The 144,179-nt window shown below is 41.2% G+C and overlaps 3 protein-coding genes and 1 pseudogene across 9 annotated transcripts; 2 read left to right on the top strand and 2 right to left on the bottom strand.

Moving 5' to 3' along the window:
• Positions 1 to 21,180: 21,180 nt before the first annotated feature.
• LOC113989084 (rho-related GTP-binding protein RhoB) lies at positions 21,181 to 23,528 on the bottom strand. The gene has a single exon (XM_027723325.2). It carries the CDS (start codon positions 23,247 to 23,249, stop codon positions 22,659 to 22,661), a length of 591 nt encoding a protein of 196 aa, XP_027579126.1. The 5' UTR covers positions 23,250 to 23,528; the 3' UTR covers positions 21,181 to 22,658.
• A 5,920-nt stretch (positions 23,529 to 29,448) lies between these two features.
• Positions 29,449 to 31,126, top strand: LOC113989090 (annotated as a pseudogene).
• A 12,838-nt stretch (positions 31,127 to 43,964) lies between these two features.
• Positions 43,965 to 57,061, bottom strand: LOC113989098 (b(0,+)-type amino acid transporter 1-like). The gene is made up of 6 exons (XM_027723363.2): positions 56,318 to 57,061; positions 54,587 to 54,720; positions 51,136 to 51,265; positions 48,833 to 48,957; positions 48,312 to 48,399; positions 43,965 to 47,089 (listed from the first exon to the last, which is right to left on the bottom strand). The coding sequence occupies exons 1-6, from the start codon at positions 57,059 to 57,061 to the stop codon at positions 46,856 to 46,858; spliced, it is 1,455 nt and encodes a 484-aa protein (XP_027579164.1). The 3' UTR covers positions 43,965 to 46,855.
• A 14,804-nt stretch (positions 57,062 to 71,865) lies between these two features.
• PUM2 (pumilio RNA binding family member 2) lies at positions 71,866 to 143,321 on the top strand. 7 transcript variants are annotated; one of them, XM_027723283.2, is made up of 21 exons: positions 71,866 to 71,932; positions 94,618 to 94,686; positions 100,926 to 101,031; positions 101,323 to 101,510; positions 102,146 to 102,318; positions 105,314 to 105,584; positions 105,886 to 105,979; positions 107,831 to 107,956; positions 109,122 to 109,261; positions 110,885 to 111,023; positions 119,102 to 119,245; positions 120,257 to 120,538; positions 125,318 to 125,554; positions 131,980 to 132,247; positions 132,811 to 132,940; positions 134,923 to 135,057; positions 135,338 to 135,475; positions 137,126 to 137,251; positions 138,083 to 138,204; positions 139,474 to 139,666; positions 140,392 to 143,321. In XM_027723283.2, the coding sequence occupies exons 2-21, from the start codon at positions 94,636 to 94,638 to the stop codon at positions 140,521 to 140,523; spliced, it is 3,195 nt and encodes a 1,064-aa protein (XP_027579084.1). In that variant the 5' UTR covers positions 71,866 to 71,932; positions 94,618 to 94,635; the 3' UTR covers positions 140,524 to 143,321. The 7 variants fall into 7 exon arrangements, with proteins under 7 accessions (XP_027579084.1, XP_039234649.1, XP_039234645.1 ...); XM_039378715.1 differs by having other exon boundaries at positions 71,867 to 71,932; positions 134,923 to 135,051; XM_039378711.1 differs by having other exon boundaries at positions 71,873 to 71,932; positions 107,834 to 107,956.
• Positions 143,322 to 144,179: the final 858 nt, after the last annotated feature.

Here is a 144,179-nt window from a genome sequence, read left to right as displayed (position 1 = left end):
TCATCTGTTTCCCTGGTCCTTCCATGCACCTGCTAAATTTTGGCATTTGACAATTGGCTTTGGCTGAGGACAAAAAATGCCAGCCAGGCTTGTCTAGAGGGTGCCACAGACACTGCGAGAGGTATCTTAAACTCTCAGGAAGAAACCTCTACATGACAAATTCTGTTCCATCAGCCAGTGCTATAATTTCTGTCAGTGCCACTAATGCTGACAGCTGAACAGAAAAACCTGGAAGCCCTCATCTGTACCACAGTCAAAGAATACTTCTACAAAAATGCTTGGGTTTCATTTATTGAACAGGGCATGTCATGTAACTGTCCTCAAAATCTTTTATGATCACCTGCTGTACCAAACTGAGAAGACATTTGAAATGTGTACTGTGGCATTCTACTTTAGATACAGTATTACTCCAGTGTTACTGTTAATTTCTATGAACAGTTTGGACAATGAACTACATGTGATACTTCAAAAATTTGCTGGCAACAAGAATATCCCAGCAGATAAACTCAGAGGTTAAAAAGCTTGAAAGAAATTCATAAATGAATCAAACTCTGCATGATTTAATTCATTACATGCACATGCAAAATATTAAACTTGAGAACCATAGGCACAGACACAAATGAGGAACATGCAGGTTGGCAGCAGTGCAGCAAAAAAGGGCCTGGAGTTATAATGGATCAAAAAATAAGGATGTGCCAACAATATGAGGCTCTCTGTGAGACAGGAGATAATTACTCTGTTCTGGCCCACTCTGGAAAAGCTTCAACTAGACCACTGTGGCTCAATTAGAATGAACAGAGACAAACTGGGGAGATAAAAGCACAGCAGCCAGAATGATGAAAGGACTCAAAACTGTGACCTACAGGCAAAAGCTGAAGAACAGGGGCTTATTTTCTCTAATAAAGAGGAAGCCTAAGGGGTTAAAACTTGCAGCTTTCTGCTATGTAAAAAGGTCAAAACTGAGTTATTTCCCAGTAAAGTGGGAGGAAGATAAAAATCATCTTTGCAACAAGAGAAATGCAGGTAGTTTATTGCATACCTGTACAAGCACAGATCCCCCGATATAAATGGAAGATTTCAGACAGACTAGATATTCTTAATCCCATGTCACTATTAATTATGCTTAATGCCATTCCCAGGGAGTTGCCCTGCTGGGGCTATACCTGTCTAGACCCATATCTGAACCCACACTGAGCACAGTATCCTGAGCAGATGGAGTTAGTGCCGGACAGTTGATAGGGGCCCAGAGTGAAAAGCTGCCACGACCTGCACTGGGTGAGAGTGTGATCCTCTGCTCTGCTGAAAGTAAAGCTCATGTGTGGCCTTACCTAAATCCTGTATCTGACAGCATGGGAAAGGGAGCACTGCCATGTGGGAGCTGTCTTGGTGACTCACAGGAAGGTTTCTTGCCTGTGCTTCCAGGGAGGGAGAGTATTTTGTTGTGGTATAGGTGAGTTAAAAAAAAGAAGGGGAAGTTCTTTAAACCAAGGAGATTGCTGCACCGTGTAGGCAAATCTTGGTTTTATAACACAACTATCTGAAACAAGGTCACGACTGTTTTTAGCAACACTGGTATTTTTCTGCAGCAAAAAGCTACTTCCAAGAGTATCCTTCTGTCCAGTCATCGGCAAAGCATGACACAGAGCACTATTCAGTGAATTTCTTTCCTCGTAACCCCCCCAAGAGCTTGAAATCTGCCAGGGTAAGGGCTTACTACACTCCTACTCTTGCTGAAGGAAGTTAAAAGGCTCGCCTCAAATCCATCCTAAAAGGCAGCAGATATAACTTCTATCTCCTTGCTGGAGGTGCATCCAGCTGTGCTGCTCCTTTGTGTGCAGGCTGTCTTTGTCCTGCATGGCCCGGATGCAACAGCAAAAGACTCAGACCAAAATCTTTCAACCAAGTCAGTGATCAGCTTCTGCAGAGCAGCTGTTTCTGGTGGAGTAGCCTTGATCTCCATGAGCTGCTGGAATAAGAGAAGTTTGACTGTGTGAAAAGGGATAAAGAAGCAAGTCCTTAAACACTGAGTCTGAAACAACCTGGGAATGTTCCACCACGCTGTGAGCAACCCAGCACTCAGTCAACTGAAGTAGCTGCTCTGACAGGATTTAAGTCCCCATAATTAGGTCTTTCACATAAAAAAATCCAAGGCACAGCCTTTCAGTTTTAAATAGACCTTGCCTGTGTTCACCCTGCTGCCTGGGTTCTGTGCAGCTCTGCCTCGTGTGTGTGGAGGCTGTGTCATTATCCACCCGCAGCAGCAGCAGGAAATTTTCCTGGGCCCGAACCTAAGTTTTGTTTTAGTTCACTTTCTGACACCTCATTCCCACTCCTGTCCTCAGGATCAACTCCCAGAGTGGGTGAGTCACTTCACAGCATTGGGGAGATGGAAATGAGGAGCTTGTTCTGGCTCCAGTACCTTCCTAAAACAGTTTGTGCAGTCTTGGGGCATGTGTTGGTGCAGCCCTTGAAGCACTGCAGCCAACACAGAGACCTTTCCCTGCCACTGACTGGGGATCTCAAAGGAAGCAGGCTTTATAGAAGGTCTTGAGAATTTTCCCCCATTCCCCCAGCACACAGACATAAAACACAGGCCACATTCACTCTTCCCAGCTGAGGTGTGACTGCAAACCAGGAGGCGTGAGCCTGCGGGGATGGGCAGCAGGCAAAGTGGCAGCTGATGGCTGTGGGAGCTGCTGGTGCCTTCTGCTGTACCTTTCACAGATCTCCTTCTTTCTCTCTTCCCTGAGCTTGCTCAGGTGATTTCATCCTCTGTCTCTGTCCTGGAACTCTCCTCACTACCATGCTCCGCATTGCTTTCCTGGCAGCACCTCAGTCACAGAGAAGCTCCAAGACACAAGTACCTGGGAAGGTGGCAATGGTGCTGTTGATCACCTTTAAGCCCCTGACAAGGTGAGAGAATAGCAAGAAGGTCTCTGGGTGGCAACTGCCAGCTGGGAAAGTGCTCTGGACAGAGAAGGCAGAGAACTGGCAGCTGATAGATAGCTCCACAAGCAGAAGTAAGTTGATATTAGAGACTTAGAGATTGGAAAGAGTTAGTGATAAGGCCTAAACACAATCTGTCATCAAAGGAGAGCTCATGTTCAAAGCAGGAAACTTTTGGACAACTTCATGGCAGATAATCATGATACTCATCCTTGTCACAAAAGTTGTTGATGTGTCTGTATGAGCTTCAGGGTGCTTCAAAGAGAGGTGAGAACTTAGATGTCCTAAACACACATGAAATTGAGGATTAGTCACATAAGAAAAGCAACATAAAGCTCACTTTATTGCCTTACTGTGTCTATAAGGGTATTTGTCTAGTCACAAATAATTGTCAGAATATTTAGATCTGAATCAGACATCCATCTGAACCCTCCGAACCCTCTCTTTGCAAATGTAGGCTGTGATCCTCACACAACTGGGCTTTCCTGTTGAGTCCCCTGGCACTGCTGTGTGTGTTCATGGCTAGACACACCACAAGTGAAACCTCTCCTGTGTGTAAAGGGTGGCTGTGCCTGCAGTCTTAGCCAGGAAAGCAAACAAAACTGAAATGTAAATGTTAACTGACCACTTCTAAACTTCAAACGCATTTAAGGTCAAGCTGTGATGTTGGTATATAGATATATATTAAAAAATAGCAGCAGTTGGAAGGGCAGAGCAAAGAAGCTTCCTGTGTTGTTTTTTTTTTCTTTTCCCAGACTGGATTTCCCGTCCAAGTACACCCCGAGTCAGGAGAAAGGCACAATTCTGTGGATCAGGAGGAAGAAAGTAAAAGGTGATCCCTGATGAAGACTGAACAGGTAGGAGTTGTGGGTGCAACTGAACTCCAGGGCTCCTTTCACAATCTCAGCCTGGCACCGAACATGCTCAAGGCAGTCCATGGTACATATGATGCCCATCATATAGCCCTCTGACACACAGCATTTCCTCATAGGCACTTTCCCAACATCTCCTGTGTAACATGGACCTGCCCATGACTTAATGTTATACGTAACTGAGCAGGAGAGACTGAAAAAAGTACAGTGCAATTAGGCACATGTGTTCAAATTGCCATGTCAAACTATAACTTGACATAGATATTGAAGTTAATTATAGAAGTTCCATTTTTTTAACCCACCTACTTGCTTTTTTTCCCTCTGCAAACTCACAACTTAGATATTCTTTGCCAAATGAAGCACTATGCAACTTGTTAATTAAGGCAGCTACAGACTTTGCAATCCTAAATTCTGCCTGAGAGGCTGTCCTATGGCACAGGGTTCCCCTGGGCTTCTAAGGGCAAGCAGCTGGTTTTGGCCATATCAGGAGCAAACATTCCCATCTTCCATGGCAAAGCTCTTTTACAGCATTCCCATGGCAACAGGGGGACTAATCTAATAAACACACAGCCATCTGACCCACAGAAGCACGTAAATCAATTTTGTTTGAACTCAAACTTTTCTGTGTGAGTGCGAAGTCACTAAGGGGTGTGTTTTGCCAATGTTTGAGACTGGTCATTTCCATTTGCAGAAAGATTGTGCAGTTTTCTGAGCCTGCACAGTGAAAGGCAACTGATGTCAGGCATGAGAACACGTGTGACTCAATCGTAGAATCATGGAATCATAGAATTATAGAATTATAGAATGCTTTGGGTTGGAAGGAACCTTAAAGATCATCTCATTCCAACCCCTCCACCCACTAGATCAGGTTGCCCAGGGCTTCATCCAACCTGGCCTTGAACACTTCCAGGGATGAAACATTCACAACCTCTCTGGGCAACCTGTTCCTTTAGACTGGTCCTTCCTTGTCACATCCACTCAGAGTCTCTGAGAGCTCAGCCGGTTTATTGTTGGCACTAATTCAGTGGCTACAGCCCAATCTCCAGGCAGCACACAGTGACCTGCAGGTGGCTGTAGCCTGCGTTGGGAAGGCAGGTGTCCTCCTTCATCACTGCACCAAGCAGTCTCTCTTCTCAGGACAAGCTCTTGGCAAATCCCTCCTCTATAAGCCCTGTGCTTATAGACAGGGCTCACATAAGCACAAATAACAGCACAAACTGAGTAGCTCACAGGGCTGTGTGAGGTGTCTGCTGGTCTGCTCGAGTGGCACATTGGCTGCACATGACAGCAGAGCAGTGCTCTGGCTGGGAGGAGGCTGCTTCAGCACATCCAGAGAGCAGTTCTCTGGCTGGGAGGAGGCTGCTTCAGCACATCCAGACAGCAGAGGGTCAGTGAGCTGGGACAGCCAGCACTCCTCCAGAGCCTGCAGGGAACCTAGAGACTGGGACAATCCCATGTAACTGTGACCATGCAACAATGCTGCCTTTTCCTGGAAAGACAGACCTATCCGCATGCCAAGCCCACCACAGCATCAGGCAAATTCATCCCTTACTGGTGTACAGACAGCTGGCATTGGACCCAGTGACTGTGTGGCCACCCAAAGATAGGGATTCATCCCTGAATGCATAACCTTAGATGTTGCCTTGAAACAATAATTTCCCCTCTTCTTAGGGGAGATGTGAGCTTTGCCACAGCACTGTCTGACAGCGCTGTCTTGTCAGAAGGCACCTTCCTGTCATTTTTAGGGCTAAGAAACTCAGCTCTGTCCCACTGACTCAAATGAGCGCTCCTCCTCTAAGGCTTATGGAGGACTGAGCTGGGAGACCTGGATGGTTTCACTTCCTGCCTAGAAATGCCAGGACTGAGAGTGCAGTGGGGCTCATTAGGCAGCAAGAGCACTGAAAATCAGCTCTGTGGCTTTTCAGAAGCAGACATGAAGGAAATGACATGTTTTAGGGTTGCTGTCAGAGGGGGAAAGGCGGCATTCATGTCACCTTAATGCTGGAGAAGCCTGACTGGGTTCCATTGTTGCTCTCAGCACAGCACAAATCTGCTGCCCTGCCCAGGTGAGAGGTGGTTATTCATTCACCAAACTTCAAATGCTGGAGGAAGGTCATTTAGCACCTGAGCACCTGCACGTAAATCATCAGCCATGTCAAAGAGTCTGAGGAGTTTCAAAAGGCACCTTGCCTCTTCACACAGCCTCCTTGGTGCACAGCAAAGGCACCACCAGCCTTTGATAAGAGAAGCAAAGAAAGCAATGACTGGTAGAGGCAAAGAGTTAATCCTTGGCTACCAGCTTCAGCCCTGGGATACCACCTTACAACACAGCTTTCTCCTTCAGACTGTGGAATTGGAGAGAAAAGAAAACCAATGTTATCCCAGTTTTAATGATCCGTTGTTTCAAGTCATACTTGGGAGACTGAAGACTGCAGACTGAAGTTAAAGAGCATGGAAAATGCAAGGTGTACCTTCAGGACAAGGTCCCCAGGGCATATGTCTTTATGACAGCCTGCTCTTGGTTCATTTGGCATTTAATTGCTAAGGCTACTCCTGCTGTGTCTTCTGCATGGCAGAAAATAAGGGTGATCTGGAGAAGTGAAGGTCACAACTGGGTAGCACATATCTCTGACACTTAAAGCCTTGGTAGATAATGAGTGGAGACAGAAGGGTTAGGGGGAGCTACAACATTACAACACTTCCCTCATCAAGAGGAAAAACAAAGAGCAAAGCCAGAACCAAAAGAAAATTGTTCTGTCTCTGCACATGATCCCAAAGGACCACACACCTAAAAAGCCCTCTGTGGATTTGAAATAGGGTATTCAAGAGATGGAGGAAAGGTTCAAGGCACATCAAGTTCTCTTTGTTACATGAGCAAAAGGTGACAGATAAATCTCCATAATGGCACAACTGCCTCCAGGGCATGTCCCCTTTGACTAGAAAGTCAGCCTTGTGGGCTTTGTTTTGCCAGTGGCTGAGAAGAAAATAATACAGGAGCACAGTAGGTTGTCACTGCCTTCCAGCCAGCTTATGGAAGCCCAGGGCTATTGCAGGAGAGAAGAGGGTTTTGTGGAAGAAATCCAGTTCTGCCTCTGCTTACTCAAGGTAACAAACCATCCCTATTCCAAGTGATGGAAAACCCTCAGATGTCCAAGTCTTGGGCTTCTTAGGAAAATCTTGCCTGTAGGAGCTCATTTTCCCCCATAGTTAAACTTATCCCCGTTTTACTTTAGATGTCATTCCATACACAAATTTCAGAGGGCTGAAAAGGAGGGGATATTAAAATAGAATGAGTCCCTCAGGCCAGGAAGGCAACCATTAGTTCATTTTCAACCATGGTTGTGCGACAGCAACTTTCTTGGCACAGCCACTTGGATGTGAGGAAGGTCTTCTAGACAGAAGAGCAAGAAGTGCTCTAATATTCTTGGCAGCGTTAGGTTACTGGTTGTACTCAATGATCTTAAAGGTCTTTTCCAACCTCAGTGATTCTATGATTCTATGAGTGTAAGGCTTTGGTGTCTCCTGCTGCATCCCGGCAAACCCCATCTCTTCCAGCAGGGCCCTTGTCCTCAGTAGGCAGAGAATATAAACCAGGGCAGCAAAGCACACCCTTTCTGAGGATAGATGAGGCTTTCCATACTTTTCTTTTCCCCTCTGTTATGATCAATTCAACCTAGCAGAGCATCTGTTCTTGCAATATATTGTTCTAGGATGACCACCAAGTAACGGGATGTTGGAGCAGCACTGCCCCATCACAGAGCATGTTTAACAAGGGCATGGCAACACATCAGAGGCATGGCAGAGCCTGTGAGCCCTTGCTGAGACTGCAGTAGGCAAAGATGGCACAGTGTATATGGGAAACAGCCTGTGAGAATGGGGCTAATGGAGCATTAGGCAAGTGCTGCAGGGGCTGAGCTGTGTTGGATGACCATGGAATAGCAACGTTGCTGTGGCACCAACCCCTGCACACCACAGACACCTGGTCAAGGGCACAAACAAATCCAGGGAACACCATCCTCTCCTAAGCTTGGGCTGCAGTTGTGGGTGGTCTGGGCTGGTTATCTGGCTCTGTGATCACACTCCTCGAGGCTCACCACAATATTCCCAGCCAGACACCACCATCATGTTTCCATGGCTTTCATGTTTGACATTAAGCGTATATCTACATATCTCAGCTGAAGAGAGGTTTTTCTTCCTGTCTGTCTGTGTACAATAGCAAAGGAAAGCTTAACCAGGCCTTTACAGATCTTAATTTTTTCTGTTACACTTGCCATATCAGAAATTTCATCACTAAACCAAAAACCAAGGCATTTCTTGTGGCATCGAAGCTGCAAATTGGAATGTCAAGTAAATTGAAGACTTATAGGGTTGTAATTCCCCAGGACAAAAGAGGGGCTGCTTCTATAAAACATTTCTGTCAGCTCCATAGAAATCTTTCCAGCAGGCTTAGCTTCTGAAGGAGGAATTTACAAGCTGGGGATGATTAAAAATCAGAATTGTGAAAATGGCTAGCAGCTCTTGCTTCAAGGGCTAATTTGATCCAAGTCAATAATAGCACAGCTAATGGAAAGGCAGTATGTATTCAATACAGAGTTTCACCCACTGTCCCAAATGCAGGGAGAAACTCCACCACAATCCTGGATATTCACTCCAATCACAAGCTGCAGAACTGCCACTTCACATCAGGACCTATAACCTTTCAGATTCCCTCCAAGGAACACTCGGGACCTAGCACAGACATAGTTAAATGCACGAAAATGGGGCAAAATCCAAAATGAATGGCCACACTCTGCCTTCTAGATATTCAGGTCCAGAGCAGAACCTGGCTTGGAGGTCTCTCGTGAGCCTGCACTGACTCTACCCTCTGTTAGGTTACTTCTCATGCGACTCTGGTCATGCAGTGTTCCCCAAATAGAAGTTCATATACCTTTTCACCTTCTGAGCTGGCCTATTTCTGCTCTCTGGTATTCAAAAATAAGTTTCACTCCCTCCCAGGAAGGAGCCAGGCTATAAATATCCATGTGCATTTTTCCTGAGTCCTAATGTTTCTTGCAGAAGCATGCGGCTCCTTGTCCAGCAGCGACAAGCCTGGCTGTTTCTGCAATGCCTTTACTAATGTCCTTGTGCTGCTGTGGCTGCAGAGAAGGAATGGAGACACAGGCAGAAGCAGTAGTGTTGCTGTAGCCACGGTGGTCTAGACACCAGTGAGACAAAGTTAGGATAATCTCTTCTAACTTAATGTAACTTAATATCCCTGTTCTCAGTATTGATGAGGCTGCACCTCAAATCTTAGGTTGAGTTCTGAGTCCCTCACTCCAAGAAGGACACTGAGGCGTCCAGAGAAGGGCAACAGAGCTAGTGAAGGGTTTGGAGCACAAGTCTGATGAAGAGAGGCTGAGGGACCTGGGGGTGTTTGGCTCCACAACTACCTGAAAGGAGGTTGTAGCCAGGTAGGAGTCAGTTTGTCCTCTCAAGGAACAAGTGACAGGACAAGAGAAAATGGCCTCAAGTTGCACCAGGGGGGGTATAGATTAGATATTAGGAAAATTTATTTCACTGAAAAGGTGATTGAGCATTGGAACAGGCTGCCCACGGAAGTGGTGGAGTCGCCATGCCTGGAATTGTTAAAAAAAAACACGTGAGAAGTACTGAGAAAGGAAAAAAATTCCTTTGTGAGTCAGCTATAAATGAACATGAGGAGAGGGAGTCAGGTGTCCCTGGGACCTCCTGGCTCTCATTTACTTCTTATCTATAAGGGTAAAAATACAAGCAAGGAGAGCCGAGAGTTTCCTCAGCTGTCCAGAAATGACTCGGGTGAAGGGCAAGCACGGTGCAGTGAATGTCTGTGGCCAGATAAGAGCTGTGTAGAGAGGCAGACAGAGGTGACATTTCTTATCCAGTTATCAAGCAGTTTGGGAGTTGGACAGCCATGCCACATGTTTGACAAGAAAGGAAGGGACTCCCCACATCCCCTCTGCACCGGCTGCTCACTTCTTGCTGAAGTGCCTGGTTGATAATCCCGTTCACGTTGGGAGGAATATTGCTGGCTTTGGAGGGGCAGAATATTTTCTTCTGCTAAAAAAAATACATATAATTAAAAATAAAAAATAGAAAACAAAAGCTCATACAAACTGCTTTCAGTGCTGATTAAACTGTTGAGCAAGCTTGAAAAGCAAGTGGTGCCCTACACACATCTAATCCTTGAGCTCACCTAGGAAGCATCCCTTTGTTAGGCTAGTGACTACAGTCTGAGCAGGCAGAGGACACACACATCGGCTTTGAAGGCACAGTTTTGTAAGAGTAATTTGTTGATCTCGCAGCATGAAGCTGACTTACTGAGGGTGTAGGAGGAATAAATGTTCTGCAGGCACAGCCCAGTTCCATCAGCTTTAATCAGTAATAGGCAGTTCCAGGCTCTCACCACTGTTTTTCCTTCCTCATTTAAAACAGAAAAAAACCAAAACTGCTTTCCATGACTGACAGCTTTGGAAAATAAAATCAGTTGTTTTGGCCATGAAAGCAGGCTGAGTGTGAGAATCATCAGTGACTCAGCTCCCTCTCACCTTCCCCACTGCTGGTTTGGTGTCAGTGCTGGTGAGAGGCATTCCTCCAGGGGCAGCAAAGGGGGCTCAGGAGCTTGGTATATCCTGAGATCGCACGATGATGCTCACAGGAGCCCTGGAGTTGTGATCACTGGTGCTGTGTCCTCACCTGCATAAGCTCCCTGTGCTGCAGCTTCCTCAGTTGTCCTGCAAAACCATGTCTGAGCCTGGTTGCCTTCCCCAGGAGTGGGGGAATGTGCTATATTTGTATCTGTACTATTCCCCATGACAAAAGCTTCATCAAGCACAGGCAGGAGGGTTCCATGTGAAGCCAAAAGAAAGGCTGGAGGTAATACTCTAAATTAATAGTCCTTGCTCGTACTTACACTGGGAAATGTTGCACACATGCTGCTGCATCACAGGAACCATGAATCTCCCCTAGAGATGCTTAAGAGAAAAAACAGGGACTGAAACATTTCCACAGTAGAAGTCTGGATGAAAATTTTCCATCTGTAAATGTGGGAGCATCCATCAGGCTTTAGTTCTTCCAAGAACATTTAGGAAAGGGCCAAAACTCAGGTGCTTGACAGGATAAAGGACATTTGCCTTCTTTCTAAAAATGTCAGACTCATTTATGAAGAGTGGAACGAAGGAAAACAGTCATGGGTAGAGAGGAATGACTTGGAAGTGCACAAGCCAGATGTAAATTCCAGCAACAAACACAACCTGCTCAGCACAGAGAATTAAATGCTCCCCGTTTAGGAACTTATTTGATCCAACACTTCCTCTCATTTTGTAGAGACAGGAAAGACCTGCATTCGGTAATGCAGCAATGTGGTTTTCCTATACCAGGGAAAAGGTCCATTAATCTTGGCATAAGTTCAATAAAGCCAAGTGCCGGGTCCTGCACTTTGGCCACAACAACCCCCTGCAGTGCTACAGGCTGGGCACAGAGTGGCTGGAGAGCAGCCAGGCAGAAAGGGACCTGGGGGTACTAATTGACAGGAAGCTCAACATGAGCCAACAGTGTGCCCAGGTGGCCAAGAAGGCCAATGGGATCTTGTCCTGTATCAAAAATAGCGTGGCCAGCAGGAGCAGGGAAGTGATCCTGCCCCTGTACTCTGCGTTGGTGAGGCCACACCTTGAGTATTGTGTTCAGTTCTGGGCCCCTCAGTTCAGAAAGGATATTGAGGTGCTGGAGCGGGTCCAGAGAAGAGCAACAAGGCTGGTGAAGGGACTGGAGCATAAGTGCTATGGGGAGAGGCTGAGGGAGCTGGGGTTGTTTAGCCTGGAGAAGAGGAGGCTCAGAGGTGACCTCATCACCGTCTATAACTACCTTAAGGGAAGTTCTAGCCAGGTGGGGGTTGGTCTCTTCTCTCAGGCACTCAGCAATAGGACAAGGGGGCACGGGCTTAAGCTCCGCCAGGGGAAATTTAAGTTGGATATCAGGAGAAAATTCTTTACAGAGAGAGTAATCGGGCATTGGAATGGGCTGCCCAGAGAGGTGGTGGATTCACCATCCCTGGAGATTTTTAAACGCAGATTGGACGTGGCACTGAGTGCCATGATCTAGTAAATGGACTGGATTTGGACCAAGGGTTGACTCGATGATCTCGGAGGTCTTTTCCAACCCAATCGATTCTATGATTCTATGATTCTATGATTCTATATTAATAAATGGGCATCTATTAGCAACAAACAGGCTGGAGATCAGATTTCAAGTGCAAGGAGGTGATCCTCAGAGCAGCTTTCTGATGTGAGAAGTAGAGGTCAGGAGAGGAAAAAAGTTAAAATCTGACTGACTTCCAGAGGGATTTTGATAATAAAGGAAAATCACAGGGAATTAGCATGTCCACAGGGAATTAGAGAGACTACACAGGCACCCCAGCTGGGGTCCAGATGGGGTCTGCAGCCAAGACCAGGGCTCTCAGTGCAGCTGCAAATGCCCATGCAAAGGGGCAGCACCTGGGACACCAGGGTTAGCTGTGGCTGGATGGGAAGGAGCTACCAGGCTGGTGAGTGCCCACTGGTGTGTGGGTGGGCTGGGGGGAGTCCTGACCTCTGTGTCTGCTGCATGGCTGATATTACATCTGATTCTGTCCTGCCAAGGGGGCAGCACAAGAGCAGGAGCCACAGCTGGAGCACATGGATCTCTGTCCAGACAGGTGACAGGTGGGATGCTGCCAGCACTGCACGTGGTGCAGGGAAAACGCGAGGAAAACAGAATTATGTGGAAAAGCAGCAAACAAGTGAGGTTTCACTGGGTGTTTGTCCACCATTTGGGAGACAAAAGTACTGTGAGCACATCATAGTTTGTCAGCTGCACAGAGCTGCATAGAAATATAGAACACATACCGTGGAGCTTCAAACCCTAAGGGTCAGTAAGAAAACATCCTCCCAGTGCAGGGCATGGCCACAGTGCTGGAGAAGCTCTGTCAGTGGACAGAGCAAGCTTGGAGAAGGTACTCTCCTCTGTGCTAGCACCTCGCTTTACTCATCTGGTGTTCCATGTGGGTGAGGACTGGATACTCTGGTCCTTGTTAGACCTGTGAAACTCACTCATCATCCCCCAATTTAAATAATGCCCTCAGAGTTTAGCAGGATGGAAAGAGGTCACTTTTGATCATGCAGACTTGGTGACTACCTGCATAAGCTGCAGCGTGGTGGGTAGGACAGTCACTGTGACATTTAAGCTGTTCATCAAAGAAGAAACACCTAAACATAAGCCTACTCAGGAAATAATACGTGAGTCGTGAGTTTGACTCCCTCCCAACTTTGTGAGTGACAGCTAAGCTTTGATGTACAGAACTAGTGTAATTTAGGTTGGAAGGACCTCAAGAGATCCCCTGGTGAGTAGTGGGCTAACATTGACATTAGTTCAGGTGGATCACTGGCATTAATTTTTCCTGAATTCACAGACAGCTTCTGTTTGATCAAACCTCTGCTTGGCAGCAAATAACACATTCAGCAAAGAAAAAGACAAACAACAATCCTGGCTCTTACTGTGGGCTGGGCATTGCCATTCAGTGCTCTACTCCCCACAGACATAGCCCATCCATCTGGGTGAAAGAGCTTTGGCTCACAGGGAAAGGAAGGGGTTAACAAACCCCTCAGCAGATGAAGCACCATTAGAAAAAGCAGGATATATACTTTCTAGGATCTACAACCCTTAGCCAAGGGACTCAGCCTGATGGGAATCGGTCCCAGAGCACCATGGGTAGCCCAGACAGTGTGACTAAGTGCTGGCATGATGCCTGTCACACTGGGAGAAAACTTCTAATGCTGTTTTTTGGGTTTGGGGTTTTTTTGGTTTTTGGTTTGTTTTTTGGGTTTTTTTTTACTTGAGAGCTATTAATAATTTTTATGGAATTATTTTCTAGCGCAACAGGAATTGTCTAATCAGAGTTGTTTATAAAAAAGGCTGAAGAGGTTTATGAGAGACACCATGAAATTCTGCAGAACAGTTATGAAAGTCACAAATTCTGGAAAATTTATGGATTAAATCCCATTAACACAGCTATATCCATACGATTTTGCAGACCTACCTTTTTTTTCCAGAAAAACATCCCCCATCTCTGTTATCTGTAGTGTTTGTGAGACACCTGGATAAACTTATCTGCAACAGTTCCCTCACCCAGAAACACACATTACAGTCTCAAACCCGCCAGGAATTAGGTTGTATCTGCCCGACAACAATAGCACACATTGGTTGTAAGGACAATATTATTATCATTTCAGAGAGACTCAAATATATTGTCCAAGAAAGTGTTTCTGGAAAAAGAAGCAATCTTTGCACAACCTTTACTTGAATTTGCTTCAGTTTGATGGTTTTGTAGGTTTGAGAAGCTGGTGACAGAAGGCTGGATACGGCCCCCGCTTCATTCACAGAGCACACAGCGATGCTCAGTGCCACCCAGCACTGATGCCACGAGGTGAGTTGTAGTCAGCCTACCAATGGGGGATGGAAGACCCCACCAGCCCCATGACCCATCATCTGTTTTTTTCATCCAACAATGCAGCAAATTTTGGCATGTGAGCACTTTATGGGCTGCTTTTTTTTGGTTTGTTTTTTTTTTTTTTCTAATTTTCAAAGCACAGCCACTGGATTGCCTTGCAAAATTAACATGTAAGAATGTATATTTTTCTTGGGTTTTTTAAAACCATTCATGTACAGACATAACAGGGTCTAACAGTGGAAGAGCTGCAAGTTCTGAGACCGGTGTGTGACTGCTTTATGAAATAGCCATCTGGGAATGCCTAATAAACAATTGCTTTTAATTTTAAACAGCTGTATCTATAACAATAAGCACAGACGACGTGGTCCTCCATCAGTCCCAGGCTCTGGCTTTAGTTGAGTAAGGACTGGCTGCAGCTTGAAACCGATCTTGTCTGGCCCTGCTGCTTCATATGCCGTAATTCTAGCCCTCTGTGGCTTGTCCTGGCTGATTTTCCCCTGAAACTTGATCCTTCTTCAACGGATCAAAGGAGCAAAATGAGAAACAAGAAACTTTTGCAGTGAAATTTCAGCCACGGCAGTTTGAGCTGCATCTCCAATTTAATCCTTGCTCCTGGCCACTGGCTGCTGCCTGTGAAGGAGTGTGATGGTGTTTCCACCTTTGTGTCCTCATCCTGCTGGCACAGTTTGCCACAGGTCACTCCTACTTGGAGGAGACTAGCCTGCAAAAGGGCAGCCTTGCTCCTAATCGCACAGGGAAGTTTTACCAGTGCAACAAAAGTGATTTTGCTATGGGATGATTCTGCTGATAAACCAACCTCCTGAGATAAACGAGTATAGTCCCAAAATTTAACAGAGAGTTCTTAGGTTAACATCACCATAAGAGTGAATCATACATTATTAACGACTTGTCTGCTATGTGGAACAGGGGGACTCTGCCTTCCTGTGAAGTGACTGTGCACCAGGCCCCCATCTCTGCATGACAGCATAACCCCAGGACAGGAGGCAGTGGCACCAAACGCACCCACCATCAGCTTCCCTGGCCTCCCATAGCACTTGCACAGCCTTCAGCAGCATGTAGGTAGCAGTCAGTTAGGGAAGAAACCTTCCTTCCATGGGCACTTCTGAAGGGTTTGAAGAGGAGTGGGGGTCCCTAAACCTGTCAGGCTTGGGATCCTCTAAGTGACTGTGGTCTCTACTTTCTCATGATCACATGGAAGAAATATATCTGGCTTATTCTTTGGTTAGTGAGATGTAAAATTTCAGAAGTTTGTTTCAAATACATGTTTAGGCTAAGGAGTGTAAAAAGGGGCTGAAAGCAGTGTCTCAGGATACACATTATCACTGTTACAGCCATGTCAGTCTAAGTGTGCAAGCGAAGCATCCTGCAATCCTTAGCTGCCTCCCTGGCACGATGAAGAATTAAGAGCATTCTTAGATGAAAAATGTGCAGAGGAATGGCTTTCTATTAAATCCAGAGGTACTGCTGGAAAAGACAGAGAATCCCTCAGGCACCAAAACCCTTCTTTCCAGTTTGAAATCTTCCCATCTGAACATAGGCTGAGAACAGTTGCTCTGAATTTCACAGGATGGTGTTAAATCTGAGCCCACCCAAGAGGAGAGGTCCCTGGTGTGGGGGAGCCAGGCAGGCTGTTAGCAAGTTCCTCAGGCATTAGGCACACCTTTGCTAAATTCCTGGCTGCAAGGTAATTACTACAATTTACTTCCCTTGTCACCATTTTATGTGTCTTTATCATGCCAACCTCTCATTCCAGTTAATCCTTGGGAGTGTTCTGAGTGAAATGCAGCAGTCACCATCAATGCAAAGTGTTCTGTTACCATCAAGAGGGAATGAGCTCATTTCTGTCCCTAGCTGAAGGGCACTTTGTTTGGGAAAACTTCCATAAAGGGCAAGCGTGGGAACGACATACATCTTCCTGCCCATTGCCTCACTGTGGGGAGATGGGTTGGTTTGGAAGATGGGCTGTTTTGACATGAGCTCTCTCGCACCCAGTTTCCTTGGCCCTGTAGATGCTGACACTTTAGTGTCCCTCCAGGCTGAGTGTCAGAGAAACTGGAAATGAATTATGAGTACTTTTACAGTAGTCTGAAACTTGGGGTTTCTTTCAGACGCTCACAAGGGCATGGTTGGTTTAAACTCAAACTGTACAGATTATTTTTTTATCAGCATTAAATATACATCTTTATCTTTCTGTCACTGACGTCAGGTGACACTTGCACACCAAGGAGCGATGTTCTTCAAAATTTTCCAAGCTGAGGAGGTTGAAAATACAAAGTGCCCAATTATTCCTACAAGAACCTTGAATGCAGAAGCCTGGATTTTCATCTTTTTCTACTTTTACACAGATAGCGTGACTACATCTAGCTATGCACACACATAATGAAAAGTCCTGATCTAAAATTCACTCTGTTTTCACGGGAAGAGAAAGTTGTCTGTAACCAGGAAGGGTCAGGCTGCTGCCATCAAACCCCAGCGACTCCAGCAAAGTGGGACCCAATTCTGCAGTCCTGGCTTGTGCTGCTGCACTCAGAGAGAAGAGTCCCATAGAGCAAGGGCTGTAGGGTCAAACCTCCTTGTATAAAAATCCCACTGCATAAAAGCTTAGGAACAGAGAAAAGGCTCTTCCAGGGCAGACACCTACAGAGCTTCCCTCCCACCTCCTCAAACCCTGGAGGCTCCCCACTGCTACCACCCTCCCCTCAGTGCAGGAGGAATGGGGACATTCTCATGCAAATGAGGATGATTTCCCACCAGGAAACCCACTTTGTCTCCAAATTCCTATCTCCAGCCCTACCACATCAAGATTTCAATGCAGAAGAGGATGGATGACCTAAAAGAAACAAAATTAAGAGTTTAGCATAAAATCCCACCCATTGGTCCCCTTTACTGAGAAGCAAGATTTAGCAACACAGACAAAACCCACACAGACTAGCAAGTGGGGAGGGAAATGTATACATATAGTTAGTGTGTGCTGTAGGCACAGGTCTAATGCTCTTCTTACTCTCCAGCTACAGCTCAGTGTAGGTATCACATCAGTGCCTCCGGCTTTAACCCCACGCTTACACCCCACCTTTTAGCATCAGTTTGATATTTCAATCATGTGAGAAAAGCAGATATGCCCATCATTGTCATTATACCAAACGGTATTAGCTACTGAGTTATGAGCGGATAATACATTGCTGACACATAGAGGCACCTCTGACCACAGAGCCTCTCACTTTATGGACCCTCTGAAAGAACTGGACAGAGGTTTGTCCGACACGGGGTGTGAGTGGCCACAAAACTGAATTTACCTGGCTGCTGCTTATCACAGACTGTGGCTTACCACTGTCACTGAGAGCAAATCTGAAGAAAACTCTGGTCCCAAACATAATTTTTCCATTACTTGAAAAAATTCAAGGGAACAGGGTGGGAGAGGCAAGCGCAACTCATCCATTTCCTCTAGTAGCATTGAAAGAAATGTCCATCCATTACACCAGGCTACTCAAATACAAGCACTTGAATACATAGAATCATGGACAGGTCAAAATGAGCATTTTTTTTTACTTTCTGCAGTTAAGGAATAAAATCTGTGAGTGAATAACAGTATGTTACGCTGATTCTAGTAAAATGTGGACTCTCTCAGAGTATTTTTTTTCTCTTACTGTGAGGAATTTGTGTCAAAACTTTATTGAGTTGCTAAGTCTGTCCAACATACTGTAAGGCAAATGAAGCTACATTAAGTTATTGTTGCAAAATCAGAAAACCATATAAGAGGACAATGCTTCAAAATCTGCACCCACTGGCACTTGTGCCACTCCACTGTAGTGTGTGGAGTTGCATGAGGGTTAAAAAAACTAGCAAAAATATGTAGCCTAATTCCATTGCATAAAAGTGCTTTAACAAACGTTTTGCCAAAAGTATCAAGGAGTTTTAATTTCTTCTTTCTCCTATGTCATAAAGATGACTTATCCTGTCTTTGGCACACCCTACAGAATGTGTTTTCTATTCAATCTACTCACAGCTGCTGTGGCTGGATCTCCGGAAGCGCAGAAGGTGGTTCTGACCTTCCCAGGATGGCTTCATTTTCAGGCTGCCCAGACAGGACAACCTCACACTGCCAGAGGATTCAACCTGGTCTTGAGGTGGGAGTGCACAAGCAGTCTCCTCACCTCAATGCAGAATGAGGGAGATGAGTGTGCCTCTCAGTAAGGCTTTTCTACATTTCCAGAATTTGCTGCTAAGGATGCCCTGGTACCATTACAGAGCTCTGGCTCTCACCAGAAGAAAGACCTTTAGCAGAAGCTAAACTCGGCCTGTATAGAGTAAGGGAAAGGTGCGACCTTTCCTCAGCTGAGGACATCTGTGCAGGCATGTGGACACATCAGGGAATGTCTTTGTGTGCCCCACAGTGTGCAGAGGGACTGTGAGTTGAGTTAGTGGTTGACCTTCCTTTGATGCTCTGACTTGCTCAGTGCCACCGCTTCTCCTGCCAAAAGGTTACAGCAGACAGACTGGGATCAGATGAACAGGAGTCAGGGGGCCAGATGAAGATAAGCAAGGGGAGGTCCACATGAAACCAATCCTCTGTCTGAATACACCGTGTAGGTCCTTGGGCACCTGTCCTGACCTCGGGCACCTGGCTGGCCCTGGTGCTGGGCAGACCCTCTGGAGACACTCAGAAAGATGCAGCTGTGGGGTGGAGTTGGTCAGTGTGACATCCTCACACCCTGGGGCGTCAGCCTAGCCCTGTCAGGGTGTCTGATGGGGTTGGTCAGTGTAACATACTCACACCCTGAGGCATCAGCCTAGCCCTGTCAGGGTGTCTGTGCCCTGGGTGGGATGTGCCTTATGTCCCCCCTCCACCAAAGCAAGCCCAACAATGTGACACAAAGCTCTGATTCCACCATCTGACCCCAATGGGTGGATTCCCACAGTGATCTCACTCTGTGGGTTTGCTCACAGCTTCACAAGTAGCAGAGAAAGGTCACGCTCAGTTAAAACCGAAATGTGCTTTCTTGCAGCTTTTCCCCCTTGGGCCAGAGGCTGTAGCCCTGAGTTGGGCAAAAGTCCAATTGGAAATAATGAATGTAATTACCTTGTAAGCACCTCAGTGGAAAATATTGGTACAGTTAATTATACAGGGATGCAATGCTAACTCATTTCCCAGTGTTTAAAATACAAATATTAATGCTTTCTCCTTTGGGGTTTTGAGAAGATTAGTTATTGCTGCAGTCTAACAGAACTGATAAATTTTGCAGCTATTGCAATCATTTTAATGATAAGGTTTCCAATGCAGATTTTAATATCACTGGCTGGCATCATGCAGAAGAGTGCTATGCTGAGCAGAGCCTGGGGTTTGAGTGCCTCTGCAAGAAAGAGATATTTGGTCATGATCTTTAAGCATCCACAACCAAGATCTTTTTCAAAGGATGTTCGATTTTAGTGTTCTCAAACTCAGGATAAGAAACTCACCCTTTGAATATCAGGGGAATTGAAATTGAAATTCAAATATCAGTAGAATTGAGAAGGATACCCAAAACCTGGGATTTAGGTACCTTTCAAGGTAAATTACCTAACTGGTGAAATTGCCTGTGAAAATGTCCCTGTCTTTCATTAGGGATTATAGGAAGAATAATAAACTCACAGCATGGACTAGGTGTGTACTCTAACATTTGAAATCTTCAAAATGCAAATACAGGTATTTTCACATTAACTCTGATTGACTTTCCAAGTGTTGGACAAGGAACCTGCTATTTCCATGTCAGCCTGTCTAAAAAGCCCCATCATGTTCAGTCGGCAGCTGGCAGAACCCTCTGTAAGCATTTAAGCAAAAGCCATTAAATGTGCCTTGCTTGCCTTGGTATTTGTTAACATTAGTTAACATTTCTGAACAATCTGTACCCTAGCAGATATTCATAGGTCAGAAAAAGAAAAGGCTTGACTCCTTTCTCTCATCTCTGCAAAAGGAGTGAAGAGGATTTATGAAAATATAAAATTGTACTGAAATTTCCCTAGAAGGTATCTAAGGGGTTTTACAAAAAAAAAAAAAAAAAAAAAAAAAAAAAAAAGGAGGGGGGAAAAAAAAAAGAGACATCAGCACTTTGGGCATAGGCCTTATTGTTCAGCAAAAATCATGTAACACATTTTGCCCTATGCCACCTCTCCTGCCAGGAGCCAATGTCTGTGGCAGCATTACAGGGCCTTGAGCACCTGCCCAGGCAGTTGATTCTTGGAGCAGGCTAGGGAAGGGATAGGGATAATGCCCTGCTGGGGATCCCCGGCATGGAAAGGCCTTGACTTTTTACATTGCTATGGGAATTAATGAAGCCAGCAATTAGGAAAGCTGGCTTGGCAGCTTAGGAGACTCCTGTTCAACAGCAAGCCTGTGCCCATCCTCATGCCCTACTGCAACAAGCAGGGCCACACACCCCAAGCAAAGTGGGGGTCACTAATAAAAATTGCTTTTATGTTAGTATTTTCTTGAACAATAAACCTTATTGCCTCTGCTACTTTTCAGTTTCCTGCCCCCTTTGCTGCTACACCAACCCACTGGAAGCACAAGCTCACCATGCACAAGACACAGAAGCTTCTTGCACTCAACAAGCATGGATTAGTCACCACCTTGAATTTTGAGTACACTTCCACATGCCATGCACAGAAAAACTAAGGAAGCAGCTCCCCCGAAGGGAAATAAAACCACCATCCTCTGAAAGCTGTCAGACAGGTATTTCAGCCAGTGGAAAAAAAAAATCCAAATAAAAGCATGTGCAGGCAGGGGGCAAACTCTGGTCTAGTTCAATGCCATCCAGGTGTACTGCTGCAAACTGAGGACAGTCTCCATGAATCACAACACTGCTCTCACAAGTGTCAGCATAGTCTTTTAATACTTTACATAAAAAACTGCATACACTGTTCATAGTTTTATGTAAACATCAAATACATCTCAGTTTTTGCCATGTCGATTTATTAAAAACAAACAGTCTCAGTACCACTGTTGAGGGAAGAGGGAGAAAAGTAAACAAACATAAATGGATACATTTGTTCTCTGAACCAGAGAAACACAAAATTATTTTCACCCAGGTTAGCCACCCTGTGAAAATAAGTTTTAAATAAACCTCAATTCTTTAAACTGCCCTTTAGTACTAAAGTCTGATGTACTTGCTGCATAAGGAACAGTGCTTTCACCCATTTTTTTCCAAGGCAAAAAAATATACAGTGGTTTTATTCTGTCTTGTTTTAAATTGATTTCAACACAAGACCCAGATGAGGTTACTGAGTAAGAATGTTTCCAATGCTACAGTGTTGTATGCAGATGAGTGCATTGAGTGTTTAATTAAAAAAAAAAATCCACCAAGTTGTGCAAAGTAACTTCTTTTGAAAATAAACTTTTAAATAAACCCAAATCAACACACTTGCAGAAGACAACATTAAAGGAAGGAGCAGGCACCAAGATCATAATATGGCAATATCATCCCCTTGCTCATCCTGCCTCATCTGTCATGAGGTGGATGTCCAGCAAGGAGGACAGTTCGGCTTTACTTTCCCACCTGGTGGCTTCTGCAGCTGGAGTCAGTTCAAGGCTCGCATTATCAGCAGGCATCAGTCACTCAGGGCAAGTTCCTTTGCACAACACAAGTCCCAGCTGGGCACCCCCTCCCCACCTCACTTTATATAAGCACCCCCTGCACTACCCCAATTTGCACAAGACAGAAATGGTAAGATATATACAGGTTTCGCTTGGGATGACCCTCCCCTCCCAGCCTCGGTCTTCAGGGCACTAACTTCCACAGCAGGTCAGGCTCAGGCCGAAACATGTGCGGGAGAGGCGAGAATGCTGCGGGCAGTTTGGGACATGCAGCCCCTTTCCCCAGCCCGCCTGGGGGGAGGCACATGCAGGCAGGAGGCAAAAGTCCCTTCGAGCATCGGCTCCACCGCCCTCCTCTTGCAAAAGAGAGGAGGCTGTCTAGGAGCGGGGAGCAGCAGGTGGTGGCAAAAGGGAAGAGCCGGGGTGCAACATTTGCTCAGTCCAGTCTCAGCAGCTTTTTGTTTTTGAGTCCGCGACCAACTCGCAGGGGCCAGTGGTAGAAGGCTTCTCCCCACCTTATTCCCAAGACTCAGGGCATGCAATCCCCCCCTCCCTCTGTCCCCGCGGCTGAGCCAGCACAACCCTTTTCGGCCAAGGCTCAGGGAGCGCGGTGCTCCCTCCCTTAGCCCCCACCCCGATCCACCGCCAGCCTCCAGCGGAGGGGACCGGCAGATGCCGTGTGCGTGCATAACCCAGCTCCTCTCCACCCGCCAACAGGTGACCCGGGCGCTGCGCCCAGCGCTCCAGACACGCCCTATAGCACTTTGCAGCAGTTGATGCAGCCGTTCTGGGTGCCGTAGCGCTTCTGCAGGGCCGCCCGGGTGGCCGTCTCGAAGACCTCCCGGACACCCTCCTTGGTCTTGGCCGAGCACTCCAGGTAGTCGTAGGCCTGGATGCGGATTGCCATGGCCCGGCCGTCCTCGGTGCGCACCGGCTCCTGCTTCATGCGGGCCAGCTCGTTCCGTACGTGCTCGTCGTTCCGCAGGTCCTTCTTGTTGGCCACCAGGATGATGGGCACGTTGGGGCAGAAGTGCTTGACTTCGGGCACCCACTTCTCCGGGATGTTCTCCAGCGAGTCCGGGCTGTCCACGGAGAAGCACATGAGGATCACGTCGGTGTCCGGGTAGGAGAGGGGGCGCAGGCGGTCATAGTCCTCCTGGCCGGCCGTGTCCCACAGGGCCAGCTCCACCTGTTTGCCGTCCACCTCGATGTCCGCCACGTAGTTCTCGAAGACGGTGGGCACGTAGACCTCGGGGAACTCGTCCTTGCTGAAGACGATGAGGAGGCAAGTCTTGCCACAGGCACCGTCCCCCACCACCACCAGCTTCTTGCGGATGGCGGCCATGGCCAGGCTCGCCAAGCTGGCCTTGCCGTGCAGCAGGACGATGGCAGCGCCCTCCTCCCCGCGGCCGCCGCCTCCCGCTCCCTCTCGCTTCTCACAAGGCACCGTGGCGAGCCGGCCCGCGCAGGCAGGCGGGCGCGCCCTCCTCTCTCCACGGACCGGCACCGCGCCTCGGGGGAGCGCTACGGCCGCAGGGCAGCGCCGTCGGTCCCGGAGCCTCGAGGGAAAAGCGCCGCCGCGGGCACCTGCCCTCACAAGCCCTCACACACCGGGCCCGCGCCGCCACTGCCGCAACTTGCGGCCCTGCGCCGCTATTTAAAGGCGCTCGCGACTTTCTTAATATAGCCGGCCAATGGGAAGGCAGAGGGTGAGGTCATCCCCGGCGGAGAGCGTCGCGATTGGCGGGCGCCCGCGGGCGGGGGGCGGGGCCGAGAGAGGGCGGGGACGCCGCCCCGGCCGGGCCGGGCAGGGCCGTGAGGGGGTGGCGGGGCTGGGGGGCGCGGGGTCGGGCTCGGCCAGGGCTGCATCCCCAACAATTGAGCCCTCCCGGCCCCGGAGTACCCCGGCTGTGCGGCAGGGCAGGGCCGGCCCCCGCAGTCCCGCTGCTCGGGATGGCCGGTGTGAAGAGTCTGGGCGGGCAGCCGAGAGAAACACACAGAGGGAACGCCGCTGGGTCCGCGGGGCTGCTTTAAAGCCCAGGCAACGTGAGCTGAGAGGGTTGCAGGCGGTTAAATAAAACAAAAGCCTCCGCTGGGTGCTACTGGAAAAGCGCTGGAGTCGACTCCCTTCCTTAAAAAATTCATCATGTTCGAGTCTCTGTCTTGCCGGCTCTTGGCCAAAAGGGAGCGGAGGAATTGTGAGCCAGGAGAAGTAGCAGGTTCGAGTTCAAGCCCTAACTGAAACGGCGTTTCGGAGATGTCGGAAGTCACAGTGATGAAAAAAAAAGCGTGGAAAACAAACGCAAAACGCCGGGATTTCGGTGTGCTCGGAGGGCAGGGTGTGATCCCGCACACCAAGGGACGGCTCGGCCTGGGAGCGCTGGATGTCCAGCTGGATGTCCAGCGCTTCACAGTCACACCGAGATCACAGATCACAGCGATTCTCTGTGTCCCTGCTGCAGCTATCGCTGCTCAGCTGGGTGGCGTCCCAAGCTTTTTCCCTGCGACCATTCCCCCCTCCTCGATGTCCTGTGGCTACTGCCTCTCAGCGTTGGATTCAAAGCGTCCCATTTTACTAGCGAGCATTAGTGAAAAGAAGAAAAATTAGCTGTTTGAACAATGGGGTTGTTATTAAAAATTGTGTTTAAAAATACACACTTGAAGAGCAAAGTCATCACTGAGTACATCAAGTCGCCCGAGGAGTCGCAGCAGACTATTACAGGGGGTGTGTGTCAATAGGGCAAATGGTTCACTTAATCCTAGACATTGAAATAAAACGCATTTTCTGTGAGATTTTTGTAATTCCCATTTCTCCCTGTCAAAAGAGCACGTCCCCGGATGGGCATGGATGGATTTGTACCTTGTTCTTAGAGGGTTTGCACAGCATATTTTAGATGAACATAATAAATTCAAACTGAGGTTTGAAAGAACCCAGCAATAAAGTGTAGTCACAGGCAGCGGTGCTCTACAGCACCCGTGGCCTTTTGAAGGGCTAAATTTCTGTCTTACGTCGTCCTTTTACATTTGTTGTTACTGCAGGTTTAAATTCTTCACGAAACTGTGTGGAAGTCATTCCCCGTGCTCGCATGTCCTTCTGGCGACAGAGCACCGGCAGCTTGTAGGTATTTTTTTAAAATCCCGAGCACGTAAGGCCGCTCAGACGGGCGGAGAGAGTTAATTCGCTGTGTATTTTTGCTGTATAATGTAAATCCAAACAAACTCGCCGTTCCCGCCCCCGCAGCGTTGGGCTCAAGGTGGTTTTTCGGTGCCCCCTCGCGGCGTCCCCACGCCCTGCACGTCCCTGTTCTTGGAAAAACCCACCTCTGGGGCGGCAGCAGGAGAAGCTGCAAGTGCTTCATGGATCCTGAGGGATGGTCCTTAAATACGCTTCTGGTTCCGTTTGTATTTGGCTTTTGAATCATGCCTGGATGTTTGGTTTTTGTCTTCTCATATAGCAAAACATTTTGTTAAACTGGAAAAAGAATCATCTGAATGAGCAATTAGCGTCAATCATCTCACCTGGAGAGATGAGATTTCCCAGTGCCGTGGAAGGCAGGGAAATAAGCAGCTTACTCATTTCAAAACACACGGCTCTGTTGTTCACACAGAGCGCTGCTGGCAATTACCTGTGTGCCTCGGTGCAGAGAAGGGAAAGTGAGTGTTCCACATACGTGCTCTTTAACTCTTGCACTTCAAAGCAGAGTGGCCTCATCCAGAACTGTCTGCTGGTCCCAGGAAAAGGATACTAATACTGGTGTGAAAGAAATACTTCCCAAATGTCCAGCTAACCCAAGTCAAACCTATAGCAGGGACTCGTCTTGCAGCTGAAGAATGCACATATATCTCCATCACCAAATTATGGTCTGAGCTGTAACTGCCTCATTTTCTAGTGAAGTCTCACATCTGTAGCCTTCCACACAGTTGCACTGAAGGCAAAGGGCCTGATGTTTCATTTCTCACCTTGCAAGAAACACTTCAGTAAAGTCTATATTGTTCCTTGACCTAGGGTTTCAAATACTTTTTTTCCCCCCCGGGAACTTTATATCGAAAGATTCAGCCCTGTGACTGACTCAGGCTGAGATCACACTCATTTCAGTGTCCTGGGGTACACTCCAGAAACAGCATCTACGGGGAACATCTAAGTCACTGTGGTTATCACACATATATGCTTAAATGTGTAATACCTGAGACTTGGTCATGGCCTGGGTTTCATACTTCATGTAAATTTGCTACATGCCACCTTTCTCCTGCAGTGGGTTTAGCCCATAAATATCAGTGTGCTGTGTAGTAACTGCCCTGAGCTGAGAGGAAGTGAGGAGGCCACTCCTCAATAATTTATATTATCTTTTCAGGTATATATATTTGCTTCTCTACACTGGAGCATTGTTTCTTTAGGCTATACCTGAGAGCATGAAGTGAGTCAGTTTCAAGAACAGTGGAAATCAGTACATGGGAATCCTTTTCTTTTTCTGCTTGGACTGATGCATCAGGGAAGATGTGGGTCAAGACCAGCATGGCTGTGCTGTGAAAGAGGCACAGCAGCTGTACTGTAAATGAGCACTTTGAATAATAATCTGTGGAAGCACTTAGGCTTCCTTCTTGGGGTGGTGCCTGAGAGCAGAAGCAGAAAACCTGGAAAGAGAACAGGACTTTGGGATGAGGTGGTTTTTTCCTCTTCTTGGGGAATTTTGTACAGGGTCTGTTCTATGTGATCTTATAGCGCATGGTCATGGTCTGGAAAGCACCAGTGAGTGTAGCCAGCTCACATATTTTATGGCTGAATTTGAACTTTATGTTGTAACTTTTATATTTTCTGATTGAATTTGCATGATATGCTGAACTATAGTTCCGTGAGCAAGCTGAATCTTCCCTTCCAGTTGTCCCTAAGTGTGCACTAGGCAGACTGTTAGTTCTGCAGCACCATGATTGATTGGTGAAGAAAGTATGAAGTAGGAGAAGGAAGACATCACCTGTTTGCTTTCATTGCCTATGCCGATGGTTTTGAGATTAAAACTTAGCTTTTGGGGTTTTTTTCTTGATTTAATCCAATTGGCATTTTTTATCGCGGAGAAGACAATTCTAGTCAATTACAGGAGATTGTTTCCAGATTATATCCCCCCCCTCGCTCTTTCTGCTAAACAGATTTTCTAAAGGGCATGTCTGTAACTCAGATAATTTGTGTTCAAGCATAAATCTGTACCAAAAGCATGAAAGCTCTGTGGGGAAGGTAATCTTTCTCCTTTTTGTCAATAAGTAGGCAAGTAAGTACGTTGCCTGCTGTGGCATAACATGCTGAGGGAGCCATATGTGCTATAATGGCATATTGAGTCCTACACGCTGACTTGTAGCACAAGCATCAAGCATCCTGCAGTCCTCATGCAGTCAACGCTTCTCAGCAAAGTCAGGAAAGCAAGAGGTAGTTAAATATGAGCAGTTCAGGGGCTAGTGTGAAAATGCTCTGAGTGAATGTGGGAGGACAGGCAGAAATGGTATCTGTCTCTCTAAGCTGCTAAGAGTTTCTGGCACCAGACCACTTGTTGTGTGTCACAGCAGGTCCGTTGCCTTCCAGCATCCCTGAAGAAAACCAGAGCTTTACTCGCAGACCCCCTTGTGATCAGTGCTCTCAGCAGAGAAACCAGACTGGTCTGCCTAGAAACTGGAATGCCAAGGCACAACAAGAGAAATTTAAAACAGCTATGTATTTTCATACAGAGGTTTAGGCTAAGCACAGTGCACATGAAAGCACATCATCCCGAAAAGGAAATGTCTTCATGATCCAAAAGAGCTCTCTGGGGCCCACTGACATTGCTCTTCCAGGAAATAAGAGAGGCAAGGCAGAAGCTGATGACTTTAATTTTGTCAGGTTCCTATGGCAAGACTATCAGATTTATATGTGAATAAGACTCAGGAAATATGGTCTGGTAGAGTAAAATTAGACCACCACAATAAATATAAGTGGCCTCATGTCTCCAGCTGACTTCAAATTAAACAAAAACAAGTTCCTCATCCTTAGGCTAAAATTTTTAGACCTACAACCCCTCATCTCTGTTGAAGAATCCTTGTGTAGCTGTACAAAATAAATGGGCTGACTACACAACTATACTAATCATGTTACATATCTACGTCACCAAAAAAGCCTTTGGAAACAGTTCTCTCTGCAGAGAGACCAAATTAATTCAACTCCGGTTGCCTTTGTTCTCAGTTTATAGTGGTTCAGACACCTTGCAGTTTTTTTCTACCAGGAAAACTGAGACAGAGTAAAAATTGCTTGTCCAATGCCAACAGGATAGCAGGAATTCAGTCTCCATCTCTGGAGTTCAAGACAGCATCCTTAACATGGGGATGTTCTTTCTCTTTAGACTCTGAAGTGGATAGAATTCATTTCACTGCTCTGAGGATGGTCAGACACTGGAAAAGTCTGCCCAGAGAGGCTGTGGATTCTCCATCCTTGGACGTATTCAAAACTCAACTGGACATAATCCTGAGCAGGGCACGGTGGAGTGGATAATCTCATCTCATCTCATCGACTCTCTGATTCTGCAATTCATTTATTTATGATGTCTCAGCAGATCTGGAAAGTGATGTCTTTGAGGGTCTGTCTGGTAGGTCTGCTACTGTTTCATGCTCGCACTGTCAGTCCCCTGCTCCGCCAAGCAGTTTTGCACACTCAGTACTGAAATGTCTTTCACAATAGGAACAAGGAAGTTTCTGAAGTAAACATGTTGTGATTTGTTAATGATTTGTGTAACTTCCACTTAATTGCCAGTAAAGTAGGTTTCTTTAAAAAACAATTACGCCATATGGTTGGCTATATTAAGATACATTAACCTATTCCTTGAATTATTGTGGTCTTTGTGGTGGTCTTTGAAGTGTGGTGGTCAGTTCTCTCTGCAAGGGAACCAGTGACCTGAGGAAGCTGAGGCAGAAACAATCTTAGAAGAAACAAATCTAACACTGAACATTGAGAAAGAGAAGGTGGTTGATGCTGGAAATTACTATACTGTAAGGGATAGTAACAAATCTCATATAAATTAACTGTGACTATATGAAGACTGAGAATACTTTCTTAACTCCGACATAACAATAGACCATGACCAAAAGCAGCATGGATCTACACAGGATAGCTATTGCCATTGGTAGAGTTCCACTAGGAGACCATCACAGGAAAAATGTCAATAAAACTGATATAGAAAGTTGTTCACTACAGTGTTTTATATTCCATCTCATCACAAAATTAAGTCAGTCTAGAAAATGAAATCTGCTATGGACTGAACACTGACCATAAACAATGTCTGAGATGATAAAACAGAAATATAGGGCACTGACGGAGTCTTGGTTACATCCAGACTTGGCTTATACCTTCATTTTTTGATCTATAATAACAGGTAAGAGCAAAGTACTCACAGTTTCAGAAGATTCTGCTACCAGAGAAATTAAAAGGGAAAAAATAGAGAACAAAGGTAAGAAAGGAGTATGGAGAGAAGAAAAGGGGGATAAGGGAAAGAATCCAAACTTATGGGATTTCTCTCCTCAAGCTTAAAAAAAAAAAAAAGGCTCATTATGAGAATAAGCCATTTTGTACTTCATCTTGATTTTCAAGGAATGGCTGCTCTTAGGAGAAAGATAACTGTACTTGCATACCGCTCCTGGTAAGATATGCCTCCTCTTTCTTTGCTCTTTGTGATGAACAGCTTCCCAAGTCCTACGAGCCAACTCTGATGCCTACACTACTGACACAGAGGTAAACGGGAAAGAGATGAAACTAATTTTCTTGAATGAAACTAATTCTCTTGGACGTGGCAGGGAGGAATGAAGTCAGTCCCCGAAATGTCCGCTCAGTGTTCTACACGGACACTGATGTTATTTTAATGGGCTTCTTCACATACAGGCCTGACTCACAGCAAAACATCCTCACTTTTTGGGTTCCAGAAATCAAAGTATTCTGCCCCAGTACCTATTATTCCTATGGCTGCCAGATAGAACTAAGGGGAGATGAAGGTATTAAGAAGAAACTAAGCAGAAACTAACTACACCAGGCAAGGAGCCAATTAACACTACAGAAGGAAAAGCTTTAGCTGCCAGCATTGGGGCATATACTTACCTGGGGTGTTCTGCCAAGACAAAAGAAGGTGGTGATAGGGGCTTGGAGATCATTAACTAGTGTGCATTAAATGAGGAAAGGAGGAGAAAGAGACACTACAAGCACTGCCAAATTTTGTGAGAAGTGAATATTATTTTGTTGTTGGATTTCATCATGTGGAAAGGTAAGTAGATGTTTTGTTGCTGTTGTGTTTGTGCTATAAAGGCTGCTTTTATGCTATGGAAGGAAAACATCCTTTATATCTGCAAAGCATCACACTTGAAAGGTTAGATTTATTTCCTTCTCCACTTGTGATACAGGCTGAAGAGCATAATTCTAGATTTGAGATGAGTACCAGTCTTGAGAAATGGAAATGACCAAGATAGCATTCTCCACAAAGGTGTTTTGATCAAGGGGGGTTACACACAGACTAGAACAGGAACATAAACCAGCACTACTGGGACAAGCACAAGAACACGTGTTTTAGTGAATCTAATCCCAGGTTCCTGGTAGCAAGACTTAGTGGCAAGCAGCTATGCTGGCAAGGTTTCCTAGTATGCACTCCCTTCCATACACTTCCTTGAAGGATGTCCTTAGGGACAGGTGTCACCACACACGTATCCAATAGTCTGCTGTGCTAATAGCAGTGGATTTCTGACTGGCAGAACAGGTCTGACTTTCTCTGGGATTCGTTTGTGGAGCTGGCCTGGGCTTGGTTCCATAAATGAATCAGGACTGCAATGTATAACACAAGGTACAAAGGAGTAAGTGCTATCTCCACCTCTTCTTCAGGCACAGGTGAATAAACTGGGGTAAACCAGCCTGGATCTGGGGTAGGACAATCCAGTTCTTGATAGAATTCCTATCTTAAAAGTAGAGAAAAATACTAGACTTCAGTTTCTAAGCCTCTTTGTCCTTATGGTCTGAATGTATCTTAAATTTTTCTGTCGTTCCTTAGCACTTGCAGGCAGGAGACATGAAGAAAAGGGAATGCCAACAACCACGCTCTCAACTTTGCAAGTCATTAACAATCTGGAAAGAGACTGAGACATGCTGTCAACCTAAGCAGAACATCTCAGAGACGCACAGAGATGGACCAAAATGGAAAGACTTTGGGTGCAACTCCACACTCTCCCCTTCTGTGAAGCACTGAGTGTTGGCAGCTCAAGGAACTGAGTTACAGACTGACATTGAAGGCACAAGCCTGGAAGCAGGCAAACAATGTGACTGCAGGGTTTGAAGGCACATGCTGTAACACAGTAAGTGGACAGAGAAATGTTTTGAGGTAAACCCCTTCTGATCCTGAAGTAAAGATCCTGAAGTAAAGATACAGGACTAATTGAGCGTAACTGTCGTGAACTGGGAGAACATGGAAATCTGTCACTTTCTTTTGCTGACTTTCTCAGTGCTAGTTTCATCACTCTGGCAGCATGGTCAAAGTTTCCCAGGGGGACATAAAATGAGAATAAAGACAAATTTCTAAACTGATTGTGCACCTGGAACTGTACACTTATAAAACAAGCAAATTTTCCAGGTGAGAAACATAGTCAAATACACACTTAAGATTTTTACTGACTCTCCCCACCAGTATTTGCCTATTGATAGTATTATGGGTAGAAATACTGGGGTTGGCCAAGTATTCAGTACTGGATGGGTTGCTGCTTTCCTTTTACATCACTTTATGGTAGCAGTTTTGTAGTCCACAATCACACTGTGCCATAATAACAAACGCCTCAAGGATGACACTCTACATTTCCAAAAGTACCTTTCTTCCAAGAATTTCTGAGCACTTTTCAACGTGAATTACCAGCCCACCTCTTGGTGATAAGTAAGTGTTATATCCATTTTCAAAATGAGTAATTCAAACTGCTGCCTAAGAACCATCTACTTCTCAGAGCTTTCTTTTTCTAGTTTTCCAAGCCCTTTCCCATTTATCTCCTGGACCATCCTTAACCTCTTTTGCCTCTCCTCTCTGTCTATTATAATCCCCTCAATGCAACCTGATATTGTACCCAAACTTTAAAACTCCTCTCCCGATACAACTTGGATGTGAGTGTGTGCTGGGTGTAAGTGTTCTCCTGATTCAGGCAGTAGCATCATTAGCACCTTTCAAAGAGCTGTATTTATGTAGATTTAATTGTTATTTCCACTTTGTATGCGCATGTGTGGGTGGGGAGGATTAGTCTGCAGATAAGTCAAAGAGCACAGGTGTCTCAGGTGCCTCTGATGTGGGACATTGAATTGGAGAGAGGAGGTTTTGCAAAGATGTGAAGCACTTACTGCTCTCACTGCTTGGAAAGTAGGAACCACTTTGGTGAATCCAAGCTCACACACACTTAGTAGGACACTGGTCAGCATATTGTCTGGTGTCTGTTTTCAGTCTAAATAAGCAAGTGCTTTCCTTCAGAAGGGTGTTTTGTTCAAGATAAGTAACTGGTTTCACTCCCAGTATTCACTGTACATATCTCTGAATTAAACTGTTGTTACACTGTGGGAAATGGAAAGCTGGCAATCTGTTTCCACTGTATACTTCTCTACAGCTGGAAAAGAGAAACTCATGGGAGGTTTTTCATCATCCCTTTGCTAAAACTGTATTTATTTACATTTTGCCATTTTTGTAAAAAAAATACAAACACTTCCTCTTTATCTGTCTCAGAACCCCAGGCCTGTTGGGATAGGGGTGGTGCTCATGCATGTGAAGAGCTCAGATATTAGTTGTGGAAGAGCTGGAAAGTCTGTAGGAGACTGATGCTTGGAAAGTGATACATATGCATATCTGAAACTTGGAACAAAAATCAATACTGATGAATCTATACAGAAGCAAACTGCCAGCAGTCAATATCCAGGCTAGACTTGAGCCAGAAGTGCTTTCCTCTTATATAAGTCATTCCTCCAGTGTTGGAGGGGAGAGAAAGGGAGGGAGAGGAGACGAAGGAGAAGGAAACTGTTTTATTAACCTTTTTTTTTTATTTTATGAATTTAAATATTAAACATGACTGTTTATTAAGGAAAATAAAAGCAAAAGAAAGAAGGACTGTAAAAGAGAAGATGGAAATTAAATGAAGATTCATGTATCATTCAACAAGGCCATTTCTAAGATGAAACACACTGTTTACTCCCCACCACCACAGTTTAAGAGAGATGTCCAATTGAAACAGCAGGGGAATTTATATTATATTAACTGAATATGATGATATGCAGTACAATTTAAGAATTCAATGAAGAAAATATGCAAATAAATGAGATTGATGTATTTCAGTAGAAATAAAAATAACTAAATAAAATCAGTCCATAATAATAAAGCCATATGTGAAAGCAATTTTCCATTTTTATTTCAAAGATAGTTTATGTATTCCATTAAATAGTGTTGTAGTAGTCTGCATGCCTAAGAATGTCATCAAGGAAAGGTTTGTAGACAAGCTGACTTCGTTGGGAAAAAAAACAGACAAGCTCCTGGACACTCATGTCTTCAAACACCTCCTCCAGATCCCATCTGACAAAGGACCTGACTTCTCCCCTTAGAGCTCCACACACTGTGATAAGCCACAAAAGCCATGACAATCTAGAATGAGTTTTGCAGAGGGATGTAGGCAGAACCTGTAAGCTTCGGTGACATCTACAAAGCAACAAATCAGCAGTGCTGTAGCAAAATCCTTCCTGCACAGCACCCAGTACAGAGCTTTGGAAGGAAGAGCAGTTTGGAACTAAAAAAAGCCCCACGTGTTCTTTCTTTTTCATTGCCTGTTTCACAGATGGAGAGGAAAGAGGGTAATATGTCTTGCTTAGCAAGACCATTCTCGATTTTGTATTAGTTTCTTGTGTAAATATGTCTTTCTAGTGAGCAATCTATCAGTCTACCTACTAATTCTTCTGTTTACTCAAAATTATCATCAGACAGGAAGCATGTTATATTTTATGAAAATAGATTCTCTTAGGCTTTTGTCTCAGTTTTCTTCATAATATCTTGCCACTTAATCAAATTCCCTTTCAAAGGTACTGCATCTGTTTTAAATAATTCATGAGCTTAGAGTGTATCTGCAATCACTCGGAGAATGTCAAAGTGATACAAGAGCCTGTAATTTGTTATTATGTTTTGATGGAAATACAGAGTTGGATCATGGTACTCCTCCACAGTACCTCAGAGTAGCATATGAAAAGGCAGAAGGACTGCAATTTATTTGCCAAAACTAAATTTTATGTGTCCCTAAGGCCTTGAAAGCTCCATCTCTGCTGGTGGGCTTGTCCATCACTGAAAGTTCCTCCACACTGTTGATATGTTCACATTTCAGTCTGCTCAGTTCCCCAACATGTCCTTTATGCCAGCTACCTCCTGTGTAAAGGTGAGGCAGATTTTGGGGGAACTTGTCTCAGCACATCCCTCAGGCTGTGACTGTGGAGGGGACAGGCTGGTAGAGGAATGTTCATTAATCACACCAATGACTGGTTTGAGAGCAGTTCGATGACATTGGGACCAACTTTGGCAGCTCAGGTGTGGCTGAACGAAACAGTCTTGCAAAGTGGATGTGCCGGGTGCTGGGAGCAAGGGATTTAGCTGCCTGTCATCATCTAACTTTGAGAGGGAGTTTGCAAGCTTCAAGGCATTAAAAGGAACATATTCTGCCTTTCAGTCCTTTTGCTCAGACAGTAGGATATCCTTGGCTCCAACTCAACTGTTAGCACAAGTGAACAGGTCACTGTCACAGGCTGCCAAATCCAGTGACCCATAGAGGCAAGGGTGACGCAGCTCCCTGGCTCCCTGCCCCCGGGTGCAGCTGGCAGTGGGGCTCAGCATGTATTCCCAGAAGGCACATGAGCACAAACACAGATACTCAACACATACCTGGGCACATACATGACCAGTTCCACAGAAAAACTCTACACACAGAGACACAACCAGCTCCAAGGGCCTCATCCTGTTCTGCTCTCTGGCTGATCAAGATGAAAGCACATTAATAGAATATGTATAAACTTATACAGACGCATATACAATGTGAATCCCTCTAGCCATTGGCCTGAGACACTCAAGTCTACACAGTAGACTTGGTCCTTGAATCCTCTCATCTCCAGTTGGCTGTGGCACAAACACATACAGGTCTCTCAGTTGACTTCCAGACCCCATGATCTTTTTAGTAGCTGGCCAGGACCTCCCGGTCCTTGCAGTAGCCAACACACAGACCTCTGGTACCTCCAGCATCCAGACCAGGCTTATGGTTGCTTTGGTATCTACCTCTCAAAAGCCTCTTATCCTACTCACCACTTAGTCCAGCTTAACATTCACCACTGATTCACCTAAACCCCCCCAACAAACATATGCACACAGAGTAGAGAGTCCCCCACTCAGGAAAAGCCTCTGAAGTGGAGTTCAATGAGGAGACAGACACTGCTGACCATGTGGCGAGCATAGCAAGGCAGACAAAACAACCAGCCAACTCTTGACATGCCAGGGGCCCCTTTTACGTCTTTATCATTGTGTTTTCCCACGCTTTTTCCTTCCCAAACCACCCAGATCCCTCCCTTTCCCCATGCGTTATTCCTCCTCTAAACATCCCTAAGTCAGTCCTATGCAATTCGAAGATGCTCCTCCTCTGCATCCCATAATGTGTCTCATACCCCTGAGGCAATAAGTTACCCCTCTCAGTCCCCAAGAGCCTTTCCCTTTAGCTCAGGGTACTGGGTGTCCCCCGGGCTGAGGCTCCCCAGGACAGTCCTGAGAGGGGCTGCAGTGGGGACCCACTGGGGTTTTTGGGGTTCCTTCCCTCCCACCTCCATGTTCCTGTGGCCAGGCTTTAGTCACACTCCCCAGCCATCACGGGAAGGCCCTTTTAGTTCTGCCTATCATGGACAGCTGCCTGCCATCACTTACCCTGGAGGGAAGTGAAATGTGGCTGCATTTAAAGCCTCTGGCAGGGTAAGCCTAAATAAATATTTATCAACAGCCAAAGGTAGAAGAGAGAGATAATAAAAATGTATCTTTTGGAAGGCTCCCTGTCCACCAGTATTCTGTAGGAAGGTAAATTTAAATTAATGTTGCACTTAAGCACTGCTTGGCTATTAAAAATGATGAATGGGCCCAGGTACGTTTCCAGTGACCTGCTGTAAACCTGGGACATGCTGCATCAGTAATAAATTGCCAACAGATGATGATGCTCTGAAAATACGATGGAGGCAGCTCAGACTTTTGCTTCTCTTCATCTCGGGAAAGGGCATATTGGCTTCTTCCCCAATAACTGGAGATGAAGGTCCACAGGACTTGGAGAGCCTCTGCCATGGTTGTCAGAGCATCACCATGGTCCCCTTCACCAAGCCAGTGCTTCAGCCTGGAGCAGGGCCCACAGAGGGAAGGCTGAGGGGTTGGGAATGAGCAGGATCCAACATCACAAAACCAAACTTGTTGTTTTCTTCCACTGCTATGCAGACAACTAGATTCTCATTATAAGATTTGGCTTTATAATTAGATAGATATGGAAAAGCCTCATGGTAGCACCTATCAGACACAATTCTGTGATGATAGCCATGTGGATCATGAGATGAGATTGCAAATTCAGCACTGTCTTTCTGTTAGGTGTTCGTACAGTGCCTAACATGAGGGGCTGTGGAGAGGGAGGTGCTCTGGGTGGTGACAGTATTTCATGATGTCTCTTGCTTCTGTCTGGCCACAACCCAATTGCTTTAAGACCATAGCAAACCATCATGTCTGGTAAACTCTGTTAACTGGAGATCTTCCCAGATTCTTAATCTATCAAGAAAAGAGGTTAATACAGTGCCAGCACCACAGTCTCTTCCCTATGCAGTCATCCACCAGGACCCCTGGAGAGAAGAGCTCAGAGTCAATCCTTACTCACTTTGACTCATTGGGAAGCCATCCACCCAGTGCAAGATCTGCTCTTGGCACTCAGTCTGCTGCCCTAACTCAGCTACAAATTAGTGTTAAGCATAAATGTTATTTATCACTAATTAATTATTAAGGCAATGTGTAACAGCACTCAGTGTGTGTCTGGATGCAGCACAGCCCTCCCTAAATCACACTGAAGGCTGACTTCCCTCCTGCTATAAGCAGATTACTTCAGGCTCAGTATTGGTACATAAGGAGAAGATTTGTCACCCTTCTGGAAAATCAATAGGCTCTTGGCAAACTGTCTTTGGTGCTGCTAATCAACCTGATGGCACCATCTGCCCACCTCCCAGACTGCAGCAGGAGGATCACTCCGCCGACCATCCGAGGGCCCCGCCACAGGACCTGCTCAGTGGCTGCAGAGCCCTGGCACAGCCCAGCTTGCGCCTCTCACAGCAGCTGAAACATTTCCAAGCCCAGCTGAAGGTGTAGGACAATTTGAGGACTGGAATTGCAGAGCTCATGGAGGACTCTGACATGTCTCCACCAGTACTTCTGTTCAGTGGACAGGGTAAGTGTCTCTGCCTGGTGCCCAAAAACTGGCTGCATATCCACAGGAGAAGCAGAGGAGTCAAAAATGCTGAAAATTCCAGCTGCCTGAAGCATCACTGCTGGTGTGTGCAGCTCCTTAGAGTACCTCATCAGCACAGAGAGGATGGAGAAATCCCGTGGTAGAGCTTGCTTGCTATGGACCAGCTCTTGGTGACAAGAGCTCACTTGTCACCATATGAGGCTCTGGTGTGAGTGCCCCACCCACCCTACCAGGAAGGATCTCCTCCTCCTAACCCATCTCAGTGCTGCTCCAAGCAAACAGAAGCAACAAGCTGTGGAAGAACCTTCTGTGCAGGGCCAGGACAGGCTGGAGGGGCTAGAGCCAAACCCCAGGGAGGGATGGAGCTGTTGACAGTCTGTAGCATGAGCAAAGGAGCGCTGGCCAGGCTTACAGGGGCATCGCTGCAGCAGAAGTCCTGGCTGCTGCCTCTGGAGATGTGCCAAGTGTGCAGCTGCTGCTGGCTGCTGGGATGGGGAAAGGACAGGGAAAGGACCCTCACACCACGGCATATGGCTTCCCCATCCCGTCTGCCGGGTCTCTGCATTGCCCCAGTGCCAGCCAGCGTCGTGTGGGACCTGAAGGAAGCCAGGCTGGCTCCAGCGGGCTGGGGGACATGGGCAGGAGCAAATGGCAGTGCCTGGATTCCTCCTGCTCTGTATTAATCAGTGCATTTCTGAATCACAGACATGGCTTTGTCTGTGGGATATCAACTCTGAGATTCAGAAATTAATTCAGCTTGGGAGCTTTGGATGACTCAGACTGCTATGAAAACACCCCAGGGCAGAAATGAGATGTAAAGAAAATTCAGCCTGGGGGTATCTCTCAATGGACTTTAACAGAAGATAAATTTAATTTGAAGAACTGAAGCATATTTTATTTACTCTTTCTAACTAACATTTTAAATTGAAATATTCAAATAGACATTTAAGAGGCTCTTAATGGGTTGCATTTATTGAAAGAGAGTTTTGATTTAAATTCCTCAGCCTTGGAGTCCCAGGCATATTTTTCCCCCCAAGTGAATTATCTGTTGAATTTCTCTTTTTCATTAATGTATGAAAATCTGAATTCACCAAATAAACAGACAAGATGACACAGCACTGATGTTAGGTTGCCCACAACCTATCCCATGATCCTGCAGGAATTCAATGGAAAAGCAGTATGCAGTAGTCATATGTGCTTTTAGGATTTTGCAAAGACAGAGCTCCTTCTCCTGCATCACTGAGCTCCCAGTGATGGGTCTAAGTTATAACAGCCCTTATGGTTCACTTAACTCTGCTGCCAAATCTCTGTCCATGAGAAAAAATACATATCTTTTTGTAGCTGGAAAAATATTGAGGCAAAGGATTTGAAACATCAAGCCATGTAGACTCCTGCCTTAGCTCTCTCAGTGCAGCAGTGCTTCATTGCAATCAATAAATGTTTCATCATCATTTCTAGTGCAGGGCATAGAGGCTGTAAGGAGCCCAGGCTCAGTTCTTGACTACATTATCTGCTCTCTGTGTGCTTTAAGCATCATTTCAGGTCAATACAGCAGGACTTCAGTGCCCTGTTGTTTTTTCAACAGGCAGGCTGTGTGCTGCCCCACACACAGGAAGATTCATGGAATCAGAGTAGTTTGGGCTGGAAGGGGTCTTTAAAGTTCATCTTGTCCAGCCCCCTGCAATGAGCAGGGACACCTTCAACTAGATCAGGTTGCTCAGAGCTCCATCCTACCTGACCTTGAATGTTTCCTGGGATGGGGCATCTACCATCCACTAGGCAAACTGTGCCCTTGTTTCTCACCACTCTCATAGTAATAACTTTCCTCCTCACAGCTAGTCTGAATCTACCCTCTTTCAGTTTAAAACCATTGCCCCTTGTCTTCTACTAAGTTTGTCCTCATCTTCCAGTACCCTTTAGGTAGTGGAAGGTGCTATAAGATCTCTCCGGAACCTTCTTTTCTACAGGCTAAGCAACCCCAACTCTGTCAGCCTGTCTTCCTAGGAGAGGTGCTCCAGCCCTCTGATTATCTTTGTAGCCCCTTCTGGTCTTGCTCCAAAAGGTCACTGTTCCTCCTGTGCTGGAAACCCCAGAGCTGCACACAGTACTGCAGCTGGATCTCACAAGAGCAGAGTAGAGGGGCAGAATCCCTGGACCTGCTGGCCACTCTGCTTTGGATGCAGCCCAGGATATGGTTGCCTTTCTGAAGTGGGGTGGGGTGTTAAGGGCAGCTCAGGGTGCTCACCCCCTTCGCACAGGGGATGGACGGACAGCAGACTGCGGCAATGGAAAGGAGCAGGAAGTGTTTTGACTATGCCTTCTCCCCCTGGGAAGCCGATGCTGATGACCAGGAGCTGGAGGGAAGCCAGATGGCTGTACACTATTAGAGAAACCCCAACAGCAAAATCTGGGGAATGATCTGGGAAAATTTCTTCCAAAAGAAAAGCTTTGTGCTGGAAGACACATCTGGATCCCATTTGCTGTCTGTCATCTGTGGAGATGCATCAGACTGTTTGAAAGCTCCCGTGACCAGGAGAGACAGGAGCTGGATCTGGCTGTGTTTTCATAGACTAAAGTCTGGGATGTGACCAGAAGCTGAAATTTACTTGTTGGAAGAAGTTCAGAGTGTGTGTCCCGCAGAGGGAGCTGCACTGGCCTTCAGGAGAAACTCAGCAGGAGGTGAGGGGCAGTTTGGCCGTGTCTGCCCCCAGTATGGCACTGCTGCAGCAGAAGGCGGGTAGTTTTAAGGCTTTGTAGTTAAAATAATGCAGGTTTTATATCAGGTTTGATTTTCTTGCTTTACTGGTGGTTGTGCCTTTTCCTCCCTTACACCCCCCAGCCAGCCTAAGCCAAAGCCATCCACACAAAATGCTAAGATAGTGTCCTGGATGGTGGGGATCCTCCCACAGGAAGGATGTTCAGTATCCCAGGGGCAACATGGGTCCCAGGACGCTGGCTTGAGAAAAGCCAGATAATGCAACACAACCCTGGAGAATTTGCTGCTCTGAGTAGTAAGAAAGAGACAACGTCATTTACCAGGTTGAAGGAACCTGCTAATATTCAAAGCGCTTCTAGGAAATTAATTAGCTATCACTGATGCCTTTTATGAGTCTCACTATATCCACCCACGACATTGTCAGACCCAATAGCCAAAGTTTTTGCCCTTTCTGGACTTTATTTTCTATACTCTCTTACGAACTAGAGCAAGTATAGTGCTTTACGTGTATTCTTTGCTTTGCAAGCTTTATGATAGGGACCCGATATCTCCATTTCTGCATGAAGCAATACAAAACATCTCTGTGGCTGCTGACGTGTCATGAGTATGGTCTCTGGCAAATGGTTTCATTTTTGAGGGGGCTTCTGCATATATATAGCACCTAGCAAAATGCAGGTCCTAACTCACAGCTACAACTTCTCTGTGTTAGGGACTAACATATCATAAATAAATGCTAACTTTCTTTAACTAAAGCTCTAAGCTACAGAAGAAAGAAGTTTAACTGACCCTTCACCATTATCCCATGTGTTTATCTCCTTGCACTCACCTGGGACAATGAAATGAAAAAATCAGATTCACTTTGTGCTCAGTTACACAACTTGAGCTTTGAGTTTTACTCTCTGGGTTTCCAGCAAGCCCTGAGCTCAGCTGGGCAAGGTCCTGCCTGCTCTGCAAGGCAGCTCCTGCTTCCTAACAAGCTTTGATCTCAAGACAAGACAAAGAGCCAGGTTTTTAAAATGCACTACAAAAGTACCTCTGGGGGTATCCAACTCCAGCACGAAAGCATTTCATCTGGATTTCCAACATGGCAGGGGGATGGATATGTTTTGAACACAGACATGAATAATTCAGTTTTCATGAATTTGCCTGAATTTACAAGGACTCGTGCTGATTTCAGCCTGATAAGCTGCCTTCATTTCTAACCACTACTACTTTAAGCAAAAAAAGCCATGGCCCTTGGGAGAATCCCCTGTCCCAGGGCAGGAGGGGTTGCTGCAGCCCAAGAGGAGAGTCCCTGGTGCTGTTCAGAGAGCGGCTCTGGTGGGTGCTGGTCACAGGTCACAGGACAGGCAGACACAGGGACCAGGGGGCTACTGCTGCAGAGGGCAGGACTCACTCCCTTTCTACATTTCACTTCCAGCCACAGGACTGCCTTCTCCCTTGCTGCAGAGCTGGCATCTGTCTGACCACGACCAAAGCTTATTGATTTTATTCCCCTGCCCCAGAATGGACTTTTCTGTGATGTCAGTGGATGAAGCTGGAGGGTGGTACCATAGGGTGACTGGGTGGGCAGAGGCTGCATGCAGCTGCCCATGGCAGCACAGTGAAACAACTCCTTGGGTACAAAAGACGCCTTCCTCGGCCTCAGCTGCACACCTGAGGGCAGCTCAGCTGTTCATCCTGCCCTGTCACAGGAGAGGGAGAGGCTGATGCTGCCAAGCTCTTCATCACCCGCCTGCCACAGACACCTGCCAGCACCTCTGTTTGCTGCAATGTCACTTCCCTGGCCCTCTGTTCCCAGGACCATCTCACCTGTCTTGAGGAGACCATACCAGGGGACTTGCTGGGCTTAGGGGAGACCTCATTGCTCTCTGCAGTTACCTGAGAGAAGTTGTAGTGAGGTGGGGGAGAATACTGGACTGTTGCTCTGCTTTGTTAATGACACAGATACACTGTGGTAAAAATAGATGGTGAACTAAGGAATAACCCCAGAATGTACAAACAGAAAGGAAAGGAATCACTGCTAAGAAATTTTATTCTGGCATTTCAGAACTTCTGGGCACATGTCTTTGCTGTTTAGGTGTTGTCCATGTCTGTATTTTACATACGTAATTCAGACACACAAGACTTGCACAAACAGGAATTCTTTCTCAATCTACTTTCCCTGTTCTCAGCTCTCCCTTTGCCTGTCATCTCACTGCATGGAAACCAGGGCATAGTCCATGAAATTAAACAGTAAGAACTAATGACCAACCTTTAGAAGGAGAAGATGATCATTTATCTGCCAGACACTCAAGCCATAGGGTTCACTGTCTCTGAGGACAAATCTGACATGGTAGCTTGATTCTAAAAACAGATGGGCTATTTCACTACCCATTAGTCTCACTGATAGTTCACAAATCTAAGACCACCCATTTATTGTATGACCCTGGGTTTTCATCCTTTTTTAGCAAAAATAACTCCTTCAAGAGGAATGAGTCACATACACAAAGCCCCTGATGGAATCCAACTAACTAGTCAATAAATGGTAAAGTGCAAGATATAGATCTCTCTTCACTGCTGGACTGAGTTATCCTGATGCTAGATTTATCAGAGCCTAGCCAAAGTTTCTAATAGGAGCATCAACTGTATAAAATAAGGGTTTGCCATTGCCTTCAACTGAGCCAGCTGAAGCTCTTAGAAGTGACAGACTGGCTGAAAGGAGCTGGGGTTACAAATAGTGGCCTATGCTGGGAGGGGTACAGTCAGCAGACTGAGGGATGTTAGTGTGTCTCTGTAGACCTGACACCTGTGAGGACACACTTGGAATGTTGCATCCAGTTTTCGGATCCCTCCCCAGTTCAAAAGGAAAGCGGAGGAACTAGGGAGGGTCCAGCAGAGAGCTCCATGAAGAAGATTGTTGAGTTGGGCTTGCTGAGTCTGGCAAAAAGAAGGAGAAGAAGCAACGTAACAGCAACCATGAAGCCGCAGCAGCTCCATGAAGAAGACCTACAAAAAGGATTAAACCAACCCCTTTGGCAGTGGCAGATGACAGAGGGAAGGGCAACAGTCACAAACTGCAGCTTGAAATGTTCAGATTGAGCTTCAGGAAAATTTGTTTATCAGGAGAGCAGTGCAGAGAGATGGCAGGCTCTCTATCCTCAGTGCTTTCCAAAACATGAGGAGACAGTCACAGGTGACCTAATCTAGCATGATAATAGTCCTGCTCCAAGCAGGGAGGCCTTGCTTACTCCCTATGTCCCAAGAAAGAGCAGGAGAGACTGAACACTAAACCCTCTGCACTGGCTGAGAACTGATCAGATAAATCCAGCCAATCTAAGTGGGTGAACTGTTTCTGCAACAGAGGAAGATTAAAGCCATTATGAATTCAGCCCTGTCCCACCCAAGGGGAAATTTCTCCTCAACCACAAATTATGGCACTTGAACTTGGGCATAGGAGCAAGGCTTACCAGAAAACCACCAAAGACTTTCTGTACCCTCTCATGCACCGAACCATCTTTGACTGTCCCCAGGTGCAGCCCATCTCTGATGCTTCTGAGGAGGTCAGAAAAGGCCCAGAATACATTCAGCTCTGTGCATCAACTCCTGACTGGTTGTTGCAAGTTGCCAGCTGGAGGATGGGATTCAATTATACTCGGGATCTTGAGGTGAAGTATCGACCTTATGATTATCTTGAGGGCAATGCTGATAGTCCAGCTTTCCTCTGAGCCCACGAAGAAAGGGGTTAAGTACTGGTCACAGGGATCTGGAGCTTTGGAGACAGACAGAACCAACAGGATCTTACAGTACCACCCGTACAAGCAGCAGATGCAGAGCTCTGTCCGCCATCACGTTGTCACTGTGTTGCAGTAATGAATGGTAAGGGCATGCTGCCTCTTCCTGACACTTCTATTGTAAGTGTCTGATGGAGGAAAAAGAGACTCTGATTTGCATATGCTGGGGTTGAATAGATAAGCAATCATCTTGAAAAATGAGTCTACGCACATATAAGTGCCCATGCACGTAGTTAAACCTTCTGACCAAGGAGAGATAAGCCTGATGCTGATTGTTTATGATCATGCAGTAAAATTTCTACAGAATTGTTTTTCTTGGATGAAAAACAGAAACAGCCACATTAACTCACTTCATTGTAATGCCCATTTTATTGTAATTATCTTGCAATTCTCTGAGCTTTCAGCATCTTGTTTTGGCATTATAAACACCTGTGCTTGCAAATCCTAGGCAACACAAATAAAAAGAACATCTTGTTACAGTAATATCTACGGAAAATGAGATTGGTGCAATATATGATACTTGCAGCTTTCCAGCTTCCTATGTCCATACACCAATAACATATAAAGGCTATTTATCTAAAGGGGTAAGTTTTTTTGTGTTCTTTATCAGTGTTCATATGTCACACGTGCACAGGGAGAAAGGATGGGCTAAGTGGTAACATGCTTGACTAGACCTTGGGGAAACAGTCATATTTTCCACACATTTCCTGTATGACTGAGCAATCCACTTAATCCTTCCATCTTCCCATCATCTATAGTGCACTACACCCATAATATCAAACAGTGAGAATAACTCCTGTTCCACAGGAATTGCATGCAGGCAATGCCAACTCTGATTGTACTTGGGACACAAGGATAGGTGGCTAAAGCCCCAACTAAGTGCATGTCTAACCCTTGAATAAGCTTTTAAAATCTCACTTTTTAGATACGCACTGTAGGTGGAATCATAGAATGGTTTGGGTTGGAAGGGACCACTTGTTACTAGTCTCCAGTTCAGAAGAGCACAACCCTGTGCTCCATAAAACAGGTGAAGGAAACAGAGGTGGTTTCCAAAAAATTATGATCAGAGAAATAATATTATTCTAATTTTTAGATAAGTGGCTGACATGCAGTTCCATTAAGAAGCTTGCCTGACATCAGATGAAGAGCCTGGAGTAGTGGTGGAAAGGCAACCTAGACCTCCTGAGCTCATCAGTGCTTTTAAGTACATACTGTCCTTTAAGAGAGGCATCCCAAGAATTTTGCATTGTCATAGGATTCAGGAGGGAACACTGTTCCTTCATTCGCCTTTGTTGACAATGCCAGTAAAAATCAGAAGGAAATCCTCCTAAACACTGTTTAAGCTGAGGATTTGCATGAGTGGCAACTGGCCTATCCCATTATCATACCTAACACCTGGAAAAACAACTGTTGTTGCATCCCTGTAGCTGCTGGTATCACCACTCAGAGGAACAGAAGGGGTGGCATTGCAGAATGAGATTGTAATCAGATACACAGTTCTGAGATGGGCCTGGGAAGAGGCCTGAAGGATCAAGTGGCCCTGTTCCAAGATCACAGCAGCAGTTAGGTACACATTGGTAGAAGAATGCTGACAGGAAGTTGACCTCAATAACTTTCAGTACTTTATGATATAACTAGGCATTTTAGGGACTAACTCCTAGACCGTTTTAGTCTATGACAGGACAGATCTTATCCTGAAACAATCTGGACAAATTGGAAGAAAACAGCATGTAATATCTCTCCCCTAGAACAGGAGAAAAATGGTTGAGGCTCAGGTAATGGGAAACAACAGAGGCTTCAGTTTGTCAGGTCTGGGAGAGAGCATAGCCCATGACTTTTGTGCTGTGCCTTTAGAATCAAAGAGTTTTGTGGAAGTGGCTGTGGTGGAAAATATAAGAGAACTGAGATCTCACCACCTTTATGCACACTGCTCCAAGGTTGCACTGCCCTCGTGGTGACAAAATTTTCCTTAAGTCCGGCCTGAACAACTCAAGCCACAACTTGTGGCTGTTGCACTTAGTTGCCACTACCAAGAAGAGCCTGACCCTGGGGCCTTCACAGCTCCAGCTGAACAGCAAAGCCCAACACTGCATGCATGATTTCAGAGGGACAGAGTATTTCCTTGATTTGCTGGCCACACTTCTCCTAATGTATGTGGTTTCTTTAATTCCCAATAAGAGTGCCTTGCTGGCACATGTGCTCTAGGGGGTTTTCTGTTTGTCTGTTGTTTACTTTGTTACAAGGTAAGTTATTTGTCTTCAGGGGAATTACAGGAAGAATACTGGGTGACTGTTGGTACTTGAGTGATGTCACTTGTGTCCTCACCATGAGTGGATGGATCCCATATGACAAGTGCATTCTCAACCGAGTAAACTGACAGAACTTTAAAGTACTTTTTGTGTCACATTAGAGGTTTTTCTACAGGAGATATAGGATGATTTGGGACAGAGAAAGGACTGTTGTGACTGTGCACCTAGGACTGGAAGAAGCAAGGTCTTCCCAGAGCAAATACCTGAGTGAAAAAGGGTTTTTTTTTTGTTGTGACCATGGTGAGCCCATGCATTATTGATTTGAGAAACTATGTGGTCACAGTGGGCAGAACTAGATGGAAATAATTAAAGGCATTGCCAGGAATGGCTTAGGGTCCCAGCCTGCTATAGGAATAATATTTCATTGTCTGCCTTTTGTTGTCTTTTAGCTTGAAATATAAGATCTGAGATTTTGATGAACAGGCCCTCTTAGGATGGAAAATATACGAAAAGGAGAAAAACACCTCCCCAGAATTTTGAGGAAACCTGAGGAGTCAGCTCTAGTCCATCTCGCCTGGACACTTCAATGTCACATTCATTCTATTCATTCGTCTTTACAGAAGAATATTTTCTGAGTCTTGAAAACCAAGGTGCCAGGATAAAACATGAGGTGCAGGCAACGTCCTCCATGCGACTGGAGGATGTTATCTCAGTTTGTATCCTTAGTGGTTGGGGCAACTTCCAGGAACAACTGGAGGTGTAAGGTGACGGTCTGCAAAAAGCGAGGGTGGCACTTGAAGCGAACCAGTGGGAAATAAAGAATGATGCCACTGAAAATGAAGGCGATGATGTAGAGGATCTCGATTTGGGGTTGATCAATGATGGGAGCTAACACCAGGTACACAGCTGCCATCAGCACAATTATGGGAATGATAATTGGTACCTGTGAAAGCAAAACAATCAGTGTAAAGACTCATGTAATTCAGAGGCAATCTCTGTAAGCCTAGTCAGAAAGCATTTAAACTTGAATTTGAAGCCACCCTCCCTCAAAGTCTAAGAAAAATTACTGCTTTCAAACCAAGGAAATCTTTCCTCTAAATATAAACCATCAACAGATGCACAGATTCTGCAGGACATCAGCTATACACTGTCAGTTGACATCAGCCATACATTGTTAGTTGACCTGAAACCTTCAGACATCAGCTGCTTCTAGTTAAGAAAAGAGTCAGGTCATCAAGCCAAAGGCTGAGCAGGCTGACATCTTTGATGGATTGGCTGGGAGACCTGTGGGAGTTCTATGCAGTGTATGAAACACTACTGCAGAAACAGAACTTCTTAAAGCCCATTCAGACAAGTTGGGTGAACATCCTTATCCAGCATCCTAATTTCAGGACAGAGCAGCAGAAGCCAGTGACTGGAAGGCCTAATGGAGCGCTGCTGCTCTTTGTGCTAAACCCTAAAGGACACTCAATATTGCTTTGCACAGCCTGTCCTCTAGTTCCTGGAGGAACCTCATAGTAACCAGGATGTTTGTTCAACTCAGGGAAAAGTCACTGTCTTTCCTTCGTGGTCTCATGGATCCTATGTTCCTGGGATCTTTTCTGTAAAGATAGTTCCCTCAGTCACTGAGGAAGCACTGCAGCTCAGCCCGCTCATGGCATCAGAGGGCAAAACACGTAACTCCTGATCTCCTTCCTCTGTTTTGTGGGGAACAAACCGGCCCCCTGGCCATCTCAAAGGACTTGGAGCATTCTAGCTGAGTTATTTTTTCTCTGCAAGACTCTTACACCTGGACTACCCTCTGAGGAGTGTGACCAGAGTCTGAGAGCATAAGCAGGTGGTTGCATTGTTATCAAAATCATCCTTCATTTACCTTTTAAATCTTTTAGAAAAAAAGAGGATATGGTAGACATATTTTCCATAGCGAGGGGGCAGTGCATTATTAACTTATCAAAACTGAGAATTCAGCCTTGACTTATGCCTGTATATCCACACCACCTCACCCCTCTTGGTGCCTTTGCTGAGACAGAACTTGAAAATAAAAAAAAAAAGTACAACCACATTAAATCTGTAAGCAACCAGTGCTCGTTCTTTTCTCATAATGTTTTCTTAGTTATTTGGGCAATATAGGAAAAGGGGTTGAGGGGTTTATGTTATTACTTCACCTTGTAAGATCTTGGCAGTTCTGGTTTCTTGATTTTTAAATACAGGAGCCCAGAAATAGTCATGCCATAGAAAAGCCATGCTATAAAACTGGAATAAAAAGAAAAAATAGACAGCGTTACATCTGGGGTGAGATCATCCAGGAATGTCAGGCCTGCCTTGCAGATCCCAGATGTTCATGCCTCCAGTTAAAAAGGAGAATATTGATATAAATTTAGTAGTTCTTGCATTCATTTCCTTTGCAACATAAACAACGAGAACTTTGGAATTATCTGAATATTACAGATTCATTTCAATACGAGGATGAATCACATCCAGTTAAGTCTATAGTGACAGAAGCACTCATGCATTGCAAAAATGCTGGTTCCCAAGCTCTTTCTTTTCTTTCTTTCCTCCTCCTCTCCCCAGTATTGGTTAGAAAGTAACAGCCCAGGCTTAAAAAAATATTGAAAGAAAATATTCATAAAACAATATAAAACCCAGGAGCACAGGGGATGCAAACAGAAACGTTACACACACATACCTGAAAAAGTTCACGATACTGGTGAAGTTTCCTGATATTATCATTATTAAAGACATCACAGATGTAAACATGAGTGCAGGGGAGGGTGTGAGGCGTCGCACATGAGCCATAGACAGAATGTCTGGCTGAAAGACAAAGCAAAACTGTGTATCATCATATCATGTACTCAGAGGTCCTTACTCATCCCCTCAGCCGCTGGTGGGAGCTCTGCCCGCAGCCAGAGCCACTTGTAACCAGCAAATAAGCATCATATAAAAGCAATTCAGCTCCAAGGAGTGTAAACATGGAAATCTCCCTCGAGGGTATTTTTATTGTGTCTCACTGATTTCATATGAAATATGCTCAGTTTGGGGAGGCAAAACAAGGTTTTCAAACTACCGATATGACAGACTAAGGCTGAGTCAAATTAGAGCTTTCCTGGCCCTCATCAGAACCTTGTGCATGGTCCCACTCTTCTGCCCCCTGCCATGTCTCTCTGGGATTTGACTTCTCTTGGGATGACTGGAAAATAAGACAAGGACTACTCCTGAAACATTTATGTAACTAACTTCAATTTAGATTAGGTTTTGTTTCAGAACACTAAGAGGACTAGTAGCCTCTTTATTGTTTGTTTCATTGGAAAGTTTAATGAGAAAGGCTGTTTTCTTTTCTTTTTTATATTTAATTTTTAATTCCTAACTAAAATATCATGCAACAACTTCTGCTAGAGCTGAGTGCCTGAGAAATGGCATAAGCATTCATCTCTTAGCCTGGTATGGTCAAATGTGAACTGCTTAGCACAGAGCTTGCCGTGATATAGCAGGCACTGTCCTCAGTGAGAGAAGCTGTAGAACCAGCAACCACCGAAACCAGTAACCACTGAAACCAGTAACCACCAGTCCAGTCATCTCCACCAACCTGGTCATTCATATACATAAAAGATTCCCTGCTATGAACCAGGAGTGGAGCTGGTGTGGAATCACAGACCTATGGAATGGTTTGGGTTGGAAGAGACCTTAAAGGCCATCTAATTCCAAGCCCCCTGCCATGGGCAGACACTTTTCACCAGGTAGCTCAGAGCCCCATCCAACCTGGCCTTGAGCACTTCGAGGGATGGGGCATCCAAGCATCTCTGGGCAACCTATTCCAATACCTTTGCACCTGAAAACAGAAATGCCAGATGATGAGGGTAGGAAGGACCAAAAAAACAGAGAGGTCCTGGAGGAACACAATATGCCTGCTCAAAACAGAGGAGGACAAATGGAACTCAGTCTTTTTTCTCCTCTTTTTGGAGAAGTGTGTTGGTAGTTGTAGGTGGTGTACCTGTGAGTGAGGGGGTCCATATCAGCAGCTGGAATGGGGCAGCAATCTCAGGGGCTTGTATGCCCAGGTACCAGCAGCTGGGAGACTGGGATGCAAGGGCAGCTACTGGGCAAATTGAATGTCTGAGCCCAACTGCTGGAGGGACCATATTGTACAAATGTTTCTATATATATTTCCCCCTAACAGACCCCTAAACAGCCAGAGAGGGGAACAAGATGGGGCTCTCGGCGCTGTTAGTGTTTGTGTGAGTGTTGTGTGTCTGTACATGTGCCCTGCTGTCTGGGTGTGTGTATGTGTGTACATATATAGGTTTTATACCTGTGTTTGTGTGTGTGTGCCTCCTGGGAATACATGCTGAAATTACTGGCTGGACCAGGGAGGAGGGAGCCACAGCAGCCTCATCTCTACTGGGCTACCAGATTTGGCCCCACCTAACAAAACCAATGATAAACCCCAGATAGGGGAGATGTAAGGCTTGGTGTCACCTCATAATTGCTATGAAGCTTGAAGAGCAGATATCCTGTGTTGCATTGGAGCTGGCCTACCCACGAGAAGGCTGAAACATCCCTGAGACCAGCCCATGTAGTCAGTATAGCATGCAAAGGCAGCTGGGCTTCCTTCCCAGTGCAAGCAAGGGTGCCTTGCAACACACAAGCATGGCCAGGTTCCCTCTCCTCACAAGTACATTGGCTAAGTCGCCCCCAGCCTGTGCCCCGTCCTCCAACGCAGCAGTATTTCAGTGTTTCATTTCAAAGCTGTTCTTAAAATTCAGGCTAGATGTGAATATGTGTCTTTTTGAAAGCACTTGAGTGGAGCAGAAAGCCCAGAGACAACATATACATTACATTTGAAAAAGATGGGGGTTAAAGTCTTTGAGCAAGGAACCCCTGAAGAGCTATCACTCTGACAGCTGAACAAACACAGTGTTTTCCACTCTGCTTTAGTGTCACAAGAAGGTAAAGCTGCTCAAAGCAAGGCAGACCCCTTTATTTTGTGCTTACCATGTGGCCTTCCCTCGCAGCGATGTAGCACACGCGGCCTCCGCTGAAGAACGTGCCGTTCGACGAACCAAACGTGGACAGTGCCACCGACAGGGACATGAGCCATGCCCAGCTGCCCAGGACTTTGTCTCTGAGGTGGGAAAGAGTTCGCAGCATAAGATACACTTCGTAGTTGTATCAAATATTCACCGTAGAACCAGTTTTCTTCCCTCAGTTACACTTACTGAAATTTTTTTTGAAGTCTTTTAAAATGATTTTAAATCTTCTTCCAGTTCCTATAGTATTTAGTGACTAATAAGTTTGTCTTGTCCAGGAAAGACAGCTTTTCTTCGTGTCTGGTGTGTATATATCTACATCTGTCCACAGTGCAATGGGGTACAAAGCTGTCATAAGAGGAAACCCCCCATTTTTATGTACTGATGCTGTGGCAAAAAGCCTGGAGATACTGCTATCACAGCCAACAACATTAGCTTGGAAATCACAGGAAAACTGTTCCCATCACACCAGAAGAAATATTCTGCATTATAACCTCTTCCCCAATATGCATAAGAATTTAATCCTTTAATCCTATATGTACCTATTTCTGCTACTCTGTGAATCAGACTTAAGCCAAAGCAATGGTTTGAATTCCAGAAGTTTGTTTCTACATGTTCAGACATTTGTGGTTTGCTTTCTCCGTAACAGAAGAAGTAGCAGGGGTAGAGAGTTCAAGGTAAACATATGGAAGATATGATAATCTTCTCACCTGAAAGTGAAGATTGTCATCTGGAATGAAGCAGCATGAAGAGTATTAATTGAGTAATAAATGTTGGTGTTTGGGGTAATTATCACATACGTGTATATACACATACACAAACAAACTCACTGTTCATCTAACTGGCAAAAATCCAAAACTCAAAAGTTTTTTAGAGCACTTTATATTTCCATTGAACTGTATGTCTTTGAGCCATCAGTACTCTTTTTTAGTATCAGCTCTCTCAGATGTTGAAAAAATCAAGATCTCAGCCTTCCAAAATCATAGCAGGAGCTTATCTACCACAATAATTTTAAAAATGTAGCTTAGAAACTTAATATCTGGATTATGCTCCTTTGGGCTTCAAGTTATTAAGCTTGAATACTTAATACTTAATACTTGCAACAAACAGAACTAAAATTTTTCCCTTTTTAAATGACGGAATCTGGCCATCTCCTATAATCATGCAATTCCATAACCACAAGATATCAAGGGAAAACAACATACATCACAAAATTAATAATGAAATCTTTAGCAATTGTGTACTTCGCATTTATGAGATTGGTTCTTTACTGTTTTGACCCTGGAAATGAAGTACAGGGGCTACTGCAAGCAGCTTCTTACAAGCAAACTGAGACCTGCAGTTACTGTTAAATCACTGTCATCAAAGAAATGCTGCAGAGAGTTTCCTGAGCTCCTCCTGTGGCTGCACCTCTCACCACAGAACAATGTTTCTCTCTGGCAGTTTTCTTCTTATATGGGGAATAAATGCATTTAAATGTGACAAGTCTGGCTTCTTTATACTCCTCCCATGCTTTGTTAATGGCCTGAATAGCTGCATCTCTTGCTTGAGCCACGGCCATTAGCCTCTCCTCAGCATCTGGCTACCTACCTGTCCTCCAGGCTTTTGAGGTTGCTAGTTCAATATTTCTTCCTGAATTGTGCTCTTGGGTGAAAAGGTTAATCAGGCAGGAAAAGGAGATGTGTTAAAAAGGAGGAAGCTCACAAATAACTTGTTAATCAGGAATGATGGGAAAGGAAGTGCAGCGAAAGTTCATGACACTGCAGCTTAGTGAGGCTTTGCAACATGCTCAAACAAAGCACTAGATCTTTAAAAGCTCCTATTTATAATGACATGAAAGGCTATTAGAGAACACATCCAGCAAGAGCCCAGTCAGATCTTCAAGTTGGAAACCTTGTGAAAAGCACACAGAAGCAAAGCTGCTGCTGCTGACTTTTTAGGAAGAGGATGAGCAGCAACATAATCTGTGGATATACCATGTCATCACTTCTGCCAGACAACTCATTTAGGCCTATCAGAAATTCTGTGTCTTTGGAAATATTTAGACTAAGGCTGGATGTTCTGGTGAAAGATCATTGATGATGCCTACATCTCTCATGATGGTCCCTTCCTTCTCTTCCTAAATTCCTTGTCTTGCATGCAGACTGTTTGATATCACCAAACGCTTCAGGTTGATGGAAGATACAGTTTCTGTGCAGCTCTGGCAGAGCACAAACCCATTAAAGTTACAGTTACCAAAGATTACCCGAGCCGTGTGTAACACTTCCCAAAGGTGGTGTAGAGATCTGTGTCATTTTCTATTTCCCCACATATGGAGAAACTGAACCAAAAGACTCTGCTCTGCTTTAATTTCCAGGTGCCAAGTGGACAGGATTCACCCAGTTGGCTCCTATCTCACTCCCAACCCACTGCCTCTGCATTAGCGGGGCAGCACATTGCCCTCTCCATTTCTATGGAGATACCTAAAATGTGGAGCATCTACCAGTCCTCAGGTCTGGATATGTGCCATCACTGCATTCCCAGTGCCTATAGGGAGATGCTCCTGGTATGCCCTTCAGCTCTTCTTTATGGACACATCCCACAGGATGAAACATAAGCTGGATGGGAGCCACAGGTTTCCAGTGTGAATAAATGGGAACAAGGAGTAAGGGGTGTGCCATCTTGGCAGCCTTGATGCCTTGAAGAGCATGGCCAGATGGGGCTGGTCAGCCTTGGCCTTCGGTGGGGGAAGGCCATACATTGCTCTGTAGTTGACAGAGCTGGGACACGCAGCCTGCTTCATAGAACCATAAACTCATAGAATCATAAACTCATAGAATCATAAACTCATAGAATGGTTTAGGTTGGAAAGGACCTAACAGATCATCCAGTTCCAACCCCCCTGCCATGGGCAGGGACACCTCCTACTAGACCAGGTTGCACAAAGCCCCATCCAAACTGGCCTTGAACACTTTCAGGGATGGGGCATCCACATCGTCTTTGGGCAACCTGTTCCAGTGTCTCACCACCCTCACAGTAAAGAATTTCTTCCTTATAACCAATCTAAATCTACCCTCTGTCAGCTTAAAGCCATTCCTCTTGTCCTATCACTACAGGCCCTTGTGAAAAGTCACTCTCCAGCTCTCTTGTAGCCCCTGTAGGTACTGGAAGGTGCTATAAAGTCTCACCAGTGTCTTGACTTCTCCACGCTGAACAACCCCAGCTCTCAGCCTGTCTTCAAAGGAGAGGTGCTCCAGCCTTCTCATCATCTTTCCTCTTCATTGTCTTCCCTATAAACCTGGCCTGACTGATGTTCCTGGCCTGACCATTGAAGTGCTACCACTTCTTTGGGGAATAGACCTAAATCTCCTGAAACTCAGGAGAGAATCAATATTTCACTGGGCTGCGTTGGTTGTGTTGCCACACGCAGAGCTCACCCCCAAGTGACGGCCACAGCTCCTGAAGACAGCAGTTCAGAGGGAGTCATGGCTGCTAAGTAGCTCACGTTCACCAGCAAATACAGGCACGTAACCAAGGGAATGGCAATCATCACAGCTCTGGGAAGGGTCACCTGGAAAAGGGGTGACAGCAGTGTTAGGTGCAGCACATTTATGCCTGCAATGGGCTTTTTTTGCTTGTTTTGTTTTTGCCACCGCCCACGTCTCTCATTCAAATTCCTTCACTTCCTAAGCTTTTCCACAGAACAAAACTTAGATCCAGATTCACATGGCAGTTTTTATATCAGCTCCCAAAGATGTCAGGCTGTAAGGTTGTACATTTCCAAAGTTAGTCTAAAAAAGCCCACAACCAACCAAAATAAATCAAACAAAAAGAACCCACTAAATCTTATTAAAAAGATTTTGGCTCATAGCTGCCCAAGATGTCTGTTGCATACTTTTTGATTACTTTAATATTGATTAGTGTGTTATGTGTCCTGCTGTGCTGCATCTTCCCATGAACACTGCACTGCCGTGAATGAAGTTCCAGAGTGTGTTGTATCACATTTAACTCCTCGACAGTTTAAATCAAAGTTGGGTTTTGATCTCAAAAATCTCAAAAAGGATTTGCTCTAGGAGGGAAATATTTTATTTTTCTTATTAACAGGATGCTATCTTAGAACACCACAGAATCATTTTAAGACGCAATAAAATCAACTAACACTGTCTTATGCAATTGAAAATACTGGGAAAAGGCAACTGTATACATCTAAGAACCTGAAATATCAATTTTTGCATTCCCCAACCCCACCATAGGACAAGATAGAGTAATTTCTAATGTCCTCTGCAAGGGCCTGAGCATCAGTGCTCACGATCCTATGGGAGACAGTGCAACGTGACCCTGCGATCTTTGCTGCCATTTAGGATAATATTTAACTGTGTATTTTCATTTAATCTGTAGGATCTTGTGTGCTGCACTGGTAGAAAGCACATTCTCTACACTCTGCACTAACACAGCTCTTTCCAAAATAAGAGTTGTTCACTGCTGTACTGTCTGATCTGTGAAAATAGGTAATATGGCACAGAAAAGGCTCATGTGAGATGTAAGCAAGCTACTTCAGTGCCTATAGCATGCCAAAAAAGTAGATGTTTAAAGGCAAGGATCATTCAAAGAGTTAGATTCTCTCTCCAGCAAGACTTGGCTTGTTCGAAGCTGCCCCTCCATGCAGTGGGGAGAGATAAAGTGGTTTTCTGATGCATACATTATGGATCAAGTCTTTTATGTGGTGTTGAGGATCCTTTATGGATTATAGTAGTGAGTACTTTTCTGAATAAATCTAGATGTCTACAGTCTAAACACTAAGACAAAACTTCATCCCCAAAACATCCAAGTGCTGCCTAATAGTTTTTTTGCAGTCAATGGGGTATTTTAGGGCTTTCATAGAATCACAAGATGGTTTGGATTGAAAGGGACCTTAAAAATTATCTAGCTCCAACCCCCATGCCATGAGCAGGGGCACCTTCAACTACACCAGGTTGCTCAGAGCCCCATCTAACTTGGCCTTGAGCACTTCCAGGAATGGGGCATCCACAACTTCTCTAGGCAACTGGTGCCAGTGCCTCACCATCCTCACTGTAAATCCCCTGATTACCCCTCTTAAAAGATTCATAGATAGAATCAAACATATTAACAGCAGCATTGAGTAAGTAAAGCCCATCTCATTCACTCACCTCAGGCTTCTTCAGTTCTTCAGTTACATAGTTCAGGTTGTTCCACCCATCATAGGACCAGAGTCCCTGGTAAAATGCCACTCCAACTGCCCCAATACGCGCATTCGTGCCTTGAAAACCATTCTGAAAACTCTGAGTTTGTCCCTTGGCAAGGAGCACCAGTCCACCCACCACGATCACCAACAAAGCCATGAGTTTGGCAGCTGTAAAAATGTTCATAACAGATGTCGCCAGCCTCACATTGAGACAGTTGATGATAGTTAAAAGCAGGATGCAGGCAGCAGCTGTGCATTTGATGACAACCTGTGGAGAGGAACATCCTGGGTAGAACGGCGCAACAGCGTATTCTGCAAAGCTCAGACAGACAGCTGCCAAACCAGCTGGTCTCACCAGGATGACAGAAGTGTAGGCGAAAAGGAAAGCAGGAAAAGAACCAAAAATCCTCAAAATGTAAATATATTCTCCTCCAGACTCTTTAATTATGGTTCCAAGCTCAGCATACGACAAGGCTCCAAACACGGCCAGGAGACCACATGCTGCCCAGATAAGCAGGCTGCTGGCAGGGTTCCCCATATGATGTAGTACCCACTCAGGGGACATAAATATCCCCGAGCCTATCATTGTGCCTGCAATTAATGACACTCCGCTAATCAGGCCGACCTCTTGCTTCAGTCTTAACTTCTCCTTTCCTTCACTCAGATTTGTGGATGAATGAGGTGGATCTGCTGTCTTCCTTTCCCTCATTGTGGAAATGTGAGGAGATGTTGTTGTTAGGAGAGAATATGAAAAAAGACTAAGGCATTTGAATAAGGACTATTTCAGGCTTTAAGGTTTAGTTAATAATTACAAAAGTCACGCTGAACGTTGTCAAGACATATAAACTTATCTTCTGCATTTCACATTCTTTCATTACCCATCTTATCTTGGTAATTTATTATGGTTCAGATTCTGCCAAGTTTGATTATCTCTGAATCTCACTGCAATCCAGCACCACCTCAGAATCAGTCAGCACCTTACTGGACTGTGTCCCTGGTTATCTCTCCTTCAAATTATGCTTCAAATGGCATCTGAAATAAGGGTCAGGTAAGCAAAGTCCCCATGCAAATCTGTGCTTCATTCTTTGTTTAAAAGTCAATGTTCAAGCACCTGCTTCAGCACTCAATCATACTTTCATTTCATTTCAATCAAACTTTCTCCACTATAACGGGATCAAACAAACAAGTCTGCCAGCCAGCATACTATGGCTTTGCTCAACCAGAAACATTTCCAGTGTCTCAATCAAAGACACAGAAATGTTTTGCGAAAAACAGCCCAGAGACTGTTTTTCTGCACAGTAGTAGGGGGCAATTTGAGCTTTCCCAATTTTAGACAGTACATGAGGAGAAGAGTGAAAAGGCTGTAATTACATTTTCCAGGGCCTTTTTGTCATCATACATGAGGTGTGCACACTCTTACCAGACCTCGATCTTCAGAACACTTTGTCACAGCTCATCAAATACACATTTCAATGCACACCTGAGAGAAACACAGCACAAGCTTTTGGAGATGCCTCTGACACCTACATAGATATCTAACACATAAAATTCCAGACTTTGAGGCGGGTTCTGGTGTAAATCTGACTATTGTTACAGTGCATGAGGGTGCAGTTTGTGATCTGTGATATGTATGAAGTATTGAGCGGAAGGGAATTTCCACACGGATTCCTTTGAACTAAACTTTACTGGAGAGTTACTGTCCTTGGTGGTCTCTTGCAAACTTCTGTTGTGATAAGTACCAGAAAACAGGAGTGAGACCTTCCTCTGCCCTTCATGGCAACAACAGACCTTGAATCTTTAAAACTATCTGTCCTCCTCAAACATTTGAGCTAAAAAAAGCGTGACTATAAACAGAGCAGTATTTTTATTGTTTGTCTAAAAATTCCTTCTAAATCATTTAGACTTCTCTTTCCTTGCCTTTTTTGAAAAAAAATCATCTCACTGGCTTTCCAGTTCTCTGCAAGAAGAGTCCAAGATAACCTTTGGACCCTTAACAAAACTCATGGGTCCACATGAAAAGCAGCATACACAGGTCACATCATTTCTCATGCTAAGGCAAATAAAGTTACTCAAATTTTACCTCCATGTTGAAGGCCTTTAAGTTCTTTAAAGCATAAAACCCCCTCAAATCTGATTAAAGAATATTTTTTTACAGTATAAATGTTATTAAGGAAATAATGTGATTAAGGAGATAACAAGAAAAGTTTGGTGGTTTTCAAAAAGGATTTTAGAAGCTATTCCTAATGCCATCTCACTTGTATTCACTAGGAATGGATCCCAGCTGGTTTTCTCCTCATTTCAAAGTCATTGATAGAAATTCACAGCTGATCAAGTTGTAGCTCTAAAAAAAGCAAAAGGTTGTGCTTTATCTCTCAAGTAGGTTTTTCAAGCCTTCTTAGCAAAAGTGTGAGTTCTGAGAATAAACATACACCTTGTACTGCAAGGGTGCAAGTGAATGCATTTCAAGTTAATGGTTTGCAAAGTGTTTGAGAACTTGGAAGGAGGCATGCCAGTAATGCAGAGTATTTTGGTTTACTTCTACTAAGTGACAGTACTCTTCTTGTTGGCTGGTTTAGCTATTTGTAGAGTATTCTTTTTAAAATTGCTAATGACAATGTTAGGCTATGCTGGAATCCTTCGGAGGTCTAAAGGTCTTGTTTTTTTCTGCACTATAGACACTCTACTTCTAGGTACATCCACACATGTATTATGTATACCAATCCTTATTGAAAACAAATGCAAAAAATATGGTTAAATCAATGCCAAAAGAAAACTTAATATTACTACAGATAGTTAAGTACCCTTTGTCCTAGTTAGAACAGCTGGGACCAGTTCATCACTGGATGGATGTAACCCAAAACTGTGTATTCTATAGCCTTCCATGCCATTTCCCAGAAACTGTTATCAATAGACTATTTACACCCTCTGCCCAGAGCAGCCTGACTCCTCAGGCTATAAACTGGGTGTTAAGAGGCCTGCGAGATAGGAGGGTGTTTCTGTCCCCACACCTTGTGTGGAACTCCCTGCCCTGAGGGAAGTACTGGGCATTCCTGCCTGAACTGGAAGATATATAATCTTGGAATCTTGGAACTCTTTTAACCACTCCTGGGATCCAGAGGAAGACTGCAGATCACCGCTCTCAACCAGACTGCAGATCACCACTCTCGACTGGACCGCAACCACCACTTTTCAACCAGACTGCAACCATCACTCTCGACCAGACTGCAATCACCACTCTTGACCAGACTGCAACAGCACTCTCACCAACTCTCTCCTTTTACTTTGGACTCAGGGGGCCCAAAGAACACCACTCTGTTCATGCCCCAGGGTGCTGGGTTATACATTTGGTTTTTGTGGGTTAAAACCAATTGTTTGTCTGTATAATCGTACTTATCGTATTATTTTATTAAATTGTTATTCTGACTTATAATCTCTCTTCTGAGTTGAGTTCATTTCCCCTGCTGGTTTACCTCTAAACCAGCACACCCTTCTAGCAAGGTTACAGATGTATTTCCACAACTGTTCTCCTGTTTTAATGAAGGAACTTCTTTTATGAAGTGTAAATACAAGGTTCTTGGATGGGATTTTTTCAAACCTTTACAGTTCTTGCTCCTAGAAATAAATAATTTTTAATCTGATGTTGTAGAAAAAAAAATAGAATTTCTTCAAACTTGATCATGTCAAAAAATTTCTGTAAGGCCACTCATATAACCAGAATTAATTAGCTAATATGACAACAGCCTCAGTCAGTTCCTAAATGGAAATCTATTTCTGATCCTAGGATCATTGCTACTCAGTTCTAACTGCTTCCACCAAAAGTAATAATGAATCTAATTAATCACTGTAAGAACTTAAGGCTATTCCTGTGGAAGTTAAGGTAGTCTGATTGCTTTGGATTTTTTTTCCCACCGTCTTGGGGTATTTTTGACTGATATTAGCAGCAAAGAGCAGCCATATGATATTTTAGTCAAATGGATTGTCACAATTATAATTTGTCAAAACTTACTATGTAAAAGGGCAACTTACTGCTCCCTTCCAAAAGACATGTGGAAGAAGGAGTGAACAATACCACTACTGCTTTCTTCTTGAGTGGAGCAGCAGAGCTTTGCTGCTCAAACTGTCATCTAATAAATCCCCTACCTGAACAACTCTCACTTACCTTTGACACTGCAATGGGTGGTTGCCATCTACTGGTCCTATGCAATAATGCAGCATGGCTCAGTCTGCATTTGATTTTGATATTTTGCCTTCCTGATTAAAAAGAAACCCCACAATAAGCATTATTTCTTCAATATTAAGGTAACACAAATAGACTAGAGTCGTGAATTAAAACACTCCTTAATGTCCTTAAGGCTACTTTTATCTCAACAGTAACTACAAGGACTAGAGAAAGATAATTTAAAGTAAAGGCCAATGACAGTGGTAAGAACTAGGCAAAACATGCAGACAAATATTTTGCAATATTTCATTTAGGTCTCAGGAGTGGTATTTGGAACACAGTTATGGGCTTAGTTTCCCTGTCCCATGCTTGGGGAAGAGTTACAAATCTCAGAATGGGGGTAATAATAACCCATAATCTGAGGGTGGAGTGGCCAAAACCATTGCCCATAACTTTCTTCAGAGGTAGACACCAATATTATACTTATAAAATTGTGCAGGGATAGAGATTTTCTTTCTTTTTTAATTAAAAAAACCCAAACCAAACAATAAACACCAAGTTATATGAGGGGTGCTAAAGGTTAGAGAACTCATCCAGTACATAAGAAGTGGGTTTGATGGTCTTCTCTACTCGAGAACATGGAAACCCACAAATGCAAGTTGAATACCCTCACCTCCAAAATGCAGGCTTTGAACTGCAGTTGCAGGCAGATCTTAGTGCCTGTGCTTCTGTATAAGTAGAGATGCCTAACTGAAAACAGGGAGGAAATAAAGGCTAGGAAAGGGGAGCTCTGAACTTTGTCTTGAGCCCAGAAGAAAAACTGGGGCAGAGAGAAAACACACTCCAGATGCACTGTGTGAAGACAAAGGAAAGAGAAGTCATCGAGAGGTGTCTGCCCGGGGAAGGGGTGCCCCACACGTTTGACTCTAAGACTCCACATCCCCAGTGCATCCTGGCTCTTCTCACATCTGAGCTTTGAAAGAGCACAGCTTTGGGCCTCCATCCCACTGGAGATGAGCTGGACCCACCAGCTTTGTTCATGTGGCACCCAGGGGCCAGCAGCACATGGTAGCCCCCAAAGGCGACAGGGCCCCTGACATGCCATGCAGCAAAGAAGCTCTGGCTGGGATTTTAAAAATACCAACTTAAGCTGCAGCTAGCAAAAAAAGAAACAACAGCTTGGGCTACCGGGAGTAGGATGGTGGGGGGAAAATGACATTTCTGAGGATGCAGGACAGCCCTAGGCTCCACAACAAGAACCATCACTAAAACAAAGCTTGTTTATACTTGGAGTAACTGCCTTCCCCTGTCATATTTTAACAGCAGATCTGAGGTCAGGGGATTGAATCTGAAAAGCAATAATTTACCATAAGCTGAGTTAGTGCTCCTTGTCTGGGTCTGCAGACAGCCTGAGCAGGAGGCTTCCCACTCTTGCTCAGCATATTCTGGTTCTGAAACTATTAAACTTTGAAAGATTTGCTTTTGGTTTACAGATATTCCGTATGAAAATGTATTTGGTATCCCATATGTTGCCAATCAGCTACTAGTGTTGTACTGCACATTCTCTGGGCTGCTCTACTGAGCTGGTCATAGGGCAGCAACAGTCCCACTCTTACATATTGTTTGGGTGTACTCTGCAATAAAAGAACGAGGAAGGAGAGGTGGGGGGGTGGCTCTGTACATTAGGGAGTGTTTTGACTATATAGAGCTCAAGGACAGTGATGGTAAGATTGAGTGCCCCCGAAGGATGAGGGGGAAGGCCAAGAAGGGAATTATCCTGGAGGGAGTCTGTTATTGACCCCCCAGCCAGGCTGAAGAGGTGGATGAAGTATTCTACAAGCGGCTGCTTGATGTTTCACAATCACCATCCCTTGTTCTTGTGAGAAACTTTAACCTGCCAGATGTCTGCTGGAAACTCAACACAGCAGAGAGGAGGCAGTCTAGGAGATTCCTGGAGTGTGTGGAAGAGAACTTCCTGACGCAGCTGGTAAATGAGCCTTCTTACAGCTTGACCTGCTGCTTATAAACAGAGAAGGGCTGGTGGAAGTTGTGGTGGTTGGAGGCTCCAAAATTCTGTTTAATCACTGAAATAAATTCCTACATATATGAATAGATGTATAGTAATACCTTCACTAACACTAAATGGTTTTAATATTTTTAAAACAAATTTTTTCAACACACACTTAGGACTTAACCTATAAATCTATATTCACTGTGTTAGGTAGCATTCTATTTGGCGAAACAAACACCTGAAGAAAAGTACAAAGATCAGTGTTTACAGAACCATAGTGTTGTCGACTCTCTTATACGGAGCTGAATCATGGGTCATCTACCGCCACCACCTGCATCTCCTAGAACGCTTCCATCAACGCTGCCTCCGTACAATCCTAAGCATCCACTGGTCAGATTATGTGACCAATACATCTGTTCTAGAACAAGCAGCAGTCACAAGTATTGAGGCCATGTTGATGAGAACACAACTGCGATGGGCAGGGCACGTCTCCAGGATGAAGGACCACCGCCTCCCGAAGATCTTGCTTTATGGTGAACTTGCCACCGGCTGCCGCAAGAGAGGAGCCCCGAAGAAAAGATACAAGGACTCCCTGAAGCAACATCTCAGCCTTGGCCATATTGATCAACATAACTGGTCTACTCTGGCCTCCAATTGGGAGACCTGGAGACACACCATCTATAATGCTGTGGATGCTTTTGAGAAAGCACACCCTTGAGGAGAAAAGGATCACCCTTGAGGAGAAAAGGCAACGCAGAAAGAATCGTGCCTTGCAGAATATACCACCTAAGGAGTCTTTCTGCTGTGCCTTTTGCAACCGGACATGCCTATCTTGTATTGGCTTTTTCAGCCACCAACACGCTTGCAACAAACGTGGGTAGAGCCCTTCCCAAATCTTCATTCGCGAAGCCCAGCCATGATGATGATGAGGTAGCATTCTATAATAAAATAGTCTCCTCTCTACAATTCTTGTCAGAAACATCATAATAACATTGACCCAAACCATTCCAGTTTTTCTTAGGTGAAAGTAACTGCAGGTACTAAACTCAATGCCTAAAAAATTTCACCAAAACTGATCCTTATTTATAACAAAACTCTGGACCAGAAGTGACATTCAGGGCACACAGAAGGCAGCTCCCGTGCCCAGCCTGGCCCACTGCTGCCACAACAATGTCTTCCCGCTGATACCCCAAAGACCAAAGGGCTGTTTGCCCACCTCTTTTCTTCTGAATCGCAAAAGTGGAGGAAGTATCCAGCTAGTCTGGCATAGCAGAGGACCTGCTCTACTACTATGGGACTAGGAAAAGCACAGGAGGAACAACAGCCAGGAAGGAAAATAGGTTAGCATTGCTTGCAGCAGCTCATGAAAGTTTTGTGGACTGCCTCTGCCTGTTTGCTTTCCCTGGGCCACAGTCGGGAGCACAGGGTGGGGCTGGGTGGCTTATCCCTGCCCGGCACTGCTGCTGTCAACATGTACTGGGCAGATCACTCTTCCACGGCTCTTCCCCCACACAGCAGTGGGATGGGCTTCAGCACAGAGTCAGGGCCAGCGTGAGGACAAGCTTTGCCCCTGCGTGCCCAAAACATTTTGTTTGTGGAGTAGCTGTAAGCTGTACAACAGGGTCTGGGCCATACTTACAGTACTGTGAAGTTGATCTCCCCGGATAAGCTTAGCCAGCTCAGCCCGTCTCTGTGCCAGTTACTGCCTAGCTTCTCAAAGAACTAGGATGAGGGATTAACTTTAACACTGTTTAATTATAATCTCAGACTTTGCCAAACATAAAGGAAAAATAATGTTTGCCTGGAGAAGTCAAATAAGTTATGACACTCTTTTACATCTCTGGCTGGTGCTTTATCAAGTTGCAACAAACATGTATTTTCCAGATAATGCTTCATCTTGCACAATTTTACCAATAGAAAAACTAACAATCTTAAGAAGATAGTGATGTGTTGACATTGTAATTACTCCCATCTGTATGCTTTGGTTAAAGCTATAAATAGATATGAATAAAAGGAAAGATGAAATGGATTACATCTTTTCTTGGTCTTCCAGGGGAAGTACATGTGGGGGAGATGGGGACCAGGTTTTAATTCCATTTGGTAAATTTTCATTTGGGATTATATGAAGAAAAGAACTGTGTTTAAAGGCTTCGAGGACTCTTTCTGGTCCTAGACCATAGCTCCCTAATTGCCCTTGTCAGTGATGCAGTCAGTATGATATAACAAGGAACACAGGAATGTACAGGAATCACTCTGATGTAGTATTGTTCTCTTGGATGAAAATTTGATGCATCTACAGATGTTGTCTTCTAATTCTTAGCCCTTAGCCAAAATGAGTGGTAAGACACTCTTATTTAAACATACACACTTCCCGGTTTGCAATCCACTAACAGGACGTATTACGAGGGAAGAAGTTTTCCAGCTGAGCTGGATTTCCATCTGGAGCCCGCTCAAGGCAGTAGGCAAAACAAGCCAAAGACTGCAGGGTGTGGTCTTGTGCCTACTTTTCCTGTGCCAGGGAAATGGGAATTGATTATTCCCATTTGAAGAGCTAATCCCTGCTTCCCACTTGCAAAACTCTTTGCTCCCAGCCTCACAGAAACAGCAAAGGTATAGCTGGCTGTGTGGTGGGTTCCTCCCCCAGCAGCTCCTGCATTAAAATGAAGTGCTGCTCTTCCATCTTGCCCTGTCTTTTCCATTTTCTGCTCCAGATGCAGCCTCATCCTTGCCCCCCCCCCCAGCACTGGGGGTGCAAATGCACAAACGGCTGTTGAGCCCTGATAGCAGATTAGCTGAAGACAAGGGTCCTCCTGTACTGCAAGGGAGGGAGAGCTGACTCACAAAACCAACTTGAATTTTGCAATGTTTAAAAAGGCATTGTCTCATCTCAATGACTTTTTTTGTTTGTTCTGTGTTTGACTAACTGCACAGGAAGAGGGATGCATTGGAAACAGAAGAAATACTTTCGAAGTCTGTAAAACCTGCAGATATAATTAAAGGTAAGCCCACACAGGTATGAATATACTGCTGTTATTTGTGTAATACTTTATGCAATATGTGCTTAACATTGGCAAATACTTTTTAGTATTACAGTGCTCAACAACTTTGTTTATGCTCAGGAAGCAAACTGAGATTTCTTTTTCTCAGTCTGTCTCTGGCATTCTATATTCACTGGACCATGCCTTGTTTCTCTGAAGGCATGTTTGGCACAGAATAAGGTTTGGGTTTTCTGTGTGGAAATGAGGGCCAGTGAGTATGTCTTCATGCTATAAAGATGAGTCAGAACAGAGGTCTTAACTAGCTCTGAGCTAATACAGTCGTGATCCATTTTGGTATTTAAATGATGTGTCCAGTCATCTTGTTGCTTGTGGTTGGTCCCCTTTGCCACTGGGTAAGAACAGGAAATTCTGGGGAGCTTCAGATGCAGTTAAGATAGAATAAAAATTTATAGCCTAGTGATTACACCGCAAGAATAGAGATGACCACAGATGTTCAATATTACCCTAAACTAAGTCCACTTAATGTTGGGCTGCTTGTTCAGAGCTCTGTCAGAAGAACCTGCAGCAGTTGGAAGGATGAGTATTTGATACAGCAATAGGTAAAAGGTTGTTAATGAACCTAAGACATGAAATTATATAAGTCGAAGTACTATTGCACATCTTTCTTCTGGTTTATCCTCTGCACTATGGCTTCTCATTTTTGAAGATACAGAGAATTTCTAGTTCATGAAAGTTAAGTTGGTGAGACTTTATGTAAAAAACCTAAAACTTATGGATATGCTTTTAGGGTTCTTAGAATGTATTTCCCTGGGAGAGGAAAAAAGCATGCATTCTTCACACTCTTCCTTGTTCTGACATGGATGAACTATCTCATCCTAAGTAGGCAAAAAAAATAATACTGCCTCTTATTGAGAGCTCTTGTGCTTGTTTCTGTTGCCTGGGATATTTCTTTGAACTTTTTTCCCTTTCTAAAAATTAGAGTGTTTACTCATTACTGCTTAATGTATTAAATGAGTGACAATTTATTTAATGCTCCTCTTTGAGGTTTCATTCTTTGTGCTGAGTATCATATATATTATTCAGCTCTAAGAGCCACAGTCTGCTTTCAGCATGAAGCGTTCCTGGAACTTAATTCTCCACTTCTATTGAGACATGCAGGCTTTTACTTAAGATAAGCATTGATAGCTACTCTGTTTTGAACAAAGTGAACATGAATCTAAAAACCAGCCAGCATTATCTCTGGCTTTGCCACTCCACAGCTATTCACATTCAGGTACATGAAGTGATGCCATTAGTTACTCTTGTTGTGTTACAATGACCTGGGCACCAAAGCTGTCCTGCTGGTGAAACAAGTCTTCAGCTGACACCCACCTGGCCATTCTAACACAGACTTAGTAAAGCATTTCCACAGGAGACATTTCTTTCTTGGGACAAGTTCATGATGATCTGTGTTGCAGGGCTGCGCATTCCACTTGCTGACACCTCCTCCCATGCATTTCCTTTAAACCCCTTGCAGAATAGCTTCTTTGGAAAAGCTGATAATGTCTACAGGAGCAATGACCATGGGTGTAACTGAAAGGCAAGTCTGCATTTTAGAACAGTAGTACAGAAATGAGTAATTCCAAAAATGAGATTAGTTACAAAATGTATGATAATTCTACTGTGAATTTTCTGTTGGTCCTAAACTGTTCTCGTGCACTGCTCTCACTATGTTACTCCTGTTGCTACCTAGTCCCTAAAAAACCCGGAATAGATGGTCCTCCTTGAAGAAACTTACAGTTGCACAGACAGATGGGGGAAACAAATAGAAAAACTACAATGTTGAGCAATAAAGCAGATTGGGACTTTCAGTGCACTGAGAGCCTGGCTGTTGTCAAATGGGTTTATGGGAATCATACTAAAGGAACGGCTTTTTGTACCAGTTTTGTCTTAAATGGGACATTTGAAGGATGCTAACTAACTCAGAATTCTTCCCACATGTGGGATAAAAAAGCTTAAAATGTGTAGTTTTAAACATTAAATGGATGCAGTTGCATAACATTGGTCAAATGTTTCTGTATCAGAAGAGAGGGCTGAGACAGGAATAAGCTGTGAAGATTGAGGGAATTCAAACAACAGTACCAGTACAACGAGATGCAGCAGGATCCGAGTTAACGAACATGCTACATGGTCAAAAGCAACAGAAGATCAGCCCTGAGGTAGCACAGTGAATGGCTGTGGCAGGGAAAGGCTGTGTTTGTGAAGCAATAGTGGGGCACTGTGAAGGTGGTAGGTAGGTAGTTAACTGCTACTGTTATTTCAGAGAACTGAGGGGTTCACACATTTATGATTGCTCCTCTTAAGCCGAAGGATGACAGCTAGACTGGGGCTTAGACTGGGAGTAGTTAGACTTGGGAGGATCATTAAATCCCTTCCAACCCAAACCATTCTATGCTTCTATGACTTGAAGGCCAGCAAAGCCATTAAGCAGAAGATCTGAGACAAAGATGGTGAATTCTTCCTGGCAGAACAGCCCAGCTGCAGCAGAGGACAGCCTAAGTAGGCTGCTGATTTTGGGGACTCTCTCCAAGGAAGTCAGACCTGTGAATCTTGAGCAAAGGAATCAAATCTGGGTGCTCTCCAGTCCTAGGAGTGAAGGGTGTGCACACTTTGTTTTAGAGTGCAAGCTTTCGTAGGGACCTGCGTCTTTTGTGAATATGATTGGAGAAGGTCTACCACATCTTGTTTCATTTTCATGGAGGAATACTTTTCAATATTTTCAGTTAATACACATTAATTATTTGATGCCCAGCTAGATCTAACAGCACTGTGTCAAAACTGCTGGGGAACATGAATGTCGTGGCATAGCAGGATAAATTCTGTTCATGTACAGAGTTTTAGGTCTGCAGTTTATGGCTTTAGAAAATGTAGACTTCTTCAGGATTAGCTGCTAGCTGAGTGGGGATGGTTAGGGCTGCAGCTTTCAGTTTCTGTGACTGCTCCTCAGTTAAGTACCTTACCCAAGGTCTCAGAGGAAGACTGTGAAGGAAGGCAAAAGCATCCACACTTTCTGTATCCTTGGCTACTTTTTTAAACTGTAGACTGTGTATTTGTTTAGTATTTTTCATTGAGGATGTTTATTCACAGGAAAAACAAAGCATAACTGTGTTAATGGAGTTTATTTAAAAGTTGCAAAGTGTAAGCAGAGCCCAGTCAGCTGTTAACACCTCCTTAAAAAAAGGAATAGCTAGGAGAAGGATTTTGTAATGGAGTGATACCAACTAAAACTATCTAAACTATTAAGTACTTTCAAAGTTTCCACTCAGAACAAAGGTAAGACAGAAAGACTTTTCTTGAACTATTTTAGTGTGAGCCAAAAACTTTAGTGCCATTATTAAATAGTGAGGTGTGTGGTGGAGGCATTTTTTTTTGTTTTAATTTTTTTTTTAAGAATACTTTAGAAAATATCTAACTAACTGTATTTATCAGTTAGTGCAATCCCAAACTGATTGCACTTAAACATTTTTCTGGTTCATGATCAGATTGGGTTTTTCAGTAGTGAGAAGCAGACTGGTGTAGAAGTTGCTCAAGTTTATGATCACAGAATCACAGAATATTCTGAGTTGGAAGGGACCCACAAGGATCATTGAGTCCAGCTCTTAAGTGAATGGCCCATACAGCGATCAAACCCCTGATCCTGGCACTATTAGCCCCATGCTCTAACCAACTGAGCTAATTATGCTTATCAAATGCATGTTGAGTTCTTCCTGAACACTTGATGCTTTATACAAACACTGATTAGAATTATTGAGGGCAAATACGGTCCCCAGAAGGGTCAGAGCTGGAGAGATGGTGTAATATAGACCAGCTGCTGTAAGTGTTCAGGATGCCAAGAGCATAACAGGGTTTCCTTCAGTCCCAGCTGGTCTGCATGAAGGGAAGAGCTGGTTTGGAGGCTGTGACTTAGAGACTTTCCCTTCTCTGTAAGCAAAGGAATTGGCTTTTCAGCCCTGCAGCCCCTCTGGAGACAGCTCTAAGGCAGCAGTGGGATAAGACACTGGGGATCAAGCAAGCAACAGCCGGGTATTTGGCTGAAATCTGGGTGTTTAGCTGACTAATATTAGGCTGAACAAATAATTTCTTGCAGAAATGTTTCTATCTTTATCGGGAGCTGGGAACTTTCATGTTTTTAACCGTGTCTATAAATACTGAAAACAGTGAGGATTTTCTCCTTTGAGACATCTCTATTTTTAAGAACACAGTTGGTAGTTACAGACGTATCATCTCCACAACTGCTGTGCCAGCAGTAGCACCAGTACAGGTGCTATTCCTGCACCTCAGCTCTCCCGTTCTCACCCTGCTGTACCCAGGACTCACTGCCTGACTCCTGTCTGCCTACAGAACAAGGGGTTGGCAGCACTGAGCTGTGCAGTGGCCATAGGACTGAGAGCCTGGTTTTGTCTGAAGATTTGAGCTGTGGATAGCATCTGTGTGCTATTTCCTGCAATGGAGCACTCTCTAACCAGGCTCTTGAAGAAATGGTAAAAAGGCAAAATAGGGGATTTTCTTGTGAAACATGTATTTTAAAATGTTGCTGACATGTAGGGATCCTTCTAATTTTAGGGGCTGATGAATAAGCAGAATTTATGTTCACATTGAGTGAGGTTATCAAGACCCATGCTGGAAGTGTTTACCAGCACCAGAACTGTATTTACTAACAGCATCACTCAGCTGTACTAGTGGTCCCATCTTTAGGAAAGGGAATAATTGACTCTTTGCCCAAAATCACCACTCAGTAACTATTGGCACTGCAGTTAATTTACAGGTATGGGGATGCATTTCAGTTTATTGTACCAACACAGTAACACACACACACAACCCCCCTCTGTGGGTGGTGCTGGGCACAGGGCTCTCAGGACCCCTCAACCAAGCCTCTCCGCCCCTTTGTCTCCCAGCCTCAGGCCCTTGGGCAGGCTCTGCCTTCCACTGCCACCCCTCCCCAAAGGCCTAAAATCAGAGAATCACAGAATTGTTAGGGTTAGAAGGGACCTCTGGAGATCCCTAGTCCAACCCCTCTGCCTAGGCACGGTCACCTAGAGTAGGTGACACAGAGAAGTGTCCAGGTGGGTTTAGAATGTCTCCAGAGAGAGAGACTCCATGCCCTCCCAGGGCAGCCTGTTCCAGTGCTCTGCCATGCTCAGCATAAAGAAGTTCTTCCTCATGTTGAGGTGAAGCTTCTTGTGTTTTTGTTTATGGCCATTGCTCCTCATCATGTTGCTGGGCACCACTGAAAAGAGTCTGGCACCATTCTGGGACTTCAGACTGCAGAAGACTGAGGGAGGAGACCTCGCTATGGTCTTCAACATCCTCACGAGGGGAAACAGAGGGGGAGGCAGATACCGATCTCTTCATACCTATCTCTTCACTCTCGTGATCAGTGACAGGATTTGAGGCAAAGGCATGAAGCTGAGCCAGGGCAGTTTTAGGTTGGATATCAGGAAAAGGATTTTCATCCAGAAGGTGGCTGAGCACTGGAAGAGGCTCCCCAAGGAAGTGGTCACAGCACCAGGCCTGCCAGAGTTCGGGAAGCATTTGGGCAATGCTCTAAAGGCACATGGTGTGATTCTTGCAATGTCCTGAACAAGGCCAGGAGTTGGACTCGATGATACTGATGGGTCCCTTCCAACTCAGCATATTCTGTGATTCTCTGATCATCTTGGCACCTGCCTTTGACATTATTTATATGCATTAACGAGATCCCCTCTCCGTTTCCTGCTCTCTAGACAGAAAAGGCCCAGCTCCCGCAGTGTCTCCTCATAAGATAGATGCTTCAATCCCCTCATCGTCTTTGCGACCTCCGCTGGACCCTCTCCGGTAAGTCCTTGTCTTTCTTGTACTGAGGAGCCCAGAACAGGGTACAGTAAGTGAAAGTGAGAAGAAACACACAGACAAACACCAAGCCCCGTTTTGCCCCGTTTTGTGCGGCGGGAGGAACAGGGAACAGGCACAGGGACACAAACAAGAACACCCCCTTCCCGCGGCGCCCGCGCTGAGGGGCGGCGCGCGGCGCATGCGCGGCGGAAGGGGCCGGGGGCCGCCACCTCCTCCCTCCGCCTCCCCGCGGGCCGGGCCGGGCGCGCAGGCGCGGCGGGGCCGGGGCGGGCAGGGGCGGCGGGGCCGAGCGGCGGCGGCGGCGGCCGGGGGGGAGCGGCCGGGGAGGTGCTGCCGCGCTCTCGCTGTCCCTGACCCTCCGCGCCATGTTGTTGTGAGCCCCGGGCGGGCGGGAGGGCAGGCAGGAAGGAGCGGCGCCCGGAGGGAGCGGCAGGAGGAGGAGGAGGAGGAGGAGGAGGAGGAGGAGGAAGAGGAAGGGGCCGGCGGGCGGGCAGGGGTGTCCCAGCGGCCGCTCCGGCTCCATCGCCGCCAGCCCAACCCGTGAGTACCCGGGGGGGGGCCGGCGCCGCGCTGGAGAGGCCGCGGGCGGGCGGAGCGGGCGGGCGGGCCCCCCTTCCTCCAGCCCCCTTTTGTCTGCGGGCTCGGCTGCGCGCCGAGGGAGGGGAGAGGGAGGGGAGGAGGAGGAGGAGGAGGGAGGGGGCCATGTTGTGGCAGGTCACCGGGCGGCGCGGGGCCTGCGCGGCGGCCTCGCCGCCTTTGTGTCCGCCCGGGAGCGGCGCCGAGGTGGGGACGGAGCGGGCGCTGTGAGGGGCGGCGGGGAGGGAGGGGCGGCATTGTGCGCTCCGAGGGGCCCGGGAGTAGCCGCCCCCGGCCGGGGGGGTGTGCGGGGCCGGGTCGGTGCCCGGCAGAGCCCCGGGGGCCCGGGGCAGGCGGGGGCGGGCACCGCGCCGGGGCTACAAAGGGCTCCGGCGCAGGGAGAGCGGGACCGGGGGCGGCGCTCGGACCCCACGGGCCATGGCGGGGCTGGGATCGCACGGGCTTTGTTCGAGCGGGCGAAAAACTTATGTTATATTTTTTTGGTACTCTCAAGGATAATAACCGCTTCCTCAGACCCCGCAGCGAGGAGGCCAAACGCTTTCGGTAGCTGGTAGCACACAATGAAGCGGTGGGGTTTGGTTCTGCTTCAAACGTGCCTGCGCAGAACCACAATAACAAAAAGTTGAGGAAAATGCTCCCTGCCCTGAGTGGATCGTGCGTGCAGCGAGCAGTCTGGGGGTTAATCTCCTTGGCATTCGTTGTGCAAAGATTATTTTTTTTTTGTCATTGTTTTCTTTCGTACATTTCATAAGGTCAGGCTCTGTTTCCTTGAGAGAAAATTAATATACACGGGACGGTTTATATTCTTCTGGCTTACAGGTTGTAGCAAGATGGCTTAGCACCAAAATGTGCAGCGTGTTTGAGATGTGATAAAGAGGCTTTTATCAGCTGAGTTTGGGATGCTTTTTTTCCCCGAGGTGTCTATGAGCAGTGAGAATCGGTAAAAGTTCTTGTATCGCCTAATAGTCACATGCCGTATGTTAACAAAATACTTTGAGGTTTATTTTACTTTCTCTTTGTTGTGTCTCAGCTGAGAGGTGAGGCCTTCTTACTTGCAATGAGTTGATGGTATAGTTCTTCACGTATGTAGGATATGAATGCATTTGAAATATAATTACTATGCCGTGATACTATTTTTACATTTAAAGCGTAGTATTTTGTTATATTTTAGTATTTTGTTCAATTTAGTCATTTCTGGATTTAAAAACAGATGTTAACAACAGTTGCAGTTTTGTTAAGAAGCTGAGGGAAATATTGCCTCCCTTTTTCTGCTCCACAACTGTGTCAACGCGAATATAAATATGCTAGGGAGGTGGGAGAAGGAAACTTGAATAAAAAGGGAAATGCTAATTTAGTGGTGGTGTAGTTTGGGTTATATGTGTGGAAATGACACCAAATCACCTGACAGTTTCCTGAAGTGTTCAGGGAGTTGAAAATTTGGAATGTGTCCCAGCAGAATGGTTAGTAGGCAAATGCATGTGAGAAACTGCTTGATAATGCACATTCTGCAGTTTATTATGTGGATGCTGCACGTAGGAAAGTCCATCTTATTTGAATAGTATTTTTTCTGCATTAATGAGAATGGCTCTTTTTCTTCCCTATAGTATCATCCCGTAGTACCGAATCTTTTTCTTCTATGTTGTGGATATTGGCACAGTGCTGAGGCAATTGTGATGTCTCTGGTATCGTGATTGAGCCAATAGTGCAGGCAGTTGGCTGAGAGCTGGGCTCGCCTGTTTTTTTATGAGAAGATTCCTCTTGTTATGACAGTATATATTAGATCTTACACTGGACTGTAGAGCACATTGAAGGCTTTATGTAGCTGTTTTCCTTGGGTGTTTCTCTGCAGTGTTCTCAGTGGGCCAGATGTTGCAGATGTTTGGGGCAAGTATGTTAACAGGACATGAGCTTGTTGAACACTGTGAATTAGAGCTGACTTTTCAACAGCACTTTTAGATATTACCCCCTCCCCTTGATTTAGTGATATGTGAGTGTGAACTGAATGATCAGCATTTGCAAAAGCATTCTCCTTGATAACTTCTTTTTTTTTTTTTTTTTTTGCACAATGGTTTCTAAAACCGCAGAGTTATTAGGCCAGGTTTTTATATGAAGGCAAGTAATCCAGTAGATAGTTTGAATTCCTTCTTGTATGTCTTCCTGCTTCTTTTTGAATGTGGAATTATATAAAAATTAACTGTTTATTGCCCTAAAAAGAAACCTAAATTCTCTTGAGTGTTAAATTCTTTCTGTGTTGGGAGTCTCTGTGAAACAAGTATCAATACATTGTATTTTCTTTAAAAAAAGTTTCTGATAGAAAGTCTACAAAGGAACATAAGACTGTTCAGTAGACATGCCTTATAAGTATTTCTAGTAGTACGTATCATATATGTAGGTATGGGAGAGTTATCAATCTTCTTTCTCTTCAAAAAATTTAGTTGAAAATGCTTGCCTCGTTAAATGTGAATTTCCCCACCCATAACATAGCTGTTGTCTTCATTATTCCACACAATGCAACCATTCCAGTGTTGTCACAAAGCCAGTGCCCAGGCTTTTGTCTCAGAAATGGGGCAAGAAGTCTTTAGTTTAAAAGCTGGTTCTCTCCTATAACAAATAATACCGGTTGTGTAGTGCTGCTAATAGTGAAGTTGGAGGCACTTCACAGTCATATGGTAGAAAAGCATTTTAAATTACATCAAAACATATAAAGGGGTTCAGTTCTAGCTGCTTCAGTGTCATTTCAAACAAGTTGTATAAAATTTCTTTTATAGCAACGGCTTGCACGCCTAAAATTTATAGCAAGTTTTAGTTTGGATCTCACTCAGAATACCTGCTGTGGCTTTTAGAATAGTAGACAAGAACTGGTATGTGAAATGTTTGGTTTACAAATAAAGACCAGATGTCATCCCTAGCAATATCTCTAAAGATTATATTTCATTATTGCTTAACAGATTTTTTTTTTCCTAACCATGACTATTTAAGAGCAGTTGTATATATGTAGAAGAAATATGTCTGAGGAGGTTATGACAACCATCTTGGAAGTTGAGAAAGAAATGCAAACTCTAAAATGTAGCAACAGCATCTCTGTAATAATCCACATTTGACTTATTTGCCAGCTGCTCTGCATATGCATCTATTTGCACTAAACTTGAGCAGTGATATGATCCTCTGTCCTCTGCTGGCTGTGCTAAATAGCACATCCACAGCCTTTCTAAAAGGCTTATTTTTTTGCAACAAATATTTGTGTACATTGGACTAAGTAATATTTTGTGTACATTTCGTAATTTTGATTATTTTCGATTTTAATTTTTCATACAATTCCAAGATAGGTTCCCTCTGCTTCATCAGTGTTATTAAAGTTACAGGTAATAGGTCTGATTGTCTGTCTTTCCATATAAAGCTCTCAACATGTAAATCCTAATGGAAATGAGAGTTGTGTCAGACCTATGTTCATAACTTTGCTCTTATATTTCATCCATGTTATTTTGAGGAAGAATTTGGGGTGATGTATTGAACTAGTCAGACACATTTTGTATGGCTGATATGAATTTTCACATAGAATTTGTTCACAAATATCTTTAAAGGGGAAGTGAGTTTTTAAAAGCTGGATTGAATTCTGTAACTCTTAACACGTGTGTATTGATTAAATACAAAGCTAGACTTGCTGGAGATGACTTTGTGCAGTTGAGCTAAAAATAAGGAGTCTGTCTGCCTTGACTCATATTTTTCAAGTATCTTTTGTTTATCTCCTTTATGATATATATTGCTTGAACTTGAGTTTTGAGCATGGTACGATGGTGAGTTAGTCACTTCTAAAGAAGTTGCAGAACTGATGTTAGTAGGGTATTTCATCATCATCGTGGTTACTGAAGCAAATATTTACTGTAACGGTACTGATAAGACAAAGTAGCTTTAGATCTTATATGTTACAAATCCAAGATTATTCAAGATTATTTTTAAAAAGTACTTATACCATATAACTGTCTATATATTATATATTTCCCTAAAGATGGGACATTCAGTAGTCTGTAAGACTCAGTGAAAAAGGTAGAATTGTGTAAAGGGATTAAAGGACTGTGGTTTCTCTTGTCTGTATTTCAGACCTAAGTGTTGTAGTCTGATTAAATATCTTTCCACATATTTACATTTTATTTGGACTTGATACTTTTGTTTAGCATGAAAAGTGAGACATTTCTTGGACTTGATTTTTTTTTTCCTCCTCAGAAAATACTAAGGTGAGATTGTAGGTGGTAGTTTATGGCTTATATTTGTCCACTTAGATACTAAAAGGCCATACTAAAAGTAACACCAGTTATGGTAGATTAAGAATGTGTGGAGATCATTAAGTGTGTGTGTTGAGGCAGGGGCAGGTATTTTTTCCTGCAGAGGATTTTGTCCATACCAGAGATTTTTGCTGTTGACATTTATACTTGTTTTAAGCCATGACTTAAATGCTTCACAAGTAAGATGACAAACTTAATATTAAATCTGAGCCAGAAATCTTTATTTTGTGAAGACCCCCAAATGTACTCTTGTGGGTTTTAGAGACTTTTAATGTTGATTACTGTGTTAGAATCTTACATAGCTTAACACATGTGAAAGAAAAACTGAGGCTGGCGTGGAAGAGTGAGATGTAGTTCAGATAGAGAAGTTAGTTTTCTGTGCTACTTTGTTGCATAGTCTACTAACTATAGAATCAGACATAGTAGTGTGAGAGAATTGGTGGTTTTACACATCATGCTGAGTAATAATGTAAAAAACTGCTGCCGTTATGATCGAACATTGTATTTTAATTTTTTTTTTAAGCAAGGAAATATCTGGGCAAGAATTTATAATATATGGAGCTCTACCATTTTAATACATTGTCTTGTAAAAAAACTCTGGTAGTTTTTTTTTCTTTTAGACTCCTAGTTTGGCAGTGGTATGTATAATTTAAAGTTTAAATCAATAAATATATTTGGTGATGAATATTGTTCTTATATTGCTTGGACTTCTTTTTTCCCCCCTACTAATTGTGAGAGCTGCATATTTAAACATATGTGGGAAAGTCTTTTATGTCGAGAAGAGTTTTTCTTCTTAGGTTTTTGTGTGGAATGAGCATTCCATGTGTCCTCCTAGGCATGAATGAAGTGTCCTGGCAGGAGATCAGAGGAATGATGCATGTGAACATTGGTCAGGAAGCCAATGGGGTTAGAGCAGGGATTGCCCCGGCTGGAACAGTAGTTGCAGTAACATCAGGGCCCAATTCAGGTGGAAACACTCCTCACACCATCCCTGCAGTTGTGGTGTCAGTTGTTTCCAGTATCCAGGTATCCCTCCGTGGGTGTTCCCAGGATGATGGCACAGCAGACTAGAGGGCAGCTGTGTGGGGCAAACACCGCTGGCCCGCAGGAGATGGCATTCATATAGGTCATGCAGTGGGACGTTGCTTTGTTTTTCTTTGGAACAGTTGCTGTGTTTTGTGTCAAATCCACATCTTTAGGAACACCATGTGTGAATTAAGCTGCCTTTTCAAGGCTGTAATAATCTAAACTGTAAAACTTGCAGTTAATTTTGTTAAAGCAGTTATAAATGAAACTGCATGAAATAATTTTGAAATGTTCTGTTGGAACTGTTCATTTAACTTATATAAGCATTTCATATTTCTGTGAGTACCTGTTTTTTATCAGAATACAATCAAATCATTAGTTTTGAATTTATGGAAAGCATTTGGTTCAGTTTGAAAAGGTACTTGCTCCTGGTCAGCTTTATGAGAAGTGATATGCATTTAGCACTGAGTCTTACTTGTTATACTTGCAGATAGAAACATTTTATTCAGGTGAAATAGAAGTAGTAGAAGTGTAGATCAAAATGTAACTTTCTCCTTTTGCAGATCGTAACCTAGAAGAAAAAGAAAATCTAGTTTTAAGCTTTTTGCCCCCAAATGTTTGATACAGCTTCCCAAGTTTCCTTTAAAAGCTTCATTCTGTTTGTCAGATGGGAATGGCATTTCCCCAGGGACTCCTGTACTGTGCCACAATTAAGTCCACAAGGGACTTTTTTGCACCTTCCCAAGCCCAAGAATTTTAGTATTGTGTTCAAAAAAATGTAGTAAATGTAGGAGCAAAGGTAAATAAACAAAATTTGCTGTCTTTAAAAGTGGGAATGCCTGTTGTCTGGTTTTTTCTTCACCCGTTCTTTCTCAATTTTAATTTCTTTTGGCACTTTGTTTCTGGCTTTACTCATCTACTGTTTTCTCCTTCTTATATAGGCCTACATAGCAAAAGAAAAAACCTTTTCCCCTGACATCCTGCTTTATGTTCTATCACATTCTTTATTACTTATACAGAAACCATAAAGCAGTTTTGTAAATCTAGGATTTTACAGTATTCTACTTGTCCACATGGATACAATTCCTGAGTATGGAAATGCTGGGTTTTTCCTTGGTAGCGTTCAGTCTGTTGCACAGGTAATGGTGATGATTTTCACTAGCATTTCCCAAGGCTGATATGTTGTGTAGATAAAATTATTCACAGGTAGGTAAGTGCTGAATAACAGTTGCATCTCTCTTCTGCCACCTGTTTTCCATTCCCAGTACTCAGAGCCATGCCTTAATCAGCACCTTTGTTTAATTCAGTTAGGTCCATCAAAATATTTTTGGATTCCTCCCACAGGTAAATGTCATGAACCTCATATGTGTTTTCTGGTAACTGGAATGGGGGATGCAGAAGAACCAGTCTTAATTTTTGAAGTCCTTCAGTGGTTTTGCACATTATGAAGATTTAGTGAAGGGGAAGCTACTCTTATTTTGCTGTGTATTATCCATGTGAAAATAGCAGTTGCCAACTTAATGTAATCACTACCACTGTTGTGCCACTTTTCACTGTTCTTCCTTAGCAATATGAACTAGCAGAAATCAAGGACATATCAGGGGACTTCTCTGTTTAAGTTCTTTGATTTGAGCTCTGTACCAGTGGATTTTTTTGGATTTAGTTACAATGGAAGTTATTCTTTTGGGGTTTTTTTGTTGGTTTTTTTTTTTTTTTTTTTTTAAGAACATGCAACTCTAGAGTTAGAAGTACTAAAGGACTGTGTTTTCTAAAATCTATATTTATGCAAACAGTGGAGGGAGGTAAACTGTGATTGTGCTCTGTGTCTATTACACAGACTGTGTAGGTTAATATATTAAAGACAAATTTTTTATGCATTTAGAGAAAAAATGGAAAGAAAACTAATAGGAGCAAGTTTAGTAGATGAATATCTTGTAATGGCTGATTTTCACAGAATATCAGAATGGGTTTTGGGTTGGGAGGGACCTTAAAGATCATCCAGTTCCAACCCCCCTTGCCATGGGCTGGGACACCATCCATTAGACCAAGTTGCTCAAAGCCTTGTCCAGCCTGGCCTTGAACACTTCCAGGGATGGGGCTGTGAGACCCTGGATTGTTATAGTAGTTATTGGCTCGGACCAACTCAAGTGTGTGTGTGAGGGGGGAGGGGGGAAGGGGTAGATCAAATTTCACGAAGGTGAGGTGATGTCCTGCCCATACTCCAGGCCCTTGAAGCCTCCTCGGTCAGCCCTGGAGCAGCTCTCAGTCGCTGGAACTTCAGAGCACTGCCCACACCGTACCTTGGAGCCCCTGACCCAGCCCCACAACAGCTGTCACACGGGAGCACTGCCCACACCACATGGCACCCTGGAGCTACTAAACCAGTCTCAGAATGTCTGACACTCCTGAGGTCCTGCCTGGGGATTGGGGGTGTGGCCACAGGGGGGTCAAAGCAAATAAAAGTGGTGCTCTCCATGTTGTTCAGGCCCTGCCACCTGGACATGTGGAAGCTGGACTTGCACAGGACTCTGGGTGGTAGCTATAAGTCTCTCCTTTTCTCTCTCTTTACTTCTCCTAATCTCCCTTCTTAATATTTTGGGTAACTTAAAACTGAATGGGTTGGATTTTACTGAGTTGTATGGGTGGCATGTGCTAAGTCAATGCCTTGTGGAATGCTTTACTTTAGTTGATTGTTACCCTTTAAACTTTTGACAAGTTCCCTTATTTTCTAAAGTTTCCTAGTAGAAGTACCTCCTGAGAAAACGTGTGCAGCATTTCTCCCTTGTGCTCTCTCTCAAGGTATGAAAAGAGGTGAAGACACTTTTGAAAAAGATTTGGTGGGTGAATTTTTGGAGCCTTGTATATTTTTAAAGTAAAACCCTTCAGTGAGCTCATAGGTCTGAGCCTGGAGTCTTACAGTGGCATCCACAACTTCTCTAGGCAACCTGTTCCAGTGCCTCACCATCCTCACAGTAAAGAATTTCTTCCTAATACTTAGTATAAAGCTGCCCTCTGTCAGTATAAAACCATGCTCTCTTGTCCTGTCCCTCCATGCCCTTGTAAGTAGTCCCTCTCCAGCTCTCTTATAACCCCTTTAGGTACTGGAAGATGCTATAAGGTCTTCTGGGTTCCTTCTCTTCTCCAGGCTGAACAACCCCAGCTCTCCACCAAAATCCCAAGACCTTCTCCCGAGTGCTGTGCTTGATGCAGTCCTCCAGGTTGGAATAGTCCTCTGGAAGTCATTGGTCCAACCCCTCTGCTCAAGCAGGACTACCAGAGCCCAGATTGCTAGATAGAGATGTATATAAGAAGTAGAAATGAAGACACCGAGATCTTTTCTTCATCATACATTATCTAAGTGTAGCTGAAAACTGTGGCTTTGACATAAATTTTAACATATCATACGGCAGTCAAAGAATGTAAGGTAATGCCAAAGTAGTAAAAAAGCATTCTAGAAAATATAGCAAGACTGAACCATTTTTTTTGTGAAGCTCTAGCCCCAGTGTTCCAGTAGGAACTTAGAATAAATAGAAAGTTAAATACAAAGGTGTAAAATTGTGAATTCAGGGATTTTTCAAGTGAAAAGAAATCACAAGAAGTAAAAAGTTTTCATATATTGAAAATGAAGATTGCCTGAATTATCTTGGGAAATCCACTAGTCTTTGGTCAAGAAACTCACATGAGAGTGAGGCCTTAACAGGATTCAAGTAAATACAGAATGTGGAGAAACCTTATATTCACTTTCATACCAGAGGATACCTGATACTTTTGGCTGACTCTGTGTGATACATAGAAGTGAGTTGAAAGAGTTGTTGTGAACAACTAGACGAACATATCAACTTGCCTGGAATCACTGATGGATTGTGAGAAATCTGCAAATTAGTTAGTGCTAAAGAAGTTAGTAAGAGAATAAGCAGTTGATGAATATACTTCATTAATTCAATGAAATTAATTCATGGGAAGATTAGGGAAGCATTATCTTGGTATTCTGAAAACCATCCGAAATGTCGTCAAAAAAACTGAACATCTTATTAAGCATAAGGCATAACAATATCTTTAGTAAAGATAATTAATTATTTGTCTAGCAGGATATTTAATTTTCACTCTGGTTGAAAGACTGAAGAATTGCTTGTCAGGGTCCTTTATAAGGGATTATTGAAGAATGAACTGTGGGAATTGTCACTGAAGTGTCAGTGATTGGAAGGCAATTCATGCCATTAATAACAAGCTTTAACTTTTGGTCAGTCCTGAAGTGGTCAACTAGTTGAACTAGAAGATTCCTTCCAACTAAAATATTCTATTGTATATTAATGCACAGTATCATTAGAGGCCGTCGGTAGCACAGAGAAAGATCCAAGTGGGTTATCCTGGAGATCCATGGTAGGACTGAGGCTTGATGTATGTCAATTTGGAAATTATCAAGACTGTATTGGAAGATCTTCAGGTGGCACACACATAAGAAGAGCAAGAAGTTCCAACACACCACAGTTGAATGGGATTCACTACACGTAGCAAAAAGAATTTTCCATCTCAACCAACTGTGCACTTGACACGTTGGTGTCCAAATTAACTGACCACTCTGGCTCAGAACTCACGTAATTGGCTCATAAAACATTCAGAATAAGAGGCACAGAAACACGTGATATTGTTACATTCACACTGTGTTCTTCAGCTGTAACAATGAAAATTGGAGCGATGGACAACAGTTACTCGTGGCAAACACTTTGGAAAAGTTGAACTACTTTACTGGCAGAGAGAGAGGCTCTACAGAATATTTGGCAGCATAGAGGAGGGCAGAGGCTAGGGGAGCATGCACTTGCATGAGGGGCGATAACCAAAATTCTTTGGACACTCAGCTGAAACGTAGTGCATGCACAACTCCTCGGTATAAGCTGTCAAAGCCAGAAGTGTTGAGTCAGGAGACCACCACTGTCACCTTCCATAATAAAACAGTAGTGACCATCCAGTCACTGACAGGGCTAAGTATAAACTCCTTAATCTAGAGACAGTCATCCCTGAGTCTCATTCATCTTTCTTTAAAATACTTAATATTGAAAAGAGTTATAAAGGATAATGGAATAAGTATAAAAACTATTTTGCTTGTGGTTTTGACCTTTTTTATTCTTTCCCTCAAGACCAAAAAAGCCTTCAGTCTCTTTGCTAGCAGAGCAACTGGTGTGGCATCATTTTGTTCACATCCCCATGGGGCTGCAGATAGGTTAGTGATCTGCTTGTCATTAATTCACATCACTTCTGTAATGAAGAATTGTCTAGGATACAAAGGCTTAGTGATCAGCAGTCTGTCCATAATATTTGGAGTTACAGAGATTAGATTTTTGGGAAGCTCAGGATATATTTTCTAGGATGTCAGAATACTTGCAAATGTTCTCCCGTGTGCTGAAGCAAAGAGCTACAGCAGTGTGATACTGCCCAAGCTACTTGTCCTGTCTTTTCCTAAATCAGCTCCATTAACTTCATTCCCTCATGACAAAGGTACTTAAATACTTTATTAGTTTAAGCTAAATACTTAGGTTATGAATTTTAACTTGATATGTGCTTCTTTGCTTTTTGCTTTTGAAGAAGAAAGAGTTGATAAGCAAAAGACTGACGGAAAGCTCTGGCTGTAGCAGCCTTTTCAAAGACTCCAAGGGATAGTGATGCTATAAACAAAAGAACATAAATTGTATCTTTGCACAAGTTCAGTTGCTGCAACTCATTTGTGTTAGAATTTACAAACGTCTTGAAGTTTTGTGAGTAGCTGCTGTAACAAAGAAAAACCCTTCTTCAGAGGGGGAAGAGCAGAGAGAACAAAGGAAAGAGTCTTACTGAGTTCAAGAGCTTTTTGGCACTTCTGTGGTCTGGAGGAGAAGCTGTATCAGTTTTTGCAAGTATTCAGCATGCCTTCCATGGAGGTCTATTAAAATTAATATAGCCATGAGAAAATGGTTAGATATTATTAAACTAATAAAATGTGGAAGCGTTTAATAGGATAAAATGGATCATTCCTAGCAAAAATTTTGCCCTGGTTTTAAACAATAAGGTTGTTTTGTTTGTTGTTCAAATAAGATAGACTAATATGTTTGTACAATGGAAACTGGGAAATAATTTACCATATGAGACCTCACAGTCATGTAGCCATCCCTTGAAACAATGAACATAATCTCTTCATTCAAATTGAGAACAACATAATCTGTTTCCTGACCTTACAGTGGGAGTTGCATATCCTGAATCATTAATTCTTCATTTTATGTGTTCTGCTTAAGACTGTCCTTAAAAATCTAAGTGTGGTTGCAGTCCATTTCTTTATTTCCTATCTTTGCAACTTTTTCTTAAGTTTGAAAATAAAGTATAATTGTGCAATATAACTATTTTTTTCAAGTACTTTCAAAATCATTTTCATTAAAAGATTTTTAAAGACTTTTTTCAAGTGTTAGTCAACTGTGCAACACAAATACTTTAATGGCTAGTTTATCATTGTAAAAGCTCGAGTTTTGTCACAACTGATTGATGGGTCATTCTCCCTCTAAAGTTAACATCCATCTGAAGCTGTTCTAAAGATCATTTATTTCTATTTCTGCAAGCAGCAGGTTCTATAACAATTTTATTCTAAATATTGTCTTTCTTAGTTTTGCTGTGGTTTTAGTTTTTAGTTTGCCATTTTCATCAATTAGTTCCAGTAGCATTTAGCTCCACCGAACTAAAAATCCAGATTATGAATGTCAAATGTATGATGTAAGCAGCTTCTCAAACTTGCTAGTAAGTAAAAATTTTCAAGTGTCGCAAATTCAGAAAAGAAATCTTAGACTGGAAGGATTTTCTGTTGTGGTTAGAGGAGAGCTGGGGGTAAGAATATTTGATTCCTGTTCTGGAAACTGTATTCCCTGTTTAAACATCTTGCTTAGCAAGTACCTGGTGAGATTCTTCTGTCGTACTAGTGCTGTATAATTTGGGGCAAGTATAAGTTTTTCGAGTGAATTTTAAAGTTGGGGGGGTTTTTATGTTTAAAAAAACTTAAATCTTACAACCTCCATACTTGAGACACCACCTTATTGCCTGTTTGTGACTCTCAGTTCTGGTAGCATACATAGCTGGAAAGAGGAAATGTGTCTGTCTTTTCCCCTCTCTTTGATTTTAAATAGCCAAAAAGGAGTATTTTGTGACGTACTGCAAGGTGATTTCATGTAATTGGACTGAAAGAAAAGCATGGAGAAATTTTCTGTGATATACTTTAAAACGTTTCCCCAGCTAGAGAGAAGAAAATTACAGTGTTGAATTTTGCAGATACTTGATTTGTATTTTTAGTAGTTTCCAGCGTGTAGTGCCTGGAATAGGCAGCTTCACATGAACTGCCATCAGGGCAGGAGGAGAGTTATTGCAGTCACCTGACTTGTGCAAACAAGTTTGTTCCATGTGACTTCTGTTGTTCAGAGACTCTTTTCCTTAATCACTCCTTCCAGTCACAGTTGCTGTTTTGATGCACCTGCACAGTTTCTGACCTTTTCAACGACATTTCCAACTGCGGGTGATAGTTTCGGCCGGTGAGATGCTTGACCAGTTCCCACCCACTGCGTGTTGCCTGGTGTGCTGTTGAGCTGTGAACTGCTACCCCCTCTTTGTGGACTTAGTTGTGTCTTTATTATATCTTCACAAGCATCCTTGTGTTTTCCAACATACATCAAGGCAGGTGGAAATGTGCAGGAGTATCCAAATACCTGGTGCTCACACGTTGAGTGTCCGAATGTGAATGGCTGCTTTACTCTCACTTCACCAGTTCGGTGTCTTATTGTATCAGTCTTTGTAATTTGTGGTACACTTAGACTGAGAGTTCTTTGAAGCAGATTCCTTCATGCTTTAGTGCTTATTCAGTAATTAGCATAGGGTGAGTCTGGTTTGATACTACAGCAAACAAATTGCACGTGGTCAGCTGTGCATTATCTTGGATTTACATACAGATAAATTATCCTGTGTGCTTGTACAGCAGTAGCTCTGTGCAGAATCAGTTCATGTCTGTGAGGAATTACTGACAGTAGCACAAACCTGAGTGGTGTTGCTGCTTCTGCTGCTTCTGGAAGTAACATGAGCTGGGAGCAGCCTTTGGAGCCTGACCATGGGAAGCAGAGACCTGAGCTGGCGACTTATAGAGCCTCCTGAAATTTCTTCTCATTTATTCCCACGTGCTCCAGCTTCTAGGTGGGATTACAAGTGAGGCCTCCTTCCAAATGTGGTTACTGTGTGGTTACAGAGTTTTGTCCCAAAGCTAAAACTGGTTTTAGGCATTCTAGGGGAGTTTTGCAGAGACATCCAGGATAAGGTGGTGGGAGCCAATAAACTTGGGGGAAAATGTCTATATATAGGCATTCAGGCATTTGACATTTGCTGTAAATTTCTTCATATGTTCTTAGTCACTTTCTTACATTTTTCAAGATGTCAAGAAAGTGAAAATATTTAAAATTTAGGTCAGTATTATTTTGCTTAATCTAAGTTCTTGTCTGCAGGTTTAGAATGTTGTTTGCTTTTTTTTTTATATGATTAAAATTGGGGCTTATGAAAGTGTATGACACTGCTTTATTGCATGGAGGAGCTACATTTAGCTTTCTGAACTACCTTGGTTTGATACCATTTATATTAAAGTCAGGCTGAAGAGGGCCCTTGTGTGTCTTTGTGAAGGTAATGGAAGAGTTATGTGAAAGCTTTTTCTCTTCAGTTTAAAGACAAAGAGCAAAACAAAGTGGGTAAATACCTGAAGGGAAGCAGGAGGGGCAGCTGTTTTTACGTATAAGTGCTCTTGAATTTTTGGCTTCTTAAATGAAGAGGTTGAAGTATTTGGTTTTAACTCCATTGTAGCACAGATGTATCAATGCCAATCTTTGACCTAATTTTTATTATGAAGTTTTTGTCACTTAAATTTGAATTATAAATAACCTACTTTGTTTGGGTTGGGATTTTTTTTTTAATTTTTATTTTTTTTTTATTTTTGTTTATTGTCATTGGCGTGAATTCTTTTGTGCTATTTTAGGCTGGTTTTTACTTCCTTTGAAGGACTATGCTGGTCAACATTTAATGAGATATTAATGTTCAAGGCTAAGCTGTGGCTCTTAGTGAACTAGAAATGAGGCTTACTGAATTAGAAGTAGTCTCTAGGATTTTTTTACAGTTGGCTATTTTTTTTCAGCTTTTAGGCAGTTGTAGAAATGTATGGGTAGTTTAAGTACACGTTGTCCAAGAGAACATCCTTAAAAAACAGCTGAAATAATTGATAACAGCAGTTTCTTTCAGTGTCCATTCACCTGCTGTAGACAGATAAGTAGAAAGCACATGTGCCTCCCTACAGCAAGGGAGACACTAAAAACACACCAAAAGAAACGTTTTACCCTTCTCTGCTGTCCTTGAGGTTATGCAGGGTTTAAAGGCTCAAAAAAAATCAAGGTAGATTTTGAAGCAGGCTGGCATATATTTGAAACTTCGGGCTTTTTCACTGTCATTTTTTGCTGGTAATACAGGGAAGATGTGAGTTGTGTCAGTACCTTTCTTACAACTACTTATTCATAGTGGAGTGAGGAGTCTAAAAATTCTGGATTTCTTTTTTGGACTATCAGCTATTCAATTCATTGTATAATGACTAGGTAGTTTTGTGTCTTCATCTCTGGTTTTAGCCCCCACTTTGAGAACACCAGACTGTGTTGGTATTCCCTGGATGCCCCTTGCCTGTCAGGGGAGGAAAAAACCCAAAAGAAAACAAACCACCAACAGAGTTCCGTCAAAGGGTACTGGATCATGAGGGAGAAGTCATGATGCCAGAAACTTCTGGGCAGGAGAATTACTGGGAGAACTTTAGTTTTTGATGTGGTGTTCTTGAAAACTGTATCCTTAAGAAATTAATGTAATGCATGAAAAATGTTCTGGAGTAAAGAAAATGAAAGTAAATGCTCTGAAGAAGGGGATTGTTACATATCAAGAACTGCCGGGGGTGGGAGGACCATTTGTGATATCAGCTCTACAATAACACAAATTAAACTGTTAAAACTACTTCTTGGAAATTCTGTCAGAGTGAGTTCTCAAGTTTCCTGAGCCCCACTTTTAATGGGAGGGTGTGTGTATATATACATATGTACAAAATACTTTTCTTGGTAGAATTATATTGTCTTTAAATGAGTTGTGTTCCATGGGATTCCTTAAAATCACATTCTTTTTAGATGGTGTTAAAAACCCAATTTTTCAAACAGAAATTTAAAGTTTGTTTTTTACTTTTCAGATGGTTTGGGGTTTATACAGAGGAGCACTCAAGGGTTTTTTAAAGTTTTTTAACTTACTAAATAAAGTTTTTGAATGAGAGCAAATGAAGTAGTGAAGGATGATGTCTCAAAACAGCCACACATCAAATTAATGTCACACTTCCGTACAGAACTATCTGTGTAGTTATTACTCACTGACAAAGCCTTTCCGTATAGAACCAACAGTAATGGTTAGAAATTTGGCTCACAAATTCCTCTAAACTTCTGTTACATCACCAGCAGCACTTGCTACTCTATTACCAGAAAGGTGGTGCTGACTGATCAGTTTAACAAGACAAGTGTAGATTTTTAAAATTAGGGAAAAAAAAAGTTTAGTCATGTGCATGTAAGTAATTCTGCACAAATTAAATTAAGCATGTTTAGACAGGAACTGCAATTCAAATTTCATTCACAGCTTTGTTTTCAAACTTCCTGAATATATTCAGTGTCTTCTTCTTTTGTTTCTGGTATATTTATGCAGGAGCATTGGAGTGAGAGTTGCAGAGCAATGTGTGCACAATGAGTGCAGCAGGGGAAGGTGAAGAGTCTTACCAAACTAGATGGGATTATACCTGAACTATTTCACATTAAAGATTAAACCTGTATATTAAAAATAGTTCTTCAGTTAATTTACAAGCAGTAAAGGACCAATCAGCCCCTTTTTCGAAGAATTACATTTTTCTGTAGCTCATTTAAATAATAAGCTAAAAAATGTATGGAAAATAATTTTTTAACCAATCATAGTAATTAAATTTTTTAAATAATTTCTTGTTTACAAAAGCTCCCACTGGACAAGTTTTTATGGGATTTTTCTTCCATTCTGTAAAATTACATTATATAAACTTTTTATCACCTGCCTCATGTCTAAATTTTTATTCTACAAACTTCTACAACATCTGTCACTCTTCTTCCTGTTCTGTACATTTCTTAGAAACTCTTTTGAGTAGATAATTCCTTACACAATTAAAAAACTTTGAGAAATCTGCCAAGTTATTTAATATAAACTATATGCCCTACTTATGTTGGATTATATCACTTCAGCTCTTCAAATGGAGCGAACAGTATAACTGTTATAAATAGTTATGAAATCTGGTTTCAGCACAGACACATTATTAATTTATGTGAGCCTGGTGATCTGCCAGTATTTGGCTGCAGGGATTAAAATTCTGAGCTTGAGGGCATCCTACAGTACTTTAGAAAAACTTGTGCAAACAGTTCTGCCGGTCTCAGAGCAAAGATTGACCTCGTTGGGTGGGAAGAGAGGCATAAAAGCCTGTGCAGTGAAGAAGTGAGTTTCTTCCGTGATGGGAGAGCTCATGTTTAGGGGGACCAAGGGCAGTTGCCTATTTCTCAGAGTCCATAGCTGGGAGCAGAACCGAAGGTTTCTGAATCCTTTTAGACCAGCAAACCATCATCACATAGCTCTGAAACAGGTGGCAAGATGTCCATCATTTTCCTCTGCTTTTCTTCGTGGGAGGTGATACCCTGTTTCTCTCTGTATCATGTGTTGGCAGAGGACTATGCAAGTAAATCAGTAATTTCCAAACTTGGTGACTTGTGAGAGGCCATCCAGCATAGTTTGAGGTATCTATAGATACATATAGTTGATAAAAACTTGGAAAATTTCTTCCTGCTTTGTACATGCTTCCAGATTATTGATATTCCTATTGAAAAAAAAGCAAGCAAAGCATTTGGTCAGCTCTTCAGGTCACCTTGCCCTTTTGTGACTTGGCTTTTTCAGCAGGCTGGGCAGTGCTTTTGCTGAGTGTATTCCCCTGCCCCTTGAACATGCTGCAGAAACTCTACCTCGAAATCTATTTGTTTCATTTTTGTCATTGTTAATGTGTTCAGCACTGCTAGAATTGCTTCTCAAACTACAGTACAAAGTTCACAAGGAAGTAAAGCACAAGAACATTAAGATCCAGATCAGACTGCTGAGCCGGGCCAAATAAATTGACAAATTTGGGTTTGTTAGAGTATTTGGATGTATTAAGGGTCATAGAGTGTAAAAGTATAGCTCAATTTGAGAATATGAGTTAAAAAGCCAAAAATACAGCACTTGAAAGATTAGTCACTTACCTGCAGAAGTTTTAGTTGGTTCCATGTGGCCCTCAGAAAATGTTACCTCTTATCAAAACATGACATACTTGTAGACTTTGAATTACTTGGGAGCACAACTTTCAGTAACCAGTTTGGTAGTAAGAGAACCTTTGGTTCCTTGATGCTTCAAAGAGGTATGAGAAGATGCATCTACACAAAAGCAGCTTTAATCAAAGAAATGCCTTGTTTTCTTTTAATGTTGCAGAAAATATTTGGTGTTTTGTTACCAACTTGTGTACAGAACAGTTCAATTGTGTTTATAGTAGTTGCCTGTTCAGCTGCTCAACAGCTTTTGTTATCTGGATGCACTATGGGCTGGCCTCTAAACCAAAGTAAGGACATTTTAGCTAGTTTGGCAAAAATATTCTAGAGTAGAAATCTATAATACAGCCCTGAACTGCAGTATGTCAGAACAGAGGTTTGGAGATTTGCAGTTCAGGCTTGTTGTGTGGTTTTCATTTCTTGGCCTTTGTATGAATCCCTACTGGATTTGTGTCTGATGTTTTAGCTTTTATTAGAAATATTATTTTTATTTAGTAGTTTCAAGTTGGCTACCTATATGAGAGGTTTTAGGTGGATTGTTTTTTTAGGGTCTTTCAAATGTCTAGTCAAATGTCTGACGTGACTTTACAATACAGTGTTTAACTTAAAGGAGGGCTGGCAGAATTGCTAAATGTTGTGTTTTCAAATGCAACCATTTTTGTGTTTTCAAGTTAATTTAACTAGCTCATAAGCGTATACCTTACATAAGATAAATGCTACAGAAGAACCACCCCTGTAGAAAACTACTGGAAGTCCTTCAGTAAAATAAAGAAGCTGAAGCATTTGCGACAAGAAATGAAGCTTCCCTTTCTTTCCAGTCCCAGTGCTGGGATTACCAGATGTTTTGTGTTGGATTTCTGGCCTAGGACACATCTTCAAATGCAAAATGTGTCCTCCTTTTGTTTGTCACAGTGGTTAGGGTGTTTGCCTGGGAGGGAAGGGACAGGATGGGATTTGGGATATGTTAATGCAGAAAAAGTGATTTTCCTACTTTCTGGTCAGCTGCTTTAACCACTTTTGATGTATAAAATGAAGTCATATCTTTCTCTTTCATACTGTATTTTTTTGTTATTATTTTCCACAGACTTTTTTTCAAAGAAGGGACTGTATTTTGCTTTTGCAAGAAGATGGTTACAGGCTTATTTCTGGCAGGATTCAGCGTTATTTGAGAGAGTTCTTGTTTCTAGATCTGGATGCCTGCATTCCAGAAATGGATATTACTGTGAGCAGTGTTTCTTGTGGTAATCCTAGATGACTGTCCAGTCCAGAGTCTACCTCCTGGATTCTGTCTTCAGTTACATGAGGACACGGTTTCATGTTACTGGTTTATCATGTAGGCACCACTAAGCAAGCGAGTGCTCCTTCCCCACCTTGCTACACACCGGTGTGTCCCTATTGCTTTCCCCATGTCAAATGTGGTGGTCTCACCACTGTGGTGTTTTAGCCATTTCAGCTGTGTGATCTGGTGAAACCCTTATGCATGGAAAAAGAAGGAAAAAAACTTCTGAAAAGGTTCTGAAGAGCTTTAATTGATGATTACCAAGGTCATTCAAGGGGATTGATAAAAGCAGTTGGGGGAAGTCCTCAACAGAGTAAAGGAAGGTTTTTGCACAGGCCTCTAGATTTATAATAAATTCTTTTTAAATTTCAGTGTGAGGAACTGTAAACTTTCAAAAGAAAGAGTCTACTAAAACATAATTTTGTTTTTGCTGTGTATTAAAATATTTGTTTATAGTGGTGTGATGAAAAATGGACTAATACATGCTGGTGTTATATGTAGATTCTGTGGAAGGGGAAAAAGATCAGAATTTTCTGTTGGTTGTGTCAAAGGGAAAAAGTTCATGGATACACTTAAGCCATTCTACCTGTTTCATGGCAATGTGTGAGGAATTGTTATACCTAAAGACAGTTTTGTGTGTAGTATAATTTGGGGGCCCTGTGGAATGATCTGTTGTGTATCAGAAGTTTGAAACCGTTGCCAGAGTCTCTGAGTGGGAAAGGGTAATTAGTGTTTAACTTCTGAAAACTAAGATTAGATTTAGCAACTAATCCCAAAACCAGGTAGGTGGTAAATGGAGAAAGGAGAATCTGAGTGATTGTATGAGAGAACAAGAAAAAATATCGAATCAAACAGACAAAAACTTGTAAATGTTGAGCAATGTGCTCCATAGGCCTCTTAGTGAGTTATGAATTACTCTAGATGACAGGGTATGAATAAAAATAGAGAAAGGGTTTTTTGGGGGTTTTTCGGGGGGTTTTTTTGGTTTTTTTTTAATGTTCTGAATTTGAGTTTAAAAAATTATATATAAAAAATTATTATTTCTGGAACATATGAATTGGGTGACTGTTGACATTGAATTAGAAAAATAAATAGATACATAATAGAGATAACAGATACATAATACAATAAATACAGATAATCCCAGTGAAAGTTTCTCCTTCAGGGAGAGGGCATGTCTTTATATGTAGGAGATCCAGCTTGGTTGGCATTTTGGATGTTTTCCTCCATAGCTTTTGTGACAGGGCTTTGTTAGCATTGAAGAAAGACCTGAAGATACTGGTGCTGCTTGTATTTTCCCTAGTCTGTAAACGATCTGTGAAGGGTGTATTTATGATACAGGACAGGATTTTGTGGCTGTTGTTTTTGATGGAAACGGAAACAGAGCCTCTTTGCTACAGTAAAAGGACTGTATTATTTCTCTTGCTGCTGGTAGCAGTAGATAACACTAACTTAAATTTCACCTTTGTAAGAAAGTGGCCAGTGAGCAAAATTAATGTTCAGTGTACTAGCATGTATTTACAGTTTCAGAAAGCTTTAGTTTCTTATAATGGTCTCTGAACTGCTCATGGAAAAAAAAAGCAGTGAGTTGTGTCTTACCCTGATTCTTGGGTTGTCTTTTCTTAGAGACTTGGAAGGGCATATGGCCATGTTTTTGAACCTGGCTGAGTTGTGGAAAATAAGCATTTAGTATGAGGTCTTGCAACACCGAAACGCCCAAACAAATAAAACTACCACCATCACCACAGAAAGTTAAAACAAAACAGAACCAACAAAACTCCCAAAACAAAATATACAAACAACAAAAAACAAACAACCCACCCCAAAAAACACACCCCAACCAAAAAAATTAAGTGTCTTCAAGACTTGGTTGGTTTTTTTATCTAATTTCGACTTGAGTAGTGTTTATGGTAAATATAGTTTGGCAAGCTTTACCAGCATATTTTGTTTAGAGATAGTTAGACCAAAACTACATTTTGAGACAGAAGTACCTAATTTACTATTTGTAATTGAAACTAAAGTGTGTGACCTCAGCATGGATAGTGGCCTAAGTAAGATAATGGACTCTCTCAACTCTCTGTAGAAGAAATTATGTTTTCAGAAACTGTAATATTCAAATTAAGAAGTCTTCAAGATTTGAATTTTTGATTTTTGTCTCTGAGCAATTGCTCTTACATGGTTTAGTTTTCTGTGTATATGCACAAATATTTGATTATCCCTTGGAGCTAAAAAAAGTTTTGCATAAAATATGAATATTTTTTAGTTCATTTGAAGAAAAATGTCTTTAGCTTTTCTAAGGCTATGTGAAAATCTGCTTTCAGTTTTTAATAGAATAAAATCCACCTAATTGATTTAAAAGTCAGCATCACTGGAAGAAAAGTCAATGTGCTGATTTGCCCACTCTGTAACTCCAAAACTGAATTTGCTCTTCAGTGTCTCACTGAAATTGTTGGGAATTGGTTTGAGAGTCCATCTTAACTACAATATTGTTCTTTTTAAAGGAAGATTTCTTTGAGCTGTGAAATTTCTTTGTCAAAAGCACAGAGACAATATCAGAAGTTAATGGCTTAGAATGATTGTGAGGCAATAACACTATTTTAGGAGTAGAATTTTGAGAATAGAGCATTTATTGGAGAGAATTGACACTTTTTCAATGCTAAGGAGTTGTTTGTGCCTGAATATTGAAAGCTCAAGATTGTTTCTTTCCCTGGTATTTGACTATCTACTGAAAAGTGTTCTTAATGTGTTATCATCTCTGTGGAGTAATTTCATTTTGGTTTATTGGTTGCTGTGAGCATATGGGTTTACTGGTGAAAGTAATTCCTGAGGGAAGACTGATGTTGGGAGGGAAACTTTAATTTTACTTTGAACTTGAATAGCTTTACCTGCTGCATCACACTATTGGGAGAAAAGGAAAGGGGAAGAAACAACTCTGAATTTCCTGGGTTTATATGTTTTTCGAAGCTTATCATGGCTTTGCAAATTCCTTGTGGAAACCATTTTCTCTGGAAAGAATGCACCCAGTGCTTTGCGTCTGTGTGCCTTGGAAAAGGAGGTGGTTTGTTTCAGCAGCAACTCTAGTACTATATGTTTCTTATTTACAACAAAGACACAGAGAAGGAAGACACACTGTTTCCTGGAAGAAAGCACAAGAAATGGTGATAATGGAGTCAGTTACTAGATTTTAAAAGCAATACATTGCTGGCATGTTTTCTGATCTGTCTAGTGAGCTTGTCTTTGTTTGCTGCCAGGGGTACTCAGTAACACAGTGTGCAATGGCTCACCTCCTTTCCAAGGGATATTGTATGCCCAAATCTTTAATTTCACTTTCTTTGCATTTGTTGCAAATGTGGTGTTGGTCACGGTTTCCATAGTGAGCAATAATCGTCCGGATATATGGAGATTAAAATGTTTTAAGTCTCTTGGAATTTTGTTCATGTTATTATATTAGCACAGTGCATTAAACTGGTCACTAACTGTATCTGTTCATGGAATCTAAACTCATGCTGCTCATGGAGCAGCACATTTTTTGTGTGCTTTCAATTGTCAGAAAGCTTTTGGAGTATTGCAAACTCTGCTTTTGAAAAGATATTTGACTAATGGATTTTTCTTTTGGTTTTCCCCCTGCAGGTTCGATCTGTGGATGAGATGAATCATGAGTTTCAAGCTCTTGCCCTAGAATCTCGGGGAATGGGAGAGGTAATTATTGAGGGCTGAAAATCCAGTTGGTGGTTTGGAAATGTTGATACAATTTAAGAAGTCTGAATAATACAACATGAAGCAAAGAGCTTCTCTTAAGAACTGGTTGCTTTTTCAGGCAGCTGGAGATTTCTGTTCTAAGGTAAAGAAAAACTAAGTCCTTTGCAAGAACACTGGAATGGTTGTTGACTGGATATGCTGTGTCTGTGCCAGTCTTGGTAGATGACTGGTACTCTTGGGGAAGCGACAGGGTGATTTTTTTTTCAAGTGTGTGCAGCTGTATGAAATGAGGCATGTTTTCAGTGTCACTGTATTTAAGTTAGTGAAACAATTGCATGCTACTCCTGAAAAGCCAAGAAGACTGGGATCTGAAAAAAGGTTTGGCTCCAGAAAAAGTGAACTGGCATACCCAGCAGAAATCTGTGGTAATTTACTATTTTTTTTTATTGGTAATTACTCCTTAAGAGAAGATTTTAAGCAGGGTGAAGAGTGCTAGAGAGAAGAAGGACTTTTTGTCTTATTGATTTGATTTGTTTGGGGTTTTTCAAGTCAGTGTACTTTGTGAGGAGGTATTTAAGATCAAGGAGGATCACTTGGCTCTTTCAAAAGCAGTTCCCTGAGCTGTTTAGAAAGTAATTGACCTATGTTACAGTTATTTGCCCTGACAGGACATGATAAAGAAATAAATGGATGTTGAACTAAGATTTCAAATACTGATCCTCTTGTCTTCTGGATATTTACCTAATTCAGTTAATAATGGAACAAGTGACAATATTTCAGCTTAACTTTCTTAAAATGATGATAGGACTGTGATCTTTATGGAAGCCATAACTGACTGATGAAAAACAAATGCCATGTTCTAGTTGCTGAATGTTTCTGAGCTGACACATGACTGTTCTTACTTGATTTTTTTACTTTAATGAAGCATTTAAGCAGTCACTTCGCTTTTCAGCAGTTTTTGCTTCATCCAGGGTTGAAAGATAAAGATGTTAGTGAGGTATCTGTGGTAGTGCCAGCAGTGTGATAGAGTGGATGGGTGAAATTCATAGTGATGTTTGTTCTTTTGACACCCACAAAGTACTCAAAAGATTAAAAGCAGTGAAAGTGAAGGATGGCACACGTGCCTGGGAATTAAATTAAGGTATGTATGGCCATCCATACTGCACTTCATTTAAGTTATCTGAGATGAGGGATGTATTTCTGCATGGTCATGATTCTGTTTGTTTTCATGGATCTGTAAAGATGTTTCTAAAAACACAAAAAGACAGACCTTTGATACAGTACTGCAGCATCAGAAATTGATACTGTACTGTGAGCCTGCACTTACCAGGTTATTTTGTTGTTCATTTCAAGAGTTTCTTCCATGTATCTTGAGGTGATACAGGTTCACATAGCTAGGTTGACTTAGTAATTTTCATAATGTATTGCACAACAATAAAGTAGTCTGGGATAAATTCCATGGCTATTTTAACCTTCCTTGTGATTATAACCTTTTAAAATATTAAAGGAAATGTCCCTGCAAATACCCTTGTAAGAATTGGTAGTTTTATGTTCTTCTGTGCTCCCTCCATCTGCTTGGAAAGGTGTGAAAGAGAGGTCATGTCAAGCAAACTGCTTCTAGCTATGGGGAGGTTATCTTCCTCATTTTCTCTGTCTGCATAGATTTTTCTCTGAACTGAAATTAATTTCTTGGTCATAATTCGAATCCTTCTTCATACTCTTTTTCCCAACTGGGTGTCCATACTTGGCATTAGGAGGCTGTTAAGTCTTACTTTTCATATCATTACAAAAATCAGGACTGTCTGTGAATCGTCAAGCAAGTATCTCTTCCATGTGCTAATGTAAAGGACAGAGTATGAAATCTGCTTTCATTGTACCACAACACATTTTGGAAATGTTATGTACGGTAATGTATGTATGTATGGTAATCCTTCTGTTTATTATTGATGTGAGCTGCTTTCAGATGGAGCCTGGTATCAGTCAGTATCAGAAATAGGACAATGTAACACGAGCCAGACCTGCAGCTTCCTTGATCTGTTTCTGTCCCTCAATTCTTTGTTAATTTATTCTGTAAAGAACAGGCTGAAGTTTTGTTAGCTGTATTGCAGATTGTCTCCTAAACTTTTAGCTATTAGATTGGTTATACGCAGATGATGCTTCTGGCTCCAGCTCCCAAAATCTGTTTGTGACCCTTAAGGTCATGTTAATATTCTGAAGAAACAAGGACACGTGGTGCTATTTCTCTAAGCATCTGTTCGCTATTTCAGGGCCAGCATGGTGGGCTTCAGGACCTTTAGTGTGACCCAGTGCAGGCACACATAAAACTTAGTGCCAAACACAATATAAAACTAAATCTTCTTTTGTAATGTCTGTTCTTATATTAGCTTACAGAGTCGAATCACATGCATTTCGTTGTGGGAACAAAGTATTCATTTCTAGTGCCAAAACTTCATGCAGAGAAATTCAGCTAAGGTGTTCATTCAGCTCAATAGGATCAACTTCTGATCCTAAAAATAAATTTTAAAAAATAATTTGAAAATCTTAAATTCAAGAGCCAGTAATCAAGACTGTGCTGTTACTTATCAGAGAGCTGGTTAAGAGGCAGCTTTAGCATAACCGGCTGTTATTATTCATGTGAAGTAAAGGGCTTTGTTGATCTGGCAGACACCTAACAGGGATCAGTGCTGATACTGGAAAAGACACTTTTTAGTGTACTGTTGGGAGAACTTAGTAACAAATGTGACAACCTTTTCCATCATTTTTGGTTAGATTTGGATGTATCTTTGTAAAGCTTATTCTTTCTTGGATTAAATACAGGAAATGTTGAACAAAACGTTATCAAAGGGTAAAGCACAATGATTTTAACTACTTGTGTTTGCTTGTGGTGACTTCCTGATTAAGTTCTTTTCAGTAGAACTAATCAGGTGCACATTGTGTCCTGTCTGTCAAAGATAGACAGTTGTTATGTTTTTCTGAAAACTACTTTTTTTTTATTCCACAGTTAAATAGTTGACAACTGCTAGGGCTGCTTGTATGACAATCCAATAGCTAAAATATCTATTTAAAAAGAGCATAGTGTATGTCCTATCCATCATCAGTCAAAAGTAAATCATAAAACTGAATCACTGCCCCTCAGGAAGCTGCAATATTGTAAACTTTGAAATATTACATTAATTTAAATATTTGAGGGATATCTTTATTGTGTAGAAATTTTAATGAAAAATAATTTCTGTACCTCTGTTTAATCTTCAGTAATTTAAATTTAGCCTCTTGAGGTATGGATGATGCTTTATGTTTTGTGTTAAAAATATTCTGTATTCTTTGTGTACCAAAGAGTACATGAAGACTGCAAGCAGTTGAATTTATCTGTTTGGAATTTGAAAGTAGTTAAAAGGGAAAAAAAAAAGGCAAAACACAAGCACAAAAAGAACAAAAAAAACCTAAAAAAACCCTCACAACAACAAAATCCCCCCAAAACTTTTGCACTGAGGATTATTGCTGCTTTCTACCGGTGGACAGTTTTTCCTTTGATAGAAATCCTGTGATTCTGTTTTGAAATCGAACCCAGTATTTCAGTATGTTCTGATCTAAATTTGCTTATTGTTTTTAACATTGAGTTCTCTAAACACCTGTCTGATAGTAGAATTTACTAATTTCAGGGAAAGCATACTTTAGGTAATTCTCATTTTATGACACCCAATACATTACTAGATCTGCTTTATTCTGGCAAGGTTGTGTTAGGTTGTGACACCTTCACTTCTGTGTTTCATCTCAGCTGGACACATACTTGAAATTACCTTAGAAAATAAAATGTGATTCCCAAAACCAAGGTTTCATAGATGCCGTTAAATGTTTGCTTTCCGTTCTACCGCTGACCTACAAAATGAAAATTAAGTGGTATTGCAAACTTGTTACAAATGCAAAGCTAAAAAGGATGTGTAGATTGCATAAGCGGATCTGGATTTTGTAATCTTTTGCTTTTAGTTGAAATGCAGTTGTAAGATTCCATTAATCTATTTCTCTTAGCTAGAGATAGTCTTCTCTTAGTCTTCTGATAGCTAACTTCATGCCTTAAATTTGGGGTAAACTTAATATCCTGGTGTTCCCAAAGTGTGTTTGGTTGACACCTGGTGGTGATTCTACAGTGCACTTGAGAGTGGGCGTCTCTGTCAGGGCAGGTCATAAGGATGGTACTCTCCTGTGGTTTTGTTGAGCTTTGACTGTTTGTCATCGTTCAACCTGAATCCTTCTGTATTAATGAACTTCTGTAAGGAAACCATGAATCTGAGTATGTTAGCTAGTCAAAATCCTTTGTTTCTGGTAAGAACTCTGGACAGCACAGAAAAACAGCAATCCTGAAGTTACTCCAGAGGAACTCTTGTCACCTCTGTTGCAGTGTCAGTACTAATTGCTAATTGCAATCTTATCCTCCTCCTCTTTAAGCAAGTTCTTTCAGTGTTAAACTAAGAAATATCTAAAAAAATACTCCAGTTAGTAGTTTCATCAAGGCTCATACTCAACAGCCATCATGTTCAGAAGAGTTTTTTAGTCACTTAAGTTATAGGAGAAACAAATTTCCAGAATGTACTCATTTATTGCAAACAGCTTCATCAGATTGTTTGGTTTTTTCTAAGTTTACAAAATTTAAAATTCTAAATTCAGCATTACATTATACAGAATCTGATGGATTATGCTGCTTTCTTCAGAGCTCTTCCCAATATTTTTTTCAAGTTGTTTTCACTTTAGTTTCAGTTGATGGACCTCGTAAAGTATGTAATATATAGTCTGAGAGTACAGTTTTTTAATTACATATTGAAGAGGAAGTATGATATGTAGAGTTTGGCAATTGTACTGTTACTGATGGGAGAAGTTAGAGGACCAAAGCAGAAAAATGCAAGTGACAACTTGACATTTGAGGTATTGTGTGATGCTTCTGTCATGTCCCACTAAGTCCTTCTGTCCTGAAGGAAGTACAAGAAGTGATACTGATCTAATGTGACACTTTTCTCCTTTAGAAATAGGAATGAAAAAACCATACAGCTCAATGGCATTGTTTGTATGTAGAACTTCACATTTGAGTGTCACTGATTTGTAACTGATTTAGACCCTGTGGTCTAAAGGAGCTGATCTGCTACTGTGTGTGTTAGTCACTTCCTAGAATTTGTAACGTGATGCACTTCTGAGTGAAGAGAACTTCACAATGAACTGCTGCTGTTTCTAGTTATCATCACAGTATTAGTTAACAGCCAAGCTTTTGAGCCTTTGGAAAGAAGGCACTATTGGTTAAGGCTTCTGAGGGGATTGACTTGATTTGGGATTAATTTGATTTGCTCTTTTCACAGCTGCTTCTATATTCTGTATTTCTCCCTCATAGCTTCAGAATCTCAGTCCTGTTGCAGTCATTTTGGCTATTCCTTTATATATCATCAGCTGTAACAGGAAGTAACTTTCAAGTGTTATATTATTCCTCAGCAATACCTGCTGCCTTATTGAACACTGACTTTGGTATCAGTGTGTGCTTGCAGCCCAGAAAGCCAACCATATCCTGGGCTGCATGAGCAGCAGCGTGAGCAGCAGGTCGAGGGAAGGGATTCTGCCCCTCTGCTCTGCCCTAGTGAGACCCACCAGGAGTGCTGCATCCAGCTCTGGGGGCCTCAGCACAGGAAAGATGTCAGCCTGTTATAGCAGGTCCTGAGGAGGCCACTAAGATGATCAGAGGGCTGGATCACCTGTCCTGTAGAGACAGGATGAGAGAGATGTGGTAGTTCAGTTGGAAGAAGAGAAGGCTCCCAAGAGACCTCATTGCAGCCTTAAAGGGGACTTGCAAAAAAGAGAGAAAGCAACTTTTTACAAGGGCAAATAGTGATAGAATGATGGGGAGCAGTTTTAAACTGAAAGAGGAGAGATTTTGATAAGATGTAAGAAAGAAATTCTTTACTGGGAGGGTGGTGAGGCACAGACACAGATTGTCCAGAGAAGTTGTGGCTGCCCTATCCATGGAAGTATTCAAGACCAGGTTGGATGGGGCCCTGAACAACCTGATCTGGCATGCCACCTGAGTGGCATCCCTGCCCATGGCAGGAGAGTTGGAATTAGATGATCTTTAAGGTCCCTTCCAAACCAAACCATTCTATGATTTTATGATGTCAAATTAATTACTTGCATATGCTCTTAGAAGTATTGCTATTTCTGCCCATTTATAGGCATATTTAGATAAAAACGTTTTCTCTTTTTAACAGCTTTTACCTGCCAAAAAGTTTTGGGAACCTGATGATTCAGCAAAAGATGGACAAAAAGGGATATTCCTTGGTGACGAGTGGAGAGAGACTGCATGGGGAACTCCTCGTAAGTGATTGTTGTATATGTATTGAAAAATCAGTCAGGATTACTGAATGTTCTTCAAAGAAAATATCAAAACATGTAATTGTGTATTAGATTTTATTTTATTTTAATTTTAATTGTGAAAATGTATACTGCAATGGTGATTGTGTGTCAGTCACGCTTTGTGATTTGGAATTTTTTATTTCATTTAATTTTGATCTTGTTTAATATTGCTGCTGTAATGAAATGCAAAAACATTACAAATGGTATTTTAAAAAAATACAATAGTTTTATTTATTTGTTTGTTTTTAACAGACCATTCTATGTCCCAACCTATTATGGTACAGAGAAAGCCTGGACAGGGTTTTCATGGAAACAGTGAAGTAAATGCTGTATTGTCTCCACGATCAGAAAGTGGTGGCCTTGGAGTGAGCATGGTAGAATATGTGTTAAGTTCCTCTCCAGCTGATAAATTGGATTCCCGGTTTAGGAAAGGAGCTTTTGTAAGTAATGCAGTGTGTTAAGCTTGCTTAGTTACCTGCTATGGTCTTTCTGTTACATGGTTATATTTTCTACTCTCTTTGTCCATTTTCTTTTTTAACTCTCTTCTCTTTAGAAGCAAGTGTGTAGTAGCTATTTGTCTGTCTTCCTTGGTTGGAGGGGGCAGAAGAGGGAAGTGGTTTGGGAATCTTGACTAAATAGCTGTCTTAAAGTGCTTTCCTAAAAACATTATTTAAAGGAAAAAGATTGCAAATAGCTTAATTTAAAATGTGTGATGGGCTTTATTCTAGTTCTTCCTATTCTTTGTTTTCATGCGGGTTTGTTTTGTAATTGGATGTTTTAATTGTATAAAATAAACTTTTATCTAATTCAAAGTGTTACTGCTTTAACAGCACCGCTATAGTTAAGGTTGAGTTAGCTCTTCCATTATAAATCTTGGCATTCCTTTTCACATTTTGGCAGTTATTAATTGCATGTGGTTGAAACTTGACGACCAAGTTACCCACCAAATGCAATTTCATTGACAACAAACTGTTTGTATTGTTTACGTGCACTGTAGTGTAGAATTAGGTCACCTTGTGGTGCTCCTATTGTGTTCTGTTCAATATTCAGAATCAAACAGATTCTTTTTCCTCAGGGCACTAGAGATGCTGAAACAGATGGACCTGAGAAAGGAGATCAGAAAGGCAAGGCTTCTCCATTTGAGGAGGACAAAAACAGAGATCTTAAACAAGGAGATGATGAGGATGTTACTAAAATAAATGGCAGAGGTTTGCCAAATGGAATGGATGCCGATTGCAAAGATTTTAAGTAAGCTTTTAACTGTTTCTCAAGAAGACGAGCATGTCTCTTAAGGGCATTATTACAGTTCTGGTTTGTGTGTCAGCTTTAAACATTACCCAGCTGCAGACTGATTCTTTCCACCTCAAGTCCTCCCTTTCCCACTGTGCCACATGTTTCTTAGGATGTCATTAATGTGTGTGTCACTTCTCATGAGACAAATTCATCTTAACATAGTTATTATTAAAAGTAAACGGGTACCTTTTAAATGTGGTGAATTAAGGAGAGATGAAAACTTTTAACCCTTTTAGTGTCAAATAAATCCCTTTCTCTCTCTGCTTCTTTTTAATACTCTAACTTTTGCATCTGAGTGTTGTTGTAGAGAGTAAGTCCTACCAGAATTTTAACTTTCCTTCTGATTTTCTTAGTGGATGCCACAGCCTAACACAACGAATTATTTCCCCACAAAAGTCTTTCTAGAAACCATATCTTTGACTTTGGTGGAACAATGTATTTCCCTATTCACATAGTTAGATGTCACCTATTCACGGTATAGAATGGTGTTGTGGTTTGGTTGTTTGTGTAGGGAACAAAAGATTGGACCAAGCTCAAGCTTTGGAACAGTGAACTCCCATATGACAGTACAGCCAGTCTGGGTTTTTTTCCTAATACTAAACTGCGTTTTAAATTTGGTATTTTTTTAAGGACTAACCTTTCTTTTTTGAGTTACTGTGATGCATTTGTAACTGTCATACAGAAGAATTAACAAGATAGAGAACTAGAGTGCTGCTCATAAATTTATCTTAATGTGAACATGACCGAACAGTTGTGCTTTCATTAGTTCTTTACTGAACAAGTATATTAAAATGCATGTTTGAATCCCATATGTAAGTTTTTCCTACTCTTTAAAAAATGTATTTATCTGAGGCTAAGGAGTGATTCTTCAAGTCTGTTTTTCAAGACATATTATTGAAAATAATATAATACCAAGCATATTAGAGAACTCACATTAGCTCCTTTCGGATGCATGCTGCAATATGCACAATAAACAGTTACCTTCAATATTATATGTAGAAAATGCAGAATAAATATTGTCCTGCTTTTCTTTACCAGTATCTATTACAATTTTGAAATAGTTGTTTGCAAAATACCTTCTGTATTATTTAAAGACAGAAATTATTAAAAAATACACAAGTGCAAAAAAGCATCCAAAGCCAGTAAACCTCTCAAAAAAAAAAAAAAGCCATCTAATTGAAGTGGGCCATATAAAGTGGTACTAGCTCTCCAAACAGAGGTTTATAATTGAAGTATTGACACAACTTTAACTATAGCAACAGAACAGCACCAATATAAGGAGCAACCTATATTAGGTAAACATAAATATTAACAAAGAAACTTTGTCCTGTCCTCCTCCTTGTATTTTTATTGTACTTGCAGCGTTTTTAAACTAAAGTATGTACTGAAATAACTGCCTTTTTTCCTTTTGTTCTTCACTTTGTTGATGCTGTATTTCATTTGGGAAGAATAGGGAATATTAAATGGCTTCATACTCAAGTTTTGTACATGGAGCAAGACATGGTTGCTGGATAGGATCCTTAGATGGTAGCCAGTATGGTACAGGCAATTGTCGTGAGGTTGGTTGTTACGTTAAAAAACTCTAATGTACCTTCTTTATCTTTGAAGTATTTTTTCTAAAGTAATTCTGAAGTGTTGCAATAAACTCACTAAAAGGCTGATTTCTAACTGTACAGGCTTCAGTGTTGGTATCAGCAAATACATAAGTGCCGGTAGTTTTCTTTGCATTAGTCTTGTGCTTCAGTGAGGAACAGATACTTCAACCCTTAGGAGCCTTGAAGAGGAAGGATAACAGGCAGTACTGAGGCTGTGTCTCTGTCCTAGAATTAGCAGTACACCAAACTGTACTGCTGAAATAAACGTAGGTTCTTCCTGCAAGGTGGCATTCTGTATTGGAGCCCAATGGTCACAAATAAAGCAAACTTAACTACAACTTGTACATTTCCTGAGAAACAATATATAATAATCAAGCTCTGCCAACACAATAATGTTGTTAAGGGGTCATAGATTCTCTCACACAACTCTTTCCTAGTAGTTAACTTAGATTTTTGCCAGTAGAAATCAATAGTCTAAATGTGACCTGACACAGAAGGTGAGGTACTACTCCAAATTAAGGTACCCTAAATCTAACCAAATACAGAGTTGTGAATCTCTTTAGGATGTGAATCTGTTGACATCTCACTCCACGCGTTTGCCTATAGGCATTTTTAGGTGCACAGAAACTCTCCTGTGGTCACTGGGTATGTGGGTAATATAGCCAGTGCAGATGAGAAAGAAATTCAGCTTTTATATATCATTTTTTATATATATATATATATATATATATATATATGTAATGTTGTATACAATATTCAGGGTTATATTAAGAACACTTTTTTCCCACCAGTCATCACTGTAGTTTAGTCTATTAAATGAGTGGTGTAGGAAATGAAATGTTTTAGTCAAATGCTAAATGAGGCAGCTATTAGTTCATTTTACTTAAGTTAAAAATAATATCTGCTTTTCAGATGTGAAAAATATTTGCTGTATTGTATGTTTGTCTTTTCCAGATGAAATTTTACTGTGTTTTTCTCTCCTTTGGCATGAGATACACTTAGTCATTTCCTTTTATTTTTGTTTTAATGTTTCTTCAATACATTTTCTAATAATTCCTGTCACTCCCAAAATAAAATAAAGAGCCATCTCAAAATTTTGCAGATAACAGTTTATTCCATTTGAGTCAAAACAGCCTTGAAATTTAGTTTGTTTTTCTCATAGTGATTTTAAATGAAATGTGCCCATTATCTTGAGCCATCAATGCATGCTGGTTGAAATAGGTAAAAACAGTCTGTCAGTTCCCTTTGTAAGGTCTCTTGAATTCAGAGGTGCTTTTAAAATAGAAATGCTGTACTCTGTCCATGGACAGCATTATTTCAGACTGAAGAGTCTATCTCAAATTTCTTCTAAACAGTCGTACCCCTGGAAGTCGACAAGCCTCCCCAACAGAAGTAGCTGAACGCTTGGGCCCCAATCCCAGCACCACAGAAGGATTAGGTCCACTTCCCAATCCTGCAGCCCACAAGCCTCTGGTAGAAGAATTTTCAAATCCAGAAAATCAGAATCTAGATGCCATGGAACAAGTTGGTCTTGATTCTCTACAGTTTGACTATCCTGGCAATCAGGTACAAATGGACTCTTCTGGAGCTACTGTAGGACTTTTTGACTACAATTCACAGCAGCAGGTCAGTAATGGACTTGAAAATTGATCCTTTGAGTTGTTCATTATCCTCTTTTGATAATCAGTCTTTTAAACATATAATGCATTTAATTTTCTTTTGTCTGTGAGTCAGTCAAAGGCAAATAACTGTATAATTAATCTAGAAGAATATTGGTGCATAGTTTTCTGGTTTAATGCATAATTTTCTAGTTAGTTAAGTCTAACATTAGTATAGAAGCCTGGTTTGAAATTTTTTTTAAGTAAATCCCAGTATATTATAACTGATTTCTGAAAACTGAAATGCATCTTTTTTTCTTTTCCAATAGCTTTTCCAGAGGACTAATGCTCTGACTGTTCAACAGTTGACAGCAGCCCAGCAGCAGCAATACGCCCTGGCTGCAGCTCAGCAGCCACACATAGGTGAGGTGTCCCTGGCAAAAGTGGGTGTGTTGCTTTGACAGAATCCTCTTGGTGTTACCCACAGTATTCTGATTCATATAAGTACTGATCACTTGGCCCATTTTAGCAGTTCTCCTGAAAACTGCTCAGAATGGCTGCATAAAACTGTTCTGTCCTTAGAGGAAGTTTTCTGTTGTTGTAAATTTTCCCCTACTTTGAACAGTTGTATACAAAGAAATAAAATTTATATTTGCTCATGTAGCACAGTAGTTGAATTTTGATGTGAGTAAAAGTAAAAAAATATTACTGCTACAAGCAGTGATGGAAACACCAGCATTCTCTGCTAAAAACCAAAAAAAAATATGCAGTTCTAATATTCTAGTGCAGTTTAGTATTTTTAACAATCCAGTTAAAAACCATTGTATAGTCGAACTTGAAAATCATATTGTTGTGTTGATCAAGTCATTATTCCATGGCACCTTTTAAACAGACAGCTATTTCTTCTTGCAGGCACCTTTGTGATGGAGTTATTCTTTAGCAGGCATTTCTTTTCTGTCCCTCTAATTCAGTGAGTTAGTTAAATGCATGAAGTTCTTAGTGTGCTGCAACTCAGCAAGAAGGCTTTATTTAATTGACAGCAGTTTTATTTTCTGCTGCAGGGAAGCTGTCAGTGTTTAGAGTGAGGAACGTTGGAACGCACATGGAAGCAATTCCTTGTTTGAGGAAGGGAGGTTCTCAGATTCTGACACTGTAGGGGCAGGCTTAAAGATTCCTGCCCTTCCTACTCTCCACCATTGGGCTGTTGAGGTGTATGCACAAATCCCTTTCCTCTCTGAGGGAAGAGGAGTTCTCAGGATCAGGACAGGCAGAAGTAGGAAGCAGTATCTGCAAGGGGATGTGTCCATGTTCTCCTATGATAGGGTGGCAGTTTTCCCACTGGCTTATTTAGCAGCATGGTGAAGTCTGTCCAGACAGGGATCAGCAGGCTGTAGCTGAGGTTGAAAGGTGTTATGCAGCTGAGTGATGCCATCTGAGAGCTGGAGACATGGCAGATTGAGATGGGAGTCTACAAGTCCTGTCTTTGACTGCAAAACTCTGGAGAAGCTCCTACTTTGTATGAAGTGCTGACCAAGCAGTCATATAAATCTTGCCCCTTTGAAATGTAGCCTCTTCTGATATGCATATTAATAGAAATCTATCAAGAAATATTTGGAAGGAGGAACATAATTTGATGTGCAGTCCTTGCTGCAGCAGTTTCTGACTCAGTGTTGGATAACATATGTGAACCTGACTGACAGGAAACTCTGGGTAGCAGTGCTTTGTTTGACTGAGTTTCTTCTGTTGTTTCCTTCCATTACAATGCCTATATGAAATTAAGATTCTTGGAAGTAAGATTATCATCTCATAACTGGCTTTTAAAAGCCAGGTATCTGATTTAAACTATCTGGTTAGAATTTTTTCCTAATTGTCAGTGAGGAGAGATTTGTATCTCTTGCAAGTGGTTCATTTTATCTGAGTGATTCATTTAAGACACTAGATGATTTGTCTGATTCAGATTCGTTGCAAGACTAGTGTAACTTCTAGATAGTTAAAGGCAGGATAAATTCCACTTCTATATGAGTGAGTAGATACATATGAGATAAATCTCCTCGGAGGCTGTAGATCCAACAAACAAAGCTGTTCCGCCTTGGGATTAATAAGAAAGGACTAGTGAGAAGACATAGAAGTGTTGATTTTGTAATGTTGTACCTCCTTTTAAAAGCTAAAATACAAGCAGTTCTGATTTTAGCAGATAGGCTTTGTTATTTGGTTTGAATATGATGATGCTTGCCAAGTGTGTTAGCTGTAATGAAACTCTGTTTATTACTGTAGCAGGCGTATTCTCCGCAGGCTTGGCCCCGGCTGCTTTTGTGCCAAACCCATACATCATCAGCGCTGCTCCTCCAGGTACTGACCCGTACACTGCAGCTGGATTGGCTGCAGCAGCTACCCTAGCAGGTAACTGAACACTTTCTAGTGTCTACTTTCATAATTTTCACAGAGTGAAAAGAGAAAAAACTGAAATCCATCCTGTTTATTCTCTGCAAATGTATTTCTAGGAAGGAGAGACTTGTAGGAAATTAATATAGCCATTTTGAAAATTTTTACTAAGAGGTAAAATGTTTCTGTTATATATGGATTCTGAGTTTCTCTTTCCACTGGACTTTTATATGCAACAATTAGGGGTTTTTTTCTGTTCTGAAAATGTTTATCCTTAATGAGGTTTCATCTGACGTTATAATATGTATTATTTTCAAAAGATGAGACAGCCTTTCCTGGTATGTTTTCACTTGGTGAAATAATTTTCTAATTTCAGGTTTTCTTATTCCTGGTGGGCATGAGAATAAAGATGATGTCCAGCATGCTAAAAGGCCCAAACAACAGATAAACTCCAAGCCCAGGAAAATCTCTTAGAAAGTGAATAGATGTCGCTGTGAAGCAACACGACTGAATATTCAAGTCCCAGCTAGTGCTCAGACTCGAGCATAACATTTTTTAAAAAAAGCCCTGTATTTCCAGTTGGTGGTTTCACGGGAAAGGCAGTAGATAAAACTAAAATACACGTATACATAATGCATTATCTGTACAATGCTGTGAATATAGAGAGATTATTCTTCTATGGGTTCTGTATCAATAGACTGGAAGAGTTAAGTGTGCCCACTCTGAAGAGCATCATGTAGTATGCAAGGAAGGCAAAGGCAATAGTTATGTTTTTAAGCAAAGGCATAAAGAAAGGACAAATCACAGATGATCAAATTCTCAGCATATCACTATCAGGAGGATGAATTTTGTTCATTCTGTGATGGTCTGAAATGATCTTTTTTTCCAACTATGAAAACTTGATTTTGAATGTTCTTTGATATACAAACTCTGAATGCTTTTAAGTTTTTTCTTCGTCATCTGAGTCTCACAAGGGTGTTTATTCTTTCATAGAGAAGATATGGTTTGGTGTGAATTTTTTAAATTAACTTGTTTGTATTCATGCATCCTTTCATTTAATATGGGAATTCATTCTTCTCCATACTGATTTCTCTTTCGACATTTAGAAGGTGGATCAATGAGGGATGCTACAAACAGTTTTTTAACCAGCTGCAATAGATGGAATAATCATGCTTTCTTTTAGGTCCTGCTGTGGTTCCGCCTCAGTATTATGGTGTTCCATGGGGGGTGTATCCAGCCAATTTATTCCAGCAGCAAGCTGCAGCAGCAAACACCACAGCAAATCAGCAAGCGGCTTCCCAGGCACAACAGGGACAGCAACCGGTATGTTCTTTGTGAAGAGCAGATGTGCAGTTTTCTTACATTACTGATTGTCATTGTCTTACAGCATCCTAAATGTTTAGGTTATTTTACAGTCCCAGTTTTTAAAACAATAAGCATTAAAAATAGTTCCTTTAATTCAGGTAGCGGTGCAGTTACGTGTATGTCTGTACACAGGAAGGTGATGCTTCCTGTGTAGTAAACTATTGTAAAGTTAAAAACTGATCTAGAAAACTAACATAAGGGGATGAAAAGATGCTGTTAATTTTAGGAGGATATTGTTTCTTTTGAGCTTGGGAAAAAATTGATCTGTGGGGGTTTTTTTTATAAATTAGCTGGAAACTTGAGTGCTACACATTTTTTTCTGTCTCTTTGAAAAGTAGGGAATTAGTTGTTATCAGGAGTTTTGATGTTCCATGGGGAGGAAGGATTGCCCATATTTTTCTATGAGAGTATAATTGTATTGCAACATCACAATGTACCGTGTTATTTTTGCCTTGGTAAATCAAGAGTGAGCAATTGTTATAAGCACTTGTTGAAATTTCCATTTCTTTAAGTAATTTTAAGAAAATGCTAATTTTCTATTGTTACTCTGGGTGCATTTTTAAACTATTATATGATCTTTCAGTGTAAACAAATGGCCTTTTTTCACAAAGGAAAACCACAAATTTTCTAATCTTATGCTTGAATGAATGTAAATATTTTAATTTTTTTACCAGCAGTATGGTTAATTTCAATGCCATTCCTAGAAATTTAATATAAGCAGTGGTTCTGAGATACCATGGAATTACAGAGTGATTTCATTACTGTTTTTATATTCAGGTGGATCTTTCTTCCTACTGTTCATTTTTGTCAGTGACTTGCATTGATAACTAAATGTATATCATCTCTCCAATGTCTTTTTTTCTCTATAAAATTAATATCAAATTTATTCAAATCACATATAAGATACTTTGTGAGGATATATTGTGAATTGTATTTCTCCCTTATTTTGGACCTGAAAAAGATGATTTTAACCAAGAGGAACAGAGTGGTTGCAAGAATTTAGATTGCTTTTCAATCAGATTCCCGGAGATACGCTGTCAGAACATAATAAAATATGCCTGTGCTACAAGGTGATGGAGTGTTATGTGAATTTTTAAAACTTAGTGGGTGCATTATTTACAGGACTGTTGGCAGTGGAGTGTTAATTATTTAGACAAGTTACTACAAGAGCTGAAATATTCAGATTTACATCATTCAATTGCCTGGAAATAATGTAAACAAATGTGTTTATCAAGAAGGATCAGGTGTTCAGTTAATAAATAATGTAAGTCATAAATGTATCACTCTTACAGATTTTCTTCCTTACTTTGTACTCATTACCATTGATGGAACATACATGAGTCCTGCTGTCCAGAGCAGGGAAGATGTTTTATGGTCGTATTTGTCAGCAAAATAATATATACTTTTTATTCTTTATATGTATATATCCTTGAAAACAAGATGGAGTATTGCCAAAATTAAATTCAGAGCTAAGAGGTATCAAATACACAAAGCAACTGTTCTAGACCTTTTTTAACATATAATGGACTTGCTTCCTTACCTTTTAAGGATGTTCCTTACCTTTTAATTGGCCTCTTCCAGGTTCTGCGTGCTGGAGCAACTCAGCGCCCACTTACCCCCAACCAGGGTCAGCAAGGGCAGCAGGCAGAGTCACTTGCAGCAGCTGCAGCAGCAAATCCAGCTTTGGCTTTTGGTCAAGGTCTTGCTACAGGCATGCCAGGTATGTATGTTATCAGTGGATTAAGAGACTCGCTGAAAGTTACAATATTGGAGTTATTAGGTGACAGATCAACACGGTCCTGTTATGTTTATAAGCTGCTTAGAATTGAGTTTTGTAGCTTCATGTTGTTCAGTTGGTTTAAAATGCTGGCACACTATTCTTGGAACACAAGAAACTCCTCTAGCATTTTTTATTTGGAGCATTTTCTCTGTATTTGCTGTTAAAAATAAATGAACAAGGAGTATCGTAGATTTTTGCAAGATAATGTCATATATAATGAACAATAGCATGCTGTCTTCAAAGGTTGTGTGTTCTCTGGTTCCTCTGCAACAGGATGTATTAATTTTTTTTCTATTATAACTTCTTATTTGTGACACAACAGTAATAATATCTAAAATTCAGAATCCAAAATTAGGAAATGTAAAACAAAAGTACTGCTTAATCATCTTTGAAGATCACAACATGCTTGAAGTGGAAGCCCTCCCACGCTTGGAGCCTCCTTTTAGTGTGCATGGCTTCTGACTCATCAAGGAGGGGTTCATGTGTCAGGGAATAGTTAGCTTGAAGTTCAGCATCACTTCTAGGTGTTTGGAACAGGTACCCGAGCAAGAACAATTTCGGTATACCTGGCCCTTCTCTTCAGTATGAAAGTTAAGATTTTTACGTGGTTAAGTTACATAACATGGATGGTAACTGCATTCCTTTCACCTCTACAAGTTCTCTCCTCGATCGGCACCACTGTGAAATGCCACATGGCCTAGAGAAGGGAGAGTTGTTTGCTGCATGCTCTGGGGCTGCACTGTGCACTTTGTCTCATGTGATCAAATTTTAGACCTCTATCTGCAGAACTGACTGGCTGTTGTGTTCTTCTTGCCTGTTTTATTTTGTAACTGCCATTTCTATTTCTTCTCATGCAGCAGCATCTTCAGCTTTTAGCATCTTTCTCCTAAAATGAGGAACCAACAAAGCACCTGCCAAATGGTACCTCTGCACCTCACCAAGGTGTGCTAACAGTGAGGCATATCAGAGATGTTATAAGCATCTTTGCACAAGCCTCAAAGGCTTAGCTATACCTTCTTTATTTTTTTGAGAGGGAGTGTTGTGTGGTTTTTTATAGTTACTTATAAGTTCTTACTTTGGGCTTGGAGCATCTGTCTTAATTCAAGAGTAGCTCTTAAAACCCATAAAAGGATCCCCCCTCTAAACAGATGATTCAGAGTTATTACTTTGTGGTCAAATACATAAACTCTGTAGTGCAAGAGCCTGTCCTGTTAGGAAGGTACTTGTAGACTTTTTTTTGCTCCTCTGCAAGCCCCAAGAGGTTTTCTGTGAAGGCAGGAACCTTTTTATCTAGTTTCCATTGTAGGTTGCTGCTTTATCCCATCTTTTGCTACATGCCTGGATGGCCAGAGAAGAATTCTTGTGGATATATTTCAGACTGTTCTATAATAAGAACTGTGTGCAACTGAGTTCAGCCCTACTCACCACATTCTTACAGAGAATAGAGCTCAAAGTGTAAACAAAGACATTTATTTTTTCAGTCATCGTAAAATAGGTTTGTAGTGAGTCACAGGGTGTGCTGGTGATTTCTGTTTTTATGTGAAGCAGAAGGATATAGGATGATGAAATGAATACAAGCCATTTTACATAGGAATCCTCATACTGGTTTAGATGTCTGTATTTGAGTGAGATGAGATACTTGGGCTCCATTTATAGCTAGCAGAGAGAAGTAGGAACTTTTAATGTTGATTTGTCTCTCTCTATTTTAGTTACCTGATTTAGAGTTAGGTGAGTTTTGCTCCAGAGATGCCTTTTTCTATTCCTGTACTAAATTGAGTCAAGATGGCTAAATAACATCGCCATACCAAAATGTGGTTCAGCAAATCCCGGGTAGCAACCACTGAGCAACACATATAAAGTAATAAACAAGAGGAAAATGTGTGGAATTCTTATTTCAATGGACTGAGATGTTTTACAAGAAAGTAAAGGTCCAGATTGAGTTTCAAGCTTTTAAATATTCTTTACAGAGAGAATATTTGTAGTTTGGCTTCACTGTGAGCTAATAAGGGAGAGTGTATTGTTGAGCTTGTCCACGCTGTTGCCCTTAAATTGTTAGAGCTGCTTTCTCCTTGCCACAGCCTTCAGGTTGGATGACATTAATGTTATCCCAACTATGCAATTGTTTTATTTTTAATTTTGATATATCAAGTATTTCTTTATTAATTATTTAGGAGCTGTATTTCTGTATTGCTTAAGGCACAGATCTCATTCTACATGCAGAGTGAAAGTGTCTGAAATTCAGGTTACTTTTCACATAATGTTGTTGCTAAGTCTCTTTTCAGAAAAGCATAGAATCATAGAATGGTTTGGGTTGGAAGGGACCTTACAGATCATCTCATTCCAAGCCCTTGTTGTGGACAGAGAACCTTCCACTGGACCAGGTTACCCAGAGCTCCATCCAGTCTGGTCTTGAACCACACCATAGAGGGGCTGTTCACAGCCTCTCTGGGCAGCTTGTTCCAGAGCCTTCCAGTAAAGAATTTGTTCCTAATATCCCATCTGAACCTATGCTCTTTCAGTTTAAATCCATTCCTGCTTCATGCCCTTGTAAAAATTGCTCTCCAGCCCTCCAGTAGTCTCCTTTGGGTACTGGATGGCACATTCTTGTTTAAAATCATTAAATGTGAAATATATTTTACATTAGAATTGTGCAATTACATTTTAAATTCTTCCAGTCCTAATTTAGCAGGTCTTTCAGTAACAAAGATTCTTAAAAACCAGAACATTTCTGATTGAATAAATGTGTGAGACAGAGGGCATTCCCAGTTTCATAGTATGGTCAGTATACATTCTTTTTACGAATAAAACCAGTCCTCATCACAGAAAACATCTAGATTCAGCTTAATTGTCCAGATTCAGCAATCTTGTGACCTCAGTTGTCTAAGGAGCCATTGTGCTCAGTGGAGATCTCCCTTGTGCAGTTACTGTTCAGAGGCTGCAGAGCTGCTCAGCTTACCTTAAAATAGATGTCGAGCAGCAGGTCTGCTGAATCCCTCCAGAGGCTCCACTGACTGCACTGACTGTGTCAGATACAACTTTATGTAATTCACACACTGAAGTTGTGATGCTGCATCTGGCTTTCAGGTGGGCATATAAAGTGAGTTGTCTGCAAAAAAACCCATGTATAAAACATTAAAATCAACAATTTCTATCTGTTGGTATTTCATTTTTTTTTAATTACCTAGAAGCATTTGAAGTGTGACATTGCAGTTGGTTGTATGTTCTGTGCCTCCAGGTAATAAGAAGTAGAAATCAAATTTCATTATAAATTTCATACACAGAGAGTTACAGTATGGGCAAAGTTGCAATGGTTATAGGAAGTATAAATTGTTTACTGGTAGGATAGTAAGTTTGAATTTGATTTGTGAGAGGACCCGTGCAGAGATAAGGCTGTGCATATCTTCATCAGAACAAGCAAAAAGTTATAGGGGTTCAGATTTTGGGGAGGGAGGGGGTCAGGATGGCATTGTTAAAAGGGGCAGATAATTGAGTTGGCAGTAAGAAATGACATGTCTGTTAAATTGTGTAGAGAGAAGTGACAAACTGACATGAATTTGGATGTCGTCATCACTAAGAGAAGTTGCATTACTGGAGCAACACTAAGGATGGGCAGCACAAACCAAGAGAACAGATTTCCTGCCTCTGGTTCTCTTGTTCTTTAAGTACATTCAAGGTTTGTGTGCTAATCCAGAAAGTTTTTCAAAGTCTGTGGTTTTTGGAGACATTTAGAAATCATTTCAGCAAAACACCATATTGATAAACCAGATTGTTTACTTTTATATTCCCTGCTGATCTGGAGAGAGTAAATGTAGATAGAGCGATTGAACTCTAAAATAAAAGGTGTGATTAGGAAACAGAGTATGTTTTAATTTTCTGATTGCATTGGAAGACCACAATAAGCTTCAATGTTGTGGTGGGGGAAAAAGATTTTCCCCCTGGTTTTAAAAAAATGGTAACCCCCAGGGCGTGGTGACCCTTGGGGTTGAGCCAATGAGCGCTCCTGCAAAATATAAACATATCACAAGCAGACTGGAAGGGAAGGATGTTGTAGTTGTTGTTGGAAGAGAGTGGCCATGTTCTGAGGCTGCGAGGAGAAGGGGCTCGGAGCCCCACTGGAGGCTGGGCCCCCCCAGCCCTGGCTGGGGGGCTGCAGGAACCTGGAATGGTGTTAAGACTGGGCCAGGTATCTGTAGCCAAGAGCTGGGGGGAGTTTCTCCCCTGTGAGCAGCAGCAGGAGACACTGAGAGTGGTGGCAGAGCAGCAGTGGATGGAGAACAGTGGCAAAGAGCCAGAAAGAGATAAAGAGCAGCAAACAGGCATTGCAGCCAAGGCGGGAAGACACAGAGATCTCTAATGGAGAGAGAGAAAGTGAAGACTAAACTCTATGGAGAGAGTTGGGGTAAGAACTGAACCAAACCACCCAAAATCCCTTTGAGACCTCTCCTAGGAGGAGGGAGATGAACTCTGGCTTAAAAGGAGTCTTAGAGAGCAGCATGCACCAAAGAGAGGAGCTGAGAAGCTCAAGCATCCTGGAAAACTGAACCAGGATGACCAGATGGAATGCAGAGGGGTGACCTTGGCCCCCCCCTGCTGTTGCTGCTAAGCTAGCAGCCTGAGACAGAGCATGGGAGCTCTGCAAGGGAGCTTGAATCCCCTGAGGAAAGGGACCATCACGAAGATGCCCCTGCACTTTGTGGTATGATGTGGTGACGCGAGCTTGTCCCTGATGTCTCAGTCCACGGAAGAGAGGGGGGAGAGGAGACCCCCCTTGTGTGTAATGGAAGGAGATCCACCTACAAGAGTCCAGCTACAGCTGCTGCATGGAAGACAGAAAAGAGGCTGCTGCCCTAAACGTGGAAAGGATCTTTCCTTTTCATGTTTGCACTTTTGTTGGAGGGAGAAGAGATTGATCCATTGTAAATACTGATGTATTATAGGAGAGACAGTTAAGATTGTATATGATGTATTATAATATTTATGTGTACAGTGATTGTAATATAATTCCCTTTTCCCCCCATATTGAGTCTTGTGTTGTGTCTGGAAAACCCATCTCACACTAGGCTGAGATGTGGGAGGGGGGCTTGGACTTGGGAATTGGATTTTAGGGGTCTCAAACCAGGACAAATGTGAAGGCACTGAAGTAAGCTTTGATAATTGTTAAATTGGAGGGGAAATTGCACAGGCATGGGGAGAGAGAATGATGTGATGGAGAGGTAATAAAAACTGAACAGGAAGAGAGAGGGAATTAGAGGAGAAGATCTGCCAAGTCACCACCTTATCTTTGATAAGAAAGAAGGCTGGGGAAGTTTTTATCTTTGTGCTCACCTTTGTGGGATGAGGCACAAAGTTTCTGGAATAGTGTGAAGAAAGGGAAGATTTAAGTTTTGCTATGAGAGTTGTCCTTAGATTACTTAATCTGATCTGAGATGGTCTCTCTGAAATTATATTTTTGATGTCAAAGCAAATAATTTTATACCTTTGAGGCTGTAGATGCACTTAGCAAAGTTTTAGCAATTTCACAAATAGTCCTACATTGCTTTGTTTTGGTAGATTTAAGTAGAAAGCTGAGGCCTTCTATTTCGGGTCAGAATGTATTCATTTCTGAGATTGGGAACACAGATGCACCCATCAGTTTTCATGCATAGCTTGAACCTTCTGTATAGACAGTATCTTGATGCTATTGACCTAGCCTGTCATTACTAATTTTAAGTGCCCTGTCTGTGGGTGGATCACAGGTTAAGATAGTGACAGGGAAGTGTCAAGAGAAATTGGGCATCTTGTAATGTAAAGAACAAGTCCAAGTTGCTTCCATTTTTTAATTTAGCAGTCATACAAGTCAATTATTTTAGAAATTCTAATATTAGTGTATTAAATGGCATTAGTATTAATCTCAGTAAATTTAATTTATGTAAAATTGTGAGTTATCCCCTCCCCAAAGTATTTTGCATTGGAAAATAGGCTCATTTACATCATGGGCCTGAAGTCATATATAATGCTGTATATTAGTTTCAGATGAGCACAAGGGTGTAAACATATGATCAGTGCTTTTTTGTACAGTTACAGCATTATCCATGGGTTTGTACGTTTGTGGACAGAGTAAATACTGGTAGATATTGGCCAATTCTGAGCTCTGAAGAAGTGGAAGTAGAAATTAATGTAGGTACTAGTAATTAAACATTGCTAATGTATGCAGGTGCACGTTATTATAAAAAGCTTTCCTACTGTGTCACTAATCTTCTAATATTTTATGATGTGTTCTCTACAGAACTGCAGTAGAACAGACAGCAATCACTCATCTTTCATACCTTGGAAATGTTGCGGTCTTTGTTAGTGGTGAAGGTAGAGCAGCATAGCACATTTTTATAGGTGGAAGAATCAGTGGCAGTTATACCAAAGGTTTCATAATGAATTCAATTGTAAAAATATGTTGTGGTTGTTTTTAACTAGCCAAACTTTCAGACAAATGCTGTGGAGGACAAGTGTCTTCCTTTGCTGTTGGTGGGAAAGAGAAGGTAAATGGAATGCAAATCAAATAGTGAGCAGTGAGACAAACAGGTTTGTAACAGTATAGTAATGACAATTTTTTGTAACCAGTATAGTGCATTCACCTCCAGAACCGTGAGTTGAACCTAAAGATCTGGATTTTCATTGCTCCTCTCTTGTTCAGTTACTCTGAGTCACCTTTATATCTTTACATTTTCTTAGTATGAGAGAATTTGGACCAGTGTCTCCAGCTTCCCTGCAGAGCACCAGGCCAGTAGGCAGATGATGTTTCCATCTCTTTTTTTGGAGCAAGGTGTCCAGGCAGAAGAGATTACAGAGCTGTTTTAGAAACTGAGGAGGAGAAAATATGACTTGGAAAGCTGGTGATTGTGGTACTTACCTGAAATTGGAGGCCCAGGTCTTTATGTTCCAGTCCATTTGCATTTCAGAGAGAACTCTGCTAGACCTAGTTCTGAAGATACATGGCAACTTACATGAACAACTTAAAATAGTATGCAAAATCTTTGTTCTTACATGCACAAAAATAGATGTTTGATTTTTGCAATCTTGGCTTTTTTGTTATTAGCATTAGTATGGATATGAACATGGGAGGAATATTGAAACTCTGTTGGTTTTTTTTTTTTGCTTTATATAAGAATAGCCAACTTAACAATTGGACATCGTCATATTTTAATTGACAGCACCCTTTCTCGGGTTATCCTGGCTCATCTCCAGTTTTTTAAGAATTCCTATTCCAATTCATCTACTTCACTATAAAGTGTCAAGAGCTTTAAAATGAATTCTCTTGTTCTTGTCCTAAATAAAGTTTTTCTGGTTTGCTTTTTTTGTTTCTTTTGCTGTCCTTCATTCATATATTGTATCTGTTTGCTTTCCTACTGCTTGTTTTTTTCCTTTTTCAACTCCTCCTTTTATCCCCCAATTCCCTCTCTTAACTGTCAGCTGAATTAAGTGTTATACCTGGATTACAGCCTTTTATTCCCATTAAACTGACTGGTACAAGGTAGTCCTGCACATACAGCATTCCTTTCTTCTAATGTGCTTTTGCAGATGGACTTCTAAGTGTGGCTGGGTAATGTATGGAATTGCCAAACTTTGCATTTAGTTCAGCCCTTTAATTGTACAGACTTCAGTAGCTTTTCCATGTGCAAAGAAGTACAAGAGAAAGTTGATTTGATAATGATCCAGATATGGTTAGTTGTGTTGTGCCTGTACCTTCTCACTGTACTGTTAGAACTTAAACCTTGACAGTAAATTCAACTTTAGATAACTAAATTTAGCTGTTATTCTAGTTGTAAAATATAAAATGAAGCATTTCTAAGTCCAACTTTGTCACAGTGTTTTGCAGCATTCAACTGTTTTTTCATTTTAAAGTCCAGTTGCCTTTCAAGGGCAATGTGGAAGAAAAGATCTGGTTTCGTCCTTGTAGTTTGTGGTTAGAATATTTCCAGGAGAGAAGAAATGCTGCTTGTATGAGACTGTCTGTACTACTAATCTTCATCTTCTGTGTTGTGTAGGCTATCAAGTACTGGCTCCCACTGCCTATTATGATCAGACTGGTGCCTTAGTAGTAGGCCCTGGAGCGAGAACTGGCCTTGGTGCACCAGTCAGATTGGTGGCCTCAACTCCTGTTCTAATCAGTTCTGCAGCAGCACAGGCAGGTAAGTGTTTGATCCTGCATGGAGGTTTCTTTCACTTCTGTACTGAGTCTTAACAGTAATGTTGATTAGTATTTGATATTATTGATGTTTTCTATGCATCTGTGACGTTTCCTTGCATGCTTCCTTTCTTACTTTGTCTCCTCCTGTTCTCTGAGACTGCTGTTTCTCAGATGTGGTTTTCCATTTTTAATTCGAATTTAGAGTCTTCTCCCCATACATATACAGGCATGTTTCTGCAAATGTTGTTACTTGTCAGATAGGAACATTTTCTCCTTCCGCTGCCCATGCATATAACATGCACTTCTCATCAGTCCTCTAAATGGTGTCCTCTAGGAAGCATCATTTCATTGCTTCGGCCTGGCAGAAGATGGACTGCTCTGGAGCCTTGCTATGGTTTTCTTCTGAAAGTATTTTGTCCTGAAAAGTGTGACAAGGAAAATAAGTATAGAACGGACAGCAGAAGAGGAGAGTTAGTTATATCAAAAGTCTCTAGTTTTCATCTTTTTTTTAATCAGTTCTAAGATCTAGTACTACTTTACTGAACCATTTATTGCATTTGTTAAATTAAAATCCAAAATACTAACCCCAGATTAATAACTTAATCTGTTCAGAAAATTAGATTTTAAGTTAATCTATAAGCTTCTTTCTCTGTGCAGAACTCGCTTCTGACATTAGTAGCTGGAGATGTCTTTGAATGACTCTTAGCTGCAACTCTGCTATTGCAACTTTGGATATAAAAAGTTCAGTAAACAGTAATGTGTTTACACTGAAAATTCCCTCATTTACATTAAAAGTTCTACAGCCTTGATTAGCCTACAACATATGCTGTCTTCATTTTTTAACTTGAGTAATTAAGATTGTGTAATACTACAAAGTCTCTTTTAGTCCTTTAATATATGAATTTCTGCTTGTTTAAGAGAGCTTCAAAAAATACAGTTTAGCTCTGAATAGTCCATTTTCAGTCAGAAATGTTTGAGAGAGTAATTATGATTGAAAACGTGTGTTTTACAGCTGCAGCTGCTTCAGCTGGAGGAACAGCAAACAATCTCGCGGGAGCCACGAACGGTCTATTTCGGCCACTTGGTGCCCAGCCACAACAACAGCAACAGCAAACAAATAGTAGCCTACAATCCAATTCATTTTATGGCAGTAACTCTTTGACCAGTAACTCCCAGAGCAGTTCCCTTTTTTCACATGGTCCTGGCCAACCAGGAAGCACATCTCTTGGCTTTGGAAGTAGCAGCTCTTTAGGAGCAGCTATCGGCTCTGCACTTGGTGGATTTGGCTCATCAGGTAGGTTGTTAATATAGTGAGGACATTCTGTGAGACTTTTGTGTTAAGCAAAAAAATGTATCTGCATCAGGCATACACGTAGATGTCTACAAAGAATGCAAAAATAAGTTATTCAAGTTTAAAACAAATTATAGGGGAGTAAAAAGGGTTTTTTAAGTTCACTCGGGCTCTGTATACAAGATGCATTTTTTAACAATATCTTGTAGTCATAGATCTCTCCAAAATACTTCTCCATACTGATCGCTGTACTCTGGCCCAGAAGTTTGTTACTGTTTTTTAGTAAGCCTGCTTTTATTTTCAAGGAGGTCTTTATTCTGTGCTTAAAATAACAATTGATGATATTTGCGATATGCATTCTTTTGTTGTAATTTTCATGTCAGGAAAATCTTAATTTTTTTCAAACAAATTTAATAGCATATGACTTTCTAAATTTGATCTAATATTGAAATGTTTGTTTTATAGGATTTATAAAATAAAAATGCTTAATACACAAGAATAATCCTTGTTAACTCTAGTAAGTTTAATCTTAGATTTAGTTAAGCCTAAATAGTTTTGTACAGATCTGGGGCCTTAAATTATTTCAAGATGCTCTTAAATATTATCAACCCATTTATATTAAAAAAAAATTTAAATAATTGTTTTTGTCATGTTTCTGCTGTGTAGCAGAAATTTCGTATTCATACAGTTTTTAAACATGTGAGGTAGGTTTTCTTATGTTCCAGATTCAGTATTAGTGAGGCAAGAGAAACACCATTTTTTTAAAGACTATTTCCTTTGGCTATTAATCTCTAGGTTTACAGCACTGAATTGCCTCTTATTAATATTATGCTTTTAATGAAATCAGTGAAGCGTGTTTATAATCTTATGTATCTTGCAGATGGGTAGAAATTGGGGGAAATGTATGTACTCTAACAGTATTTTTTTTCAAAATTAAATGCCCTAAGGAAAGTAATTTTTTTAAAAAAACCCAAATATTGAAAGAAATGTTAAAAGTGAAGAAAAAAAGAAGGAAAAACATGCCCTTCAGTGTTAAGACATAATACTTGTTATTTGGTGACTAAGTGTAAGTGACTAATGACATCAAATATACTGCAAGCCAACACAGTTTTTCTTGGTGTTGTTTTTCATAAAATAATTGGAAAATTATTTACTTTAAAAAAACTAATGCTGGGAAATCCAGAATCAGGTTTTTACACTGATCCTCTCTAATATTTCATTTTAAAAAGGAGACTCAAAACATTCCATTTTTAATTAAAAAAAAAAAAAAAGACAAATTTTGAGGCTACTCAGTTGTGTAAAGTTTCTTAGTTTTCCTTAATGCCACAGCAGGTAAATTTTATTTACAAAGTAATTGTGCTTTCCAAGTGCTATATTCTGTAATATAACTTGTCCCGAGCTACTTGCAGGATTTCAGTGAATCCTTAGCAGCTGCATTTCTCTCTAGGTACAGTTTCAATACATTGGTAGATAGTGATGATAAGTGTATCTGCATTTTAATGCAGTGCGTCCATTTAAGCCTCTAGATAAAATAGATTTAAGTCATGAAAGTTTTTATCCAGTTTTATCATAAGGACCTCCACAGAACACAAATTTTAGTTGTATATCTACTTAAGAACAATCAGCATAGTTCTTTCTGGTGCAGGAGAGGAAGCCTTTTTCTTGTAGCAAAGGTCAGTTCCAGAGCTTTGTCCAAAGCCCTGAGCATGGAGAGCACATGCTGAAATCTTGCAGTATCTGAGGTGATTTAATTAGCATGGCAGTATCCACAGGGAAGCAGGAACCCTGTGCTTTTGCAGTTTGAGAAGTGCTGATGAAAGGTGCTATCTAAACCTGAAATATTTTTAGTGGTATTATTATAATAAAAGTATATTGAAAGTGCCCTTCTGCCAAGTATAAATTGTACTTGCTCTAATAGCCACTTAAAAAATGCTTTCTGATAATTTATTTTTTAGAGAGCTCCTGAGCTATATATATACATATATATATATATATATATATGAATTGAATTACACAGATGAATACTTACAAAAATGGTATTAAATGCATGTTGAGGCAAATTGAAAACAAGGTTAATTTTTTATCTGCCAAGGTTTCAGCTTCTTTGTAACTCCCCTCAGTGGTTGAAAAGGTTGAATTTCAGTTAAAATATAGCCATGAGTACTGATAGATGGCAGTACACATCTTGCCCTTATGTTTTCAGTTTTTGCAGGGAGGAAAAAAAATAGCTCTGCAAAAAAATGTAAAGGTGAGCATGTTCTAGCTTGAATGTCTGAACAAAGTAACAACTGGAAGTGGCAAACATAATGTATGTTGCTGTAATGGCTGTATGTACTTACAGTCTCTGTTCTTTTATATTAAAGTTATTCATCCTCCATTTTAAAGGTTTAGGTACATGATGATAAGTTACTGCAGCTTAACAGGTAGCCGAGAATTAGATCAACTGTGGCAGCTTTCCAAATGCCTTCTCCTGGCTTGTAACAGCTGTAGAGTAATTGCATTAGATTAGGCAGGGGCAAAGAGGAGTAAGCTAGTGCAAATTATCTGCTGGGTTTTGTGAGCTTTGCTTGTGTGTGTGAAAATGTAGCTCAGCTGCATTTGGTAACTTGGTAAGCTGCAGTAATTTAGCTGAGTAAGAAACCCTGAAAGATGGAAATACAACAATCCATCGTGTAGCATTGTATCAACATTTATGTGGTTTACTGAGCCAGAACCTGTAGAGCTGGTTTCAAAGCTTGAGATTTCTTTCAACTGTTGCCTTAATTTGCTCTTCTGGTTTCTTATTCTCAATCTCCTTGCCTAGTTAGTCCAGTATCTTTTCCTTCTGGCTTCTCCTCTAGTATGTCTTCCTTCCCAGTTTCCAGGCAACATTTATCTCCTGCTTCCCCCTCCTAAATATGTTTCTGTTTCTGCTCGTACTGTGTGATGTTCCCATCATCAGCTTATTATTCCAGTCTTTTTGCCCCACAGTCACATACACCTTCTAGAGCCTAACTTTTCTTCAGATCTGCTTTCTTCTCATCCTCACTGAAAGTGCTTTCTAGTTTTTCTTGCAGTCTCCTTGTTGGCTCCTTTGTCTGACCTTTCTCTCCTCCTTCTTCTGGTTTCCTTTTTTCTCTTTCCCCCCTCCCTAGTCTATTTCTTGTGTTTGGCTTTTGTCTCCTCTGCACTTGAAATAGAAAATATCCTTTCCACATTGCCTGATGGGCCTTCCCAACGCAAGGTGGAATCTTGGACAGCAGTTTCAAGAGTCTGTTTTTGACATGGCAGACAGAAGCCTAGAAATTCAATTGCAGGGAAAAACCTTTATCAGCCATCTCAGAAGCGCTGTGTATGGTCAGGAGTTTTCAGCTATGAGTCTGTAGCAGATCTGTGCTGAACTGGGATGAACTGTGATTTTGCAGAGATTTTTAGTTCAGTCAAAGAGAGTGAAAATAAAGGTCTCCTGTTGCTGGCATATTTGGTCTGAGTACATGAAAACTTTACCTTCTCAAATAGGTAGTTGGATTATTTTAATAAGGATAAAACACTTTTCCTTGACAATATTTCTGAAATGACAGTGTTTGGACAGAAGTTCTTTGAAAAATGTTGTCCGAGTAAGTACCTGCTGTGAAAAAATATTAGCCAAGTTACTAATGTGATGAGAAAACAAATCAGTTTCTTAAAGTCGAAGTATCAGGCGACCTTTATATTGGGCCATTACTTTTTATTGGGCCATGCTACCAGCTTTAGTAGAAAGGTACTTAAAAAGGGTAAAGATCATGGAAATATAAATTCCAGCCTTTCCTTTTTAAATTGAAGTAGAAATCAATTTTCCAAATTTAGCTTAAGAAACATATTTGTTATTAAAATATCCATAGTCTTGTTTTTTTTCATAAGTTCATTTGTTCAATGTTCTAGTGTTTAAAATAAGCACTCTAGTTTAATATTTCACTAGTATGCAGCAGATACTAGAATTTAACATTTCTAAAAATTTTTTATTGTTGTCCTAATTTGTCCTAGACTGTTCATCGCCCTGCTGAATGATGCTGTGCAGGATAACCAGTCCTTCACTAATACATTGTTATCCAAAGCCTCTAGTCTAATTTGACTTTCAGAAACACTGATAGCAGTAAAATCACATTTTTAATTTCTCACCTTAATTTTCCTATCTCTGCTCTGCTTCTCATCTTCTTCTTAGCCTGTTCCCTCTTTTCAAAATACTTCTTTGAGAGCCGTAATTCTCATAGGGAATTTTAAGTAGTCATTTTTTTCCTACAGGTGAGGGGTTCACAAACAAGAGGAAGTTCAGAAACAGCTGAACAGCAACATAGATCATTCTGTGAACCCTTAAACAACAAGTAATTGCCTCTAGACTTTTTCCTGAAATGAGTATCACTGTCTGACTAATAATTTATGATGGAAAAAGTTTTATCAAAGAATTTCGTGGAAATATTTTTAGAATCATTTATTCTATAGAGTGACAGTGTAATCTAATCTTACAAATTCCGTATGTCTCCCGAAGCCTGAAGCCAGGCAGTTAAAACAGAGTACTGCAATATTACTGTGAGAAGTCTAGTATGAAATGTTGAAAGACGTGGACATTGGTGAAATTACTTGCCAGTGGTGTGTTTATACCCACTTAGATTTACTTAAAAGCATGTGTGGTTATCACAGTAATTGTCTTTGTCGTAACGATTGCTGTAATTATTGTGATCGCATCTGTTGTTGCCCAGCTGTAGTTGGGGATAGGTTTTATTCAGTTGACACTGTGTAATTAGGGTCTTTTTATTTCTTCTTCAGTTGGCAGTTCTGCAAGTAGTAGTGCCACAAGGAGAGATTCTCTATCTACTAGCTCTGACTTGTACAAAAGATCTAGTAGCAGCCTAGCACCCATAGGGCAGCCATTTTACAATAGTCTGGGATTTTCCTCCTCTCCAAGTCCAATAGGCATGCCTCTGCCAAGCCAAACGCCAGGACATTCACTTACGCCACCGCCATCACTTTCATCACATGGATCCTCATCCAGTTTGCATTTAGGTAAAAAAAACAAAAACAAAAAACCAAAAAAACACTTTTTGTTTGTATGTGTGTATGTATTTCTATGTGTAAAATATATGTTGCATAAGAGATGTCACATTACCTTTGCTGTTAAACAGTTTTGTAATGAAGAAAGGTGAAGAGCACGCTCAAATGCTCGTTGATTTGACAGTGGAGAGCACTCAGCTTTTGGCAGTATTGGGCCAACAACTGATTTTTCTTCCCTTGCAGAATCCCGATAGAGAGCCCAGTGCTTTTTCTATTATGTTTCCACAATATGACAAGCAAAGGTGCATTAATTTTGTTTCTCCTTCAGTGTGTTACCACTTTAAAGACATTTTAAGATGATGTGTTTAACAGTGAAGTGACTTTCACTAGTGCCCCCTTACCATGATAAAGTAGAAGAGTGAGCGGTGCTCTCAATGTAAAATGTGTTGAAAGGTGATTTTTGAATCAGTCAGCCTACAACTCATGGCCCAGATGGTTGGGCAGGAAGACAGTTTATCACCAGGCTGGTGGAATTAAAAAAAAAAAAGGCATTTGTGAAAGAAGTAAAAAAGGCATTGTCAGTGGTGGCTCTCTGTTATCAGATCTATTTTTTAAAGGAATGCTGATAATAATCTCTTAGAAATTTTTTTGGCTACTCAGATGACATGGGAGCTCAACCTTTCTCTAAAAAAATTAAAAATAAAATAAAACTAAAAATCTAAAAAAAACCCACCACAGTCTAGAGTATATTTAGAAAATAATGCCTCTAACCTGAGGTTACCTGATAAACTTTTTCTTTTTTTACTGCGAATATTTTTGGTCATTTAATTTGGATGCTAAAATCATACAGTGAAACTGGATGTAATTCAAGATTGAGTTGCCTGTTGCTCCAGTTACTGTTCAGGGCACAGTTCTATGCTTGCAATAGGCAACCGAATTTCCTATACTTCTCTTAGTGCAAATACAACAGGAAAAAATTTTCAGAAGTGTCTACCAGGATACACTTTTAAGTGAGAAATGTGTGAGTGATTTGTATAACGAGGTTAAATAATTAAAATATATTACATTTACAGTTCAGTATCACCTTCATGGTTAAGTGCTGAATACCCGAACTAAAACTGGGCAAGGGGATGTTTCAGCACGTTTTATTTTTTTTTACTTACCTTTTTTCCTTTTTCAGGTCTACAAAGTGCACCTTTGGGCTGAGACCAAGCATGGAAAGTTTCAGCCCAAATGGAGGCTTTTGAGAAAGTTCTGAACATCTGACAATGGGGTTATCATGGAAATCTTTTTCTTTCTTTCTTTTCAAAGTACTCTCACAATAGTTTTCATATTGCTGAAAACTATACTTAAATCAAATTTTGGAAGGCATTATCTAAAATTTAAAACATTCAAAGTTTTGTGTTGTTTCACATTTGATAAATGTTAAAAGACTTTTTTTCAGTTCTGGGAAAATAAGCTGTGATCAGTATAGAGGATTGCCTCTATCAGCAGAAATTGTTAAATACTGACTTCGACCCATTTCAAACTGTTTGGCAGTGTGAACCAAGCCTAATAGTTTGTTAAAATCATGTACTAGATCAGTGTGTAATGGCCAGAATATACAGTTGTACTCTGAAAATTGACACAACCTCATTGGCTTCCATGTGTCCTCTTCATCTGCCAAGTGAAGTGGACCTTGATTACTGGTAAAGTTTTTGCTACGTTACCAAATCAGTCTGAAATTTGGAAATGGAGGTAGTTTGGATATTTGCTTTCACAAAAGACGCAGTAATTTTTTTAACCTTTCCTGCACCTCTACCCTGTGTCATATTTTTGCATTTATATCCAAGGTGCACCATGTCAGAGTTAAAGACTTATTTCTGCAGTTAATTGTCTGTCCTGTTACATTTATTCTGGTTTGTTCATCAACCACTCTTGGAAGCATGTATTTTGTTCTCACATATAAAAAAATAAAAAAAAAAACAGTCAAAGTTTTCTCACCAAATGAGAAGTTATACCTGAAATCAGTATAATTTCAGGTATACTGAACAGCGGCAGTATATTTTAAGAAGGATATGATTATCATGTAGTCACTTTTCAGAGTAGAACAACATTGTAAGTTCATGTCTGCATGCAGTTTCCATTGGTATTCTGATAATGCCTGTCAAACACAGCTCTCCCTCCACCTTCAAAACTTGTCCTGCCTGCTTGTATCAACAGGTTCAGCTAAGTTTAACTCCTGTTTTAAAATGGGCATCAAACTCGGTTGCTCCTGTTTCAGCCACCAGAATCTAGAGCACAATACTGGGAAAGGGTGCATGATTTTATAACCCCTTTGTCAGACACTGCTGCAATTTGTAGCTTAAAAGACCAATTTCCCTTTTACAAGAAATTAATGATATTTTACTGTTTTCATCTCTTCTCACCAACTTTTATCCAATATCCTAAAATAGGAATGTGCTAATGACTTTGTGCTAGTGTCAGTTTTCCTATATTTGAAGGGATTTGTCAGTTGTCTGTAACTGCTTCTTTACTGTAATCAGTTGGAGCAGTAAGGTCATGAATTTGAACTACCCTTTCACTCCCAGGGACAAAGAACTGCAAGGGGAAGTGTTTTTCCTATGTCATAAAAATCCTTTTAGGTTGGTAGTGCTTACTCTAATGGTACACTGCAGCATTAGTGTAGAGAAGGATTTTTAAATTCTGGGCTTTTTGAGGTAATTATTTTCTGTGTTGCAAGCCAAGCTTGTTAGTAGTTTGGATTGATGCTGTTTTATCTTCAGAGGTGGTCATTGTGGGTAAGAGTAAAGGCTACTTGGCCGAGGCAGAATGGGGAGCTTTGCTTGGCCTCTGCTGTTTTACCTACTCTGTAGGGCTGCAGTAAAACAGGCATAATAAGCACTTCCATCAATTCCTTAAGTATACACAACGTGTACGTAGATATGTGCAATTCTGTTTTCCATATGAAGATGAAACTTTTAGCTGAGGATGAGATGAAGCTACTTTTTTACAAATGAACAAATACTTTATAGAATGTTACTAGAAAATACTGCTGACACAGTAAATACTGTAAAAACAGTTACTGTGCGGTAGATCTGGTTTCTGTCTTAAGTAGAAACAAATGAAAAGTACTAACAGACTAATGCTATCAAAATAAATGTGCCTAGATCTAGTTTTTAATATTTTTTTCATGTTCTCCTTAACATTAAATACGCTATCCGTGTTAAGGAGTTAATAATTTTACATGCTTTGTGTTTTTAAAGCTTAGTAAGATGCTGGTTTAGATGATCTATATCCCCTTTATATCTCTGTGCCTTCTCTATGGACTAGCCACAGGGATTTAGGTTCAATTAAACTGTAAAACAACTTAATATTATTCAGTGCATCTTTGTTTTATGAGACCAGAAGTGATAGCTAAATGATTATGTGAAGTATGAACTGCACGCTTTATTCCCCAAGAGTTTGGAATTGTGTGGCTATACTGATGCCTAATAAGTATTTAAATTTTTTAATGCTTTATTCAGTAGGGTATGTTCCCCAAGTACCTTATAAGACCTAGTTCCTAGTTTGGAATCAGAATCTGTAAAACAAGTGTCCCGAGTTCTTGAAGAGCATGTGGATGCTGCAGGCTAACCAGAAGGATTCGGGTAACTAGAGTTCAGGTTTCAGGCGTTTTTTTTCTAAGCTGTTGACACTGTTTTCAGGAAGGAGACCAGGTATCTGTAATGTCCACACTAATGCTTTGGGGATTTTGGACTAAGAAAATAATAAGTACAAGATTTTAAGAAAATATGCAATTGTACACACAAGTATGTCTGCATGTAATAAGTACCTATGACAATATGCTTTTATTTTGGGGGTTTTATTGTTTTTCAAATCTGCAAAGTTGACACTGAGCCATAACATTACTGTAATGTGAAAAGTTACATGAGAAGAAAAGCTAATTATGTATTAGATTACTCTTTTTTTGTAATAGTGTCCAGTATTTTCCAAGGTTAAGCTTTCTGTGTGCTTTTGGGTATGACAGGTTCTTGTAGGCACAGTGGGTATGCTTTCAGCCTTCTTGTATAATGGTCCTGCTTAATGTGATTGTCTGAAATAGTTTCACAGGCGAGACAGGAACCTCCCAGTTGCAGCATAGTCATCTTACAAGTCTTAAAAGATGATGGTTCCCAAATTAGACTGAAAAAAAGGCTTGATAATCCTGAGTGTGAAATGTATTGTATATTACACATAGATAGCATATTTGTTAAAAGCTACCAAGTTTCTTAGTTTCTGGTTTAGTCGCTGGGTAAATTGTCACTTTTAATTTATACAGACATGAAGGCTCAGGTAAAAAAAAAGCTGAAACAATTCCTGATTCACATGATCAATTCTATAACTGTATGCTGATTGTGAGCATATGATCAAAACTGCCCTGTTAGTTTCTGGCACAGAATTGAGCATGTGATGAGTGGAGCAATAGAGATGCTACAACAGAAGAGTAGCCTATAACTTCCTTTCAAATGGGCTTTGGTGCCCTCTCGTGATATTAAATAGTGTTACTGCACAGCACTGACAGGGAAGCCAGGATTGCATTCTTATATTTACATAGTCTAGATGAGAAATACCATAATTTCAGCTGCATAACTTTTTGTTCCTTGGAAGGCCTTTCCTAGAACAGAAATGACCGCAGAGCATCACTCTTCATACTGCTTCACCTGCAGAATGTTGGGTTTCTTTTTTCCTTTTGTTTGTTAATACCATGTTGCTGTCACCTCTTTTCTGGAAATAGTGCTTGTCAATGGAAACTAAAAATGATAGTTTCTGATTTTTCTAGCTGAGAAGAATTAAGAGGCTTTAATTTAAAAGAAAGTGTAGTGGTTTTTAAAAGGTATTGTGGGGCATAAAATATTCACTGATGCTTATCACTAAATTTTGAAAACTAATCGTAAAATAAATACTAATTGTTCCTATTTTAGGGCATAATACTATACAGTGCAATAAATGTGATGCTTGATATGTCTTGCAGAGCACTAACATCTCAGATTCTGGTATTGCAATTTGATCTTTTGAAAAAGATAACTTTACCATTAATACATTTCCAGTCCACCATAACACTGTTGTTGCCTGGCCTTATAAATACTTGGAACTAAAAGAAGGCTTGGCTGGGGCACTGTCAGCTGTTTTCTTTTTTATTTTTTTTTTTTTAATTTTTTTCCTTTTTCTTTTTTTTATTTTTCTTTTTTTTTTCCTTTTTTTTTAATTAAGTTTGTAATAGAGCACCATTCAAACAGCACATACTGCAATTTGTTTTAAATTCAAATGTCTGTATTTATTCTGTTGACTTTGAAAGGGCTTCAGTTACTATGTCACTTTCCAGACAGGAAACAAATTCTTTCCTTTTCCAATTCATGCTCAGTACTTTTAGGGAAGTTTTTGGGTTTGATTTTTTGTTTATTTAGTTTGGTTTTAGTAGTAGAGTTGAGGTTTCTAGGTGGCAATTGTCTGACTATTTCTGCTTGCAGTATAGTAAGAGTATCCCTTTAGAAAGTCATACTGCAGTTGGGAAAGATACTTTGCGTGGTTCTTCCTGCTTGTTGTAAAGTGGAGCGGAGAGGCCTACTGGAGCAGTTCAGATTGACACAAACTGATCAGAGAGAGGAGAAATGCACAGGACCGTGAGGTGATGAGCTGTGGGTGGAACCACTAGCAAAAAGGAGTAGGACCCAGACATAGGAAAGCAATTCAGTTCTTCAAAAGTAAGGAAGGATGAAGTCTAGTGTGAGTGATGAGTGTTTGTGCATCAAGGAAAGGAGCTTCAGTTTGCTATATCTGTAGTTGGTTTAGAATTAAGTAGAACATTCTTAGTTACCTGGTTTGAAATTTGACATATTTAGTGCTTACAAGAGGTATCAGGTTAAAAGCCTGGGATGCTAAAGTTGTCAAATATCCTGCAGGACAGGTACAGCATGACAAGAGGCACCACACGTGCCTCCCCAAAAATGCCCTTACACACTGTAATTTGCAAAGGTACCTCAGTAGGGACTGAAGGGTAGTTCAGATTTCATGGTCTATTTTGAAACAATTGGCTAACTTCAAGACTACTAACAAGGGTATAAGCCAGTATGACTTGTGGAGTGCAAATCTGCCCACTAAGCTTAAGACCCACCCAATTCTAAAAGTTTCTCTAAGCCTGAGTGGGTGCTCACTTTACCTGCTTTGATACATTCTTCTAATGACATTTCTTTTCCTGGTGCCCTTCACATAAAATAAAAATGAGGAGGAGAATGGTTTTATTTATTGGAAGATAAAACTATCTAACTCCTCCAACCATAATGAGGTAAATGCCAATAATGAGACAGCACTGTTGTTTTCTCTGGCTCCAGGGTGTATCCGTAGTTCTAGTACACTTGCTGGTTTTGCTGTTGCTTATTTTCCTCACGGCCTTTACTGACAGAGCTGCTTCCTTGTAGGAGGACTGACAAATGGTAGTGGTCGCTATATTTCTGCAGCACCCGGAGCCGAAGCAAAGTATCGCAGTGCAGCAAGTACCTCCAGTCTCTTTAGCTCCACCAGTCAGCTCTTCCCTCCTTCGCGCCTCCGTTACAGTAGGTCTGACATTATGCCTTCTGGACGTAGCCGACTGCTGGAAGATTTCAGAAACAACCGTTTCCCTAATCTTCAACTAAGGGACCTTGTCGGACATATTGTTGAATTTTCCCAAGACCAGCATGGTTCTAGGTAATTATTATAGTACAGTCAATGGCTTAATAATATTTTACTGCTTTGATACTGTTTTATTAGCATCGAACGTTTGAATGAGCTGCTAGTCATCTTAATTCAAAGCGTGCCATTAGTTGGAGCACATGCTCTTATGATGACCTTTTTCTTCTCTAGGAAATTTCATTATAAAAGTAGTATTAATTTAGCTGCCTATAGAAGTTCTCAGTGTAGAAATAGCCTCATAACTAGACTTGTAAACTCTAGCATTTAGGTACCAAAAAGGCGTTGATTAAGAAAACAAAGTATGTGGCATCTGGAATGCAAAACTATTTTTCATCAGTACATCATCAGGTACTCAGTTGTTGTTATTCTTTTCATCTTTAATCCTTTTCAAATGAAAGGTTTTAAGTCTTAATTTTACTGAAATGTATCCTTTTATATGCAAAGGCACTACTTTCATTTTAATAAATTTTATAAATGTTGAATGCTTTCTTTAGAGTTTTGAGGTGTCTCATTGAAACAGTGTTTGAGAGGTTTTCCTGTTGTTGATATAAAGCATAATGTACTATTTTTGCACTTAGATTTATACAGCAGAAGCTGGAGCGAGCTACTCCAGCTGAGCGCCAGATGGTATTTAATGAGATCCTGCAAGCAGCATATCAATTGATGACTGATGTGTTTGGAAACTATGTAATACAGAAGTTCTTTGAGGTAAGCATAGCACTAAGTGTATGGATGGAAATGCAAACAAAATGCTGTAAATCTGATGAAATTTAACTGGTTTTGTCATAACATCATAGCAGAATTCTACTGGACTTCCATGGAACCCGAGTGTATAACACTGCAGATGTTTTTCCGTTCTATATCTCCTGCTTTTTGTGATAATGGGCACAGTTTCTCTTTACACTGGATTTGTTGGTGAACATTGTTGAAAGTACAGGCTGCACACTCAGGCTTTGCAAGCCTTTTAGCAGAACTTACAGAGACTTTCAGCAGATGAAAGGGAACATAAATATTTGAAAGATACTTTTTATTGATTATTGCATCATGGTATAGAGTGGGTCTGGAAAATGCTCTTGCATTCATATAGCTGTGTGAATTTCATCTGGTGCTGTATGTATATGAGGGAACTCAAAATATATTGAGGTGGAAGAATTTTGAGTAAGGGATGTCCAAAGATGCATCCAATATTACAACAAATACTATTTAAAACAGCTTTGTTTTCTGTTAAAAACTGTGGTAGATTAAAAAAAGCCTTATCAAAGAATTTGTCTTGCACAGAGAAGAAAAAGCAATAGCCGTGTCCTGGAAAAAGTTATATGTAGGAAATGTATCTAGCATAGTGTTCTTTAAATCAAGGATCATATTAAAGTGTCTTAGTGGATAGAAGGTGAAGCTGGAAAATGTCCAGTAAGAAATAAGACAGTTACTGTAAACAAGAACGTAGTTTTTAGTGAGTAGTCTATGAAACAATGTGCTCACTCTTTTTATATTTTTTTTCCTTTTACAAATCAAAATATCTTCTAAAAAGTGTCACTGATGTGTGGTATGTAAGATCTTAATCTTGCTCAAGGGTCATCAGTTACTGGTTTTTTCCATAATATTAAGTTAGATGGATACATAGATAATTATTGCCAATTAAGTGTTCTCATCTTAATTCTGAGGAACAGTACTCAAGAAAAGAGTGCACTTGGCCTTACGTGTAGAAAGGGACCTTAGTTCACTGTTCAAGTAGGCGGGTGAAGTTGTTTGAGCTTTCTTCGGAGTTCACTACAGGTGTGGAGTTCGACAGTTCTCAGCAATGCTGTGTGAACTTTGCTGCTGCTACCAGCTGGTTCTCCAGGTGATCACTTCTGTGTCCTCTCTTGTACTGTGCCGACTGAGGAGCTCGTGTGGGGATCTGGGAACAGGGTTATGTGTATTAGTTATGAAGCTTGACTTCTACTCTGCTCAGTGTGGAGCAGCACAGAAGTTGCAGGAGTGCCATGAATGGGATAATAAAGACAGGAATCAGCTACTGGTGAGAAACATTGGTTGAGTCATACTCTTAACACAGCTATTGTATAAAACTGTTTTGATTTTGCTCTGCAAAACCCAAGTTTCCTAAATTTCCCAAAGTGCCCATGCTAAGAATCATTGTTCAAGAAAGATACAAAGTTACCAAGAATCTACTCCAGGAGTTGACATACCTCCCCTCACTCCCCTGTCCCCTCCTGTTACTGTATACAAATGTATACAAATGTGTACTGTAAGCTTGCTTAGTGTGCAAGATGTGAGATACGCTGGCCAGTACAAGTTTGAGATATCAGAGAAAATCTGATTTGGATTCATACATTATAGTGACCTGTAATAAATTTTCCTGGTATAATTTGTCTGAATAAGTGGTTTATTACATTTAAATATTGCTACATACAGACAAGTATAAACTATTTTGATTTCTTCTGTTGTCTTTCAAGGTCATGCATTTGATAGCAGGTATGTGACTGAATGTGGAATATTAGAAAATGTTGCATTTAGAAAAGATTCTGATAAATATACCCACAAAAATACAAAATGAAAAATCATTGAAGTATTACAAACAAAATTGTACTACCATCATGTAGAACCTTGTGAAAATACTTACTCTGACATATAAATTCCAGCATGCTGCAATATGTCTTCATTTGTTTAACTGCATATTTATTTTCTTTTAGTTTGGAAGCCTGGATCAAAAGTTAGCCCTAGCAACACGCATTCGCGGTCATGTTCTGCCATTAGCCCTCCAGATGTATGGTTGTCGTGTTATTCAGAAAGCACTCGAGTCAATCTCACCTGACCAGCAGGTAATTGTAAGTTAGAGCAATACTTTTTTATTTTATTTATTTTTTTTATTGTATCCATTTTTTTACTTGCTTAAATTGTTTATTTTAATTGTTTAAGTAATTAATCCTTTTATCATGAAATGCCCTAGGGCACTAAAATAGTTGTTTAAGTGAAAATACTGAGACACACAATTAACACCAGTGAATATGAAGATTTGAGTTAGGATGAAATGAAATTTTTTCCCCCTTTTGGGGGAGAGGAGGGGAAAATCATTGTAAAGACAAGAATAATCTTTTTTTTTTCCAGAACGAAATGGTGAAAGAGCTGGATGGCCATGTTCTGAAATGCGTGAAAGATCAAAATGGAAACCATGTTGTACAAAAATGTATTGAGTGTGTTCAGCCCCAGTCCCTGCAGTTCATCATTGATGCATTCAAAGGACAGGTACTGTCAACAGTTCATTTCCTTTTCTCGGGGTTGCTTAGATTTGCAGGGCCTTGTCCATCATTTGCATATACAAGATAGTGTTTGGCACTTTGCAGTCAGCTTGTTTTAAGTAAGATGAAAATGGGGATGATAAAATGGAAAAGCTGTTGAAGAGACAGTTAACATGCTGTGAAAAGATGAATCTGTTGGAGAGGAGGCTCTAAAAAGACCTGTTTGGATATATTATAAATACACCTGGTGAATGTAATATAAATACATACCAGGGATTTGGTGTATGGCCAGGCTTTATGTTTGTGTTTTGTGATAACACCATTTCAGATTTCCTTCATAACTTTTGACAGTGCCATTTTTGATATAATAGTAAAGTATGTGCTCTCTAGAATATATTTTTCATTAAAAATTCAATTCTCTTCTTCTGTTGCTTATGTTGCATATGTCAATTGTTAAGGAAACACTGTCGTGAAATACAGTGATCTGTTCCCTACATAGGGACTGATATTGACTGAAGGAGAGTGGTATTTGTTTACTTAAGGTTGGGGTTTTTGTTTTGTTTCCAAAAAGTTATTAATATAAGATGGATACTGTGCTGCAGGCTAGTGAATATGCTGCAACTAAATAACATTTTAATACTCTGAGACAAGCATGTACTTTCATCGTCTTGAGAAGAATCATAAAAATCTTACTAACTTGGCTGTGTAACTAAATTTTACTTTAATGAATGACCAAATGTATTTCCTAATAAAATCTACAATATCTTTGATATTTTACAGAACAGCAATACTGAATTACTGTGGTACATAGTAGTAAATTGTACACCAAAGGTTTTGGGTCGGGGCTTTTTATATCAAAAAATGTATGAGGTACATGAGATGCAGTTTCTAAACTGTAAATAGAGCCTATTGACTGAAGTGTGACTGTTTACTGAACATTCATCCTAAGCTCCAAGTAATTATTTGTAGAAAATATTAGCTAGTATGAAAGTAGCAAATGAAAAATGCCACACTTTAGTCATGTCACCTAACAATTTTCACGTGCCTGCATCGTTTGGGTTGATGTCTAATCAGACAAGATTCTGTGTTCAATCCTGACCAACACTTAAATCTTCTGAATTAATCCCCAAAACACAAACCTAGTTTCTGGAGAAGCAAGCAAAAAGAATAAGCAAGATTTTGGCTGTACCTTTTGAATAGTTATTTACAAACTTTGTATCTATAACAGGGAGCCTGTTGTATATCCTGGAATGTGAAATTGTTGAAAATCAGCCACCGTAATAGAACTCATCTTTGTAATTGTCCAAATCTTAAAATTTGAAAATTAACTACAAAGTTCAAAGCAAAGCTTGGAAGTTGAACAGTGCTCAACCAAGGGTCGTATTTCCAGGCTTTCCTTTGCAGCTACGTAGACTAGAAACATGATAATGAACACTTGAGTTCTTGGTTGTATGGGTACTGGAGTCCTTGACACACAAAAACCTGCTTTTTCATCATTTCCTGACTTTGTCTGGAAATGGAATTATGTATGGTCTTGACAGGCAAAATGTTTTTTAATAGAAGTAGTTGGCATCTTCAGTTCCATTTTGATTGCAGTAATATTACTATATCTGTGAACTTCAGTTGTCTTCACTTCAATTTACAATCCTATTTCAAGGTGTTTGTACTTTCAACTCATCCATACGGTTGTAGAGTAATTCAGCGTATTCTGGAGCACTGCACTGCTGAGCAGACTTTGCCAATCTTAGAAGAACTGCATCAACACACAGAACAGCTAGTGCAGGTTAGTGCATGTGTACTCACTTCTTAATGCATTTTAGAGCTTTTTGTTGTTATCATAATTTATTCCTATGTCCTAGTTTAAGAAATAGTTTAAATGCATTTGCCTCTTTTTAGTTTTGTAGACATTGATTTTTTGTTTTTCTTTCCTTCCATAGTTTTAATGAAAATGAATTTGGAAGTTGGGAGGCAAAGAAGATATAAAAAGCCTTTTTCTTGCACTTTTGGCTGTAGCTTCGAATATACATTGTAAATGCACAGAATTAGTATATTTTTATTGCAAAGATTGCCTTTTTGTAGTTGGTCTTGATTCACTCTGATGTTTTCCAGATAACTTGTAATAATGTCTAAACACCAATGCATTGTCAAAATACTGAAAGGGTTCCTGTGTTCAGTAGGAATTTTTACCCAGATAAAGGCAAGAATTGCTTTTTGCTGCATATTCACAGTCAAGTTTATTTCTCAGTGGTTTCTTGCGTATACAAGTCTCTAGTTAAAACACAACTGTCTTGGGGAACCCAAGTTCAGGGAGATATTACAGCTGTTAAAAAAGCATGATTCTAAATTTGAGGATTTCTTTCTTTAAGAGGATAAAAGATACTCTAGCAAAACACTTGTTTTACAGATTATTTATATTTTTCATGTAAAATTTGCGATCTGTGAAGTAATCCTTGATGCAGTATTTCTTGCATCACTTTGTTTCTGTAATGTTGACATTATTGTATTTTCCTTATATCTATTCAAATAGTAATTTGAAACTTTATGCTCATGTACAAAAGCTGTATTTATTAGTTGGTACGAACACAAAAGAAAATTGAAGTAATCTTATTTTCAGGATCAATATGGAAATTACGTTATCCAACATGTACTGGAGCACGGTCGTCCTGAAGACAAGAGTAAAATAGTTTCAGAAATAAGAGGAAAAGTTCTAGCTCTGAGTCAGCACAAATTTGCCAGGTATTGCACAGCCTTCATATATTAAAGATTCACTAACCTAGTAAAGCTGTAGTGTTGGATTTATTTATTGTGTTTCAAATAGGATATAATTTTTTTTCTGTTGTGTCACTTTGCCTCCTGAAATTTCATATTTTTATAGAGATGAATGGTGGTGGCATTTCTATATTAGATTTGGGGAAGGGAAGGGGCAAGTGCTGTTCTGTAGCAAAACAAAGGAAATTCTGTGGGTTTATGGGATGGCTTTTGTTCACTTTGTGCACGTGCAGGGAATGGATTCCGAGTCTCCATATGAAGATCTCAGAGCCAGGTGAAAAGCTCTCCTAGAACTTGTGTGATATGATGACAATAAGATGGGACTTCCTAACTATCAGTCCAGCCAAGCAATTTACAAGTATAACAAGGCTCACATTAAAAAGTGATGGTTCAGTCTGAGAAAGATTTTCTGCAGTAGGAAGTCTCAAAGACTATTGTAGGAGTCCTGAACTATTCTGAAATTAGAACCTAAAATTCGTCCTTTCACCCTATTTGCTGAATTACAGATTATGTGCCTTTTGCTTAAGGAAAAACATACCTCACAATTTATCCTGTATGATTTAGTGAGACTAACTTTGACATCAGCATTAAGTAGAAATGCACTTGACATTATGGAAGCATTTGTTTTAAAAATTGTTTGCAAACTGGCAAGTTTTTATCTGAATTTTTTTCTTTGTCTAAGTAGAACTGTTCATAATCCTCTAACTTGCTTTATTTCTAAAGCACAAATTTAAGACTGGAATGACTTTGCTGTGTTTTAAGCTTTGATGGCCTTTCCAGCTTCTGAGATACCTGGAAGGTCAGAGACTTCCTCTACAAAAGGAATTTGACAGAATCTCTGTAGGTGTGCTCCTGGAAAGCACCTTTATTCAAAAAGCAGGAAGCCTCTTGTCTGGTTTTCTCTGTTGTGTCTTCAAAGGGCCCACAACCAGAACAGATGTACTAGAACACATCTGCAGCCTGAGATTCAGTATATCTGCTGTAGTTCCAGTAGAAAATCTCTCCTACAAGATAATAAGTATCAGAAAGTAACTTTTTTTACAGGGGTAGGGATGTTTAATCCTGTAACTCCCTCAGTCATTACAAACTGAAGCTTTGGAGATCCAGACTTGATGTGTTTGCAGTACGGTTTTTACTGACATTAAGATGCCTGAACTGTTCAGGAAAATTTAAAATTGCCATGTAAAAGAATGTTGTATCTTCAGTCCCCTAATGCATTTATGTCTTATTTTTCAGCAACGTGGTAGAAAAATGCGTAACTCATGCTTCTCGTGCTGAAAGAGCTTTACTGATTGATGAGGTGTGCTGCCAGAACGATGGTCCTCACAGTGCCTTATACACCATGATGAAGGACCAGTACGCCAACTACGTCGTGCAGAAGATGATTGACATGGCTGAACCTGCCCAGAGGAAGATAATAATGCACAAGGTACATTTCTACATGGTTGTACTGATTAAAAAACATTATATATGTGAATTTTTCTGCTAGAGCACCTTTCCCTCTAGATGTGAAACTCACTACTTCTGTCATCTGGAACTTGATGCATAAGCATTAAATTCAGTGGAGCTTGGTAAAGCAGAATGCATCGAGGTCTCTGAGCACTGAGCTAGAAATAGAAACTACAGAAAAGTTTCAAAAGTTGGATTTTGTAGCCTCTCTTTGTGCCAGCTTTTATATGAAAATACTCTTAATATGAAAATGTAGAATCTGTCATCATTATTAATGTAACAGAAGAAATACAGGTAAATACAGGTTTCTTTTTTTTTTATCTTCTGGTTTGGGGTATAAATTTATTCTGCAGTTCCCCCAGAAGAGATTCCCACACTTGGTAACATACAGGCACATTTTCTACTTAAGAATATCCAGACATGGAGAAAAGTGCTGTTGCCATAGTGGCCCTGGGCTGTTTAACACAGGGCCCAGGATATTCCTGCAGCTCTACTTCCACCAACAGGACTCTCCCACAAAAGTATCATCTCCCTTCTGCAATGGGTGGTGAGTCAAAATCACCACCCTGACATCTTTACAGAAAATTCCAAAATTTTGAAATACAGGCTATTAGCATCTTTTTGTGTAGTATTTTGAAAGTGTAGTCACCTCTACTTTAAAGTTTGGATGTTAAAAAAAACCAACAAACCTGTTTGTTATTACAGATTCGACCCCACATCACGACTCTGCGTAAATATACCTACGGCAAACACATTCTGGCCAAGCTGGAAAAGTATTACCTGAAGAACAGTGCTGATCTGGGGCCAATTGGTGGACCACCAAATGGAATGCTGTAAAAGAGAAAGAGAAATGGAAGAAAAATTAAATTGTGAATTATCAAAACGTACAACTTAACTCTAAATGTTCTGATTTTTTTAAATCTATTTATTGACTTTGTTCATCCATTTGTAAAATTTTTATTCTTGTGTATATTTTTGGGGAGTGAATTATTAAAAAAAAAAAAGAAAAAATATCTCCAGCCCTGATCCGGAGACCTATCAGATTGGATGGCTGGCAAAGCACAGAATGCCTGTATATGATGTAATTGTATCAAAATAGCTGTCACATATTTTGTAAATTTTTACCTTGTAAAGTCACTGAAATAGTTTTTAAAGGGAAAAAGTACAGTATTCTTTTAATACACTGGCTTGCAATCTGGTAGGTCTACCCAGCATCATAGCACAACAGGTTTATAGAGTTGTATATAGAATTAATCCTTATTTTTCCCTTTTGTGTGAAGTCTTTTATACCAGATTAAAATTGATCAGCTGCATAAACATTATTTAACATGTTGAAAAGTTAAGTTGTATTTTGGTGGTTCACAACATCCTATCCAAATAACAAACAGGGCACAGCAAATTAAAATAACAAAACAATGGAAACTTTAAAAGACTAGCTTTCGGCACTTGCTGTGGATACAGGCTTTTTTAAATGGTGCCCTAAGGTTTTCTCTAGCAATGTATTAAAAATAAAGTGCTGTATATACTTATATATTTAATTGTTGTACAAGGTAGAGGGATGAAAATGATGGTGGTACTTCCATTCAGTAAAGTACACTGTTGGAAAAGGAGTGAACCCTGTATTAACTTTACAGTCAGTTTTACAAGCAGGAAAAGTAGAGATTTGTATTTTTTTATTTTGCATATAGAATTGTAAGGATTTGAAAGTGTTGAGCATTTATTTTGCTTTCTCACTGTAGATGCAAAAAATAGGTAATGATGAAGAGAAAAGGGGCCACTGAAAAGTAAACTTGATAGCTCAACATTTAAGCATGATTGATTAAATATTCAGATAGCTTTTTGCTTCCTATAAATATATGCATTGTATACGTGTAGTTAATAGGTGTAAGTTTACAGTTTGAAAAGAAATCTCTCGTTTCGATGTTTATTACAAAGCCTTGCTAATTTAGTAGTGATGCTTACCTTGGTTGTACAGATGTACATTTGTAAACCTTCATGCTGTAAATGTAATTTGTTTTACCCCTTTTTGGGACAAAAATTTGCATTTTAGTGTATATTCATATCCCCATTCCCTTCTTTCCCCCGGCATATAGTGTTGTATAATGTAAATTTATTTCAGCAAATCAAGAGTGATTTTTTTAAAATTCTATCTTTATATGGTTTCAAAAATACGAACCGGCTTTCTTTTTATCTATTGTGAGAAACATTATGTTTTGTTTATAACACAGCTGTTGATTCTGTTCATATGGACACTTTGGGAAATCAGTCTGTTCAAATTTTAAATTGGGATAAATAAGCATAGTAAAAAGTGGACTGAAATATTTGGTTATCACAGAAACCAATGCTTCTTCCATCTTAATAAATGTGGCATGATTTTTTTGTACAGAAGAGTACTGTATTTTTGAATAGCCTTCTCCCAGCATAAAACAAATATGTATGATACTGTCAGTTTTTTTCTCTGGACATATGACATTGTAACAGTAACATAAAGATGATGTACATTTACAAGCGGCCTTATGTACATTTCCCAATGATCTTTTTAAGGCAGAATTGTGACCATATGTGTATAATTAAAATCCTTTTTAATCCTTTGCCTATGGAAATATTTTGGAAAAAGCTTACTTTGTATATTCAGTTTCTGAAAGATAAAGAAAGTGCTTTGTATGTTGTTGAAGTAAGTATTTTGTGTAAAACGTTGGATGGCTTAACCTAAAGTTTTGATCAACATGATAGTTTGGAAACAATGTCTTGAGCATTGACCAGATAAAAGGCTATTATGGTAGGGGTGTGATCACGAGGAAAGAAAATAGCAGTGGTATAAACTTGTAAAAAGATTTCTGTCATGTTACTGTTGATACCAGGTTTACATAACTGTTACTAAAGCGTACATCTGAGGCGCTGCTTTCCTAAGGGTAGCGTTAACTCATTAATAGGCAAATGGGAAAGTTTGTCCTGGCCTGCTTCCAGTGCCTGCATGAAGTGGTGTAGTAGGCCTTGTTATTTTGAGTAAGCACAATTCTAATTGCCAAATAGTTTTTGCATGGCAGTTCACAAAATCCCTCTCTGGAGGTACAGGCCCTGTCACTGGAGCCAGAGCTTTCCCATAGTCACCCAAAGGATGACTCCTGAGCCACTTCCTTGGACACATCAATTCCCCTCAGTGACTATCTGTACCCTGTGTACCTGTGCCGTGTGTTATAATCCACAGAGCCGACATTCCTTCAGCATGTAAGACAGTACGTCAGGCTTTCGGGGGTGTCCAGGCAGAAACTGATAATGTCCCAGTACTTTGTCCCTGTAGCACTCATGCCATGGTTGAATTTAAACAGTCCTGTAACTGTCATCCTTGGTGCTTTCAGTATCTTGAACATAATCTTCCACTTGCTCTCCTAAAATCATTTGTGCAGAAATTCTGTCCAGGAACATGAAAATCACTGGGTTTCCTTTCAACTATTTTAGGCTTTGGGTAGAACCACTAGACTTTTTGCTCAAGTATTGCTTTTTGATATAGATTGTTTATGGACCAGTTTGATTAGGTTTGACTCCAGGTGGCTCGTACTGAATAATGTAATGTTCACATGTATATACTGTAAAAATCAAAATGAAAATGTGTGAATAACACTGTGTGAAATACATTTGGTCTTGTGTTTTTTCCTGTAGGAAACCAGCCATATTGTCAGTTATGTGACTTGTCTGTATCTGTGGAGCTCAGTTTTGGGAAGGTGCTTGCTTCTAGTGATCTGATGGGAATTGGGCAATTATTGAAGAACCCTGGATTAGATCATTAAATCTCCAGAGGGCAGTTCTGAGCAGCTAAACCTTCCTGTTGTCTTACAAAAAATCTTTGTAAGACAAAACTTACAAAACACTTAACTGGTGTCTAGTTAAGGCTACAGCGTAACAACAGTTTCTTCATACATCCCTGGATCCAGGATGAGTTCTGGAGCGTTTGAGACAGTTAGCTTTCACATGAGAGAGATTGTTAGCTCTCTGTGGCATCCCTGGATCCACACTAGTTTCTATTACTGCCCAGGATTTTTTCAAGTGAGAGAGATTGTTAGCTCTCTCTGCTATACTTGGATCCACACTCACTTCAAAGGACCATTTTTAGCTTAAGGTGTAGAGCAAAGTGGTCTGACTGCAGAAGTGAGCCTGCTCTCTGGTGTTATACAACTCACCTGTGGACAGAACAGCCATAATGCTTTTGCCTCCATCCCAGACTTTTCCATCAGAATATGGGGAAGATTGAGGTTTTGGGGTCATGATGCCTAGATGTTTTAAAGTGCTGATGCAAATTCAGAAACCACTCTTCTTCGTGCTGCCCTAAGGAACAGGCATTTGGAGAGATGCTCATGACTCACTGCTGCGTAGTAGCATTGCAATGGGGTTGGTCCATCAGTCAGTTTTGTTCCATGAGAACGTTTGATGCTCAACATACCACTAACTAGGAAAGTGGGTAAACCATGAGGTGACAACAACTCCCACCATGTCAT

The sequence above is a fragment of the Pipra filicauda genome, unplaced genomic scaffold (genome assembly GCF_003945595.2).
Source record: "Pipra filicauda isolate LSUMZ 115617 unplaced genomic scaffold, ASM394559v2 scaffold144_size1929842_pilon, whole genome shotgun sequence".
In the NCBI taxonomy this organism is placed as follows: Eukaryota; Metazoa; Chordata; class Aves; order Passeriformes; family Pipridae; genus Pipra; species Pipra filicauda.
This window is presented reverse-complemented; position numbering and strand designations above follow the sequence as displayed.

Coding starts and splice junctions, on each gene's coding strand:
- LOC113989098 (XM_027723363.2), bottom strand. CDS start 57,061: ATGAGGGAAAGGAAGACAGCAGATCCACCTCATTCATCCACAAATCTG. Junction 48,400..48,832: donor AGTATCGTGAACTTTTTCAG/GTATGTGTGTGT, acceptor TTTTTATTCCAG/TTTTATAGCATGGCTTTTCT. Junction 47,090..48,311: donor AACTGCCAAGATCTTACAAG/GTGAAGTAATAA, acceptor TTGCTTTCACAG/GTACCAATTATCATTCCCAT.
- PUM2 (XM_027723283.2), top strand. CDS start 94,636: ATGAATCATGAGTTTCAAGCTCTTGCCCTAGAATCTCGGGGAATGGGA. Junction 107,957..109,121: donor TGCAGCAGCTACCCTAGCAG/GTAACTGAACAC, acceptor GCTTTCTTTTAG/GTCCTGCTGTGGTTCCGCCT. Junction 139,667..140,391: donor GGAAGATAATAATGCACAAG/GTACATTTCTAC, acceptor TTGTTATTACAG/ATTCGACCCCACATCACGAC.
- LOC113989084 (XM_027723325.2), bottom strand. CDS start 23,249: ATGGCCGCCATCCGCAAGAAGCTGGTGGTGGTGGGGGACGGTGCCTGT.